We start from the raw sequence: 139,593 nt of genomic DNA on the forward strand, positions 1-139,593 counted from the left end.
GTTGGACTTTGTATCCAAGGTGGCTAAGGACTTTTCTGAGCCGCATTGTTGGAAGGCATTGTACTGTGCAATTGTACGACCGATTTTAGAAAATGCTAGTATTGTATGGAACCCCTACCAGATCACGTGGAATCTTAGGATAGAACGGGTTCAAAAACGGTTTATTCGATTGGCACTGCGGAACTTACCATGGAGAAACCCCGACAACTTGCCACCATACCCTGATAGATGCCGACTACTGGGCTTAGACACTCTGGAACGCCGAAGAAAAATACAACAATGTTTGTCCATCGCTAAGCTACTAAATGAAGAATCAGATGCCTCGGCACTGCTCCAAATGGTAAATTTTCGTGTCCCGAACAGAAATCTCCGAAAGGCAACATTACTGCAACCTGTTTTTCACCGCACTTTGTTCGGAAAAAATGAACCATTCACAGCGTGTATTCGTGGCTTTACCGCTGTTGAAGACCACTTCCAGTTTGACGAACCAATTATAAGTAGACTCAAAACTGTGATTAGTTAGTAAATTTCTTCATTAAGACTATTTATTGTCAGATGGATTATTCAAATACAAATACAAATACAAATACAAATACAAATACAAATACAAATACAAATACAAATACAAATACAAATACAAATATCCTATGGCCGATTCGTCGTGCATTTGCAGACTTTCAACACATCACACGAAATCAATGAATTTGGAACGTTCAAATAGTACGATTCAAATTATGTTGAGGCCACATATATCGATCAAAGCAGGTATAGTTTTAAATAGTCTTTGAATTTCTTTTCTTTCTATAACTTTCGAGCCACATATCAAATTGTTATGAAGTTTGTTATTTGTAAGTTTGAGAGATTACACGTTCGTATGACACTAGTTATCTTCAAATAAGTCATGTAATCTTTCAGATAATAAACTTTCGTTGTTTTATAAACAATTTAATACATAACGGTTGCATAAGTTCGATTATAATCTAATGAAATGGGAACCTAGAGGGCAGCCAAACTTTGAAACCACGTGTTCAATCATAATTCATCAGTTAACCCTTAACTAGCCCGCCCATCTGATGTGTAGTTTCTGAGATAATGAAGTTTCGTGATTTACACATTTCGGTACATTACAGATGAAGTTACAGTTCGATTACAGTAAAATTCAATAGAGTGTTATGAGGCAGCTAGACTTCCCATTTGACACTAATTTTGTGGAAATCGGGTCAGCCATCTCTGATAAAAGTGAGTGAGTCCATGTAGTCTTCGGATTATGTTCCTTTTCATAGCTGGATTTCACATTTTTAAACATAACAGGCAAAGTAATAGTCCGATTGCAAAACAAATCAATAGGGTCTTATGGGGCAACTAGACCTTCCATTTGACACTTATTTTATGAAAATCGGTCCAGCCATCTCTGAGAAACATGAGTGAGATTAAACAGTCTTCAGAACACGATTCTTTTCATTACTTTTGAATTACAAGTTCAATCTTTATAAAATTCAAAAGTTACGGGTATTTCAGGTAGCCCGTTCATTCGAAACCAATTCTGTTTAAATCAGTTGTATAGTTTTCGAGATAATGATGTTTCATGATTTTTACATTCTGATACATAACCTCTAAACTAAAGATCCGAGTACAATGAAATTCAATAAGGTCATATAGAGCAACTAGACCTTTCATTTGCAATTAACTTCATGAAAATCGGTCCAGCCATCTCTGAGAAAAGTGAGTGAGAATAAAAATCTGCACATACACACACATACAGAAAATGCTCAGCTCGTCGAGCTGAGTCGAGTGATATATGCCATTCGGCCCTTTGGAGCACTTTTATACTTTCGGTTTTGCAAGTAATTGCTATACCTTTCTAGGAGAAAGGTAAAACGACTAACTACTGGAAATAATGTATAGAATATAAGAAAACATTGTATTATTATAACTGTAGTCTACATTTGATTGACGAAATGAATAAATAAATAAAATATGTTTCTTTTCAAAGCTGGATTTCACATTTTTAAACATAACAGGCAAAGTCAAAATCCGATTGCAAAAAAAAATCAATAGGTTCTTTTGGGGCAACTAGACCTTCCATAGGACACTGATTTTGTGGAAATCGGTCCAGCCATCTCCGAGAAACATGAGTGGGATTTTTCAGGTAGCCCGTTCATTTGAAACCAATTTTGTTAAAATCGGTTGAGTAGTTTTTGAGATAATGATGTTTCCTGAATTTCACATTTTTGAACATTACTTCTAAACTTAAAATCCGATTTCAATAAATTCAATAGGGTCTTATGGAGCAACTATACCTTTTATTTGCAATTAATTTCATGAAAATCAGGCCAGCCATCTCTGAGAAAATCGAGTGAGATTGGGAGAGCGTTACACACACACACACATACAGAAAATGCTCAGCTCGTCGAACTGAGTCGAGCCCTTTTAAGCACTTTTATACCATTAGTTTTTGCAGTGATTGCTATACCTTTCTAGGAGAAAGGCAAAAATTATGTGAACCACTTCTCGAAAAGCCAGAAGAAAAAACTTAAAGAAATAAAATATTCGTTTAAGGAAATAAACTATTTGTTAAAACATTTATTTAAGTCTTCGTAATCACCGAAGCTGGTTGATTTATTGCTGCAGAACACTATAAATATTTCCACTATTTCCGAAAGTTCCAAGGAGTGATTCTTTGAGTCCGCCACCGTTGTGACGGTTGGAACGGTGATGCTGCTGTTGAAGGTTGCCGTTCCGACAGTGGAAATTGCACTCGTCAGAGATGTCCCATTACTTTGTTGGCTGAAATCACAACATCTACATTTTACTAACTTGAGAGTTTTAGATAATCGTAAAATACTAACAATGTTTTCAAATTTCTTTATCCTTGCGGCTGCATTTCCAGCCGCGGTTGGGATCGAGGTTTATCACACAGCTTTTTCAAGGTATTTGTTTTTTTTTGCCTAGTTGATATTATTTACATCGAAAACAGCTACCAGAAAATCGATTCAATGAGATATACAAAAAAAGTTAGTCAACATAAGACAATAAATCCTGAACAACGTTATGGTTAAAAAAAAAAACAACGTGAATCGAACAACACGGTTCGTGTATCGAGTGTGAGATCTCGCCTAATTAAGTTTAGTTTATTATTGTCTTCATGAACACTATAATGGTATACTTGTAGCATAAGCATTCTTCTCCCGCTATCGCCCTACCTTTATTTGCCTCATTGAATGGAATTCACCACTAATCTCAGAGGAAAAAAGGTGAAACACGAAATAAGTGTGTTCGGCCGAATGGGGTGAAATGTGCATTTATCGGTTTTTTATATTTTTTTAATAGTTAGAACCCCCAAAGAAAGAAAAATTGAATGAGAATCGGTTTTAAAAATTAAAAGACATCGTTTGAGCGAATAAAAATTTTTGACGGGAAACCTTTTTTGCACTAATTCTACCCATTTTTGAAAAATCGGTTGGGATTATACTCTTAGGAGCAAATTTACCTAATTTTCGTGGAGTTGACGCGACCTCTACCTAATTGATAGTTAATCTCACGGATATCACCCTCTCGAAGGTGACACGTATGAAAATTTTCCTCATGGGTGCATCTGCATCCCCTTGAGGATGACACCCGGGAAGGGCTGCCCCTGCCGCCTCGCCACCCCACCACGCAAAGCCAGTGTTTCAGGGCTGCCCACAATTTTTAGACACTTATTTAATTAATTTTTGGAGTGAGAAGTTTGCTTCGAACTTATTCTTTGCGATCATTCTCGTTTGTAATAATGCAACTAATGTAACAAACAGCATTATGTTGAGGTAGTTATCAAAATGGATGGATCAGTGCGTCTTGAACTGTCCTACAGGTCAGACGTGTTTTCGGTTGCTTGTGGACTGGTCTTTGACTGCCTATAGCTTCAAAGTTTGTGTTTTGTCAGTGTGTCTTTTAAAGACTACCTGAAAGTTATTTCCCATCAGTCTTTCTCAAGACCACCTACTTTTGAATTTAACATTTGTTTTAACTTTTTTCGTATCACCTGAAATGGCAGGACGAAAAAAGAAACCACGCATCGCTGCGGGGAGGAAAAGAGAGGCATCTCTTTCTGACACTTCGAGTGTCTGTAGTGACAATCCTTTTGATATTTTGCCTGAGCAAGGAGCTGGTGAAATGGAAGTTATTAGTAATGAAACTATACAAAATGTAAAATATTTAAAAAAGGAGAAAGTTCCACCTATTGTGGTAACTATTTCTTCTGAATTTAATATTTTCAAAAAGGAACTTTCAACGATTGTTTCTGACGTTAAAGTTACGTATCAAATTGGTCGTAGAGGCGAATGCCGCTTATTAGCCGACTCTATAAAGGGTCGTAATCGTCTTATTCAGTATTTAACTGAAAAGATGTATAATTTTTTTAAATATGATACGAAGAGCGCCAAGCCGTTCAAGGTCGTATTGAAAGGTCTCACCAACGATCAAACCGTTGATAAGATCAAACTTACTTTAACAGAATTACTTGGCATAGCCCCTACCCAAGTAATTCTAATGAAACAAAAATTACGTGGCGAAAACAGTCAGCGCACTGGAATTTCCCTTGTTAATTATTTAATTCATTTTAACCGCAGTGAGGTTAATAACTTAAATTTTTTTTTTAAAAAGCACATGCTTTCTATAACGTGCGTGTAAAGTGGGAAGTTTATAGGAAGCTTGGCGGAGGTGAAAAGCATATCACCCAATGCCGTATTTGCCAACGTTATGGCCATGGTTCAAAGTTCTGTAACATGGACCAAAAAATGCATCATTTGTGGAGACTCTTCTCACAAAAAGGACACATGTCCTGTGAAAGAGAGTAAAAATTTTCGCTGTGCGAATTGTAACGGCAACCATATGTCGAATTTCTACCAATGCCCAGTTCGTTTAGCAATTGTTAAGGCAAGGCAAGGTAAACAAAATTCAATTTCCCAATCAAAACAAACTTCAAAACAAAATTCTCCAAGCGTACAAATAACGCCCACTTCTTCTACCCCTCTGCATACTCGTTTAACATATGCACAGGTTACAGGTAGCTCGAACATTCTACCGCCTAATGTTGGTAGTTCGAAAATGATCGCTAATATGGGTAAGCAAAACACGCTAGAAAATAATTGTACACCTATTACCCCAGCTAATATTGCTACCGAAAATATTTTTTCTAATGTCAACTGCCTGGGGCCTATTACGGCAGGTAAACTTTCTTTTCTGCAACAAGCAATGTTCGATCTTATGAACGCCATGTTGCAGGCAAAATCAATGTTTGAAGCCATCCAAATAGGTACAAATTTTACAATTAAAATTGTTTCTAATTTGAAATTTAGCAATGATTTTAAATAAACCAATAAAAATTTCAAATTGGAATGCTCGCTCATTGAAGGCCAATGAGAATGAGCTTTTTAATTTTTTAACAGTAAATTATGTGCACATTGCAATTATTACTGAAACATTTTTGAAACCTAACATAAAATTAAAATATGATCCCAATTACGTGGTTCATAGATATGATAGGATTCAGGGTTCCGGCGGTGGAGTTGCAATTGTTATTCATCGCCGAATCAAACATCGTGCTCTTCCCTATCTTGAGACGAAAGTTATTGAAACTTTGGGAATTGAAGTTCAAACTGAACTTGGAATTTTATTTATTGCCGCAGCATATTTACCATTTCAATGCACACGCGAGCGCAAAAATTATTTTAAAGGTGATTTACAAAAACTCACCAGAAGTCGTTCGAAATTTTTTATAATCGGCGATTTGAACGCTAAACATCGTTCATGGAATAATTCTCAAAGTAGTTCCAATGGCAAAATTTTATTCAATGATTGTTCTTCAGGATACTATTCTATTTTGTCTCCGAATAGTCCTGCATGCTTTTCTTCTGTAAGAAACCCATCAACAATTGATTTGGTGCTAACAGATCAAAGTCAGGTATGTAGTGATTTGATCACACATGCTGACTTTGATTCTGACCATCTTCCAATAACTTTTTCTTTATCACATGAATCAGTTTTAAACCCTATGAGCTCTGTTTTTAATTATAACAAGGCTAATTGGGAAAGATACAAAACTCATATTGAGAGAAATTTCAATAATGAGCTTGATTTGCAAAACGAAGTGAATATTTAATCCGCTTTGGAAGCATTAAAATGTGCAATTGTTGATGCCAGGAATTATTTTGTTTCAAAGGCTCAAGTGAAATTTGATTCACCAATAATTGACGAAAATCTTCAACTCCTAATTCGTTTGAAAAATGTCCGCAGACGTCAATATCAACGTTCTCGTGACCCTGTTTTTAAAACTATTTATAAAGATTTACAGGAAGAGATTAAACATAGATTTACTCTTCTGAGAAATCAAAATTTTGAGACTAAAGTTGAAAAATTGAAACCATATTCAAAACCTTTTTGGAAGCTGTCGAAGATTCCTCAGAAACCTTCGAAGCCTATTCCAGTTTTAAAAGATGGTGAACGTTTTCTTGTATCCAACGAACAAAAGGCTCAAAGACTTGCTCAGCAGTTTGAAAGTGTTCATAACTCAAATTTGAATTTTGTGAGTCCTATTGAAAATGCAGTCACACGTCAATTTGATTTAATTTCTTCCCAAAATTTTTTACCTGCAGAAATAATTGAAACTAACTTGAATGAGATTAAATCAATTATTTTTTTTTCCTCATCTATAAAATCAATTATTAAAAATTTCAAAAATATGAAAGCACCTGGATGGAATCTTTAATATATTAATCAAACATCTCCCTGAGAGCACAATGGAATTTTTAGTAAAAATTTTCAATTGCTGCTTCAAAATTGCATATTTTCCCAAGTTATGGAAAAATGCTAAAATTACTAAAATTTTAAAACCGGATAAGAACTCAGCTGAAGTTTCAAGTTATCGACCAATCAGTTTGCTTTCTTAAATAAGTAAACTGTTTGAGAGAATTATTCTTTACAGAATGATGTCACACATCAACGAAAATTCAATTTTTGCAGATGAACAGTTTGGATTTCGCCATGGGCATTCCACTACTCATCAATTGCTCAGAGTTGCTAATATGATACGAGCTAACATCTCTGAAGGTTATTCCACTGGAGCTGCTCTTTTAGACATAGAAAAAGCATTCGACAGTGTTTGGCATAAAGGTTTGATTGCAAAATTGCAAACTTTTAATATTCCAATTTTCCTAATCAAAATTTTGAAAAAATTATCTTACTGATCGAACTCTGCAGGTTGTCTATCAGAATTCAAAATCTGATAGATTTCCTGTCAGAGCAGGTGTACCTCAAGGTTCAGTCTTGGGTCCAGTCCTGTACAACATATTCACTTCAGATCTTCCTGATTTGCCTCCAGGATGCACAAAGTCATTGTTCTGCGATGACACAAGCATTTCCGTAGAAGGAAAAAGTCTTCGTGTCATATGCAGTCGATTGCAGAAAAGTTTAGATATTTTGTCTTCCTACTTGCAAAAGTGGAAAATCTCTCCCAAAGCTTCTAAAACTCAAATGATAATTTTTCCGCATAAGCCTAGGGCTTCTTTCCTCAAGCCAAACAATAATCACGTTGTCAAGATGAATGGGGTTATTTTAAGTTGGTCTGACAAGGTTAAGTACTTGGGACTAATTTATGATAAAAAACTTATTTCCAAAGAGCACATTGAGAGTATACAAGCCAAGTGCATCAAATATACGAGATGTTTATATCCTCTCATTAACAGGAATTCTAAACTTTGTTTAAAGAACAAACTTTTGATTTACAAACAAAATTTTAGACCAGCAATGCTTTATGCAGTACCGATCTGGTCAAGTTGCTGTTCAACAAGGAAGAAAACGCTCCAAAGGATTCAGAATAAAATTCTGAAAATGATTTTGAAGCGTCCTCCTTGGTTTGGTACACTCGAATTACATTGACTTACTGGTGTTGAACCATTAGAAGCTATGTCAAATAAAATTATTAACAATTTTCGACAAAAATCGTTGCAATCCTCAATTGCTACGATAAGCTATCTTTATAGCCAATAAGTTAGCAATTAAGTTAGTTTTAAGTTTACTTCCCTTTTTCTAACAAGTAGGTTTAAATCCCTACGAATGATAAGTCCTAATTGCGAAAGCAAACAAATCCTAACAATTAAATTTACAAATTTCTAACAGTGTTGAGAAGTCACCATTTGTGATTGAACACACATACTCATTATTTAGTAATATTTATCATAAATACTTAAGCTACTAACAAATCCCGCCCTTAAAAAAAAAATGGATGGATACCCGATTGTTCACGCCAAAACTCCCGACTCAGTTGGGCATGACTGTCGTCCGTGAGTGACCAGCTGAGGCCCAAGTGGCGCCGATTTGCGCGCGCTTATTTTAGGGCTTTGTTTGCCGCTCGTCAATGCTGCCCACTGCCCGGCAGCCTATAAAAGCGCTCTTCGCAGCAGCGCCAGTGTTCAATTAGTATTTAGAGTTCAGTTTAATCATTAGTCGTTAGCTGGCCGCTGTGCCAGTCGGCCTTAGGCCGTAGCGCTAGCCGGCCCGCTGCCGGTAGCCGTCGTGTCCGTGTATAACAAAATTAAAAAGTTAAATATATTTCGTAGTAATTGTTAGTACGCGTGTCTTCAGTTTCATTACCCGAAAACTTTCCCGCTTCCCGCCTGCTACCGTTCCAACTGGGCCTTAATTGCCCCAACGACATTAGGAAAATGCGCGAGTTTACTGCCGATTAAAATATAACACAACGTAGGGTCGGTTTGCGCCAACACCGATTTATCTGCAAAACAAATACACTTCACAAATTATTTTGAATCGAAATAACAGATTTCAAATTGTTTACATTTGGCACCTGGGTATTTTCGCACGTGTTGCTTTTCTGACGATTAGGACAACACTTCAGCTATTCCTAGCCAAAATACAGTCGAATCCCTCTATTATGACAATTTATATAGCGACAAATCTCTCTAAAACGACTTAATTTTTCTTCATCTATAATTTATTTGACACGGCACAAATACAATTTAGTGTTTAACGGCGCCAATTATATCTGGTAGCTAACTTTCTAAAGTATCTTAATAACTAAAAGCAAATTTTTTATCCTCGCTGCCGACTACGAGCTGAAACTAAATCTAACTTAAAGCTAGAATGTTTTGCATTAAAAGCACTGGTTTATTGTTTGATGGTTTTCCATTACCATTGGTAAGCAGCATATCAAATTTGTTTGAACTGGCATACTGGGTTGTCTCCCTCGGGCCTCAAGAGTATCGTGCGGGTCTGATTGCTGTTTCCGGATCCGGGGTCTTAACGTGTTCTTGTCGTTTGGTTGGATGTAGGCGGAAGGGGATAGGACTAAACTGGGGCGTGGATGGATTTCAGGAAAACGTATATAAGGGACATGTAGGATAGGTCACGGCTCGCCAAGACATCACGAACAGGAACAGCCGGCTGTCTACCCTCGGCCTGAAGGGAAACTATTAATTTAGACCTGGCGTCACGGTGTACAGGGCATGACCAAACAACGTGCTCTATGTCGTGATAACCTTCACCACAGGCTAAGATACCACTTTCCCCGAGCCCAACACGACGGAGATGCGCGCCAAATCTATAGTGATTGGACATAAGCCGGGACATCACGCAAATGAAATCCCGACCTACATCCAACCCCTTGAACCACGGGTTCGTCGATACCTTGGGGATTATGGAATGTAACCCCCTTCCCAGTTCCCCTCTGGTCCAAGCATTTTGCCAACTGATGATCGAATTCTGACGTACAAATGCGAAAAATTCATTAAAGGCAATTGGTCTTTCATAAATTCCACCGTTGTTGCGCCCACCTTAGCCAAAGAGTCCGCTTTCTCATTACCCGGTATCGAGCAGTGAGAAGGGACTCACGCTAAGGTAATCTGATACGATTTTTCGGATAAAGCACTCAGATGTTTCCGTATTTTCCCCAGGAAATACGGAGAGTGCTTAACATTTTTCATCGATCGGAGAGCCTCAATGGAACTGAGACTGTCCGTAAAGATGAAATAATGGTCCGTGGGCATTTTTTCGATAATCCCTAGGGTGTACTGAATTGCAGCTAATTCTGCGACGTAAACAGAAGCAGGATTATCGAGCGTAAGGGAGACGGTTAAATTGTTATTGAAAATACCGAAGCCAGTGGACCCATCAAGAAGTGATCGGTCAGTGTAGAACATATTGTCGTAGTTGATATTTCGATATTTATTGGAAAAAAATTTGGGGATCTGCTGCACGCGTAAATGATCCGGGATTCCACGAGTTTCTTCCATCATGGATGTATCGAAAAACACAGTAGAATCAGAAGTATTTGATAAGTTGACACGATTTGGAATATTCGAAGAAGGGTTAAAATTTTGGGACGTGCGATTGAAATTCAATGTCATAAAACGGGTCTGAGAATTAAGTTCGATTAACCTTTCAAAGTTTTCAAGCACAGGACGGTTCAAGACCTCACATTTGATAAGAATACGAGAAGACAGGCTTCAGAAGGGTTTTTTTTTGCGGAGCGGAAGCAGAAACACCCGTACTCAATAACAGACAATATCGTTGTTTGGTAAAGCCTAATAAGGTCTCCTGGATGGGCTCCCCACCATTGTCCGGTTATTGTACGAAGAAAATTCACTCTTTGTTGACATTTTTTCATCAGGTATCTCACGTGACAACCCCAGGTGCCTTTGGAGTCGAACCAGACACCAAGATATTTGTGTACCAAAACCTGAGAAATCGTTTTACCTATTAGTTGTGTTTGAAGCTGAGCCGGTTCATGCTTCCTAGGAAAAACTACAATCTCAGTCTTCTCCGGAGAGAATTCGATACCTAGCTGTAAAGCCCAAGCAGACAAATTGTCCATGGTATCTTGCAATGGTTCTTGCAAATCGGCAGTTTTGGCTCCTGTAACAGAGATTACACTGTCGTCTGCAAGTTGTCTTATCGTGCATGAATTTGCCAGACATTCGTCGATGTCATTCACATAAAAGTTGTAAAGAAGGGGGCTTAAACATGAGCCCTGGGGAAGACCCATGTAGCTAATGCGAAAATTTGCCAAATCGCCGTGCGTAAAATGCATGTGCTTTTCGGACAACAAATTGTGCAAAAAATTGTTCAAAATTAGAGAAAATCCTTGTCGGTGAAGTTTACCCGAAAGAATGTCAATAGAAACGGAATCAAAAGCCCCCTTAATGTCCAAGAACGCAGACGCCATTTGTTCTTTGCGAGCATACGCCAGCTGAATATCTGTTGAAAGCAACGCAAGACAATCATTCGTTCCTTTGGCACGGCGGAAGCCAAACTGAGTATCTGATAGTAAACCATTTGATTCGACCCAGTGGTCTAAACGACGGAGTATCATTTTTTCCATCAATTTCCGGATACAGGGTAGCATTGCATTCGGCCTATAAGAGTTGTGATCAGAAGCTGGTTCCCCTGGTTTTTGGATGGCGATCACCTTCACTTGCCTCCAATCCTGCGGTACAATGTTTTGCTCCAGGAACTTATTGAACAAGTTCAACAAGCGCCTCTTGGCATTGCCGGGTAGATTCTTCAACAAGTTGAATTTGATTCTATCTAACCCAGGCGCGTTATTGTAACAGGACAGGAGGGCAACTGAAAATTCTGCCATCGTAAAAGGTGATTCTATCGCATCGTGGTCCGGAGACGCATCGCGAACAATGTTTTGCTCAGGAACAGAGTCCGGACATACTTTCCTGGCAAAATCAAATATCCACCGACTTGGAGACATTCGTTGACCGTTACGCGATTCCGCATTCTTCGAGCTGTGTTCCAAAGAGTGTTCATTGATGCCTCCCTCGACGTCTCGTTCACGAACCGACGCCAATATCCGCGTTTCTTCACTTTAGCCAAGCTTTGAAGCTTGGTATCAAGCTCCGGATACCGTATATAGTCGCCAGGTACACCTTCCTTCTGGAAGGCCAAAAACGCGTTGGATTTTTGCGTGTAGACATCGGAGTACTCTTTGTCCCATCACGGAGTTGGAGGCCGCTCTTTGATCGTTACGCCGGGATATTTCTTCGCTTGGGCTTGCAACGCGGCGTCGAGGATCAAGCCCGCGAGGAGGTTGTATTCTTCAAGTGGTGGATGATGATGAATCGACTCGACCGCTTTTAAAATCATTTTCTCGTATAACTTTCAATCGTCATTCCGTGTGAGGTCATACGGAATGTCAATTGGTCGCATGCGAATTGATCCGTTAGTAATAGAAATAAGAATAGGCAAATGGTCGCTACCGTGAGGATCGAGGATTACCTTCCATGTGCAATCCAACCGTAGCGACGTCGAACATAAGGATAGATCCAAAGCGCTTGGGCGCGCTGGAGGTTTCGGGACACATGTCATTTCACCGTTGTTTAAAATTGTCATATCGAAGTCATCGCAAAGGTTATAGATCAAAGAGGAGCGGTTATCATTGTAGGGGGAACCCCAAGCCACACCATGAGAGTTGAAGTCTCCCAAAATCAAACGTGGCGAGGGAAGAAGTTCTATTAAATCAAAGAGCAACCGTTGCCCAACCTGTGCTCTGGGAGGAATATATATTGAGGCAATACAAAGCTCTTTACCTTGTATTGTCATTTGACATGCGACAACTTCGATGCCTGGAATCGAGGGGAGGTTAATACGATAGAAAGAATAGCACTTTTTAATCCCTAAAAGTACTTCCCATATGGGGTGTCTCGATCAAGGCGAATAATATTAAAATCATGGAAGTTGAGATCAATATTTGAAGTAAGCCAAGTTTCACAAAGGGAAAATGCATCGCATTTGTTTTTATTTATCAAAACTTTAAACGAATCGAGTTTTGGTAAAATACTTCTACAATTCCACTGTAAGACAGAGATAGAATCCTCCATATACGCTGTTGAATTAGGCATCGAAGGATACAATCGCTGCAAGGAGGAGCCATTGGGCAGTCAACTGCTTCAAAAATGATCCAACAGTTGGGAGGAATGGTGTAAGAAAAATTTTAATTGGATCGGGTACATTCAAAGTTTCAAAGATCCAGTCCACAATGTCAGAAATTTTCACAAATCCAGAGTTTGTTTCATCAACTGGATGTGCAAAAGGAACAACTGGGGTTTTAGATGTTCCTGGCAGTGCTGGGAACTCCTTCTGGGACTTTAAATTTGCAAGCCCAGGAGGAGTTTGCTTCGGTTTTTCCGCAGCATTTTTGAGTTTGTTTGTACCATTCATTTCACTTTGAGAAATCCTAGGACCTTTTCTGGGAAGTTTAGGAGAGGAAATATTTTTCCTCTTTCTAGACTCCCCAGGATTGGCGTAAGATGTTCTCGCTGGTGAATCGTCAGAATCGGTTTCATCAGAGGACAACAGATCAAAAGGGTTTGATGTAATGGGAGAAGTGGTAACGGTCTTCTTCAGCATCTCAGCGTAAGAACGCTTCGAATGCTCTTTGACAGACCTCTTTAATTTATCCAAGCGCTGCATGTACACCTCACATGTCGAGAGCTCATGCTGATTCTCCCCCCAGTGAATGCAATTTTCAGCATTTTTTAAGGCAGGAATCAACCGCATAATTCTCACCTCACTTGCCACAACGTGCCTAAATGCAACAGAAGGCAGCGGTGTGGCCTAAATACTTACAATTCAGGCAGTTCATGACGCGAGGCACATATAATCGCACAGGGAGACGAACCCGGTGGATCGAGACGTGGCTTGGTAGTGCTGACCCGGCGAACGTAACTCGAAACGAGTCTGACGGAGTGTATACTTTTTTGCCACCGGTGATCGATACTGACCGCAGTTGCTTGCAGTCGAGCACCTTTACATCGGGACATGTGTTGTTCTTAAAGCACCCTTTAGTACTTTCCAATATACACTCGACGGACAGACTCGAATCGGTTATGCCTCCGTCGATCTCCACGTCTCGTGCGGGTATGTAAACGCGAAACTCGCGTGTGAAGAGCTTAGAGCAAGCTATATCGTTGGCCTCTTACAGGTTACTGACCACGACATGGAGCTTGTTAGGTCGGACCTTGGAAGTCTAGCGCTAAGTCTAGCGCACTAGCGTTTTACTTCTTCCTTCCAGCCGGGTTGGTTGTCCGATCGTTCGAAGCTGCAGCCGTTACAGCCAGCAGCACCAATACAGCAGCACCAAATAGCCACCAGCAGCGAGCCGGGTGTGAGATCACTCTACACAGCGACACAACTCAAATGTCAACTGTTGGCTTTCAAAAGAAAATATCTATTCACTGTGCACAGATCAAAGCTGCAGCCGGTATTTTTGCACCAATACAGGCACTGTAGCGAGCCGGGTACAAAATCGTAGCGACACAACTCACTATCTAGTTTGGCCTTGAGCGCGAATTATATACTCTTTTGTTTTGCTATTCGTACACACGGACCGGATTGTAATGGAACGAACACTTGGCACGTCCGTTTCTGTCGAGTATTCGACGCGGAATGTAAAACGACATTCTCAATGGTCCCTTCTTCTTCATATGCTTAAAAATTATTCGTTGTATTGTGACATTCCTCTATAACGACGGTCTCTTGCGATGTCGCTATAAAGCGATTCGACTGTAATTAACTTAGTATCAGAACGTTCCATCAAGTTTCTAACATTTTTACCATTGCTATTTTCCTGAATATAAAATTTTGTTAGGAATTGAAACATTGTAGAAACATAATTCAGGAAAACAGATTTTTGGGCAGAATCCAAAGAGTCTACATGGATCTCCCAGCTTTTCTCGAGGTACGATGCTGACCTAACAAGCCAGTCACCGTATGGTCGAGTCCCGGTTCAGGAGAGCCCCGCAATTGCGAAGTCTGTGTATAGTAGAACAGAAGGTCGAGTTCCGATACGGAATGTAGCACCGAGGCTTTGCTTTGCTTTTACATAGAGTCTTATAGATAAAACATGGTAATATTTGAAATTATGTATATTCGAGAGATATGCGATTGCCGTCGTAAACTTAATGGTGCAGCAACGCGGGCCAAGTATCAGCTAGTACCATTATAAGTACCAGTTCCTACACTACTCAAAATGCCGTGTCACTTCTCAATCGATTGTTTTATTAAAGAGTTTTCTTACAAAAAGAGGTGGCAAATTTCAAGTTAAATGGATAAATTGCGTGACTATGTTTAAAAAATTAGATTTAAGCTCAAAAACTTAACATATTCTGTTACGGTTAGTACACGCAAAGTTTTTCTGTATCACTTAATTGGCAATCACGCGAAATGACTCTTTAGGTAACAAATATGTTACTTAAGAAGCAATAAAGTTCATCTCCAGTCAAGTAACAACACATTCTATCTAATAATGGACGTTTCAACCACATGCAAAATTTTCTCTGTGCTTCCTTTCCATCTCGAGTTAAGAAACAACATCGTCGTATATGTTGTACATGCGCCGCGAGGGCGACTCCCCCCGCCGTATGTTAATGTACAGTACTACTTAGAGTTGTACATTAACTCACAGCAAGACAAACCGTCATCGCAACTCAAGCCGTTCCTTCTATCTCCAATGCATCCGGTGTGCGTGTATTAGTTTGTTGTACGCATACGGAATAAATAAATAATATGACAAGAGTTGCCAAGCACCATTTTTTTCCCGTCATACAGTTTGCAAACGTTGATGATTTCAAAGACTTCAAATGCGTCTTGGAATCATATCACGATTTGTAAACTGCGTAAGAGAAAAAAAAAACAAACATTTGCCTTTATGCAAGCTACCTAAAACACGTAATGGGTGTGCTTCATAGAAACTCATTTGGACCTGTTTGACGATACAAAACTCGTGCCCATCCCGAACAACATTCGCAACTCTGAGCTCACGTTATTGCATATTTTCATTTCAAGTAAACACTGGGGAACGAAACAGTGGTATTTCTAATTAGACATTGGTGGTTGACGGGTGAGATTCTTATTATGTATGTATTATGAACCTGATCGTCAAATACGTCAATACCTGATCGACAAATACAACGAGTGAAGTTTTGCTAACACATGCATTGCAGTTCTTGGCTGTATGTTCTCATGCAGAAGCACATACAAGCATATAGTGCAGTTTATATGAAAATTACTACACTCCATTGACTTTTTCTCGCAGTTGTTTTTTCAACAACATTCTAGAGTTATTGCTTGCTGCGCTGAGTATTCCGGTTTCAAAACCTGTCTTCCGGTTAGAAGGCCGGGGAACATTTCACAATTTCTCATTTATTAAATGATAAAAATAAAAAAAAAAAAATTGATAACAAAAGATGTTGTTCATAGTTGTGAGATGTTGTATTTTCAATTGACAAATATTCTTCGCGAATAGTTTACCATTGATTTACTACTGATTTACACCAATTTCAAATATTTCTTGAAACTAATTGAGGTGAGGCATGTACGATATTCAGTTTTCAAACTGGCGTTTCTGACTAATGGTATATTAATCTAAATTTTTTTTTGAAGAACAATATTCTTCTAACAGTCACATTTACGCTCACTATTTGATTTTACTACCATAAAACTCAGTCGTCAAGTTTAGGTTTTTGAGAGTACAATCGAAACTATGTATGCAAATCACGTCACATCGAAACATATATTTTCGAACGTCACACCTCCAACGTTAAACGTGGCGAATTGCGGTAATGTTTGACACAAAACTTACTGCGATCGCAGTATTGAGATACGGTCATGCTCTAGCAGAGACCCCATCTATACATACTGGTTACCACCAACCCAGACAGTATGCGATACCAAAGCAGAGCCAACAACAGACATAGCCCGGAGCGCGTAGAGGGATTCATCAAAAGTAAGAGTATTATCTTTACAGTTTGTTAGTTCATTGAGGTCTTTTGGAGTGTTTGGTAGTGTTTTGCGAGTAATGCTCTTCGGACTCGCCATTCATATCGAAAAAAGTTTGCCGGTACAAATTGCTCCGTGTTTAGTTTAGATACCAATTTATAAAAAAATATGAAAAGATTTATCTTCACGTGCGTTTTGTTCACTGCGAGTACATGTAAGTAGAGTACTTACTGATTATATAAATATGTATATATATATATATATATATATATATATATATATATATATATATATATATATATATATATATATATATATATATATATATATATATATATATATATATATATATATATATATATATATATATATATATATATATATATATATATATATATATATATATATATATATATATATATATATATATATATATATATATATATATATATATATATATATATATATATATATATATATATATATATATATATATATATATATATATATATATATATATATATATATGTATATATATATATATATATATATATATATATATATATATATATATATATTCCTTTCGAAATGCTTTGTGATGATGTTATAAGAAGAATTGCATAAAACCCGTCAAATTGAAACAGTAAATAATAAAAAAAAATATCGCCAATATTTACCGAACAAATTTCACATTTCGCAACTCTTCATGCGTTTTTGCCGCGTGAAATGATCGTATATATAAGTTGTAGTAGTACATCTCCCATGCCGATTATACATTATATAATTTAAATTTCCGAGTATGTAGTAAAGAAAAATTTTTTCAATTGTATGTATATTATATGATTTTTTGTAGATATCAATAATTCTAGTTTAAATTACTTTGACGTTTTATATTAGATAGCTCGCATTTTCAATAAAATGTGGCTGGTAAATCTTTTTCAAAGCTTACATCATAAACCGCCGGAAGAATGTCTGCTACCAGCCAATCTACAGACATATAAAGTGCATATAAAACCGCACCAAACATTTTTCGACTGCGCTGAAACAAGCCCGGTAGCACTGATACATATACTGTTGAATGTGTCATAATTACATAATTTTGGTTTATGTACACAAGTCAAAGCAAAAATGCAGTCTACAACTATGCCATCTCTCAAATTTAAATTAGTAAAACAACAGTTATTTGAATGTCTCACTGCCAAATATTTCAAAGCCTGGGTAAATGGATAGTATTTAGTTATGCATACATGATAAAATGACGATCCGATCAGAAATAGAATTGTTCAACAGTGAAAATGTAGGACGTGTATCTAAACATTACAATCGTCAGTAATGTTGCCTTAATCGTTATGTACTCGGCAATTTTAACACCCGTAGGTGCTCGGCGGGTACCTAGGTATCCGCCAGAATGAAATGCTTCTTACTTTTCCAATTCTTGACCGATTTTTGATTTTGACTCGTCAAAAGATTGGGAAATTCGTCTATTTTCAGTTTGCGTGATCTAAAAAGCCGTTGGTTGGTTGGGCCCAAGTTCAAGATCCAATGCAAATTTTAACAATTGAGTAGAATCGCGCCAAATGATAAATGGTCGAATATCGACCATTTTTGATTTGAATGAAACTTTGCACACGTATTTGGCTTAGCAAATTGAGCATTTTTCACAGATGGAGAGATTTTTTACACTCTTAGTTATATTCTAAAAATGCATCATTAAAAAATATACACTGTACAAAAAAAATTCTTACCAAAAACAAATTAAACATAAACATAAAATTTCAGTTAAAAAAAAGGATTGAATTTGTTTTTTAATTTTTTTTTATTAAGAAACTTGACATGAATACGAACTTTCAAAAAAAAGTCCAGGATGGAGAAATGAAAAATAATTTTTTTTCGGTAGATTGATTTTTTAATAAAAATTTTAATTCAAACATTTTTCAAAATATTTGTATTCTGATAATTGCAAATAAAGTACAAACATCATCTTTCACTTTGATACAATATAATCTACACGAATCACAAATTGATAAAGACGAATTAAAATGAGCTTGACTGTTCAATATTATTAATTTTGCAATAAGGTTTTCGTTTAACTTGCGTAAGCTTGATGAGCACCGACGATCAGGAAAGGGTTGCAGCTGGACTTGGTGTATTCCATTTTCACTTTATTCATCTTCACAAAATACAAACTAATAGATGAAGAAAAAAAAATGCAAACTGTTACTCACACTTCTGAAGAAGTGCAATCGTATTTGTATACGAAAACAGATATTATAGGTAAGTAGTTATTGGTAGCGTACTTTACAAACAGTTATTATAAGAAAACAAGTAGGTAAAACACATTCAGCAAGATGGAACGTGTAGGTACAGCGCCTGAGTTATTTATCCAATCGTCTTACTTACTTTACTTTTAAGGCGACAGACCGATTATCGATCCAGTGCCGAATCCAGAATACGTCTCCATGTCCCTCGGTCTTGGGCTGCTATCCTCCAATCGCCCCTAACACCTATTTCGCGTGCATCCTCGTCGACAGCACACATCTAACGAGTGCGGGGTCTACCTCGAAGTCGACGAGCTCTATCGGGATTCCTGCTAAATACAGCCTTCGCTTGACGCTCATCCGGCATTCTCGCTACATGCCCAGCCCACTGAAGCCTGCCGTGTTTTATCCGCTTGACTATATCCGCCGATTTGTATGCCTGGTACACTTCATGGTTCATGTGTCTGCGCCAAACACCATTTTCTAGTTTGCCGCCAAGGATTGAACGCAAAATCCTACGCTCAAAAACACCAAGAGCTCGCCGATCAGCCTCTTTCAGCGTCCATGATTCATGGCCGTAGAGAGCCACCGGAAGAATCAGTGTTTTATAGAGTGCAAGTTTAGTACGGATTTGCAGACTGCGGGACCTTAGCTGGTTACGTAGTCCGTAAAAGGCCCTGTTTGCGGCTGCTATCCGCCTCTTTATTTCACGGCTAACCTCGTTGTCACATGTCACTAATGTTCCCAGGTAAATAAATTCGTCGACTACTTCAAATGTTTCCCCATTTAGCACCACCGCAGCACCAACATCCGACGGTCTACCACGCACTCTGCCAGCCACCATGTATTTCGTTTTGGCAGAGTTTATGATGAGTCCTAATCTCGCAGCTTCCCTTCTGAGAGGTCCGAAGGCCTCTTCCACAGCTCTACGGTTGATACCAATGATGTCGATATCGTCCGCAAAACCGAGAAGCATGTGCGACTTCGTAATGATGGTGCCGCTTCTCTGCACACCAGCCCTCCGTATAGCACCTTCCAATGCGATGTTGAACAATAAGTTCGACAGCCCGTCGCCCTGCTTCAAACCATCTAACGTCACGAACGAGTCCGATATCTCACCGGCTATGCTGACGCTTGATGTAGATCCTTCAAGGGTGGCACGAATCAGCCTAATCAGCTTTGTTGGGAAGCCATGTTCAATCATAATCTGCCATAACTCATTTCTCTTGACTGAATCGTACGCTGCCCTGAAGTCTATGAACAGATGGTGCGTCTGCAAGTTGTATTCTCGAAATCTATCGAGGATTTGTCGCAAGGTAAACATTTGGTCCGTCGTGGAGCGTCCCCCTCGAAAACCTCATTGGTACTCGCCAACAAAGGTCTCCTGCAACGGCCTCAGTCTGTGGAACAGGATGCGGGAGAGAATGTTGTACACGGTATTGAGAAGAGTTATGCCCCGATAATTGCTACAGTCCAGGCGATGGCCTTTTTTGTAGATCGGGCATATGAGACCCTCCAACCAGTCCGAGGGCAATTCTTCATCAGACCACACTCTTAGCATGATCCGATGGATGGCACGATACAGCTGTTCGTTCCCGACTTTGAAGAGTTCGGCGGGAATGCCGTCCTTCCCGGCTGCCTTGCAGTTTCTCAGCTCTTTCACTGCTTTCTTCACCTCGTCCATGGATGGTGGATCCACAGCTTGACCATCATTCTCAATAGTCATCCTGCTCCTTTCGACTCCACTGTTTCCCTCACCGTTCAACAGCACACTGAAGTGTTCCTTCCAACGCCTGGCCACCTCTGTTTTATCGGTTATCAGGTTCCCCTCCCTATCGTTGCACATGACAGGGACTGACACGTTTCGATTCCTGATTCCGTTGACCTTCTTGTAGAAGCTCCTCGCATCGTGCCTGGAGAAGCAACCTTCCGCCTCCGCAAGAATACGCTCCCAATGCTGTCGTTTCTTCCGACGATGGAGTCTCTTTTCAGCGGCTCTTGCATCTCGATATCTACCCATGCTCTGACGAGTCACAGCCGTGGCCAACATGTGACCCCTGGCGCGGTTCTTCTCTTCCGTCACTCGCTGGCACTCAGCGTCAAACCACTCATTGGGCGCAGCTGCCGCAGTTGTACCCAACATTTCTCGCGCTGTAGTGCTGATCGAACTGTGGATGTGCCTCCACTGTTCATTCAGGTTCTCTTCAAATCTTTCCTCAATCCGTTCATCAACTTTCTGCGAGTACTCTGCAGCCACCCCTTCAGTTGATAGCCGCTGGATGTTCAACTGCATCCTCCTCGTTGCCTTGGATTTCAACACGTTGGACAGCCGGTCGCGGATTTTGGCTACTACGAGATAGTGATCCGAGTCAACGTTCGGTCCTCTGAACGACCTCACGTCTGTAACGTCTGAAAAGTGCCGTCCATCAATCAGAACGTGGTCAACTTGAGAAAAACGCTTCATCTGTTTTCCAATTAGCACGAAACCGACTCCTCTTTCTGCTTTCACGCCGCCGCTATAGTAGATGTGGTACTTAAATGAAGTGTCCGCAATAGGATCTACTGCTCGGAATTCGCGTTCTCCCGATTTCGGCCACTGCACCTCTTGGATAGCTGCAACCTCCACATTCACCTTCCGCAGCTCTCTAGCCAGGATACTTGCGCGTGCTGGTTCGAGTAGAGTCCTTACATTCCAAGTACCGAGTTTCCAATAATCGTTGTCCTTTTTCGTTCGCCTAGGTCCATGCCGATTATTCCATTCCGTATTTATATCTGGATTGTTCGTAGTATTTAATATTCAGTATGCTGCCTTACTAGGGCTGCGATACCTAGTCTCGCGACGGGGCTGCCGTCTTTGATATAGCTGGCGAGACACCGCGTTTCATGATTCAGCCGTCCGTTCCGGATCAGACGCTGTTGTACGCCGCCCCTATCCAATCGTCATGTTATCAAAAAATGAATTGTATAGTTTTCATCAAGGATTCCAATGAACGTATGGTTTTTGCTGGAGAACCACGGACAAATTAAGAAAAACGTGTATTTTCCTAAATATTAATAATTTTTCAAGCTTAAATTCAAAATAACTCGAAAACCGATGCCTGCAGAATGTCAACTACCAAGAGTTTTTTGATTCAAAATGACTCTCTGCATCTTTTGAAATCATCAGAATACAAATATTTTGAAAAATGTTTAAATTTGAATTTTGTTTCATTTCTCCATCCTGGACTTTTTTTAAAATTGCGTATTAACTTCAAATTAAAAAAAAATGAAAAAATATTCAACTCTTTTTTTTAAATTGAAATTTTATGTTTACCCTTATATTTGACTGGTCAGAATTTTTTTTAACGGTGTACATTTTTTATGATGCATTTTTAATTCCCTACAACTCATTCTCAGACAGTTTTCTATACAACCAACGGTTTCTGGGCTACAATGTTTCGAATAAAACCTCTGCCAAAAGGCATACGCCCTGTTAGAATATAACTCATGGGTGTGAAAAATATCTCCATCTGTGAAAAATGCTCAGTTTGCTAACCCAAAAACGTGTGCAAAGTTTCATTCAAATCAAAAATGGTTCATTCAAATCAAAAATGGGCGAATTTTCGCGTATTTCCAGATCATTTGGCGAGATTCTGCTCAATTGGCAATAAAACAATATTAGTACCAAAATTCATGAAATGATTCCAGGAGTTGAGTTCAATCCATTCTGAGTTCATCTGCCGAGTTGTCCTTGAAATGACCACTCTGGAGCAGGTTCCAGTGGAGCACTATATGGCCACAAGCGTGTTTCATAAAATTCTCAGCATAACATATTGTATGTAAAATTCCATAAAAAATCACTTCATGAGTTGATTTACATCCATATTGAGTCCATCTGATGAGTTGTTGTCGAAATGGCCCTTCCAGAGTAGACTCTCATTTCTCTATGGCCACCAACATCATTGGATAGAAACCCGTGTAATACGAAATTCGAATCCTGGCGTGATTTCATGAATGTAAAATTAATATGATTCTTAGAAAACTACTAATATCATTTAAAAGGCGCAATCGCTTGTTGTTTCGATGTTCTCCTATCGGGTTGAAATTTTCAGAGTTTGTTTGTCTATTCAAGAAGGAAGTTTAGCAAGACTTGAATTTTAATTTTTTTTTAAATTGGGGTTAAGTAGGGTAAAACGGCATTTAAAGATGATATGTCTAAAAACGTCGAAATCACAAAAAAGTCTTGCTAGATATGATGAATTTTTCAAAAATTTTGTGTTATTTTTCTACACCAATAGTATTTCAAAACGCATGGTCATATTGAATTGCAAAGAGGTAACAAGACAAAAAAGTGCATTTTCCTTTAAAAAATTGTCAATTTTCAGGACCGTCCTACTCTTCTCTGAGCAATAGTGGTACAAGTCCATCTGAGCATGAAGAATGCTTGATAATCTTAGGACATATAAAATTCATGTCTTCGGCAAAGTTGTTCAAGTGATTGGGTGCAATTGGGACGACTATCTGTTTGTTAAAAAATTTTCTCCGGACGCGGCGCTAGTGTATATATAAGTATTTTGTAACAGAGGAGCTATTTTAGATCGACTCGAGCCAATTCAAAAGGTAACACCTCGGTGTCTCTGGGAAAGTTATTGTGTGCATGTACAACTACACACTGGACTAAGGTTCGGCTTTGGGTAGACTACCGGGGGCCCTCCGGATCCAGAAATACTCTAGAAAAATCGATTTCTAGAAGCGTTCTTGGAGCTCCCGGTTTACTCTACATTATTTAAGGGCAATTAACTATAAGAAATATGTTCTTTTGATCGAAATACGGTTCAAGATAGCCACCAGGTATCCATCGGAGGATCCGGAACTACCGTAGGAAAGGCCAACTTTCAAAAGTGGTCCTGGAGCTTTCCTTTTTTTCGAAACTCCTCCTGGGTGGTTAACTAGACGAAAATAATTAAGGGTGGTCAGCAAGTGACCCATCAAAAGATCCAAAACTAGCGTAAAAGAGAACGATTTTCGAAAATTTTCTTAGTTTTGAAGTGGAACTACGTCTTTGTTTTCTATATTGGAATGTGTTTTGTAAAACTGGAAATGAAACTGGCAAATGTTGCGTCAGATTTCAAATGATAATAAAAGCATAAGCACATAATGGATAACAATAACCAATATGTCATTGGATAGATAAAATGTTGAACAATTTTATAATACGCTAGTTACCATTATTATTTCATTGCTATGCGGTAAAAATTGATAAAAAGTTTCAAAGACAAATTTACGCGAATAATGAACCAAGCACAGACGACGCACAGTGCGTTGAATGTATGGGAACGCGGGATAAAAATCAAAACAGCCTTTCGGGTTTTTTTTTTCAATTTGTTTGACACGAAAAATGTTTAGCACCGATGAGAGCTAATATTTGCATAATTGGTGAAAATGACGCAAACGCCATTTTTTTTTGTACAGAAGCATAAAATGACAATTTTCCAAAAATATTATCCATTTCGAGATAAAAGGCTTGAAAAGCATATTCAAATAATTTCTTGGCGATGAAAAAGTGACCTAAATACCATCACAATTAGTTTTTATTACTATTTTTATTTAATTCCCTTTTAATTATGTTTACATACGGTTTACTGTTGCATAACATTTTTATGTGTTTTACACATAAATCACGTGTTAAACATGAAATTAAGGGTCAGAAGTACGATAGATTGCTCACTCTTGGTTCCAGAGGTATCATTCGAAAACACGAATTCCGGTTGGAAGAGCAAACTTGAGCAATGGCAATCACTTCCAAAGTTTGAAAGATATTCCAAATGAGGGGAAAAGTGAAATTCAGTAAGGTACTTTGGGGTCCTTTTTTTGACGATCGATTCTAAATCGAAAGAGTCTTTTTACTCTGAGCAAAAAGAAGCATGACCAATAAGCCTTTGATTTTCAAATGCGCTACGTTATGTCTCAATAGTAACATGTGAAATGTAGTAGGTACATGCCTCTACCGTTGCCATTTTGGTTTTAATTTAGAAGATATTAAAAATTTATTTGAAAACGAAGAAAATTTTTCAAAAATAATGTGTCACTTGAATAGTTAAAACCACTTCACTGTAAATGCTTTTCATAATCGTATGGGTGAACTTACCAGGTCAATAATATCATTACAGTATGTCTCAAACATGTATAAAACATATCAGCATGTAGAATTGATTCAATAAGAAATCCACTTTTTTGATTTTTGTCTATGGAACGTTGCACTGTGCGACGTGAATGGACACTAACCAGTCCGTGATATTCTTTGTATCAACGTAAAACAAAATGACAGAGTTTCCCCGTCCCAACAGATCAAATTATGTTTGCTTACATTAACTTTGACTAATTTGAAGTCTCGAAGGCAAAAAAAATCGAAAAGTTTGAAACAACCCTTCGTCTTGAACAATTCCTAAACCTGCGTATTAAAAACTGATGTCTTGAAAGAAAACTTGTAACACGGTTGAAGTTACAGTACCGTACAGTGTATGTGGAGCAGAGCGCCGCAGGTCTCTCTATGATTGCAGATATACTCTGCTCGTACATTTTAGCGGTACACTTCTATTCGTACTGCAGCAATACAATTCTATTCGTTTATTTCTATCCGTGTGCAATCGAGGACAAACTGCGGTGATTAAAAGTTTCTCTGTTGAATTTAATTACCATAAATTACTCAACAAAAATTGAACATTTTGCAACGGTTATTGATTATTTTTATTTCATTTTATCTCAGATATTCACCTAATAATCGTGACCGGCATAAAATCGAAGGAGTCAATTCCAAAATAAACAAACTTTTAAAAAAGTAAGAGCTTGTGAAATTTTGGTCTATTTACTAGGATTTATTCACTAAGATACACTACAGCGAATTTAACATTTTTGGGATTTTTGATTACTACGATTTTTCGCTGGAACTTGTTTAACATAGCTTTTTATGTTTGCCTCTTCCGGCTTCGATATTATTTTCAGAGTAAGATTCATATAGGATACTGGCGAGCTTCCCTTGAGCGAGTTTCCCAAATGGAAACTGAACTAATATACTATGCTGTAAACATGAAAGCCTCTTCGACAACCTTCTTCAACACAGCTGCGATACAAAGAGCGGAAGAACTAGCTGCCTATTAGATAATTTTTGGCAACTTCCTGCTGTCAAAGTTTGTCTGGGCCTCCAGACAAATAGGAGTAAACAATCTACTACACCCTAAACAAGAATGCAATTCAATGAACTAAGACACACTAAATATAAAAATCACATAGCATATTACACCGATGGTTCAAAATCGAGAGAAGGAACGGGTTGTAGTGTGGTATCGTCAACGTGGTGAGTTTTTTCGTCGGAAGCCCAAGCTATACTTTAAGCAGCTGAAAAAGCAAACGAATGCAACTCGAAAGGTGTAGTATTTTCTGATTCAATGAGCGTATTACAGGCTGTACAGAACGAAAGACCAGAACACCCTTTAATTAAAAATATTGCTAACATTTGTCGGCGGAATAGCAATATATCGTTATGCTGGGTACCCGCACATACGGGAATCACCGGTTCGAAATTGCTGATCTAGAAGCAAAAACTGCTGCTGCAGTCGACGATATTTGAAATGTAGAAATTCCACTACAAGATTTGTACAAACATATAATGGATAGTCCGTACAAATTGGAAAACAGAGTGGCAGAATAGTGAACAGAAATTACGTAGAATAAAAACATCCGCAACCAGATGGAATTCATCCAAACGATTGAAGCGCTTTGAAGAGGTTGTGGTTACCCGTCTCCGAATAGGTCATACACGGTTAACACATGGTCCTTTAATGGGTGGTACTAGTAACCCAATGTGTGAGGAATGCAATGTTCCATTATCGGTATAACACATTCTTATCGACTGTAACAAACATAAAGGAAAAAGAGAGAAACACTTTGTGAACCCTTTAATGGAGGACATACTAGGTGATGATGAATATAAAATAGGTAAACTGTTGGACTACCTTAGAGACATAAATATCTTGTATGAAATATAGTATAAGAGTAAATATCTGGGTATCAGATGTAATAGGTTAGCATGCTTGTCTTTTCTCCTCAGAAAACCTCTAGAGTGCAGGAGAATATCTTGCACTGCGGAAACAACTGCCGTCGCACTAAAGAGCAAATCAAAACGCTCATGCTAGAAGAGAGCGACAAACGATTTTTATCTGTTGAGCTACCTGAACGCACTGCGGTGAAATCTGAAATCTCTTTCTTGCGAGACAATGAACTATGGTGTACTTTCTCACACGTGTGGACATCACGCACAATAATTACACTGATGAGCTATCTGCGGTGCGTTTCACAGTTGGTTTCTTGAGCATGGCAGTAGAGGAAAAGAGATTGGCAGAAAAAAAAATAGACTGCGTTGCTCGTGCCGCTCGTGCCGGTCGAATTTACTCTGGTGGAATTCGTGCGTAGCTACACGAGGACTACATTTTAGCCCGGTAGGTTTTTTTCACCTTCCGGACTACTCGCCAGTGGATACTGTTGTGTATTTCTGCGTTTTCTCTGTAGAGTGACTCACCTCTCTCGTTTCTATCAGATGTGGGGTGAGCTGAAAGTGTGTTTGTCTCTATGTAAGCTGGTTGAGACACTTTGGAGTGGAGAAAGAAGCAGCGTGGTGAAAGCATTTGCTACACTCAGGCACATATTGGAAGGGAAGTGCGCGGTGAATTTTTTCTCCTCTCCTTTCACAAACTGAGGAGAATGACAAGCATGTAGCTTAGTAATACCTAAATTAAAATATTGAAAATGTAAATTTGAGTTAAGACGTGAATAACTACTTAGTAGTTAAAACGTCTCTCATAAAAAAAGATTCATATAATAAATTCTATTTAGTCAGAGTTAAATAAGACAATATCTCCCAGATGATCTCGAGGTACGATGCTGGCCTAACAAGCCAGTCGTCGTTGGTTCGAGTCTCGTCTCGGGAGAGATTGTTAGTGTCAGTAGGATCGTAGCGCTAGCCCCGCAATTGTCCTGTACACTGAATAGTCGGCTGCGAAGTCTGTGTATAAATAACCAGAAGGTCAAGTTCCGTATCGGAATGTAGCACCCAGGCTTTGCTTTGCTAAATAAGACAGAACCATTCTTCATGATTAAGTATTATTGGATTTGTTTTTTTGAGGAAATATAGTTAACTCTGGTTCAGACGCAACAACGATACGCTTGTTCCTCGTCAAAAAATTTTGTTTGCACAAAAAAAAACTACAATATAGATAAGTGTAAACGATTTCTTTTCGAGTGTTGTTAAATATATTTGACACTGTGACGTTACATAGTGTTGTACATTATTTAACACTGTTACGTAGCACCACATCTTCCATATGGTCTCGAGGTACGATGCTGGCCTAACAAGCCAGTCGTCATAGGTTCGAGTCTCGGCTCGGGAGAGAGTCTATTGGCACTAGTCGCGCAATTGTCCTGTACATAATCGGTTAGCTGCGAAGTCTGTGTATAAATACTACAAGGTATACAGCCCTAGGGTTGGATGAAATGGTGACGTGGGACTAAACACTGTAATCAGAAGGATTTTTAGTTAAAAAGGTTACAGAATCTGCAGGCAGCAACAATTCGTTTGTTCTGTGGTTTAAGTATTATTTTATACGCATAAATCCCCATAAATTTTCTTTTTAGAAATATATTCAGCAACACTCGAGAGAACTTCGGTTACACTTTACGATATTGTGTAGTATTTTTTTGTGCAAACAACATTTATTTAACAAGGCACAATCGTGTTGTTGTTATTTTAGAAGCACCAAGAATTTCTTGCAATGCGTCTGAATCAGAATTAACTCTATTTCCTCATAAACCAAATCCAACAATACCTAGATTATCATAATGCATAATTTTGTCTTATTTAACTCTGATCAAATTAAATTTATTACATAAAACTTATTATGGAAATAATTTCAAAGCCGCTATATAGGTTCACTCATAGGGAAACATAAGAAGATATGTTGAACAAAATTATCAACAAGTTCCAGCGAAAATTATAACAATCAACAATTGCATTGAAGTTAAAGCTCGAAATGATTAATTCCTGTTTTTCGTTTGACATTTTTTTTTCATTTGCCAACAACCACATTCACTGCATCACGAAGACAGCTAATATACGTAAAAATATTATTTGTTAAGTTGAAAACAGACATATATCATCTAACAATGTTGAAATGTGAACAAATATTCTGAATAGATCCTAGTGAATCGACACATTATTCAGAAGCATTCGCTGGCTTTTAAGCTTCCATAAAGTTATATTTTCAGAAATCTACTCTTTCGATCACGATCATTTAGTGAATATCGAAGATAAAATGCAAAAAAATCTTATGACCCGTGCAAAAATGCTCAATTCTTGTTGAGTAGTTTTTTTTTCTAAGGTAACCATATTCATGGGATAAACTTTTAATCACTATCAATGCAGCAGCATTGCACTTTTTTCTTGATTTCACGGAAATAGAAGTCGTGTACTACTGCAATGATAGACGACGAGAGACCAGCAGCGCTCTGGTTCACATAATATGTATATTATACTGTACGGTATTGTTGCTTTAACCAGTATGTTTTCTTCCAAGACATCAGTTTTCATAATGCTCTGACAGCAGGTTTAGAAATTGTTCAAGTAAAAGGCTTGTTTCAAAACTTTTCGAAAGATCTTTACCTTCGAGACTTCAAATTAGTCTAAGTTCATTAAAGCAATTGAATTGAGCTGTTGGGACGGGGAAACTCTGTCCATTTTTTTTATATTGAAACTGAAAATATCACATGGAATGGTTGGTGTCCATTCACATCATCTGTGATAGGAATGCTCGCGTGTGATTGGTTCATTGTTCGCGTAAATTTTCTTGGAACTTTTTATCAATTTTCACCGTTGAGTAGTGAAATAATAATAATGCCTAGCCTATTATAAAATTGTTACACGTTTTATCCATCCAACAATATATTGATTATTATTATCCATCATGTGGTGTGGTTGTGTGGATTTTACAGAATGCATCCCAGTATAGAAAACAAAGACGTAGTCCCACGTCAAAAAACGGAAGGTCGAGTTCCGAATCGGAATGTACCATCAAGGGTTTGCTTTGCTTTGCTTTACATAACACCACCAAAGAGTGGATTCAGAAAAACCGATAAGCTCTACAGTTTTGAAAATTGGCCATCATATGGACCATATTTCAATCAAACTATCATATCTTTTCTAGTGAGCCCCGCAAACGCAGTGTCGGAAAAACCCAAAAGCTCTAGCATCACTTGCAAAAATTTATCGTTTTCACGGTAGTTCTTGATCTTCCAGTAGGTCACCTAATGGTCACCTTGAACCACACTTCGATGAAACTAACATATCCCTTCTAGTTGACTACAAAGAAGTGGTTTCGAAAAACCCGGAAGCTCTAGGACCACTATTAAGAATTGACCTCTTTTACTCTGCATCTTCTGAAGTCAACCCAGTGGTTATCTTGGACCATATTCCGGTCAAAAGATCATTTTCCTTCTAGTTTTTTTTTATTCTCGCTTATTTTCCGTCGGTCTAGTTCCGCCACTGTTGTGGCCAATCACCGACGCCCAGGAAGGCGACTCCACACCCAGGACCCTAACTCACGACCCGTTTATTAACGGACCGGCGCCAACGGCTTTACTTCCTCATGCGATGGAAGGCGTGATCCCAGAGATTTTTCGCCTTAGAAAATCTCCCGGTGTCGGCTAGGATTGAATCTAGACCAGTTGGGTTGGTTGTTAGTGGATCACCCCACCTCACAACCATCGACACCTATGTCGGCGGTGGGATTCAAACCCAGGCGTCGAGCGTGATTGGCGGAGACGTTACCAACCACACTAGGCTCCCGCTCATTTTCCTTCTAGTTGACTCTGCAGAAATAGTTTCGGAAAAACTGGGAAGCTCTGTAAGCAAAAAACAACAACAATGTCGCACGCTAGCCTGTGGGGTTAAAAGCGGTCTCGAACAACTAGAAATTTGCATGTTGTAGGATAAATACAACGATACACAGTGCCCCAGTGCTGAGTCGAGAAAATCTCCAGCTCGAAAAGATCCTCGACCTGATCAGAAATCCAGCCCGATATCACAACCGTGTAGAAGAGCTAGCGAATATCCCTACCCAAGTAACACACAAAACATGTTAGAAAATAAGTTACAACGAAAGTAGTCATATGGGTGTACTACAAGCGCATTTCGAAAACAACCTCGTTTTTGCTGGTTTCAGAGATGTTTTCAATGACATGAGTTCAACAATAACAAAATCCTCAATACGTCTTTTCGTAAGACATTACACAATCTAATAACAACACTACGCACCTGTAAAGCGCTTTTCCTTAGGACATAGGTCGTAATATTCAGCAGTCAACGTAAAGTTACTTGATCAAATTATTATTTGAATTCTTCGAACGATTTCTATATTTATACGTAGCGGGTCAAAATGCGCCATCAGATGATAAACAAAAAGCTTGCAGTGTAACCAATTCAACTCCAACTTTTGTTATCGTATATCTAACAACGGTTTCAAGTTTTTTTAGATTCTATATCCAGATAACGTTGAAACTATGCCAAAACAATTTTAATATTCAAACGAAAAAAACACCTCATTTTGAAAGGTTGAATATTATTTTTTGTCATCCATTGATTATAATTAACACTGCCACTGATAAAAATGACTGTCGATCTTGTTGCCCTGCGCATGACAACATATTTGCGCATGCGCTGTTTAGCAGTTATCATATTTAGCAACAGGTCTGCTCATTGCCGTAGGCTAGTACTCGAGGTGTATTTTGCCACTTCATTCTATCAAGTTGGCTTGCTTTTATGCAGTTATGTAATACTTCATATAGTATCGGGACTTGTTCTATAGCAGCCTTCAATTTTTGCGCTTTTCTGGTGATAGAGATGTCATGGAATAGGTAACGTCAACTATTCTATAACAACGCTTGTTACTTGGGTAACCACAGAGCCACAGGGACCACCACTTGAAAGAGCTCTATGAGCACTTTTCAATAGAACAAAAGTGGTAGGGGTAAACAGGGTAAGACCGCCCACCGTGATTTTACTACCAAGTTATATAATAATTGAAAAAATTCTTTAACATGTCTATTACAGTATAATTACATAACATTTTGCACCCCTTTCTTTTTTGATAGTGCGCGAACAGTCACAGAAATAATTAAAAACAACCTTTCAGCTGGCAACCAGTCAACGCGCTATTGTTTTGCGGCAACGGGACTTAAGGTTTTTCTGTCTAAAAATCTATTGTTTTATTCGTGAATATACGTTTAACCGCTTGCCTGAATCTGTCTTCTTTCGAAAATATCGAAGGCCGTGAGTAATCTTGTAATTTTGACTACTTTTTCGATGGAATATGAAAATGTTCCACTGGGGGTATAGTCGCCCACTATACATGGGGTAAAACCGCCACGTATACAAGTGCTTGTTGTTTTACTTCAAGACCCAAATGCCTCAACACTACAAAGGGAATATTTACAGGATCAGTAAATCAATTTCAAGCCACATAAGACATCAATGTTAATCGACCATTTCCGATTTGGTAGAAGCTTTTCTAGAAATTTTTTTTAACGCGACTAATTTTTGAAAAAAGTAAACTTGTGTAAAAATGGTATTAATGAACAAAAAAAAATCAAGAGCCAGGACGATTTGTTTGATCGATATGACTTCTCCGGCAGAGTTGAAAATAGCAGTTTTTTACTTCCGAAAAAAGAATACACTGTAAAAAAATTAAAGAAAAGATATAAAAATAGAATTAAATTTTTTTTTTTAATTTATTTGAAAAAAAATGATGTTTCTGCCTGCAGAATCTACAAAAGGTAAGCTAAAATTTGATGGTTATTTGATCATGGAGTAATAGAAATATTTATAGCTCAAATTTTGTTTTCTTGGGCGTCGTTGGTAATTTTGTTCGTCAAAAAAAACCATAAAAAAATTGAAAATATGAACAAAAAATCAATAATTATTATTATTACTCTATACATAATAAGTCTTCAAAAAAATCATACAGACAGGTATAATGAGTTTGTATTTTTAGCTTAAAGACAGGTTTATTATAAATTGAATATCTTGAAAAACCCCAATTCTGAAAAATCTATGTATTTTGAAAACAACCTAAACATTGATTTGAACTTGGATAATCAAAAAACAAAAAAAGTTAAAACTTAGAAAAAAAATTTTTTTTTCAGATTTTTCACAGTGTAGGTATATTTTATCAAAAAAAAAAAAAAAAAAAAAACAATCCACAACTTTGTCAAAGACACTATACCGATAAAATCAACCCAACTTGGCCCTAAAAATATTTGTTATTCTCAAAAAATGGTGGGCGATCTTACCCCGCTGGTGGGCGGGCTTACCCCGCATGAAAAAGATCTGCACATTTTCAATGAATTTTTAAAATTGAAAAAAAAAGCTGGAAAATAAACAAAAAATTTTCAGTTCTTATTTTTTCAATGCGGGTATTGAATAGAAGAACCTCTTAGCGAAGAAAAAATGAAATTGCAGCCGCAACTTTTCTTTTTTATAAACAGAATTGCTTAAGGGGGCGGTCTTACCCCGCTTACCCCTACATGTTGTTCCATTCGAATTTGTGCAAGTTTCTCTACCAAATCTTATTTTGTTTTCATTCACCGTGTTTTGAAAACTTTCCAGCAATGATTTAGTGCAGTTATGTCGGAAAAAATGTTAAAAATATTTTACTCTTCGAGTGTTTTCGTTTATTGCAAACCGTTCGACTGTAAAAATGTTATTAATTCCCCATACAGAGCACCATTGGAAATTAAAGGGGTTGGGTTTGTTTGGCTGGCATAGTGTCTTCGGCAAAGTTGTAGACAACAATTTTGTCCTTTCAAAAAAGTTATAACATTTTTTTTTCAACAAATCATAACTTTTTTTCTTGATTTCTCCATGTTTGGACCGTTTTCATTGTTTATGTAATTTTTTGTAATTTTCATAAAAAAATGGAATTAATAAAAATTAGCTTTGCTAGATAAATTGTATTTAATTTTTCTTTTACCCTTTTTTTTTAAAATACACTTGGGTCGCTTTTTACGCGGTTAGTAGTACCGCATTTAAAAGATTAGATTATACATACTTATACTAAACTTATTTATTACCGCGTGCGAATAATCTTCCGAATCGAGTAAAAATAATTCGCGTAGTTGTAAAAATATCCCGTTTAAGTTTAGTAAAGCGGGCAATGTATGTAGTTTGCGAGAATGCGAAAATAAACGGGAATAGAAGGTGAGACTTGTTAGGAGCGTTGCACCAAATAATAGGGCTGGAAAAAAAGTTTTTTTGTGGAAAGCAGACTTAGAAAAATTCTCTTCGTCCAGACGGGACTCGGAGATTGCGGGTTTAGATTTTTTTTTTCTAAGTCTAAAAAGTCACACCTTCTATTCCTGTTCATTTTCGCGTTCTCGCAAATTACATACATTGCCCGCTTTACTAAACTTAAAATGTAAGTCATATGACAAAAATGAAATTAGTTCGTAAAGTATCCCATTTAAAAAAAAAAAACGAATAAAAACAACCCGGTGAAAAGCGACCCCAGGGTAAAAAAAACAATAGAGTTTATATTTTTTTGGAAAGACAATTGTTATCTACAACTTTGCCAAAGACATCATACCGATCAAACGAACCGTTTCGGCTCTGAATATATTTGTAATCATCAATAACTTACCAAAATAGCATTTTTCAATAGCTTGTTTCAATTTCAATAGCAATAGCTCAAAACGAGTTGTGTGCCAAAAAATTAAACAAATAGCACAAAATGGCATCTTATGCCCATATAAACATCTATGCAAAATTTCAGCTAAATCAAAAAAGGTCGATTAAATTGGTTGCCCGTTTTTGCGGAATTGCTCTGCACTTTCAAAAAAAATGCACTGGAGTTCATAGATTTTTTCACCTATGGTAAATTCAATATTCAGTTCAATTACAGTTTACTGTGGGTTTCATTCAAATTAAAAAGTGGTCGATTAAACTTTCGCGTTGTTTCAGATAATTTTACATGGATTTGCCCAAAACTACCATGAAAAACACGAATTGATCCAAGTAACGGCGAGATTTGAGCTTCTCATTCAAATCAATTACTTTTTAAATCAGATTACCATCAATGCCATAGAAACGTACTTGAAAACCCATGTATACAAACTACTACGGTAATCGAGCTAGATATTAAGGAATTTACTAATAATAAATTTATCCCCCACCCTGCCACGCCAATGGAAATGAAAAGAGATGTCAGGTAATATTTCTACATACCGAATTTGATGATGATCGGTTCAGAAGTTTTAAAAACATTGAAGGTTGATATCGCCAACCTCCATCCTTACTACCCTAATGTGATACAGAAACATCTCAAATTACACAGTTACGCCACTAAAATACGCTTGATACTAAAAATCATCTGTGTATAAGTTTGCACGGTTATCGGGAAGGAAGTTTTCACGATCATCACGACCCAAGATATCGACCTCATTTCAATCACGTTTTCCGTTTCAGGCCACGAGTGATCATATATCAGTTTTCAAAAAAAAATCACAATGTTGGGTGTAAATACTCATTTTGCAACTCAAAAAAGTCGTTTTTTACGCGGGCCCATACAAATTTGGAACGCATCCCACGCGTAAAAAACGACCTTAGTGTAATATATTAGTGAAACTCACCGTAATCGAATACCCCTATGTACAAATTTTCAAGGGTAATCGTTTTAATAGTTTTTGAGTCTATAGGTAACAGACAGACACATTCGCATTTATAGATATAGATTGCCCAAAATGACCAAATACCGCCACGTATACAAGTGCTTGTTGTTTTACTTCAAGACCCAAATGCCTCAACACTACAAAGGGAATATTTACAGGATCAGTAAATCAATTTCAAGCCACATAAGACATTAATGTTAATCGACCATTTCCGATTTGGTAGAAGCTTTTCTAGAAATTTTTTTTAACGCGACTAATTTTTGAAAAAAGTAAACTTGTGTAAAAATGGTATTAATGAACAAAAAAAAATTAAGAGCCAGGACGATTTGTTTGATCGATATGACTTCTCCGGCAGAGTTGAAAATAGCAGTTTTTTACTTCCGAAAAAAGAATACACTGTAAAAAAATTAAAGAAAAGATATAAAAATAGAATTAAATTTTTTTTTTAATTTATTTGAAAAAAAATGATGTTTCTGCCTGCAGAATCTACAGAAGGTAAGCTAAAATTTGATGGTTATTTGATCATGGAGTAATAGAAATATTTATAGCTCAAATTTTGTTTTCTTGGGCGTCGTTGGTAATTTTGTTCGTCAAAAAAACCATAAAAAAATTGAAAATATGAACAAAAAATCAATAATTATTATTATTACTCTATACATAATAAGTCTTCAAAAAAATCATACAGACAGGTATAATGAGTTTGTATTTTTAGCTTAAAGACAGGTTTATTATAAATTGAATATCTTGAAAAACCCCAATTCTGAAAAATCTATGTATTTTGAAAACAACAAAGAGTTACCTAAACATTGATTTGAACTTGGATAATCAAAAAACAAAAAAAGTTAAAACTTAGAAAAAAAAAATTTTTTTCTGATTTTTCACAGTGTAGGTATATTTTATCAAAAAAAAAAAAAAAAAAAAAAACAATCCACAACTTTGTCAAAGACACTATACCGATAAAATCAACCCAACTTGGCCCTAAAAATATTTGTTATTCTCAAAAAATGGTGGGCGATCTTACCCCGCTGGTGGGCGGGCTTACCCCGCATGAAAAAGATCTGCACATTTTCAATGAATTTTTAAAATTGAAAAAAAAAAAGCTGGAAAATAAACAAAAAATTTTCAGTTCTTATTTTTTCAATGCGGGTATTGAATAGAAGAACCTCTTAGCGAAGAAAAAATGAAATTGCAGCCGCAACTTTTCTCTTTTATAAACAGAATTGCTTAAGGGGGCGGTCTTACCCCGCTTACCCCTACATGTTGTTCCATTTGAGTTTGTGCAAGTTTCTCTACCAAATCTTATTTTGTTTTCATTCACCGTGTTTTGAAAACTTTCCAGCAATGATTTAGTGCAGTTATGTCGGAAAAAATGTTAAAAATATTTTACTCTTCGAGTGTTTTCGTTTATTGCAAACCGTTCGACTGTAAAAATGTTATTAATTCCCCATACAGAGCACCATTGGAAATTAAAGGGGTTGGGTTTGTTTGGCTGGCATAGTGTCTTCGGCAAAGTTGTAGACAATAATTTTGTCCTTTCAAAAAAGTTATAACATTTTTTTTTCAACAAATCATAACTTTTTTTCTTGATTTCTCCATGTTTGGACCGTTTTCATTGTTTATGTAATTTTTTGTAATTTTCATAAAAAAATGGAAATAATAAAAATTAGCTTTGCTAGATAAATTGTATTTAATTTTTCTTTTACCCTTTTTTTTTAAAATACACTTGGGTCGCTTTTTACGCGGTTAGTAGTACCGCATTTAAAAGATTAGATTATACATACTTATACTAAACTTATTTATTACCGCGTGCGAATAATCTTCCGAATCGAGTAAAAATAATTCGCGTAGTTGTAAAAATATCCCGTTTAAGTTTAGTAAAGCGGGCAATGTATGTAGTTTGCGAGAATGCGAAAATAAACGGGAATAGAAGGTGAGACTTGTTAGGAGCGTTGCACCAAATAATAGGGCTGGAAAAAAGTTTTTTTGTGGAAAGCAGACTTAGAAAAATTCTCCTCGTCCAGACGGGACTCGGAGATTGCGGGTTTAGATTTTTTTTTTCTAAGCCTAAAAAGTCACACCTTCTATTCCTGTTCATTTTCGCGTTCTCGCAAATTACATACATTGCCCGCTTTACTAAACTTAAAATGTAAGTCATATGACAAAAATGAAATTAGTTCGTAAAGTATCCCATTTTTAAAAAAAAACGAATAAAAACAACCCGGTGAAAAGCGACCTCAGGGTAAAAAAAACAATAGAGTTTATATTTTTTTGGAAAGACAATTGTTATCTACAACTTTGCCAAAGACATCATACCGATCAAACGAACCGTTTCGGCTCTGAATATATTTGTAATCATCAATAACTTACCAAAATAGCATTTTTCAATAGCTTGTTTCAATTTCAATAGCAATAGCTCAAAACGAGTTGTGTGCCAAAAAATTAAACAAATAGCACAAAATGGCATCTTATGCCCATATAAACATCTATGCAAAATTTCAGCTAAATCAAAAAAGGTCGATTAAATTGGTTGCCCGTTTTTGCGGAATTGCTCTGCACTTTCAAAAAAAATGCACTGGAGTTCATAGATTTTTTCACCTATGGAAAATTCAATATTCAGTTCAATTACAGTTTACTGTGGGTTTCATTCAAATTAAAAAGTGGTCGATTAAACTTTCGCGTTGTTTCAGATAATTTTACATGGATTTGCCCAAAACTACCATGAAAAACACGAATTGATCCAAGTAACGGCGAGATTTGAGCTTCTCATTCAAATCAATTACTTTTTAAATCAGATTACCATCAATGCCATAGAAACGTACTTGAAAACCCATGTATACAAACTACTACGGTAATCGAGCTAGATATTAAGGAATTTACTAATAATAAATTTATCCCCCACCCTGCCACGCCAATGGAAATGAAAAAAGATGTCAGGTAATATTTCTACATACCGAATTTGATGATGATCGGTTCAGAAGTTTTAAAAACATTGAAGGTTGATATCGCCAACCTCCATCCTTACTACCCTAATGTGATACAGAAACATCTCAAATTACACAGTTACGCCACTAAAATACGCTTGATACTAAAAATCATCTGTGTATAAGTTTGCACGGTTATCGGGAAGGAAGTTTTCACGATCATCACGACCCAAGATATCGACCTCATTTCAATCACGTTTTCCGTTTCAGGCCACGAGTGATCATATATCAGTTTTCAAAAAAAATCACAATGTTGGGTGTAAATACTCTAAATTTAAAATATTGAATTTTGGTCTCTAGAATGGCCACTATCATATTCAAACGTGGTTTTAACGTTTTAGGAAGGTTTTCTTTGTTATATTTGCAACTCAAAAAAGTCGTTTTTTTCGCGGGCCCATACAAATTTGGAACGCATCCCACGCGTAAAAAACGACCTTAGTGTAATATATTAGTGAAACTCACCGTAATCGAATACCCCTATGTACAAATTTTCAAGGGTAATCGGTTTAATAGTTTTTGAGTCTATAGGTAACAGACAGACACATTCGCATTTATAGATATAGATTGCCCAAAATGACCAAATACCATTTAAAGTAGACTTGAAAATTACCTGTTTACAACGTTTTTACCATATTGGTACTCGAGCTATATTTATCAACTTCATTCTAACAAGTTGGTTTGCTTTCATGAAGTTATGTAACATTTCATATTAGGGAACATTTTTTTTTCCTGTATGCCTGAAGTAGGGATGGGAAAACTATCAGTAACTACTGATAGTTATTAGTAAGGAAAAACATCATTAAAGGTGCTGCCACACGGACGCTATTTCTTGTACATAGTTGGCTATTATTTAGAAAACTAAGTCTCAGCTCATAGGAACACCTACACTGTAACGTTATAGCCCATAGCTATGACTTGTAAGTTAAATTTTAACAGCTATGACGTAGAAAAAAGTTGTTGCCGTGTGTACACTAGACTGGGACACGGTTTTTTTTTACAACATCTATTTGCCACGGCACAATACAAATGGGACACGGTTATATGGGAAAAAAGCGATAGTGTTATTTTTTCGCTCCCATACACTTTTCGTGTTCCTTATGGATCCCATAACAACTGTGTCACTTTTCAGATCGATCGGTGCGATTGTTGCTGGAAAATTTCAATTGTGAGCCGTCAGTCAGACATTCAATCAGTTTGGGATGAATAGCTGTTTCTACAAGCATCGTAGCGCCTTACGGTCTTCAGAAGAGTTTTTTTCCAGGAAAATTTCCTACAAATATCATGTATCAATATATTTTTAGGACCCAACTGGGAATTTCTAGAGAATAAGTTTTTAAAAAGTGAATTTTCCCATATAAAATCGTATGGAAAATTTGAAAATCGGGCGTTTCACCGATCGATCTGAAAAGTTACACAGTTGTTATGGGACCCATAAGGAACATGAAAAGTGCATGGGAGCTAACATTTATTTTTTGTCCCACCCTAGTGTACACTCTAGCATTATTTTCTGCGTCGTAGTTGCTTGCTTTGATCATGACGGAATAGTTTATAGTCACTTTGTGATAGTTTTTTGACAGTTCAATTCTGTTCGCGCTCGCGTTCTGGTTTTCTGACTGTACTTTTTGGTTTTGGCCGTGAGTGTTTGTTATGGATCGAAATCAGAAGATCCGGCTCATTGAAGTGTGGGAGCAGCATCCAGTGGGACTCGACGAATCCAGACCGAATACGTAAGGGAGCGATTGTTTTATTACTGCGAGCTAAACTACACAATTTGTTTTACTCGTGTGAACGTTGGAAGATTCTACTTCGTAGTGCCTACTTCATAGCTATCTATTACATAGCTTCTATAACGTTATAGCTCCGACTTTTTAAAAATTGTTTCCCAAATGTCATAGAACTATGACATAGAAATCTATCACGACTATGTTATAGACTACTATGCCATAATTTTCGTGCTCCGTGTGGCAGCACCTTAACTATCAGTAAAGTTTGTCTCTTACTGATGTTGTTTGCGTGTTGATGTAGAATTACGTCTTACGGCAAGTTCGTTTCCAAAGAATTTTCTTTATTCTTAAAGCAATCCCTTGGAAAATAGCTTTGCGTCCACCAAGATGCAGAAAATTGTGATTTTGTTATGCTGACTATTGTATTATAGAAAAATGTAGAGTTGTTGAACCAGCCGCAGCAGCTGATTTTAGCGCAACAAGACTGAGCAGGCGAACTCGAACTCAGCGTTCCACGCGAATCAACCGGTTGACTGCAGTACTGTAAAGCATTGCTGAGCATGTCAGGACATGTCAGTAATTTTGTCCGGATTTGTCGGAATTGAATCTCTGAACTAATGAATTGATAATCTCAACGCCATCCTAAATCGGCAAAACTGATTTCTTGTGGGAGCGCTCTATACCTCTATACATTCGATAGCTGTTGTGTCCGAAAGCGAAATAAGACAATTGTAGGCGATTGATTAAATTTTATTAGAATGAACAATACAGAAATGGACTTAAAACATTCTGCTTTTTTAACCGTTATGTACTCGGCAGGGTACCCGGGTATCTTTTCAGATTCTATTACTTTAAAAAACAAGGATAACCTCAACTAAGCCAGCTGAAACTTATGGAATGCTCCTAACTAGTGGAAATAAACCATTTTCCATCATCAGACTGTTTTTAGTAACAGAGGGGGTCGGAAGGGGGAACTTCGAATATTTTTACCCCATAAGTACTCGGCAGGGTATCCCCACAAATTGAAATGCTTCATGCTTTTTCATTTCTTGACCGATTTTCGATTTTGACCTGTCAAAAGATTGGAAAATCTGTCTACCTTTAGAATCCGGGACCGACATGAACCTGTGACCACATCTGGTGCCTGTAAATCCAGATCTTCGGGATCATGTTTCGATAAGACGAAGTAGTGCTTTTTTCACTAAAACCGAAAAAAATTGGTTTCAAATTTCCCGAAATCACTCCAGGAGTTGATTTTCATTCATTTTGAGTCCATCTGATAAGTTGTCTGAAATTGCCATTTCGGAGCAGATTCCCGATCTTGAACATGGTCCCGAAGATCCGGATTTACGGGAACCATATGGGACCAATGGCTCTTAAGGTCCCGTATACTAAAAATAGACAAATTATCCAATCTTTTGATGGGTTAAGATCGAAAATCGGTCAAGAATTGAAGAAGTAAGAAGCATTTCATTTTGGTGGATACCCGGGTACCCTGCCGAGTGCTTACGTGTGTTAAAATTGCCGAGTACATAACGGTTAATTTCTCTAATGTAAACCCAAATCATCAAACATATGAAATATCGTCAACGAAAAACAATGTCAAACCAACGATGCTTAAACTAAAAGTATAGCTGCATAAAAGCAACACTGGCAGCGAAAATTTCGATAATTGTAGCTCATTTCTAACTTTGTAATTACATCGGTGATTTGAATGTCCATAGTCCTTAGGAAAATTTGGTACCATACAGTTAAAAAAAATGCACACGGTTACAGCGATAAATACTGAAAATTATTAAGTATTGCAAAAACATCGCAATTTTGTGATCTGTATCCTCCGAACAAATCACTCCAGGAAATACAACATCGAAAAGAAAGTTCCGGATGTTTTACAGAAAAATTGTTTTATTTTTCGAAAGAACTAAAATATTTATACAAATAATACATTTACTCGTGCAATCCATTTTTCAGTGATGAAACACTATGTATTGTGATAACCATATTTTCCATTCACTAATGTAATATAATGAAGATGATTTGCTTAAAACTGTAATGCAAATTACTGATAATTTCTGATAGTAATCAGTAACGAGTTGGAAATTACTGATAGTTATCAGTAACAATTTTTAGTGATAATTCCCATCACTCTGAAGGGCACTGGGTACTGAAATGCCACTGCGACGTTTTTGCTGATTGTCTTTTGTGGCGGGCCCCGATTGCTATGCACAGGTTACGGATTGCTCATACTCGAGTTATATTTAAATAACGTAGCATTAGGGGGGGAGGGGAGATATCATCATTTTGTGACAAGCTGTAACAAGAGGGGTAAAATAGGGGTAGTGAAATCGACGTAGCATTTTTTAGAGTGATTTTTTGCAGGAAAAATGTATACTAGAAATATACTGAAACATTGTACAAAGTCGCGCAGCCAGAGCTGTCGAAATGTTTTTATCTGTCGCTTTCTGAAATCTAAAAGCTCCGCTACATAAACAAACACTTGGATTTCCAAACACACAATCTGTTTTGGAAACAAAAATCGTTGCTTCTTGGTGGCTTTTAATAGTGAAAATTACAAGATACCCGTTTCATTCGCGGAATAGTTTCTGTGTTTTCTGCAGACATGGATTAAGTTGTTTAAACAACTTTACTCCTTCTACCAAAACACAAACCCTTCGAAGCAGAAGACATTAATCCAGAGCGAAGCTAACATCATATGAAATGTAGTCACGAGCAAAGTTGCTGATTATCAAAATCATTCATGATTCATGATCGTCGCTGCTCACTAGTGACTTGGTACTATAGCTGCAGGCTATCGCATCATCAAGTGCGAATAACAGTGCTAAATAAACTGTTCGGGTGCATTCAATTCTTAACTTTTTCTCCTGCTATTGTATCTCACTGAGTTACTACATTCGGTCACCAAAAAACAAAGTTACTCACCAGCAATTCGACTCACAGCAGAACGTAGCGAACGAATCTAACGAATCTTGGAGTCAACTGATTATAGGTTTTTGAAATTTAAATGAATTTAACAAAATTGAAAACATCAAGCGGGGGCTAAGCGTGGTTGGTGACGTCTCCGCCAACCCAGCCCGACGCCTGGGTTCGAATCCCAATGCCGACATAGGTGTCGATGGTTGTGGGGTGACGTGATCCACTCACAACCAACCCAACTGGTCTAGATTCAATCCTAGCCGACACCGGGCGATTTTCTGAGGCGAAAAATCTCTGGGATCACGCCCTCCCGGGCGTCGGTGATTGGCACAACACGTGGTGGAAATAGACCAACGGGAAATAAGCGAGAATAAAAAAAACTGAAAACATCGACAAGGCACCGATATTTCATTGCCCCTGTGGCATCAGCCTTTTCCTCCACAACATCCTTCAACTTTTTTTTAACGCGCCACGGTTCATCACTGCCAGACTTTTTTATTTTTTAAAAACAACAACTACATAGCACTGTTGGCTACAGAAAGCTAATCGCTTCGGTTTACCCAGAAAAACTCACAAGGGTTGTATGCAAAGCCACGACCGTAAGGCTGACGTAGAACTACATAAGGTTATTTGTTGCATTACTTGTATTGAATATGTTAAAATTTTGTGCAAAAGAGGGTTTGAAGTGCTAGCTAATTTTAGTTTGTACATACATCACTAAACAGGAATGAAACAAATACTATACAACGCAAAGAAGTTTGAACAGTCAAAGTACATGCAGATTAAAATAACATTTTACTTTTATTTCCAGCGCAAAATAACAAAATATTAAATCTTCAATAATTTATTTGTTGTCCTTATGAGGACTGTTGTTGTTCAATTTCATATCGGATATAATGTTGATCGCATTTGTATGCTACCCCAACAGAGGAGGTTAAGGCATTTTTCTGATAACACAGTTGAAAACTGTTTTCACACTGAAAATTTGACGGCCCATATACTTTGAAAGCCAGCATTCCAAAGCGTTTGTGTATTATCAAAATACGAAAACTTTTCATCACAGGAAATGCCGGCTAATGTACCTACTGCTCATGCTGCTCGCTATTGCACAAACACAGCTTTTACTAGAGGTAGTGCCGCTGCACCAGCTGGCCCCAATAACGCTGCTGATACCACTGCTGCCGCTGATGCTATCCGCTGCCACAGCTGCTACTGTTAAGTAAGGATTGTTGAAGTCGCTGTCTAGAACTGATATGAGCGGTTTCGGCTGAAACAGGCTCTTACATAGTCCTAGTACATTTCAAATTACTAGGTGTATAATTCTGTCGACCGTGCTTGGCAAAGCAATCATATAACGGCCAACCAGATCCAACATTTTGTATTTCAACAAGGATTGACCATTTTCAGTAAAATAGTTGCTTGTCATATTAAGCAAAGCAAAGCCTTGGTGCTACATTCCGATTCTGAACTCGACCATCTGTTTTTTATACACAGACTTCGCAGCCGACTGTTTAGTGTATAGGACAATTGCGGGGCAAGCGCTACGATCCTACTGACACTAACAGTCTCTCCCGAGCCGAGACTCGAACCTAAGACGACTGGCTTGTTTGGTCAGCATCGTACCTCGAGACCATCTGGGAGATCTGGCTTGTCATATTAGGCTTGACAATTTTTAAGGTTTAATTAAGTGATAACTCAATTTTATGCAAATAATAAAAACTGTTTGGGTGCTGTGCTTATTACTGAAGGAAAAGATAATTCAGTACGTGCTGAACCACGGAGATGAAGTCAAATTTATAACTGTTCCAAATTTGAATGTTTGAATTAATTTAGGAGAAAATATTATCTCTTCAATTAGGTAATTATTTCATCCTGAAAAGGACAATTTTCTGTTTAATTCAATATCGGATACGATGCCGATCACATCTTTGTGTTATCATTGATAGTGCGAATGATGTATTAACAGATAACACAGTGAAAAGCTATTTTAACACTCAAAACTAGACGGTTATTTTGACCGCCAGCTTTTCAGAACGTGTTGTCAAAATGAGGCAACTTTTCATTGGATGCATTTAGACTAGTGCCCGCTATCGCACAGAGACAGTATTTCACTAAAGGAAGTGTCCCACTGCATCAGCTGGTCCTGCTACTATCGATGCTGATACCCGCTGCTAACCGTTGCCACAGCTGTGGCCGCTATCCACTGCACTGCTGCTGCTGCTGCTACTGCTGCTGAAGGAGGACTGCTGTTGTCGCTGTCTAGAACTAATATGAGCGGTTTCGGCTGAAACAGGTTCTTATATAGACCGTGCCTGGGAAGCAATAATATAACGACCAATCAGAGGTCGAATTTTGCGTTTTGGCAAGACTTGACAATTTCCAATAGTACAATAGTTCGAATAAAAGAATTGCATTTAGGAGAAATCTTGAAAGATTTTCTAATCTATTGCTGCAAGAACGAAGAAAATTCACCGAAAACTAACCGGTTTATTAGCATTTGAAATTGGACATATTTTTCACTTTTTCCGGTTTAAGATTTTTTTTTCCATCCCTATGTAACCGAGTATGTGGCAAAACTTCCTGAGAGACGTCAAAAAAGACCCGAATAATATCAGTGCGTCTTGAGCTGCCCGACAGATCAGACGTATTTTCGGTTGCTTGTGGACTGGTCTTTGACTGCCTATAGCTTCAAAGTTTGTGTTTCGTCAGTGTGTGGGGTTTCGCTATTTTCTCCACAGTCCAAATAAGCACTGACGAAGGCACTATTTCAGTGCCGAAATACGTATTTGCAAGTGAAAAGTGAAAAGTGATAGAATTAAATAGTGAAAGTGAATAAAAAGTGAAAAGTGTAGTGAAAATTTTTCTATCAAGACGCTCGAACATAAGTGAATAAATTTGAACATGGCATCCAAGCCTTTTGAGCCAAATAAGTTTTTGGGGTTGAGGAAGAAAATAGCAAGAATTCATAAAGACATAGCTTTTCTAAAACAATGTGTCAAATATCGACTGACTCCCAAAAGTCATGAGATTAAAATTAGAACTTTAACTCCTCCTTTTCTCATTAAGAAGATGGAATTGGAATGGATAAAAAATAGTATAAAACTTCTTTATAGTAAATTAAATTCAGTCACTTTAGAGTGCTACTCCCTTCATTTAAAACTGGCCAAAGAGTTTCCCTTTGGGTTCCCAGAATTCCTAACCAAAGTAAAAGTTGCAGAACAGTGTGAGGGGGAAAGAAAACGAAAATTGGGTGCAAAAAAGATTAACCAGTTGTTTTTACGTAATAAGAGTAGTGAAATGACAACTAAGATAAAATATATAGAAAATTTTGTGGTCAATCGATCTTCGTGTGAATTCTCACAACAGCAACAAAATCTTTTGAACAAAGGCCTCAACTTTGCTGTTTCTTCTAAACCAAATGTTGAACAGGCAATCATTGATATTGAAAGTGGGATGGGCAGTTGCAATTTTTCCACCGCACAAATTAGTGAAGTGCGCACATCTTTCTTGGATAATTTAAAAAAAATTCCACGTCTTGTAAATAATAGCACAGACTTACAGACAATCAAAGAATTATGTAATAAACCTGTCTTTTATTTTAAAGCTGATAAGGGGAATAAAATTGTCATTTTGAACAAAAATGATTACGATCAACAAATGTTGGAGAAAATTAATAATGGCCCATACAGGCAACAGAGAGTCAACCCCCTTACCGACATGGTGAAAAACTTTGAAAAAACTATCAAAGAATGCCAACCTATTTTTGGTGACGCTTTGAAAAATCTTCGTGTTTCGATCCCTTCTCTTCCTAGAATAAAGGGTCTCCCTAAAGTACATAAACCTGGTAATGAAATGAGAGAAATCGTTTCTGCGGTGGGGGCACCAACAGAAAAATTGGCAAAATGGTTAGTCAAGGAATTTCAATCAATGCCGAAAAAATTTCCTAGTCGATCTGTTAAGAGCACAGGAGTTTTTGTTGAAAATTTAAAATCATTGGGGGGCATCAACTCTGGCGAGATAATGGTTTCTTTTGATGTCACAGCACTTTTTCCGAGTGTTCCAGTGAAAGAAGCTATAAATCTTTTGGAAGATTGGCTTCTTTCCCAACAATGTGACAACCCTTGGAAAACTAAAGTACGCAGTTACTTGAAGTTAACTCGACTCGCATGGAAGACAATTATTTTTCATTTCGTGGGAAATTTTACAAACAAACAAAAGGAGCACCGAGGGGGAATCCTCTTTCACCTTTCTTATGTGAGCTTTTTATGGCACATTTGGAAAATAAACTAAATGAAAAAGACTGCTTACCAGATCGTTGGTGGAGGTATGTTGATGATATTTTTTGTATTTTAAAACAGGGGGACTTGGAAAGTTTTTTGGGAATTTTGAATGGTCTTCATAAAAATATCCAGTTCACTTTGGAAATTGAACAAAACAACAGGCTTCCATTTCTAGATGTAGTCGTTGTTAAAAACTCCAACCAATTTGAATTCGAAATCTTTAGGAAACCCACACATACTAAGCGGGTAATACCTAACACTTCTAACCACTCCTCCCAGCATAAAATGGCTTCTTTCCACCATATGATCCACCGTATGGAATCTTTGCCTCTCAGTAATGAAGGTAAGAAAAACGAAAAAGAATATATTTTTGATATTGGTGAGCAGAATGGATATAACAGAAGAACCATACAAGCCATTTATGACAAAAAGAAACGAATCCAACATAGGAAATCTCACACAACACTCACTCCGCTAACAGAAGATCGGAAAAGAGTAGTGGTTGAATATGACGTCAGTTTCACTCGTCAACTTCGTAAAAAAATTAGAAAATTTGGTATCGATATTATCTACAGTAGTAGAAATAATCAAATGAAAACAAAGTTGGGGTCTACTAAAGACACTATTGACAAATTACATAGGGCGGGTGTTTATAAAGTTGCATGTCCACATTGTGATAAAGTTTACATTGGCCAAACAAAAAGAAATTTAGACATCCGGTTTAAGGAACATACTTCAGAACTTGTAAAGGCTAAGAAAGACTCAGAAAAAGGAATAACTCACCATTTCAGATCCAAAATAGCCGAACATATATTTCATGAAGATCACGCTATGACTACCGACAACATTAGTCTAGTTCGATCAGTAACATCCCCTTGGAAATTAGATGTCGCAGAAAGTTTAGAAATTTTCAAACAAAACCCAGCTACCCTCCTTAACAGAGATCAGGGTAATCATTTCTCTTGGCTTTTTAAATTTCTACCGAAAACTCCCCGACAAGGCATGGATCATCAGGCCGCACATTTCTCTACCTAACTCAAGTTGTTTACGTTTTCTGAGTTAAAATTTGCCCCAGTCGTTTACCTAATTAGGTATAAAATTCTTGGGGTTTCGCTATTTTCTCCACAGTCCAAATAAGCACTGACGAAGGCACTATGTCAGTGCCGAAATACGTATTTGCAAGTGAAAAGTGAAAAGTGATAGAATTAAATAGTGAAAGTGAATAAAAAGTGAAAAGTGTAGTTTTAAAGATTACCTGGAAGTTACAAGTTACTTACATCAGTCTTTCTCAAGACTACCTATTTCTTTCTTTCTCAATACTTGCAATTTGATATTATTCTTGACCTTTTTTCTTATCACCTGAAATGGCAGGACGAAAAAAGAAACCAAGCATCGCTACGGGGAGGAAAAGAGAGGCATCTCTTTCTGAAACTAGCTTATGCAGTGAAAATTTATATGATATTCTGCCTGAGCAAGAAGCCGGCGAAATTGAAATGTTCGAAAGTAAAACTATTCAAAGTGAAATTTCTGTAAAAAAGGAGAAAGTTCCACCTATTGTGGTAACTATTGCTTCTGAATTTAATATTTTTAAAAGAGAACTTTCTACGTTTCCCTCCGACGTCAAAGTTACTTTTCAAATTGGCCGAAGAGGCGAATGCCGTTTACTTGCCCAAACATTGAAAGATTGGAATCGTCTTAATCAGTATTTAACTGAAAAGATGTATAAATTTTTTACATATGATACGAAGAGCGCCAAGCCGTTCAAGGCCGTATTGAAAGGTCTCACCAACGATCAAACCGTTGATGAGATCAAAATTACTTTGACAGAATTACTTGGTATAGCCCCTACCCAAGTAATTCTGATGAAACAAAAATCACGAGGCGAAAACAGTCAGCGAACTGGAATTTCCCTTGTAAATTATTTAATTCATTTTAACCGCAGTGAGGTTAATAACTTAAAATTTTTTGAAAAAGCACATGCTTTATATAACGTGCGTGTAAAATGGGAATTATATCGAAAGTTTGACGGAGGTGAAAAGCATATCACCCAATGCCGTGTTTGCCAACGTTATGGCCATGGTTCAAAGTTTTGTAACATGGACCAAAAATGCGTGAGACTCTTCTCACAAAAAGGACACATGTCCTGCGATAGAGAGTAAAAATTTTCGCTGTGCGAATTGTAACGGCAACCATATGTCGAATTTTTATCAATGCCCAGCCCGTTTAGCAATTGTTAAGGCAAGGTAAACAAAATTCAAAACAAACTTCAAAACAAAATTCTCCAAGCGTACCAGTGACGCATAGTTTACCTACTCCTTTGCATACCCGTTTAACTTATGCACAGGTTACAGGTAGTTCGAACATTATACCGCCTAGTGTTGGTAGTTCGAAAATGATCGTTAATATGGGTAAGCAAAACACGCTAGAAAATAATTGTACACCTATTACTCCAGCTAATATTGCTGCCGAAAATATTTTTTCTAATGTCAACTGCCTGGGGCCTATTACGGCAGGTAAACTTTAATTTTTGCAACAGGCAATGTTCGATCTTATGAACGCCATGTTGCAGGCAAAATCAATGTTTGAAACCATTCAAATAGGCACAAATTTTACTATTAAAATTGTTTCTAATTTAAAATTTAGCAATGATTTTAAATAAAACAATTAAAATATTAAATTGGAATGCTCGCTCATTGAAGGCCAATGAGAATGAGCTTTTTAATTTTTTAACAGTAAATCATGTGCATATTGCAATTATTACTGAAACATTTTTGAAACCTAACATAAAATTAAAATATGATCCCAATTACGTGGTTCATAGATAAGATAGGATTCAGGGATCCGGCGGTGGAGTTGCAATTGTTATTCATCGCCGAATCAAACTTCGTGCTCTTCCCCATCTTGAGACGAAAGTTATTGAAACTTTGGGAATTGAAGTTCAAACTGAACTTGGGATTTTATTTATTGCCGCTGCATATTTACCATTTCAATGCACACGCGAGCACAAAAATTATTTTAAAGGTGATTTACAAAAACTCACCAGAAATCGTTCGGAATTTTTTATAATCGGCGATTTTAACGCTAAACATCGTTCATGGAATAATTCTCAAAGTAATTCCAATGGCAAAATTTTATTCAATGATTGTTCTTCAGGATACTATTCTATTTTGTCTCCGAATAGTCCTTCATGCTTTTCTTTTGTAAGAAACCCTTCAACAATTGATTTGGTGCTAACAGATCAAAGTCATGTATGTAGTGATTTGATCACACATGCTGACTTTGATTCTGACCATCTTCCAATAACTTTTTCTTTATCACATGAATCAGTTTTAAACCCTATGAGCTCTGTTTTTAATTATAACAAGGCTAATTGGGAAAGATACAAAACTCATATTGAGAGAAATTTCAATAATGAGCTTGATTTGCAAAACGAAGTGAATATTGATTCCGCTTTGGAAGCATTAAAATGTGCAATTGTTGATGCCAGGAATTATTTTGTTCCAAAGGCTCAAATGAAATTTGATTCACCAATAATTGACGAAAATCTTCAACTTCTAATTCGTTTGAAAAATGTCCGCAGACGTCAATATCAACGTTCTCGTGACCCTGTTTTTAAAACTATTTATAGAGATTTACAGAAAGAGATTAAACATAGATTTACTCTTCTGAGAAATCAAAATTTTGAGACTAAAGTTGAAAAATTGAAACCATATTCAAAACCTTTTTGGAAGCTGTCGAAGATTCCTGAGAAACCTTCGAAGCCTATTCCAGTTTTAAAAGATGGTGAACGTTTTCTTGTATCCAATGAACAAAAGGCTCAAAGACTTGCTCAGCAGTTTGAGAGTGTTCATAACTCAAATTTGAATTTTGTGAGTCCAATTGAAAATGAAGTCACACGTCAATTTGATTTATTTTCTTCCCAAAATTTTTTACATGCAGAAATAATTGAAACTAACTTGAATGAGATTAAATCAATTATTAAAAATTTCAAAAATATGAAAGCACCTGGTGACGATGGAATCTTTAATATACTAATCAAACATCTCCCTGAGAGCACAATGGAATTTTTAGTGAAAATTTTCAATTGCTGCTTCAAAATTGCATATTTTCCCAAATTATGGAAAAATGCAAAAATTACTCCAATTTTAAAATCGGATAAGAATACAGCTGAAGTTTCAAGTTATCGACCAATCAGTTTGCTTTCTTCAATAAGTAAACTGTTTGAGAGAATTATTCTTAACAGAATGATGTCACACATCAACGAGAATTCAATTTTTGCAAATGAACAGTTTGGATTTCGCCATGGGCATTCCACAACTCATCAATTGCTCAGAGTTACTAATATGATACGAGCTAACAAATCTGAAGGTTATTCCACTGGAGCTGCTCTTTAAGACATAGAAAAAGCATTCGACAGTGTTTGGCATAAAGGTTTGATTGCGAAATTGCAAACATTTAATTTTCCAATTTTCCTAATCAAAATTTTAAAAAATTATCTTACTGATCGAACTCTGCAGGTTGTCTATCAGAATTCAAAACCTGATAGATTTCCTGTCAGAGCAGGTGTACCTCAAGGTTCAGTCTTGGGTCCAGTCCTGTACAACATATTCACTTCAGATCTTCCTGATTTGCCTCCAGGATGCACAAAGTCATTGTTCTGCGATGACACAAGCATTTCCGTAGAAGGAAAAAGTCTTCGTGTCATATGCAGTCGATTGCAGAAAAGTTTAGATATTTTTTCTTCCTACTTGCAAAAGTGGAAAATCTCTCCCAATGCTTCTAAAACTCAAATGATAGTTTTTCCGCATAAGCCTAGGGCTTCTTTCCTCAAACCAAACAATAATCACGTTGTCAAGATGAATGGGGTTATTTTAAGTTGGTCCGACAAGGTTAAGTACTTGGGACTAATTTATGATAAAAAACTTATTTTCAAAGAGCACATTGAGAGTATACAAGCCAAGTGCATCAAATATACGAGATGTTTATATCCTCTCATTAACAGGAATTCTACACTTTGTTTAAAGAACAAACTTTTGATTTACAAACAAATTTTTAGACCAGCAATGCTTTATGCTGTACCGATCTGGTCAAGTTGCTGTTCAACAAGGAAGAAAACGCTCCAAAGGATTCAGAATAAAATTTTGAAAATGATTTTGAAGCGTCCTCCTTGGTTTGGTACACTCGAATTACATAGACTTACTGGTCTTGAACCATTAGAAGCTATGTCAAATAAAATTATCAACAATTTTCGACAAAAATCGTTGCAATCCTCAATTGCTACGATAAGCTCTCTTTATAGCCAATAAGTTAGCAATTAAGTTAGTTGTAAGTTTACTTTCCCTTTTCTGACAAGTAGGTTTAAATCCCTACGAATGATAAGTCCTAATTGCGAAAGCAAACAAATCCTAACAATTAAAATTACAATTTTCTAACAGTGTTGAGAAGTCACCATTTGTGATTGGACACACATACTCATTATTTACTTATATTTACCATGAATACTTAAGCTACTAACAAATCCCCCCTTTTAAAAAAAAAACCCGAATAATATGACTGATGCGAATGAATGAAGTGAATGATGCGAATCATCTGAATATTCGGAGTGATGAGATTACCTCGAAAAAAAAACCTCTGTCTTCCATTCCTATTGATTTGATCGGGTCCTAAGCGAAGATGGTGCGAAGAAAAAAAAAAAACTTCTCATACGTCAGTACGACTTGAATTGCCTTGCAGAACGGTCGCATTTTACCAACAGCTCGAGGCTTGTCTTAAGCCTGTAGTACACTCTTGGACCAAGCGTCAAATATTTGTCACTTTTTGACAGATAAAAATTTGGTCAAAGATAATTATTTGTCACTCTTCAATTTTAACATGGGACAAACACGGGCAAACAACAACCATGATGTCAAATAAATTTGACCATTATGTCGGAAGGTCAAATATTTGACCATTGATCAAAGAGTGTAATACAGGCTTTAGACTACCAAGGGGCCATCAACATACCACGTGGACAGATTTTTAACGATTTTGAGTCACTCTCCATGGCACGGGACAATTAACACGTTCGTTTCATTTATGAGTGCATGCTCTGTTGCTACTGTACTGAGTACTTCTGGTTGCAGACAACGTATTTGAGTGTAATGAAGCGATAATCAGCAACACTGGTCACGAGTGTATAAGTGGTAAATGAATTGAATTAGACACGTTTTTACCTTTCTTACCTTTCTCCTAGAAAGGTATAGCAATCACCAAAGGTATAAAAGTGGTCCCAATGGCCGAATGTCATATACCACCTGACTCAGTTCGACGAACTGAGTATTTTCTGTATGTATGTATGTATGTATGTATGCATGTGTGTATGTGTGTGTATGTGTGTGTGTGTGTTGTGTGTGTGGGTGTGTGTATGTGTCTTGAAATGCCAGGACGAACCAAAAAAGCTCGCTTTGATGCGGCTACGAGGAAACGTGAAGCTTCTCCTCCGAGTGATTCAGTAAGCAATAGGTATGGAATTCTTTCTACTATAGGGGATCAAGAATTTGAAGCTTCTCATTCTGAGCAAAATGCCGGTATGAAGAAAGCTAAAGTTCCACCTATTGTGGTAATAGTTGCAAATTTTAAAGCTTTTCGTTAAAAGTTCTGAACGAAAAGCTGATTTCTTTCTGATGTGAAAGTTAATTTTCGAATTGGCCGTCGAGGCGAATTTCGTATTTTGGCCAAATCTTTTGAAGGCCATAAGCATCTATTACAGTATATGACTGAAAAGTGGTATAAGTTTTATACCTATGATGCCAAAAACGAGAGATTGGACTGTAATCGAATTTTACGCATCAGTATAGGATGTGTTTGGTGATCGCTCCGATAGAATATAAAACAAAAGACGCGCGAGCAAGTGTTGGCATTGTTTGCCTGGTCGAGTGAAGGTTCAAGGTCGCCCGCCTTTGTGCAACTGTTTCGCATCGTGGCTGTTTGCTGGTGCGTAAGCCGATTTGGCTGCTAAGTGATTTGTGCTACAGCAGTGGACGAGAATCTCAACACAAAGGAGGAAAAAGAAGAAGCCAACAGTTGACAGCGAGTTGTGTCGCTGTGCTGAGTGATCACACACCCGGCTCGCTGCTGGTGGCTGTTTGGAGCTGCTGTATTGGGGCTGCTGGCTGTAACGGCTGCAGCTTCGACCGTTCGGACAACCAACCCTGCTGAAAGGAGAAGTAAAGAGGTACGTGTTCTGTCGGCGTTAGTGCGCTAGATTTAGCGCGATGGATGTAGATCCCTCGCCTCCCGTGCCACCATCCCCAAACCTCTCCAACCCTGTCCCTCCTGCCAACCCTTCCTCTGTTAATTCTCCAGTCCCCCCTCGCCCCAGGCTTTACCTGGACGGATCTCAGGGCAGCTTTACTGTTTTCTTTCGGCCAAAAGCAGGACCGAAATCGAAACCGTTAAACATCCTGCAGATTTCGAAAGACCTGACGGAGGGGTACAAGGCCGTGACCGAAATCTCCAAGGTCACACCCAACAAGCTCCGTGTCGTGGTCAGCGACCTGGAACAGGCCAACGCTATTGCTCGCTCCGAGCTTTTCACACGCGAGTATCGCGTTTATATACCCGCACGAGACGTGGAGATCGACGGTGTCATAACCGATTCGAGTCTGTCGGTCGAGTGTATCTTGGCAAGCGGTTTTGGCTGCTTCAAAAATGCTTTATGTCACGACGTAAAAGTAAAGATCATAGATTGCAAGCAATTGCGGTCTGTGTCTCTTGTCAACGGCACAAAAGTGTACACTCCGTCAGACTCGTTTCGTGTTACGTTTGCCGGATCTGCTCTCCATAGCCACGTCTCGATCGATTGGGTTCGTCTGCCTGTGCGATTGTATGTACCCCGTGTTATGAATTGCACCAATTGCAAGCTGCTAGGCCACACAGCCGCCTACTGCTGCAATAAGGCACGATGTAGCAAGTGTGGAGAAACTCATGCGGACGATTCTTGCAGTGTAAATGCTGAAAAATGTATTCACTGCGGGGAAAATCAGCATGATCTCTCCACATGCCCGGTGTACATGCAGCGCAGAGATAAAATCAAGCGGTCACTTAAGGAGCGTTCAAAGCGATCTTACGCTGAGATGCTGAAGAAGACCGTGACCACTTCTACCATAACATCGAACCCCTTTGATCTGTTGTCCTCTGATGAAACCGATTCTGACGATTCACCAGCGGGAACATCTTATGCCAATCCTGGGGCGTCTAGAAAGAGGAAAAATATTTCCTCTCCTAAACTTCCCCGAAAAGGTCCTAAGATTTCCCAAAGTGAAATGAAAGTTACAAACAAGCCAAACAGTGCTGCGGAAAAACCGAAGCAAACTCCTCCTGGGCTTGCAAATTTAAAGTCCCAGAAGGAGTTCCCAGCACTGCCAGGAACATCTAAAACCCCAGTTGTTCCTTTTGCACTCCCAGTTGAAGAAACAAACTCTGGATTAGTGAAATTTTCTGACATTGTGGACTGGATTTTTGAAACTTTCAATGTACCCGATCCAGTTAAAATTTTTCTTACAGCATTCCTCCCAACAGTTAGATAATTTTTGAAGCAGTTGACTGCCCAATGGCCCCTCCTTGCTGCGATTGTATCCTTCGATGCCTAATTCATCTGCGTATACGAAGGATTCTATCTCTGTCTTACAGTGGAATTGTAGAAGTATTTTACCAAAAATGGATTCATTTAAAGTTTTAATAAATAGAAACAAATGCGATGCATTTTCCCTTTGTGAAACTTGGCTTACTTCAAATATTGATCTCAACTTCCAAGATTTTAATATTATTCGCCTTGATCGAGACACCCCATATGGAGGAGTACTTTTAGGGATTAAAAAGTGCTATTCTTTCTATCGTATTAACCTCCCCTCGATTCCAGGCATCGAAGTTGTCGCATGTCAAATGACAATACAAGGTAAAGAGCTTTGTATTGCCTCAATATATATTCCTCCCAGAGCACAGGTTGGGCAACGGTTGCTCTTTGATTTAAAGAACTTCTTCCCTCGCCACGTTTGATTTTGGGAGACTTCAACTCTCATGGTGTGGCTTGGTAACCGCTCCTCTTTAATCTATAACCTTTGCGATGACTTCGACATGACTATTTTGAACAACGGTGAAATGACACGTATCCCGAAACCTCCAGCGCGCCCAAGCGCTTTGGATCTATCCTTATGTTCGACGTCGCTACGGTTGGATTGCACATGGAAGGTAATCCTCGATCCTCACGGTAGCGACCATCTGCCTATTCTTATTTCAATTACTAACGGTTCAACTCGCATGCGACCAGTTGACATTCCGTATGACCTCACACGGAATGTCGATTGGAAGTTATACGAGGAAATGATTTCAAAAGCGGTCGAGTCGATTCAACATCACCCACCACTTGAAGAATACAACCTCCTCGCGGGCTTAATCCTCGACGCCGCGTTGCAAGCCCAAACGAAGAAATATCCCGGCATAACGATCAAAGAGCGGCCTCCAACTCCGTGGTGGGACAAAGAGTGCTCCGATGTCTACACGCAAAGATCCGACGCGTTTTTGGCCTTCCAGAAGGGAGGTATACCTTACGACTATATACGGTATTCGGAGCTTAATACCAAGCTTAAAAGCCTGGCTAAAGCAAAGAAACGCGGATATTGGCGTCAGTTTGTGAACGAGACGTCGAGGGAGACATCGATGAGCACTCTTTGGAACACAGCCCGAAGAATGCGGAATCGCGTAATGGTCAACGAAAGCGAGGCGTCTTCAAGTCGGTGGATATTTGATTTTGCCAGGAAAGTATGTCCGGACTCTGTTCCTGAGCAAAACATTGTTCGCGATGCGTCTCCGGGCCACGACGCGATAGAATCACCTTTTACGATGGCAGAATTTTCAGTTGCCCTTCTGTCCTGTAACAATAACGCGCCTGGGTTAGATAGAATCGAATTCAACTTGTTGAAGAATCTACCCGGCAATGCCAAGAGGCGCTTGTTGAACTTGTTCAATAAGTTCCTGGAGCAAAACATTGTACCGCAGGATTGGAGGCAAGTGAAGGTGATCGCCATCCAAAAACCAGGGAAACCAGCTTCTGATCACAACTCTTATAGACCGATTGCAATGCTATCCTGTATCCGGAAATTGATGGAAAAAATGATACTCCGTCGTTTAGACCATTGGGTCGAATCAAATGGTCTACTATCAGATACTCAATTTGGCTTCCGCCGTGCCAAAGGGACGAATGATTGTCTTGCGTTGCTTTCAACAGATACTCAGCTGGCGTATGCTCGCAAAGAACAAATGGCGTCTGCGTTCTTGGACATTAAGGGGGCTTTTGATTCCGTTTCTATTGACATTCTTTCGGGTTAACTTCACCGACAAGGATTTTCTCCAATTTTGAACAATTTTTTGCACAATTTGCTGTCCGAAAAGCACATGCATTTTACGCACGGCGATTTGGCAACTTTTCGCATTAGCTACATGGGTCTTCCCCAGGGCTCATGTTTAAGCCCCCTTCTTTACAACTTTTATGTAAATGACATCGACGAATGTCTGGCAAATTCATGCACGATAAGACAACTTGCAGACGACAGTGTAATCTCTGTTACAGGAGCCAAAGCTGCCGATTTGCAAGGACCATTGCAAGATACCTTGGACAATTTGTCTGCTTGGGCTTTACAGCTAGGTATCGAATTCTCTCCGGAGAAGACTGAGATAGTAGTTTTTTCTAGGAAGCATGAACCTGCTCAGCTTCAAACACAATTAATGGGTAAAACGATTTCTCAGGTTTTGGTACACAAATATCTTGGTGTCTGGTTCGACTCTAAAGGCACCTGGGGTTGTCACGTTAGGTATCTGATGAAAAAATGTCAACAAAGAGTGAATTTTCTTCGTACAATAACCGGACAATGGTGGGGAGCCCACCCAGGAGACCTTATAAGGCTTTACCAAACAACGATATTGTCTGTCATTGAGTACGGGTGTTTCTGCTTCCGCTCCGCAGCAAACACACATTTGATCAAACTGGAGCGAATACAATATCGTTGTTTGCGTATCGCCTTGGGTTGCATGCAGTCGACCCATACGATGAGTTTGGAGGTCTTAGCTGGAGTACTACCATTGATAAACCGCTTCTGGAGCCTGTCTTCTCGTCTCTCTCGACTTATCAAATACTTCTGATTCTACTGTGTTCTTCGATACATCCATGATAGAAGAAACTCGTGGAATCCCGGATCATTTACGCGTGCAGCAGATCCCCAAAATTTTTTCCAATAAATATCGAAACATCAACTGCGACAATATGTTCTACACTGACCGATCACTTCTTGATGGGTCCACTGGCTTCGGTATTTTCAATAACAATTTAACCGTCTCCCATAAGCTTGATAATCCTGCTTCTGTTTACGTCGCAGAATTGGCTGCAATTCAGTTCACCCTAGGGATTATCGAAAAAATGCCCACGGACCATTATTTCATCTTTACGGACAGTCTCAGTTCCATTGAGGCTCTCCGATCGATGAAAGATGTTAAGCACTCACCGTATTTCCTGGGAAAAATACGGGAACATCTGAGTGCTTTATCCGAAAAATCGTATCAGATTACCTTAGCGTGGGTCCCTTCTCACTGCTCGATACCGGGCAATGAGAAAGCGGACTCTTTGGCTAAGGTGGGCGCAACAAACGGTGGAATTTATGAAAGACCAATTGCCTTTAATGAATTTTTCTCATTTGTACGTCAGAATACGATCATCAGTTGGCAAAATGCTTGGACCAGAGGGGAACTGGGAAGGTGGTTACATTCCATAATCCCCAAGGTGTCGAAGAACCCGTGGTTCAAGGGGTTGGATGTAGGTCGGGATTTCATTTGCGTGATGTCCCGGCTTATGTCCAATCACTATAGATTTGACGCGCATCTCCGTCGTGTTGGGCTCGGGGAAAGTGGTATCTGTGCCTGTGGTGAAGGTTATCACGACATAGAGCACGTTGTTTGGTCATGCCCTGTACACCGTGACGCCAGGTCTAAATTAATAGCTTCCCTGCAGGCCGAAGGTAGGCAGCCGGCTGTTCCTGTTCGTGATGTCTTGGCGAGCCGTGACCTATCCTACATGTCCCTTATATACGTTTTCCTGAAATCCATCCACGCCCCAGTTTAATCCTATTCCCTTCCGCCTACATCCAACCAAACGACAAGAACACGTTAAGACCCCGGATCCGGAAACAGCAACTAGACCCGCATGATACTCTCAGGTCCCGAGGGAGACAACCCAATATGCCAGTCCGTAATATCTTGGCCCAGCAGCGGAACATGTGCTTACCTATGGCAATGAAAACCATCATACAGTAAACCAGTGCTTTTAATGCAAAATATTATAGCTTTAAGTTACATTTAGTTTCAGCTCGTAGTCGGCAGCGAGGATAAAATATTTGCTTTTAGTTATTAAGATACTTTAGAAAGTAAGCTACCAGATATAATTGGCGCCGTTAAACATTAAATTGTATTTGTGCCGTGTCAAATGAATTATAGATGAACAAAAAAAAACGAGAGATTATTTAAGGCTGTTTTGAAAGGTCTTTCAAATGATAAAAACTATTGATGAAATTAAAGATTGTTTGACAGAATTATTTGGTTTTCCCCCAATCAAGTAATTTTGATAAAACGTAAATCAAATGGAAATATTAATACCTAATACTGGAATACACCAGGAAAATTACTTAGTACATTTTGATCGTACCAAAGTAAGTAATTTAAATTTTTTAGAAATAGCACGTGTTTTATTCAATGTGCGAATAAAGTGGGAAAATTTCAAGAGACATAGAGGCATCCATACTCTCACACAATGCCGGAATTGTCAAGCCTATGGCCATGGAACTCACAACTGCCATATGACAACAAAATGCATGATTTGTGGTGACTCATCTCACACAAAGGACATCTGTCCTGTGAAAGAGACCACTGATAATTTCAAATGTGTAAATTGTGGGGGTAAACACAAATCAAATTTCTTTGATTGTCCTGTTAGGTCAAAAATTATTTCTTCCAGACAGCGTAGGTATTCAAAATAACCTGCTGTCAATAATATTCAAGTATGTAATCAAAAAACTTTCAATACTGTTCAGACAACACCAGCCTTTCCTGTAGCTAGTGTGCCTGTAGGTAATATTTCAAATTCAGAAAACAACAAATTGAAAACAAATAATCCTGTTCAGGCACCACCAGGCATTTCATATGCTAGTGTCCTTAAAGGTAAAATTTCGAATTCAAACAGCAACAAGCCTTTCGTGTTTGGTGCTGAAAGGTCAGCCAGTATTGATTTAGGTAGTCCAACTCCCGAGAAGATTGACTACCTACAACAATCCATGCTGCAGCTAACGTCCGCTTTGTTGAACTCGATGTCCATGTCCCGTGAAACTATTTCAAATTTCACTAGGTCTGTGTTTAATTATCACAAAGCCAATTGGGATCGATATCGTACCACGATCGAAGAAAGCTTGAATTGTGATATTGTTTTACAAAACAGTGCTGACATTGACGGAGCATTGGATGAATTGTGCAGTTCAATACTCAATGCCCGAAACTTATCAGTTCCTAAAGTTAGGGTGAAATTTAATGCACCAATAATTGACAATGAGCTTCAACTTCTTATACGTTTGAAGAACATATAGACGTCAATATCAAAGAACTCCTGATCCTGCTTTGAAAGTTATTTTTAAAGATTTACAAATGAAAATCAAACATAGATTCACTTTCTTGTGAAATGAAAATTTCATGAGAGAAGTTGAGCAACTAAAACCATATTCCAAACCTATCTGGAAGCTTTCGAAGGTTCTTGAGAAACCTTCAAAGCCCATTCCAGTCCTCAAAGATAGTGACCACATATTTCTTACGAATGAACAAAAAGCTCAAAAACTTGTTCAGCAGTTCGAGAGTGTTCATAATTTCAATTTGAACGTAATGAGTCCTATTAAAAATGAAGTATCACAAAAGTATGATCAGATCACCACTCAAGAATTTCTTCCTGAAGAGGTGCTGGAAACAAACTTGAATGAAATTCGGACTATTATTAAGAACTTTAAAAACATGAAAGCACCAGGAGATGACGGGATTTTTCACATCCTCCTCAAAAGACTTCCCGAAAACTCTTTAAATTTCTTGGTGAGAATTTTTAACAGATGTTTTGAATTAGCATATTTTTCCTCAGAATGGAAAAATGCCAAAGCCACTCTAATTTTAAATCCTGAAAAAAAATCCAGCTGAAGCATCAAGTTATCGTCCAACTAGTTTACTCTCTTCTATAAGCAAACTTTTATAAAGAATGATTTTTAATAGAATGATGACACATCCCGATCAGAAAGACAAAACAAAAATGTAACAGAAGCTGTTAGTTTGTTATGCGAAAAACCTCTCAGGTTGTGTTTTAAATTTGATTCCTTTAGTTGTTAAAATAACAGAAATTATAACAAAAAATATTCTACTAATATCAAACCCATATCAAACTTTGTTACTAACGTATTGGCTTTCTAACAAAATTAGATAGCATATAGAACAGTATAATAACAACCATTGTTTAAAACAACAGGTTTTGATAGAGACGAAAAAATTGTTCGATTTGTTTCAGAACAACTTCATTTCAGGATTTGTTTTTATAACTCATTCAGATTTAGTTTTGTTTTCAAAAGCATATGAAGAAATACAAAATCGTATCAAATTATGTTATTTGTAACTCGTGTTGGAAGAATTTTGTAATTTTTTAGTTATGCTCTTCTGATCGGGATATCAATGAAAATTCAAATTTTGCAAATTAGCAGTTTGGATTTCGCCACGGGCATTCGACTACTCATCAGTTACTTAGAGTAACTAATATGATTCGTACTGATAAATCTGAAGGTTATTCCACTGGAGCTGCTCTTCTAGACATAGAAAAAGCATTCGACATTGTTTGGCATAAAGGTTTGATAGCTAAAATGTCCAATTTCCGTTTTCCTCCTTACATCATAAAAATGATACAAAGTTACTCGACTGACCGCACTCTTCAGGTTAACTATTTGAATAGTAAATCTGATAGATTCCTGTTAGAGCTGGTGTAACTCAAGAAAGTATCTTGGGCCCAGTCTTATATAATACTTTTACTTCTGATCTTCCTGATCACCAGGATGTGAGAAATCTCTGTTTTGTGACGATACAAGCATTTCCGTAAAAAGAAAAAGCCTTCGTGTCATATGCAGTAGGCTGCAAAAAAGTCTAGATATATTTTCTTCATATTTGCAGAAAATGCAGATTTCTCCTAATGCACAAAAAACACAATTAATTATTTTTCCCCATAAACCAAGAGTTTCTTTTCTCAAACCCACCAATTATCATGTTGTTAAGATGAAAACTGCAATTTTAAATTGGTCTGACCAAGGTAAATATTAAGGGCTGATTTATGATAAAAATCTTACCTTCAAGGAGCACATTGAGAATATCCAAACAAAGTGCAATAAATGTATAAAATGTTTGTATCCTCTTATCAACAGAAATTCAAGACTTTGTCTCAAGAATAAACTGTTAATTTACAAACAAATATTTAGACCAGCAATGTTTTATGCAGTCCCCATCTGGACAAATTGTTGTACAACCAGAAAAAAGATGCTTCAAAGGATTCAGAACAAACTTCTGGAAATGATATTGAAGCGTCCTCGCTGGTTTAGTAGGAATGAACTAGAGGTGGGCCATCCGCTCACGAACTGATCTAAAGAGCTGGTTCTTCAAAGTGAGTGAGTGATCTATCGCTCTTTTTTAAAGAGCGGTAACTCACCCCTTACTTCAAGCAAAAAGCTGAAGCTGATTTTGTTGATCAGACACCGCAAGCGAGAGCCATATGAATGTTTTAAACCCCAAGCGCAAAGCGGCGTGCGACACTGCAGTAAAACTCCTAGAAAATAGCTGCCGCCGGCTGCCTGCTCTCCTATGCATATACATCCACCAGCCGCGGGAATAAAAAATAAAATCTACTTGCCACAGTTCACACACAGCACACGGGCTGGCTAACGCCGGGACGCACACGAGAAGTGGAACGAAAAGAGCGAAAGAACTGGTTCACTGATCTTTTGAATCTATGCAGACAATCCGCTCGCGAGCTGATCAGAAAATCAGTTCTTTAAAAGATCGAAATCTTTTGATCGTGAGCGGATTGCCTGCGAGCTGAACAAAAGAGCCATCGGAAGAACCAGTTCTTCTGAGAGCGAAAGATTTCGCTCTTTCAAAGAACTGAATCTTTTGATCAGCCTGCGAGCGGATTGCCAGATCAGTGAATCAGTTCTTTCGTTCTTTTCGTTCCACATCCATTCGTGTGCGTATTCGGCGTTAGCCAACCCGTGTTGCAAATGGACTGTTGCAAATTATTTTTTTGCATGCTCTTGCGGCTGGCTGGTGGCTGGGTGATGAGAAATGCAGGTCATGCATATCAGGGCAGACGTTTGGTGGCAGCTTGTTTCTGGGAGTTCTATTGTAATTTTGCGCGTGACCTTGTGCTTGGCAAATCGGGTGTAAAGCTTTCACCTGGCTTTCGCTTGCGGTGTCTGATAATTAGCTACACTGATAAATACCAAAAATTATGTAGGAAAGAAAAGAGCGAGTGAGCTGTTAAAAAGAACTAGTTCATCTTAGAGAGCGCTATGAACCGCTCTGATCCGTTCACTATAGTGAACCATTTTTCCCACCTCTAGAATGAACTAAGGCTTACTAATGTGGAAATATTAGAAAACATGTCATACCAAATTATAAATAAAAATTCTGAACAAATATAAGTAAATAATTAATTCATGCACAAAACATCCCCCCTATTAAAAGAAAAACTTCTCATACGCAAGTCACTCACCATGGCACGGGACAATTAATACGTTCGTTTCATTTATGAGTGCATGCTCTGTTGCTACCAGAGGAGATTCACTGCTGTCAAATTTCATATATGTGTGCGTTATCGCAGATCAACTCTGGTCCATGACGTTTGCTGGTCCATGATGTTTGTAACTATGAACAATAATAGGGGAGAAATCACTACACAACACATTCCTGAAAGTTTTTCGCGGTATCTCGAGATTCGATAAAAAAACGTTCCAATTCTATAATGTTTTATATCGATCAATTTCATGACCAAAAAGAACAAACACCAAAACAAACGCCATGTTGCCGAATATGTTGGTTACACGATGTTTGACAGATAGATCCCCCTGGTTGCTACTGTACTGAGTATTTCTGGTTGCAGACAACGTATTTGAGTGTAATGAAGCGATAATCAGCAACACTGGTCACGAGTGTGTAAGTGGTAAATGAATTGAATTAGACACGTTTTTACCTTTCTTACCTTTCTCCTAGAATGGTATAGCAATCACCAAAGGTATAAAAGTGGTCCCAATGGCCGAATGTCATATATCACCTGACTCAGTTCGACGAACTGAGCATTTTCTGTATGTGTGTATGTATGTATGCATGTGTGTATGTGTGTGTGTGTTTAAAAACTCTCTTTGTTACATATGTTAGATCTATTTTAGAATACTGTAGTGTTGTTTGGACGCCTTATCAAGACGTTCCAATTCCAATAGAATCGAATCCGTACTAAAACAGTTTTTGTTATATGCACTAAGAAAACTAGGTTGGAATTCATTTCCTCTCCCTTGTTATGAATCGCGTTGCATGCTTATTAATATAGAAACGCTTGAAAAAAGAAGAGAAATTGCTTCGGTAGCTCTTGTCAACGATTTAGTTTCAAAACGCATAAGTTCGGAAAATTTGCTAGGAAAACTCAACTGTATGCTGCTACACGCTCATCAATAACGCGAAAAGTTTTTTTATTGAATTCTCATAGAACAGAATAAGCCATGGCCGGGCCAGTTAATAGTATGATGAGTCTTTTTAATAAATATTGTGAAGTTATTGATTTAACGATGTCACGATTACATAACTTTATTTGTGATATTAGCAATAGTTTTTAAGATGTAGTCTACTATGATTGACGTAATAAATAAACTAAGTATGTGTGTGTGCAACTTTTTTTTCTCATTCACATTTCTCTTTTCTCAGAGGCTGGACCGATTTTCATGAAATTATTTGCAAATGACAGGTCTAGTTACGCTATAGGTTGCTATTGAATTTCATTGTAATCGGATTTTTAGTTTAGAGGTTATGTATCAAAATGTAAAAATCACGAAATATCAATATCTCAGAAACCATATAACCGATTTCAATAAAACTGGTTGCAAATGATCGAGCTGTCTTCAAAACCCTTATCTAAGTTATGTAAAGAAAAGTTATCCTGAGGTTGTTTAAAATCACTCATTTTTCTCAGATATGGCTGAACCGATTTTCACAAAATTTGTGTCAAATGAAAATTCTAGTTGCCCCATAGGTTGCTATCGAATTTCATTGTAATCGGTTTGTAACTTTTTCTGTTGTTTATAAAAATGTGAAATTACATAATGAAAGTAAACATATTGACTTTCTCCTAACGATCACTGGCTAATTAAAAGGTAGAAAAATGATCCAAATAGCTGAATGTCATATACTATTCGACTCAGTTCGACGAATCGAGCATTTTATGCATGTATGCATGTATAGGTGCATATGTGTGTGTGGGTGTAGGTGTGTACGTGTTTATATTCACCTTTTTGTCGCACTCACTTTCGTGTTTGGTGCTGAAAGGTCAGCCAGTATTGATTTAGGTAGTCCAACTCCCGAGAAGATTGACTACCTACAACAATCCATGCTGCAGCTAACGTCCGCTTTGTTGAACTCGATGTCCATGTCCCGTGAAACTATTTCAAATTTCACTAGGTCTGTGTTTAATTATCACAAAGCCAATTGGGATCGATATCGTACCACGATCGAAGAAAGCTTGAATTGTGATATTGTTTTACAAAACAGTGCTGACATTGACGGAGCATTGGATGAATTGTGCAGTTCAATACTCAATGCCCGAAACTTATCAGTTCCTAAAGTTAGGGTGAAATTTAATGCACCAATAATTGACAATGAGCTTCAACTTCTTATACGTTTGAAGAACATATAGACGTCAATATCAAAGAACTCCTGATCCTGCTTTGAAAGTTATTTTTAAAGATTTACAAATGAAAATCAAACATAGATTCACTTTCTTGTGAAATGAAAATTTCATGAGAGAAGTTGAGCAACTAAAACCATATTCCAAACCTATCTGGAAGCTTTCGAAGGTTCTTGAGAAACCTTCAAAGCCCATTCCAGTCCTCAAAGATAGTGACCACATATTTCTTACGAATGAACAAAAAGCTCAAAAACTTGTTCAGCAGTTCGAGAGTGTTCATAATTTCAATTTGAACGTAATGAGTCCTATTAAAAATGAAGTATCACAAAAGTATGATCAGATCACCACTCAAGAATTTCTTCCTGAAGAGGTGCTGGAAACAAACTTGAATGAAATTCGGACTATTATTAAGAACTTTAAAAACATGAAAGCACCAGGAGATGACGGGATTTTTCACATCCTCCTCAAAAGACTTCCCGAAAACTCTTTAAATTTCTTGGTGAGAATTTTTAACAGATGTTTTGAATTAGCATATTTTTCCTCAGAATGGAAAAATGCCAAAGCCACTCTAATTTTAAATCCTGAAAAAAAATCCAGCTGAAGCATCAAGTTATCGTCCAACTAGTTTACTCTCTTCTATAAGCAAACTTTTATAAAGAATGATTTTTAATAGAATGATGACACATCCCGATCAGAAAGACAAAACAAAAATGTAACAGAAGCTGTTAGTTTGTTATGCGAAAAACCTCTCAGGTTGTGTTTTAAATTTGATTCCTTTAGTTGTTAAAATAACAGAAATTATAACAAAAAATATTCTACTAATATCAAACCCATATCAAACTTTGTTACTAACGTATTGGCTTTCTAACAAAATTAGATAGCATATAGAACAGTATAATAACAACCATTGTTTAAAACAACAGGTTTTGATAGAGACGAAAAAATTGTTCGATTTGTTTCAGAACAACTTCATTTCAGGATTTGTTTTTATAACTCATTCAGATTTAGTTTTGTTTTCAAAAGCATATGAAGAAATACAAAATCGTATCAAATTATGTTATTTGTAACTCGTGTTGGAAGAATTTTGTAATTTTTTAGTTATGCTCTTCTGATCGGGATATCAATGAAAATTCAAATTTTGCAAATTAGCAGTTTGGATTTCGCCACGGGCATTCGACTACTCATCAGTTACTTAGAGTAACTAATATGATTCGTACTGATAAATCTGAAGGTTATTCCACTGGAGCTGCTCTTCTAGACATAGAAAAAGCATTCGACATTGTTTGGCATAAAGGTTTGATAGCTAAAATGTCCAATTTCCGTTTTCCTCCTTACATCATAAAAATGATACAAAGTTACTCGACTGACCGCACTCTTCAGGTTAACTATTTGAATAGTAAATCTGATAGATTCCTGTTAGAGCTGGTGTAACTCAAGAAAGTATCTTGGGCCCAGTCTTATATAATACTTTTACTTCTGATCTTCCTGATCACCAGGATGTGAGAAATCTCTGTTTTGTGACGATACAAGCATTTCCGTAAAAAGAAAAAGCCTTCGTGTCATATGCAGTAGGCTGCAAAAAAGTCTAGATATATTTTCTTCATATTTGCAGAAAATGCAGATTTCTCCTAATGCACAAAAAACACAATTAATTATTTTTCCCCATAAACCAAGAGTTTCTTTTCTCAAACCCACCAATTATCATGTTGTTAAGATGAAAACTGCAATTTTAAATTGGTCTGACCAAGGTAAATATTAAGGGCTGATTTATGATAAAAATCTTACCTTCAAGGAGCACATTGAGAATATCCAAACAAAGTGCAATAAATGTATAAAATGTTTGTATCCTCTTATCAACAGAAATTCAAGACTTTGTCTCAAGAATAAACTGTTAATTTACAAACAAATATTTAGACCAGCAATGTTTTATGCAGTCCCCATCTGGACAAATTGTTGTACAACCAGAAAAAAGATGCTTCAAAGGATTCAGAACAAACTTCTGGAAATGATATTGAAGCGTCCTCGCTGGTTTAGTAGGAATGAACTAGAGGTGGGCCATCCGCTCACGAACTGATCTAAAGAGCTGGTTCTTCAAAGTGAGTGAGTGATCTATCGCTCTTTTTTAAAGAGCGGTAACTCACCCCTTACTTCAAGCAAAAAGCTGAAGCTGATTTTGTTGATCAGACACCGCAAGCGAGAGCCATATGAATGTTTTAAACCCCAAGCGCAAAGCGGCGTGCGACACTGCAATAAAACTCCTAGAAAATAGCTGCCGCCGGCTGCCTGCTCTCCTATGCATATACATCCACCAGCCGCGGGAATAAAAAATAAAATCTACTTGCCACAGTTCACACACAGCACACGGGCTGGCTAACGCCGGGACGCACACGAGAAGTGGAACGAAAAGAGCGAAATATGCAGACAATCCGCTCGCGAGCTGATCAGAAAATCAGTTCTTTAAAAGATCGAAATCTTTTGATCGTGAGCGGATTGCCTGCGAGCTGAACAAAAGAGCCATCGGAAGAACCAGTTCTTCTGAGAGCGAAAGATTTCGCTCTTTCAAAGAACTGAATCTTTTGATCAGCCTGCGAGCGGATTGCCAGATCAGTGAATCAGTTCTTTCGTTCTTTTCGTTCCACATCCATTCGTGTGCGTATTCGGCGTTAGCCAACCCGTGTTGCAAATGGACTGTTGCAAATTATTTTTTTGCATGCTCTTGCGGCTGGCTGGTGGCTGGGTGATGAGAAATGCAGGTCATGCATATCAGGGCAGACGTTTGGTGGCAGCTTGTTTCTGGGAGTTCTACTGTAATTTTGCGCGTGACCTTGTGCTTGGCAAATCGGGTGTAAAGCTTTCACCTGGCTTTCGCTTGCGGTGTCTGATAATTAGCTACACTGATAAATACCAAAAATTATGTAGGAAAGAAAAGAGCGAGTGAGCTGTTAAAAAGAACTAGTTCATCTTAGAGAGCGCTATGAACCGCTCTGATCCGTTCACTATAGTGAACCATTTTTCCCACCTCTAGAATGAACTAAGGCTTACTAATGTGGAAATATTAGAAAACATGTCATACCAAATTATAAATAAAAATTCTGAACAAATATAAGTAAATAATTAATTCATGCACAAAACATCCCCCCTATTAAAAGAAAAACTTCTCATACGCAAGTCACTCACCATGGCACGGGACAATTAATACGTTCGTTTCATTTATGAGTGCATGCTCTGTTGCTACCAGAGGAGATTCACTGCTGTCAAATTTCATATATGTGTGCGTTATCGCAGATCAACTCTGGTCCATGACGTTTGCTGGTCCATGATGTTTGTAACTATGAACAATAATAGGGGAGAAATCACTACACAACACATTCCTGAAAGTTTTTCGCGGTATCTCGAGATTCGATAAAAAAACGTTCCAATTCTATAATGTTTTATATCGATCAATTTCATGACCAAAAAGAACAAAAACCAAAACAAACGCCATGTTGCCGAATATGTTGGTTACACGATGTTTGACAGATAGATCCCCCTGGTTGCTACTGTACTGAGTATTTCTGGTTGCAGACAACGTATTTGAGTGTAATGAAGCGATAATCAGCAACACTGGTCACGAGTGTGTAAGTGGTAAATGAATTGAATTAGACACGTTTTTACCTTTCTTACCTTTCTCCTAGAATGGTATAGCAATCACCAAAGGTATAAAAGTGGTCCCAATGGCCGAATGTCATATATCACCTGACTCAGTTCGACGAACTGAGCATTTTCTGTATGTGTGTATGTATGTATGCATGTGTGTATGTGTGTGTGTGTTTAAAAACTCTCTTTGTTACATATGTTAGATCTATTTTAGAATACTGTAGTGTTGTTTGGACGCCTTATCAAGACGTTCCAATTCCAATAGAATCGAATCCGTACTAAAACAGTTTTTGTTATATGCACTAAGAAAACTAGGTTGGAATTCATTTCCTCTCCCTTGTTATGAATCGCGTTGCATGCTTATTAATATAGAAACGCTTGAAAAAAGAAGAGAAATTGCTTCGGTAGCTCTTGTCAACGATTTAGTTTCAAAACGCATAAGTTCGGAAAATTTGCTAGGAAAACTCAACTGTATGCTGCTACACGCTCATCAATAACGCGAAAAGTTTTTTTATTGAATTCTCATAGAACAGAATAAGCCATGGCCGGGCCAGTTAATAGTATGATGAGTCTTTTTAATAAATATTGTGAAGTTATTGATTTAACGATGTCACGATTACATAACTTTATTTGTGATATTAGCAATAGTTTTTAAGATGTAGTCTACTATGATTGACGTAATAAATAAACTAAGTATGTGTGTGTGCAACTTTTTTTTCTCATTCACATTTCTCTTTTCTCAGAGGCTGGACCGATTTTCATGAAATTATTTGCAAATGACAGGTCTAGTTACGCTATAGGTTGCTATTGAATTTCATTGTAATCGGATTTTTAGTTTAGAGGTTATGTATCAAAATGTAAAAATCACGAAATATCAATATCTCAGAAACCATATAACCGATTTCAATAAAACTGGTTGCAAATGATCGAGCTGTCTTCAAAACCCTTATCTAAGTTATGTAAAGAAAAGTTATCCTGAGGTTGTTTAAAATCACTCATTTTTCTCAGATATGGCTGAACCGATTTTCACAAAATTTGTGTCAAATGAAAATTCTAGTTGCCCCATAGGTTGCTATCGAATTTCATTGTAATCGGTTTGTAACTTTTTCTGTTGTTTATAAAAATGTGAAATTACATAATGAAAGTAAACATATTGACTTTCTCCTAACGATCACTGGCTAATTAAAAGGTAGAAAAATGATCCAAATAGCTGAATGTCATATACTATTCGACTCAGTTCGACGAATCGAGCATTTTATGCATGTATGCATGTATAGGTGCATATGTGTGTGTGGGTGTAGGTGTGTACGTGTTTATATTCACCTTTTTGTCGCACTCACTTTCGTGTTTGGTGCTGAAAGGTCAGCCAGTATTGATTTAGGTAGTCCAACTCCCGAGAAGATTGACTACCTACAACAATCCATGCTGCAGCTAACGTCCGCTTTGTTGAACTCGATGTCCATGTCCCGTGAAACTATTTCAAATTTCACTAGGTCTGTGTTTAATTATCACAAAGCCAATTGGGATCGATATCGTACCACGATCGAAGAAAGCTTGAATTGTGATATTGTTTTACAAAACAGTGCTGACATTGACGGAGCATTGGATGAATTGTGCAGTTCAATACTCAATGCCCGAAACTTATCAGTTCCTAAAGTTAGGGTGAAATTTAATGCACCAATAATTGACAATGAGCTTCAACTTCTTATACGTTTGAAGAACATATAGACGTCAATATCAAAGAACTCCTGATCCTGCTTTGAAAGTTATTTTTAAAGATTTACAAATGAAAATCAAACATAGATTCACTTTCTTGTGAAATGAAAATTTCATGAGAGAAGTTGAGCAACTAAAACCATATTCCAAACCTTTCTGGAAGCTTTCGAAGGTTCTTAAGAAACCTTCAAAGCCCATTCCAGTCCTCAAAGATAGTGACCACATATTTCTTACGAATGAACAAAAAGCTCAAAAACTTGTTCAGCAGTTCGAGAGTGTTCATAATTTTAATTTGAACGTAATGAGTCCTATTAAAAATGAAGTATCACAAAAGTATGATCAGATCACCACTCAAGAATTTCTTCCTGAAGAGGTGCTGGAAACAAACTTGAATGAAATTCGGACTATTATTAAGAACTTTAAAAACATGAAAGCACCAGGAGATGACGGGATTTTTCACATCCTCCTCAAAAGACTTCCCTTTAATTCTTTAAATTTCTTGGTGAGAATTTTTAACAGATGCTTTGAATTAGCATATTTTTCCTCAGAATGGAAAAATGCCAAAGCCACTCTAATTTTAAATCCTGAAAAAAAATCCAGCTGAAGCATCAAGTTATCGTCCAACTAGTTTACTCTCTTCTATAAGCAAACTTTTATAAAGAATGATTTTTAAAAAAATGATGACACATCCCGATCAGAAAGACAAAACAAAAATGTAACAGAAGCTGTTAGTTTGTTATGCGAAAAACCTCTCAGGTTGTGTTTTTAATTTGATTCCTTTAGTTGTTAAAATAACAGAAATTATAACAAAAAATATTCTACTAATATCAAACCCATATCAAACTTTGTTACTAACGTATTGGCTTTCTAACAAAATTAGATAGCATATAGAACAGTATAATAACAACCATTGTTAAAAACAACAGGTTTTGATAGAGACGAAAAAATTGTTCGATTTGTTTCAGAACAACTTCATTTCAGGATTTGTTTTTATAACTCATTCAGATTTAGTTTTGTTTTCAAAAGCATATGAAGAAATACAAAATCGTATCAAATTATGTTATTTGTAACTCGTGTTGGAAGAATTTTGTAATTTTTTAGTTATGCTCTTCTGATCGGGATATCAATGAAAATTAAATTTTGCAAATTAGCAGTTTGGATTTCGCCACGGGCATTCGACTACTCATCAGTTACTTAGAGTAACTAATATGATTCGTACTGATAAATCTGAAGGTTATTCCACTGGAGCTGCTCTTCTAGACATAGAAAAAGCATTCGACATTGTTTGGCATAAAGGTTTGATAGCTAAAATGTCCAATTTCCGTTTTCCTCCTTACATCATAAAAATGATACAAAGTTACTCGACTGACCGCACTCTTCAGGTTAACTATTTGAATAGTAAATCTGATAGATTCCTGTTAGAGCTGGTGTAACTCAAGAAAGTATCTTGGGCCCAGTCTTATATAATACTTTTACTTCTGATCTTCCTGATCACCAGGATGTGAGAAATCTCTGTTTTGTGACGATACAAGCATTTCTGTAAAAAGAAAAAGCCTTCGTGTCATATGCAGTAGGCTGCAAAAAAGTCTAGATATATTTTCTTCATATTTGCAGAAAATGCAGATTTCTCCTAATGCACAAAAAACACAATTAATTATTTTTCCCCATAAACCAAGAGTTTCTTTTCTCAAACCCACCAATTATCATGTTGTTAAGATGAAAACTGCAATTTTAAATTGGTCTGACCAAGGTAAATATTAAGGGCTAATTTATGATAAAAATCTTACCTTCAAGGAGCACATTGAGAATATCCAAACAAAGTGCAATAAATGTATAAAATGTTTGTATCCTCTTATCAACAGAAATTCAAGACTTTGTCTCAAGAATAAACTGTTAATTTACAAACAAATATTTAGACCAGCAATGTTATATGCAGTCCCCATCTGGACAAATTGTTGTACAACCAGAAAAAAGATGCTTCAAAGGATTCAGAACAAACTTCTGGAAATGATATTGAAGCGTCCTCGCTGGTTTAGTAGGAATGAACTAGAGGTGGGCCATCCGCTCACGAACTGATCTAAAGAGCTGGTTCTTCAAAGTGAGTGAGTGATCTATCGCTCTTTTTTTAAGAGCGGTAACTCACCCCTTACTTCAAGCAAAAAGCTGAAGCTGATTTTGTTGATCAGACACCGCAAGCGAGAGCCATATGAATGTTTTAAACCCTAAGCGCAAAGCGGCGTGCGACACTGCAATAAAACTCCCAGAAAATAGCTGCCGCCGGCTGCCTGCTCTCCTATGCATATACATCCACCAGCCGCGGGAATAAAAAATAAAATCTACTTGCCACAGTTCACACACAGCACACGGGCTGGCTAACGCCGGGACGCACACGAAAAGTGGAACGAAAAGAGCGAAAGAACTGGTCCACTGATCTTTTGAATCTATGCAGACAATCCGCTCGCGAGCTGATCAGAAAATCAGTTCTTTAAAAGATCGAAATCTTTTGATCGTGAGCGGATTGCCTGCGAGCTGAACAAAAGAGCCATCGGAAGAACCAGTTCTTCTGAGAGCGAAAGATTTCGCTCTTTCAAAGAACTGAATCTTTTGATCAGCCTGCGAGCGGATTGCCAGATCAGTGAATCAGTTCTTTCGTTCTTTTCGTTCCACATCCATTCGTGTGCGTATTCGGCGTTAGCCAACCCGTGTTGCAAATGGACTGTTGCAAATTATTTTTTTTGCATGCTCTTGCGGCTGGCTGGTGGCTGGGTGATGAGAAATGCAGGTCATGCATATCAGGGCAGACGTTTGGTGGCAGCTTGTTTCTGGGAGTTCTATTGTAATTTGCGCGTGACCTTGTGCTTGGCAAATCGGGTGTAAAGCTTTTACCTGGCTTTCGCTTGCGGTGTCTGATAATTAGCTACACTGATAAATACCAAAAATTATGTAGGAAAGAAAAGAGCGAGTGAGCTGTTAAAAAGAACTAGTTCATCTTAGAGAGCGCTATGAACCGCTCTGATCCGTTCACTATAGTGAACCATTTTTCCCACCTCTAGAATGAACTAAGGCTTACTAATGTGGAAATATTAGAAAACATGTCATACCAAATTATAAATAAAAATTCTGAACAAATATTAGTAAATAATTAATTCATCACAAAACATACCCCCTATTAAAAGAAAAACTTCTCATACGCAAGTCACTCACCATGGCACGAGACAATTAATACGTTCGTTTCATTTATGAGTGCATGCTCTGTTGCTACCAGAGGAGATTCACTGCTGTCAAATTTCATATATGTGTGCGTTATCGCAGATCAACTCTGGTCCATGACGTTTGCTGGTCCATGATGTTTGTAACTATGAACAATAATAGGGGAGAAATCACTACACAACACATTCCTGAAAGTTTTTCGCGGTATCTCGAGATTCGATAAAAAAACGTTCCAATTCTATAATGTTTTATATCGATCAATTTCATGACCAAAAAGAACAAAAACCAAAACAAACGCCATGTTGCCGAATATGTTGGTTACACGATGTTTGACAGATAGATCCCCCTGGTTGCTACTGTACTGAGTATTTCTGGTTGCAGACAACGTATTTGAGTGTAATGAAGCGATAATCAGCAACACTGGTCACGAGTGTATAAGTGGTAAATGAATTGAATTAGACACGTTTTTACCTTTCTTACCTTTCTCCTAGAATGGTATAGCAATCACCAAAGGTATAAAAGTGGTCCCAATGGCCGAATGTCATATATCACCTGACTCAGTTCGACGAACTGAGCATTTTCTGTATGTGTGTATGTATGTATGCATGTGTGTATGTGTGTGTATGTGTGTGTGTGTTTAAAAACTCTCTTTGTTACATATGTTAGATCTATTTTAGAATACTGTAGTGTTGTTCGGACGCCTTATCAAGACGTTCCAATTCCAATAGAATCGAATCCGTACTAAAACAGTTATATAACAAAAACTGCACTAAGAAAACTAGGTTGGAATTCATTTCCTCTCCCTTGTTATGAATCGCGTTGCATGCTTATTAATATAGAAACGCTTGAAAAAAGAAGAGAAATTGCTTCGGTAGCTCTTGTCAACGATTTAGTTTCAAAACGCATAAGTTCGGAAAATTTGCTAGGAAAACTCAATTGTATGCTGCTACACGCTCATCAATAACGCGAAAAGTTTTTTTTATTGAATTCTCATAGAACAGAATAAGCCATGGCCGGGCCAGTTAATAGTATGATGAGTCTTTTTAATAAATATTGTGAAGTTATTGATTTAACGATGTCACGATTACATAATTTTATTTGTGATATTAGCAATAGTTTTTAAGATGTAGTCTACTATGATTGACGTAATAAATAAACTAAGTATGTGTGTGTGCAACTTTTTTTTCTCATTCACTTTTCTCAGAGATGGCTGGACCGATTTTCATGAAATTATTTGCAAATGACAGGTCTAGTTACGCTATAGGTTGCTATTGAATTTCATTGTAATCGGATTTTTAGTTTAGAGATTATGTATCAAAATGTAAAAATCACGAAACATCAATATCTCAGAAACCATATAACCGATTTCAATAAAACTGGTTGCAAATGATCGAGCTGTCTTCAAAACCCTTATCTAAGTTATGTAAAGAAAAGTTATCCTGAGGTTGTTTAAAATCACTCATTTTTCTCAGAGATGGCTGAACCGATTTTCACAAAATTTGTGTCAAATGAAAGTTCTAGTTGCCCCATAGGTTGCTATCGAATTTCATTGTAATCGGTTTGTAACTTTGTCTGTTGATTATAAAAATGTGAAATTACATATTGAAAGTAAACATATTGACTTTCTCCTAACGATCACTGGCTAATTAAAAGGTAGAAAAATGATCCAAATAGCTGAATGTCATATACTATTCGACTCAGTTCGACGAATCGAGCATTTTATGCATGTATGCATGTATAGGTGCATATATGTGTGTGGGTGTAGGTGTGTACGTGTTTATATTCACCTTTTTGTCGCACTCACTTTTCTCAGAGATGGTCTGACCAACTCTTCCTATCTTAGTGTCAATTGAAGGGTGTATTTGCCGCTAAGGTTGCTATTGAATTTCATTGTAATCAAACTTTTAGTTTTGGCGCTGCGGCAAATTGTGAAAATCGCTTCTATGTCTCAGAAGCTTTGAAAATAGTTGAATTCAAATTAATGGGCTTTAAAACCCTTGAACAATGAATTTCATAACGTTTAAACATGTGGTTTAAAAGTTATAGAAAGAAACGTAACCCGGATACTGTTTAAAACTATAGCTACGATCAAAATATGTGCCCTCAACGACATTTAAATTTGACATTGTACTATTTCAATGTTTGCGGCCTTGCTCGGGATTAAAGCTGAAATTAAAAGTCATTTCTATCATTTCACTTTTTCTTTGGTACAAATATTAAGTCAAATTTCACATACTATACCTAAATTATTACTTTATGTATAACATCAATATTCTAGTACGCAAAGAGTGGATATACCTTCATTGAATTGTATTTGACAATTTAAGGATTTTTTCCAGAAACCGGAATCTGCAAAATCGGGAAACATGGAGTTTACTCCCGGCTTGCGGGACCGGGATAATGTTCCTAAGAAACATTGGGTAATGTTTGTCCCTTAAGGTTGTTTTCCAGAAATTGGAAGCTACTATGTATCTAGAAATTTAAAATAGCTTTTAAGTTGATTTCTGGCCTCTGGGTGTAACGCTTCCGCAATACTCATAATAGATGATATTTGGTCATCTTAAGTTGTTTTCCAGAAACTGAAAGTCGGCATCTTCGCCATTGAAATACCCGGATTAGGCAAAATTTGCCAATTTTAGGATGTATTCCGGCAACCAGAAGTAGTAATCTGGATTTTTCGCGAGATATATTTGAAACATATTTATTTCATGGTATTTGCATATGTATGTTTTAATGTATGCTCTTAAGTGTGTGAATGTTAGGTTTTGAATGTTCGGTATAGTTGTGCCGTTGGCTATCAGAAATTCCTTATTTAGAGTGAGAAAGGAAACCGGCAAAAATTTTCAAGGATTATTTTTTCTTTTATATCGTGTAAATCTATTTCAACATATAATAAGGTTGAATGAGAAAGGCTGGGTCTCACCGCTAGGTAGATTAATTCGGGTTTTTTTTTGTTTATATGTTACAACTTGTACATTTGTATGTTTTTTCAGAAGCGGAGGGTTAATCGAATGCTACGTTTTTTTCTAGGGGGGTTGAGGGTTTGTGACCAAATGCTACGAGGGAGAAGGGGGGCCTAAAAATCATGAAAAAAATGCTACATCATTTAAGTATGTTCCCTCATAGTACCAATACTTGTTCTAGTAGCCTTCAATTTTTACGCTTTTCTGGTGATAGAGGTGTCATGGAGTAGTTAACGTCAAATTGAATCTAAGTGTAACTGAAAGTTGTATTAGAGAGTTATTTCAACTATTCTTTAACAACGAGTGTCACTTGGGTAACCGGCAATGCATTTTTTGGTATGTATGAAAGTCTGCTTTCGACTGCCATGCAAAAATCTAATCTTTTAAAAACTCCTGAAGATTGCTGATATTGACATAAGAAAGTATTTTCTATTCTGAAAAGAATTAATTCTCACTTTCGAGGAAGTATAGTCCCGTCAAATGATAATTTCACAGCATATTTGATCGCCCGTGAGTTGATCAAGATCAACTGAAATTGCAAAAAGATCCTTTAAGGTTCAAGGCACCGTCAGTAACTACGAAGATGATTGCTTGTCTTTGTATAAGTTTGCCACGTGTTTTAGTTTTTGTTTAGGGGCCATCCACATACGACGTGGACAGATTTTAACGTATTTTAAACCCCCCCCCCCCTCTCGTGGACAACTGCTCATATAAATTCTGAAAATTTTGTATGAGCCGTGGACATTACACATACTCCCCCCAAAAACTGTCCACGTTATATGTGGATTGCCTCTTACTCTTCTGGCATCTTACTTTACTTTTACTTACTTTACTTTTAAGGCGACAGACGGATTATCGAACCAGTGCCGAATCCAGAATACGTCGCCATGTCCCTCGGTCTTGGGTTGCTATCCTTCAATAGCCCCTAACACCTATTTCGCGTGCATCCTCGTCGACAGCACACATCCAACGAGTGCGGGGTCTACCCCGAAGTCGACGACCTCTATCGGGATTCCTGCTAAATATAGTCTTCGCTTGACGCTCATCCGGCATTCTCGCTACAATAAAAGGCCCTGTTTGCGGCTGCTATCCGCCTCTTTATCTCACGGCTAACCTTGTTGTCCATGTCACTAATGTTCCCAAGTAAATAAATCCGTCGACTATTTCATATGTTTCCCCATCTAGCACCACCGCAGCACCAACCTCCGACGGACTACCACGCACTCTGCCAGCCACCATGTGTTTCGTTTTGGCAGAGTTTATGACAAGCTTTAATCTCGCAGCTTTCCTCCTGAGAGGTCCGAAGGCCTCTTCCACTGCTCTACGATTAATACCAATAATGTCGATATCATCCGCAAAACCGAGAAGCTTGTGCGACTTCGTAATGATGGTGCCGCTTCTCTGCACAGCAGCTATACACTTTCCAATGCGATGTTGAACAATAAGTTCGACAGCCCGTCACCCTGCTTCAAACCATCTAGCGTCACGAAAGAGTCCGATATCTCACCGGCTATGCTGACGCTTGATGTAGAACATTCAAGGGTGGCACGTATCAGCCTAATCAGCTTTGTTGGGAAGCCATGTTCGAGCATAATCTGCCATAACTCATTTCTTTTAACTGAATCGTACGCTGCCCTGAAGTCTATGGTGCGTCTGCAAGTTGAATTCTCGAAATTAATCGAGAATTTGACGCAAGTTAAATATTTTGTCTGTCGTGGAGCGTCTCCTTCGAAAACCGCATTGCTACTCGCCAACAAAGGTCTCCTGCAATGGCCTCAGTCTGTGAAACAGGATGCGGGAGAGAATTTTGCACACGGTATTGAGAAGAGTTATGCCCCGATAATTGCTACAGTCCAGGCGATGACCTTTTTTGTAGATCGGGCATATGAGACCCTCCAACCAGTCCGAGGGCAATTCTTCATCAGACCCCACTCTCAGCATGATCCGATGGATGGCACGATACAGCTGTCCGCTCCCGACTTTGAAGAGTTCGGCGGGAATGCCGTCCTTCCCGGCTGCCTTGCAGTTTCTCAGCTCTTTCACTGCTTTCTTCACCTCGTCCATGGATGGTGGATCCACAGCTTGACTATCATTCTCAATAGTCATCCTGCTCCTTTCGACTCCACTGTTTCCCTCACCGTTCAACAGCACACTGAAGTGTTCCTTCCAACGCCTGGCCACCTCTGTTTTATCGGTTATCAGGTTCCCCTCCCTATCGTTGCACATGACAGGGGCTGACACGTTTCGATTCCTGATTCCGTTGACCTTCTTGTAGAAGCTCCTCGCATCGTGCCTGGAGAGCAACCTTCCGCCTCCGCAAGAATACGCTCCCAATGCTGTCGTTTCTTTCGGCGATGGAGTCTCTTTTCAGCGGCTCCAGCATCTCGATATCTACACACGCTCTGACCAGTCACAGCCGTGGCCAACATGTGACCCCTGGCGCGGTTCTTCGCCTCCGTCACTCGCTGGCACTCAGGGTCCACTCATTGGACGCAGCTGCCTCAGCTGTACCCAACTGTGGATGTGTCTCCACTGTTCATACAGGTTCCCTTCAACTCTTTCCTCAATCCGTTCATCAACCTTCTGCGAGTACTCTGCAGCCACTCCTTCAGTTGATAGCCGCTGGATGTTCAACTGCATCCTCCTCGGTACCTTGGATTTCAACACGTTGGAAAGCCGGGCGCGGATTTTGGCTACTACGAGAAGGTGATCCGAGTCAACGTTCGGTCCTCTGAACGACCTCACGTCTGTAACGTCTGAAAAGTGCCGTCCTTCAATCAGAACGTATTCAATTTGATAGCAAAGCTCTCCATTCGGTTGCATCTAGGTGTGCTTACGTATGTTCCGGCGTGCAAAATAAGTGCCACAGATAGCCATCCCCCTAGCTGCAGCGAAATTAACAAGCCTCAGGCCATTGTTTATCGTAGTAGAGTTGAACCTTTCCCTACCAGTTACGGGGTGGAAGAAGTCTTCCTGCCCGACCTGTGCATTTGTATCTCTGATGACAATCTTTATATCGTGTCCTGGGCACTCATTGTATGTCTTTCCCAGGAGCTCATAGAAATCCTCCTATTTTTTTCTTCACCTATAAGAAATCCTCCTTTTCGTCATCGAATTTCTCGTTGGTCGGTGCGTACACATTTATTAGACTGTAGTTGAAGAATTTGCCCTTAATTCTCAACACACATATACGGTCACTGATCGGCCTCCATATAATGACATGCTTCATCTGTTTTCCAATTAGCACGAAACCGACTCCTCTTTCTGCTTTCACGCCGCCGCTATAGTAGATGTGGTACTTAAATGAAGTGTCCGAAATAGGATCTACTGCCCGGAATTCGGGTTCTCCCGATTTCGGCCACCGCACCTCTTGGATAGCTGCAATCTCCACATTCACCTTCCGCAGCTCTCTAGCCAGGATACTTGCGCGTGCCGGTTCGAGTAGAGTCCTTACATTCCAAGTACCGAGTTTCCAATAATCGTTGTCCTTTTTCGTTCGCCTAGGCTCATGCCGATTATTCCGTTCCGTATTTATATCTGGATTGTTCGTAGTATTTAATATTCGGTATACTGCCTTACTAGGGCTGCGATATCTAGTCTCGCGACGGGACTGCCGTCTTTTATATAGCTGGCGAGGCACCGCGTTTCATGATTCAGCCGCCCGCTCCGGATCAGACGCAGTTGTACGCCGCCCCTAACATGGGAAAACAGCCGCATTCGTTCCCCCTTCCCAGTCAGCATACGACCAAAGTTCCCATATTCACAATAAAAAGCATGGGCGTAGCCAGAATTTCAAAAAAAGGGGGGGTCAGGTTTTTCAAAATTTTAGAAGTAAAAAATGGTCTTTTGAAAAATAGAAATAAATACAAGTACTTAGTGATCAACACTAAATTTCATTTTTTTATTAATCTTCCCGTCCCAATAGGTCAACTAACGTTTGCTTCTATGAGCCTAAACTATTTTGATGTGCGTTTTCGGAAAGTTCGTAACCACTTCCACAATCAGACAGTTTTACGTTCTTCTGTTAGAATGTTAATAAAACTGATGTCTTGTAGGAAAACATTCTGGCATAGGCAACAGTACTGCACCGAGCAATGCGTGAATAGAGCGCTGGTCAGGGCAGAAGAACTTGATATTCATTCATGTGCAGCCAAGCCAAAAGCTACATTGTTGCTGTCGACGCACAGTGAGACGTGCTGGGTTAAGGTGAAACGGGATTGTGGCCTTTTCCTATACAATTTTGAGGTTAGAGTTCTTTTTACTTCTGTATTTTGATCGTAAAAAATTCGGCTTCCACTAAATAAACAGCACGAATACGCTGCGCCACCGGGGACAACAAAATTCTGTACGTGTCGGTAGAGGCAGATAGCAGAGTATTTAAATTCGGTGCATTGTATAAATAAAATACGGTGTTTAGTTTTGAACTCTACACTCTGTTTTTTTTTTCAAATTTATTAAAATAACTAAATATAGAGTATTTAAAAGACAATAGAGAGCCAAAATGCTCTGTACAGATCTTTCAAAAGGTAATCAAACGAGCTGTACTGATGATTATATTTTGCTAGCTAAACGAATTTGGTTCAATATGACAATCCTATTTGCATTCCGCAGTGGTGATATAGAGAAAAACCAAATTCATTTCATCTTGATATTAGAGTTCCCACATTTGTATTCCTATTGTTCAATTATTTTTTTTTAAATTATCATCTTCAAGATAATAATACTCTCCATAACCTTACTTGTATTTAATTGAACAACACTATGCGAACATCAATTGCTGAGGCTAATGTTGTTTACAGAGCTGGTAGCGACTGAGTGACTCAAAAATATGAACTTTAGAGACCAAATGACTGAAAAAAGAAAATTTATAAGGATGAAATTCAGACTAAGAATCGAAAACAATCTATTGATTTGTGAAGAAGGCTTGTAAACTTTAGGATAGAAATGATTACATTAAAAAGGCAATACAAACGTATAACAGGATGACCACTCAAAATCAAGTTTTGATTTCTCGCTTTTTCCTGGTTTTCCCAACAATATTTCTTGAATTTTCCCGTTGTTTTATTTTTGAAAATAAGGAAAAGACAATGCTAGAAAACTATGAAAACTATATTCAGCTGTTCGTCGACTCTGACAAGTTTCTACATAGAGTCCAGCAGCTTTTTTTATCTCCAAATCGTTCCAAACTTCGCCTTATGGCGCTTTCTTGTTTCTTCCACTTTTTTGTTGTTGTTAACTTGCCGTTGAGCTTCCACTGCTTCTGTTATGGGAAAATTCTGACCCTCGAATTTTTTCGAGAATGCGAATAATGAACACGGGCTGAGGATGTGATTTAGACAAAATATTTCCCTCGTCCAAACGGGACACGAACCCGCAATCTCCGATGTCGCATTTCGTTTGGCGGTAGGATTCAAAAGCTTTGTCTTTTCGAAAAAAAATCTCCTTGCAAAATTTGACCTCAATCAGATTTTGGGAAGAAGACATCGAACAGTGGTCCTACTTTTACCTACTTGTTTAACCGATGAAAAAATAATGTCTTAGAAATGCATGAACCGTCGAGATATTTATCTCGAAAAAAAATTTTTTCGAGCAACTTCGATATCTTGAACATGCAAAATTTTTGAGCTGCGGCCAATAGAAAGTATAAGCAATTTTTTCAAGGTCCTTAAATTAAGTTAGATCGACACTTCAAATAAATGATTAACAAAAAATATTGTTCTAAACAAACCAAGTAAAACACGAAGTCGTTCAAAAACACGGTAAAAATTTCATAAAAAGCAAACAAATCATTACGGTTTTTCAAGAAATCGATAAAGATGAGAAAGGTTTCGCGCCAACTGGAAATGCGGGATACACGATCTGCGAGCGCTTATTAAGACAAGAAGAAGCCTAAATTTAAAAATTGGGTACAGTAGTCAAATCACTGTTTTACATGGTTGATATTGACTTCAAAGCAAGATCATGAAAATTCAGGATGAACGAGCATTAGTGCCAGTTCTTATACTACCTAAAATGCCGATACATAAATATATTCAAGAGCTATGGTCATTAGTGCAGAGAACATGCAGAGAAATGGAACAACATCTTCACCAAACTTCAATGTGACCATCAAAAGTCATTAACATGCGTTAAAAACCAATACAAAATAAAGCCTAGCCGATATTACTGGGTGGCCCATAACACTGGGAAAACCGAATTTCATGACCAGTATTATGGGCCAATTTTTAGCAGCGTATAAAAATATTAAAAATACATAATTCAGAACGGATATTCCATAATTCGATAAATAAATACCAATTATTTACAGTTTCATTCATTTTGTTGAACAAAACGATGGTTTTCACGAATTCTTGCCTTATTTTCCACGACCGACTTTTTGCGACTGTGGTGAAAACAACAACAAATTATCAGCTGTCGGGAGGCTACAGACATTTATTCGAAAACTTAAGAGTTTGGCTTATTAGTGCACAGGTTTCGCACATAAGGCATGTATAGAAATGTTGTTCACGTCCATTAAACTTTAATTTGACTATTTAAAGTTTTTTTTCTTCATCTATAATTTATTTGACACGGCACAAATACAATTTAATGTTTAACGGCGCCAGTTATATCTGGAAGCTTACTTTCTAAAGTATCTTAATAACTAAAAGCAAATTTTTTATCCTCGCTGCCGACTACGAGCTGAAACTAAATCTAACTTAAAGCTAGAATGTTTTGCATTAAAGCACTGGTTTGTTGTTTGATGGTTTTCCGTTGCCATAGGTAAGCAGCATATTGAACATGTTCCGTTACTGGGCCAAGATATTACGGACTGGCATATTGGGTTGTCTCCCTCGGGCTCTGAGAGTATCGTGCGGGTCTGGTCGCTGTTTCCGGATCCGGGGTCTTGAAGTGTTCTTGTCGTTTGGTTGGATGTAGGCGGAAGGGAATAGGATTAAACTGGGGCGTGGATGGATTTCAGGAAAACGTATATAAGGGACATGTAGGATAGGTCACGGCTCGCCAAGACATCACGAACAGGAACAGCCGGCTGCCTACCTTCGGCCTGCAGGGAAGCTATTAATTTAGACCTGGCGTCACGGTGTACAGGGCATGACCAAACAACGTGCTCTATGTCGTGATAACCTTCACCACAGGCACAGATACCACTTTCCCCGAGCCCAACACGACGGAGATGCGCGTCAAATCTATAGTGATTGGACATGAGCCGGGACATCACGCAAATGAAATCCCGACCTACATCCAACCCCTTGAACCACGGGTTCGTCGACACCTTGGGGATTATGGAATGTAACCACCTTCCCAGTTCCCCTCTGGTCCAAGCATATTACCAACTGATGATCGTATTCTGACGTACAAATGCAAATAATTCATTAAAGGCAATTGGTCTTTCATAAATATCACCGTTTGTTGCGCCCACTTTAGCCAAAGAGTCCGCTTTCTCATTGCCCGGTATCGAGCAATGAGAAGGGACCCACGCTAAGGTAATCTGATACGATTTTTCGGATAAAGCACTCAGATGTGCCCGTATTTTCCCCACGAAATACGGAGAGTGCTTAACATCTTTCATCGATCGGAGAGCCTCAATGGAACTGAGACTGTCCGTAAAGATGAAATAATGGTCCGTGGGCATTTTCCGTGAAGATGAAATAATGGTCCGTGGGCGATAATCCCTAGGGTGTACTGAATTGCAGCTAATTCTGCGACGTAAACAGAAGCAGGATTATCGAGCTTATGGGAGACGGATAAATTGTTATTGAAAATACCGAAGCCAGTGGACCCATCAAGAAGTGATTCGTCAGTGTAGAACATATTGTCGCAGTTGATATTTCGATATTTATTGGAAAAAATTTTGGGGATCTGCTGCACGCGTAAATGATCCGGGATTCCACGAGTTTCTTCTATCATAGATAAATCAAACACAGTAGAATCAGAAGTATTTAATAAGTTGACACGATTTGGAATATTCGAAGAAGGGTTAATATTTTGTGACATGTGATTAAAATACAATGTCATAAAACGGGTTTGAGAATTGAGTTCGATTAACCTTTCAAAGTTTTCAATCACAGGACGGTTCAAGACCTCACATTTGATAAAAATACGAGAAGAGAGGCTCCAGAAGCGGTTTTTCAATGATATAACTCCAGCTAAGACCTACGACTATTCAAAGTTATTGACATACGTTAAAAAGCAATACAACGGGCAGACTGGCCCATAATACTGGTTGACCCATAATACTGGGATGACTGTAATCCTGATGTTTTTGAGTGATCGGGAGTGCTATCGTACAATATCGCACGCTAGCCTGGGAGCTAATGCGGTCTCGACCAACTAGATTAGTTGAGAGAATTCGTTATCGATATTGTTTTCGACACATTTTGTATGTTGTAGGATAAGTACAACGATACACCGTGCCCCAGTGCTGAGTCGAGAAAATTTACAGCTCGAAAAGTTCCTCGATCTGATCGGAAATCGAGCCCGATATCACAATCGTGTGGGAGAGCTAGCCGACCGACATCGCTAACCACAGAACCACGGGGATCGGGAGTGCTATAGAAATAGCGAAATAAAAGAAATGACTCTTAATTTCGAACACTTCAATCACGAGCAATACCGGGAAATACCAAATTTAAATTAAGTTTAGGCCACATGTTTTATACAAATCAGGTATACACTAAGGTCGCTTTTTACGCGGCTTTTTTCACGCGGATTCCGGAATTTAAGCGGTTTTTTTACGCGGATTCCGGAATTTACGCGGATTCCGGAATTTATGCGGTATTTTTTTACGCGGATTTTGGTTTCTCTTCACTCGGGTTGCAGAATTAACACTGTTTTTTATGCGGATTCCGGAATTTGCGCGGTTTTTTAGGCGGATTCCGGAATTTACGCGTTTTTCTACGCGGTTTTTCACGCGGATTACAGAATTTACGCGTTTTTTTACATGGCACGTATCCCCCGCGCAGTGGCGTAGCGTGACCGGGTGACACCCGGGGCGGGAAATTTGGGTGTCACCCCTTCTCCCCCTGGGTGTCACCTCCACCAGGTTGCAGTGAAATCATTTTCGTTCGTTTTCAATTGCACTTAATCTACCCATTTTTTAAAAAATGGTTGGGATTATACACACTCTTTCTTACGCGGGTTTTTTTTTATGCGTATTTTCACGGGATTTATTTGCAATAGCGCGGATTTTATTTACCCGATTTGAAAGATAAGTAAATCTTCTCTAATCTTTTTTTTTTTGAGGGCGATACGTATGAAAATTTTCCTCACGGGTGTCACCCCCTAGCGGTGGACCAATGCGATAGTGGACCTCCGCAGTGCGTGCGTCCGTGCAAGACGGAGGATGTAGCGTGCGCAAACAGACGAACAGAGGATTGAGTGCCGCGCAGCATTCGGTTCTGCAAGATCGGCGCTAAAGAGTGCGATTAAGGCAAGCGAGAGGGCCTGCTTCGATAGGTTGTGCGCGAGTGCGAGTTCAGGGAGAGGTAAGGGTTACGAATGAGGAACTCATTCGCCAACTCCCTAAAGGTGAGCAAGGCACCGGGATCGGATGGAATCCCTAACCTGGCAATCAGGCTGGCGATTAAAACGGCCTCCGGGCTGTTTCGGGCAGTCATGCAGAGATGCCTGGATGATTGCCTCTTCCCGGACAGGTGGAAGCGGCAGAGTTTGGCCTTACTGCCGAAAGCCGGGAAACCGCCAGGGAACCCATCGGCATACAGGCCTATCTGCCTGCTGGACACTGCGGGCAAGGTGCTTTAGAGGATTATCCTCAACAGACTGGTGAGGTACACGGAGGGTGTAAACGGTCTGGCAAGTAACCAGTTCGGTTTCCGGAAGGGCAGGTCCACGCTGGATGCTATCCTCTCCGTCACCAATACGGCGGAGGTAGCACTCCAGCGCAAGAGAAGGGGCATACGCTATTGCGCAATCGTCACACTTGACGTGAAGAATGCGTTCAATAGTGGGACTCCATAGCGCTTGCGCTCAGGAGCATCCATGTACCGGTGTCGCTGTACAAGATTCTGGAAAACTACTTCCTGAACCGAGTACTTGCTTACAACATGGAGAAGGGTCAGAAGTGCGTCTCAATTACCGCAAGAGTTTCGCATGGTTCTATCCTTGGACCGGTGTAGTGGAATGTCATGTATGACGGGGTGTTGAAATTCAAGTTCACTGTAGGAGTTGTGATCGTCGGCTTTGCAGACGACATAACGCTAGAGGTTTTCGACGACTCGATCGAGTTGACGGCCGCGCACTGTATACGCAAGGTCGATGACTGGATGCACTCCAGGAGTTAGCGCACCATAAGGCGGAGGTCACGGTTGTGAATAACCGCAAATCAGAGCAACAGGCGGTGGTCAGAGTCGGAGACTGCACCGTCACCTCAAAGCGATCTTTGAAGCTCTTGGGGGTTATGGTTGACGATAAACTCACATATAAGAGGCACGCCAACTATGCTTGCAAGAGGGCTTCAACGGCTATTGCAGCACTATCTCGAATGATGTCGAATAGCTCAGCGGTGAATGGCAGCAGATTATGTCGGGTCATGGTTGCTTCAGGCAGTACCTGTACAGGTTCGGGCATGCGGAGTTCCCCATGTGCCCCGAGTGCCTGGATGCGGAAGAGACTGTTGAGCATGTCTTCTTCGTATGTCCTCTTTTTGCGCGTGCGCGGAGCGACATGATGGTCATGAGCGGGCCAGACACTACTCCGGACAACCTAGTTCAGAGGATGTGTGAAGACTCGAACATCTGCCGCCTCTCAAATAGTCTTAGAGTTGCAAAGCAGGCGACAGGTTGACCACCAACACGCCAGTGTTAGCTAACGGCCAGTCTCCAGGTCAGTTAGCTAATTAACTAAGAGACTTATAGAGACAGGAGGTTGCTCAAAGCATAAAAGCCGCTCCCCGAAGCAATACTTAGCGGTCGTCCCGGGGAGTATTATGGGCTGGAGACAGGAGTGGGTCCGGTCACTGATTCAAACCAGACTGGTGAGGTACACGGAGGGTGTAAACGGTCTGAATAACCTCAGGGGTTTGGTTGCAAATTTACCCTCCACCTGAAATAAAAAAAAACCTTCATTCGACACTAAGATTGCTAAAATTAGTCCAGCCATCAAAAACGAGTAATTCAAAAGTCATCGGAACACGTTTCTTTTCACACCTTTTGAACTACGTTTTCAATCTTAATGAAATTCATCAACCCTTAACTAGCCCGTTCATTTGATACCTTATATTGCTCAAATCAGTTGTGTAGTTGAATAAAATTCAAAAGTAAATGGTTTTTTAGGTAACCCGTTGATTTGAGACCAATTTCGTTCAAATCTGTTGTGTAATTTCTAAGATTATGTTGTTTCATGATTTTTACAATCATGCATCATTCGTTGTTTTGCTTTCGTCTCGATTAGACGCAAATTGTTCATCTCCGTTTGAGTTTGCAAAATAACAATACACGAGTTATCGTACGGGTGTTTTTTTGTCGATTAGTTCTTGTGCTGCGCGATAACAATAGCCGGTAGTTTATCGACAGAAACATCTTCTGCACACTGGTAGGGGCAGGCTACCCCGCCAGTGATCCGATACGCAGCTGATATATCAGCAAGAATAATTCTCCCGCACCGCTGTTACCCCACTAGCAGCACGGACCATCATACGATCGAGCGAGTGGAAGTCAACTACAAGTGGCATCTACAAGGTCGCGTGTAGGATACGGCCACTGTGTCACAACACGAAGCTGGATCGTCATTGTTTGTTCTGCGGAGACGCTCGATTAATCCTACTATCAGCCGTGAGGTCGTGACTTAGACGTTCGGTGAAGTATTCACTTTAGAATTTTTATCATTATTATTAATAGTATTATTATTATTGTTATTATTATAATTATTATTACTATTATTATTATTTTTATTATTATTATTATTATTATTATTATTATTATTATTATTATTATTATTATTATTATTATTATTATTACTATTCTTATTAGTATTAGTATTACTGCCTTTTTTTTATTTTGATCCATTGTAGTTTGAAAAATTGTTTTTAAAATTTAATAGCAACTACTTGACCCCCCCCCCCCACATTCGAATATTTATCGTTTGTGTGCGGTAGAGCGTAACGCTCCCGCAAAATGGACGACATGCAGGTGCAACTATTCCTGGATGTGGAAACAACTGGGGAAGAGATTGAGATCTCCCCCATCAATTCCCCTCTACCTTCCCCGCTACCTAGCCCCGTACCAAGGGTACCGGCAACACGGGTGAAAGCTTACCCAGATGCTTCGAAAGGTCCGTTCGTAGTTTACTTCAGGCCCATAAAGAAGCCTCTAAATATAATTCAAATCGGCAAGGACCTGGCAAAACAGTTTTCGGACGTAACCGGAATTACAAAGGTTAGACCGAACAAACTGCGAGTTGTTGTGAGTAGCTTGAAGCAAGCAAACGCAATTGCTAGCTACGAGCTCTTCACGAGAGAGTACCGCGTGTACATCCCTGCCAAGGACGTGGAGATCGACGGTGTGGTTACCGAAGGAAGCCTCACGGTCGATGACATTTTGCGTCACGGGGTTGGCTGCTTCAAGAACCCCCTGATTCAAGATGTAAAGATACTGGATGTCAAGCAATTGCATTCAGTATTCATCGAAGAAGGGAAGAAGAAATTCTTCCCTTCGGATTCCTTCCGTGTAACATTCGCCGGATCCGCACTGCCGAACTACATCTCTTTGGACAGGGTTCGTCTGCCTGTACGCCTGTTCGTACCGCGGGTCATGCATTGCCAAAACTGCAAGCAGTTAGGTCATACAGCCACCTACTGCTGCAACAAGGCACGCTGCAGCAAGTGCGGAGGCAATCATGCTGAGACCGCTTGCAGTGAGGATACTGAAAAGTGTCTTTACTGCGAGGGAACTCGGCATGACCTTTCGGCGTGTCCCGCGTACAAACAGTGCGAGGAAAAAATAAAGCGTTCCCTCAAGGAACGATCAAAGCGCTCTTTCGCAGAAATGCTGAAGAGTGCTGAGCCACCCTCGGCAGGAAACATCTTTTCCTTTTTGCCAACCGATGAGGGTACATCTGACGATCCCGTCGAAGGGTGTTCTTATGCCATGCCAGAAGGATTTAGGTAGAGGAGAATGATCAACTCTCCTAATCTTTCTCGCAAAGGTCGCAAGATAACCCCTAGCGGAATGACCAATAAGCCAACACAAAAAGGAAGCGGTGAAGAAAAACCGAAGCAAGTACCTCCCGGTTTTAATTTTAAATCAAACCAGGAGTACCCACTGCTTCCTGGGGCACCAAAAACCACTCGGGCACCCATTTCTCGATCAGAAGATAAAATAGAAACAGGGTTCATAATATTTTCTGATATTGTGGACTGGATATTTAAAACATTCAACATTCCAGATCCCCTACAAAATATTCTTCTTTCCCTTCTTCCTACAGTGAAAACCTTTTTGATGCAACTAGCAGCAACTTGGTTCTTCATTTCAGCTATCATATCTTTCGATGACTAATACGGCGAAAGAGGTTAGGAATTTTATCACTGTATTACAGTGGAATTGCAGAAGTATCATCCCCAAATTCGATCTATTTTCTCATTTAATAAATACATACAATTGTGACGCATTTGCGCTCTGTGAAACCTTTCTCAATTCAAACGATCAACTCAATTTCCACGATTTTAACATTATTCGTCGAGATCGAGACTCACACGGTGGAGGGGTACTTTTAGGGATTAAAAAGTGCTATTCCTTCTTCCGAATCGACCTCCCCTCGATCTCGAATATTGAAGTCGTTGCCATTCAAACGAATATGAATGGAAAAGACCTATGCCTTGTTTCGTTATATATCCCTCCATCCGCGCGGATTGAACAGAAGCATCTCACTGATATAGCAGAGTTGCTTCCCGCGCCATTTTTGATATTGGGAGATTTTGATTCTCACTGTTCGCTATGGGGGTCGCTGTACGACGACAACCGATCTTCTTTAATCTGTAACTTGATCGACGACTTCAATATGACAGTTTTGAATACTGGGGAAGCGACACGTGTACCTAATCCTCCAGCACGTGAAAGCGTGCTTGACCTATCCCTTTGCTCGACATCACTAGCGTTAGATTGCCGGTGGAAAGTAATCAACGATCCCCACGGTAGTGATCATCTTCCAATCGTTATATCAATTGCTAATAGTTCAACTCCCCCGAACCCAATCAATATTTCCTACGACCTTACACGTAATATTGATTGGAAGTGCTATGAGTTTATTATAGCGCAATCTATCGAGACTCACGAGAAACTTCCTCCGGAGGAAGAATACGCGTTCTTAGCTGGCTTGATAATCGACGCCGCGACTCAAGCTCAGACGAAACCGATACCCGGGGTAACGATTAGACAGCGCCCTCCCAACAAATGGTGGGACAAAGAGTGCTCTGAGCTGTACGCGCGAAGGTCCGCGGCGTATAAGGACTACCGGGAGTACGGCACTGTCAACCTGCTTCGAAAGTACGAGGCACTGGGCAGGCAGATGAAGAGCTTAGTAAAGGCGAAAAAACGCGGGTACTGGCGGCGGTTCGTAAACGCGTTGTCCAGGGAAACAGCGATGAGCACTCTTTGGGATACCGCCAGGCGCATGCGGAACCGTGACGTTTCGAATGAAAGTGAGGAGTATTCAGATCGCTGGATACTCGATTTTGCCAAAAAGGTCTGTCCAGACTCTGTACCGGAACAGAAAACCTTTCGCGACGCGTTATTAGTAACTACGGAAGAGCCTCCATTTTCGATGGTGGAATTTTCAATGGCTCTCCTGTCGTGCAACAATAAGGCTCCAGGGTTAGATAGAATAAAATTCAACCTGTTGAAGAATCTACCCGACTCTGCAAAAAGACGCTTGTTGAATTTGTTCAACAAGTTTCTTGAGCTAAATATTGTTCCGCATGACTGGAGGGAGGTAAAAGTCATTGCTATTCGGAAACCCGGGAAACCTGCCTCTGATCACAATTCATATAGGCCGATTGCGATGCTCTCTTGCCTCCGGAAATTAATGGAGAAAATGATCCTCTTACGGTTAGACAAATGGGTCGAAACAAACGGGTTACTTTCAGATACTCAATTTGGCTTTCGCCGGGGCAAAGGGACGAACGATTGCCTAGCGTTGCTTTCTACTGAAATTCAACTAGCCTTTGCTCGAAAAGAGCAAATGGCTTCTGCGTTCATGGATATTAAGGGGGCTTTTGACTCTGTCTCTGTAGAAGTTTTAAGCGCGAAACTTCATTCGCAGGGACTTTCACCAAATTTGAATAACTTTTTGCTCAATTTGTTGTCAGAAAATCATATGTATTTCTCACATGGCGATTCGACAACTTCCCGAATTAGTTACATGGGCCTCCCCCAGGGCTCCTGTTTAAGTCCTCTCTTATATAATTTTTACGTCAATGACATCGATGAATGTCTTGCAAATTCATGCACGCTAAGGCAACTTGCAGACGATAGCGTTGTATCCATTACTGGTAGCGAGGCTAGCGATCTGCAAGGACCATTGCAAGATACCTTAGACAAGTTGTCTGAATGGGCTCTTAAGCTGGGTATCGAATTTTCTCCGGAGAAAACTGAGCTGGTCGTTTTTACTAGGAAGCATAACCCAGCTCAGCTGCAGCTCCTACTAACGGGTAAAACGATCTCTCAGGTTTTAGTCGCTAAATATCTCGGGGTCTGGTTCGACTCCAAATGCCAAATGTATCTGACACAAAAATGCCAACAGAGGATTAATTTTCTTCGTACGATTACCGGAACTTGGTGGGGTGCTCACCCAGGAGACCTTCTAAGGTTATACCAAACAACGATATTGTCAGTTCTTGAGTACGGCTGTTTCTGCTTTCGCTCCGCCGCGAACACGCACATTATAAAATTAGAGAGAATACAATATCGTTGTTTGCGTATTGCCTTGGGTTGCATGCAGTCGACCCATACGATGAGTCTTGAAGTCTTAGCGGGTATTCTTCCGTTGAAACATCGTTTTTGGAATCTCTCTTACCGGTTGCTAATTCGATGCACAGTTATGAACCCATTAGTAATTGAAAATTTCGAGAGGTTGGTCGACCTTCAATCTCAATCCAGATTTATGACTTTATATTTTGACTATATGGCTCAAGATATTATTCCTTCTTCATACGATTCCTCCAATGTCGCACTTTTAGCTACTTCTAATAATGCTATATTCTTCGACACCACCATGAAACAAGACATTTCTGGTATCCCGGATCAATTGTGACCCCAAGAGATCCCTAAGATTTTTTCCAATAAGTTTAAACATGTTAGTTATGATAAAAGGTTTTACACTGACGGATCTAATCTAGATGAGTCCACTGGCTTCGGTGTTTTCCACGAAAATTTTACCGCCTCCTACAAACTCGATGCTCCTGCTTCCGTGTACGTCGCAGAACTTGCTGCTATTCAGTACTCTCTTGGAATCATCGAAACCCTACCCATAGACCACAACTTCATCTTCACAGATAGTCTCAGTGCCATTGAGGCTCTGCGATCAATGAAGCCTGTGAAGCACACCCCGTATTTCCTGGGGAAAATACGGCGGTTTTTAAGTGCGTTACCTTAGCGTGGGTCCCTTCTCATTGCTCGATTCCGGGTAACGAAAAGGCTGACTCTTTAGCTAAGGTGGGTGCTATTGACGGCGATATTTATGAAAGACCAATTGCTTATGATGAATTTTATAGCATTTTGCGTCAGAAACACTCAACAGTTGGCAATCATCATGGAACTCAGATGAACTGGGACGGTGGCTACATTCCATTTTTCCTAAGGTATCGACGAAAGCATGGTTCAAGGGGTTGGATGTAGGTCGGGACTTCATTCGCGTGATGTCCAGACTTATGTCCAATCACTACACGTTAAACACGCATCTCTTTCGTATAGGGCTTGTAGACAGTAATCACTGCGTTTGTGGCGATGGCTACCATGACATCGAGCATGTTATTTGGTCGTGTACCGAATACTGTGGTGTTAGGTCTGAGCTTATAGATTCCCTTCGGGCCCGAGGAAAACAACCGAACGTACCCGTTAGAGACATTCTGGGAAGCGGTGATCTCCAGTACATGACACAGCTATACGTGTTCATAAAACACGCTGGTATTAAAATATGAAACTCTTCTATCTATTTGTTAGATTACCATTCCCGCTACACGCTGAAAGAAGATGATACACTAAGTTGGAGACACTCAAACGAAGACTCGGCATCTTTATGTTCACGCAGACACCTCAGTCCAAACTGCTCAAATAGAACATCACTGCTTAGCCACGTACAAATAAATAAATCGTATAACTCAATATAGTTAAAATCAAAATTGTAACTTCCCTCCTCTCACCTTAAATCCCCACTAGCTCGTAGTCGGCCGCGAGAATAAAGAAAAGGCCTCCCTCTTTTCCCTGCTAATTTAGAATTTAAAAAAAAATGTACTTGGCTCAGTTAAACATAAATTGTATCGTGCCGTGTCAAATAAACTATTTAAAAACTTAAAAAACAATCCTGCATCGAAACCTCTAAACTAAGCATCCGAATGCAATAAAATTATAGGCAATGTCTTATGGGACAACTAAAACTTTCATTTGCAATTAATTTCATGAAAATCTGTCCAGCCATCTCTGAGAAAATCGAATGAAGTTGGGAGAGCGTTACATCCACACACATACACTTAGGGTGCCAGCCAAAATGGTCATCTCGAATTTCAAAAAAAAAAAAAAAACCTATACATAATGTTCACCTGCTAGAAAAAACACCCTGAGCAAAATTTCAGCTCAATCGGACTTCAAATGGGGTGGCGCAAAGCGATTGAAGTTTGGCTTTTTTGAAAACCGAAAAACCACCCTAGGGGGGGGGGGGGGTTGGTGGTACGTGAAAATTCGGTTTTGCGAAATTTTTTTTTGATGCCAAATGACTTAAAAGCGCATGAAACGACGAGAATTGGTGTCATCTGAAATTTTTTTTTTTGCAAAAATTTACTCTCTGGGACGTTTTTTCAATTGTGGAAGGCGGAGTTTAAACTGTTTAGAATTTATCTTTTGCAGTTGATCACTAGTCTCTCGAAATAGCTTGTATAATGATATACACTATAACTAGCATCGAATACATTATGTTTCATTAGGGTGGTTCATTTATTCGGCATAGCGTGGTTCATAATATTGTGGCAAATGAGTATAAAATAAAAAAATCACTTCGGTTCGTTTGATTGGTGTGACGTCTTCGACAAAGTTATAGATAATAATTCTGTCTTCCTAAAAAAATTACACTCAGAAAATTTTTCATTCAAAAGTTAGAAGAAAGATTAAAAATTAATTATTCAAAAGGGCTCATATTTTAAAAACTTGTTTTTTTTTTAATAAAACCTGCGAAAGATTACCAAAACAATGATACCAGTCCGATCATATAGAAATCAAGAAAAATAAGTTATCATTATTTGAAAAAAAAAATATTTTTTGAAAAAAAAAATTATTTTCAATTTTTTTTAAAGGCATATTTTTTTGGAAGGACAAAATATTATCTACAACTTTGCCGAAGACACTATGTCGTTTCGACTGTAGACTTATTTTTAATTTCCAATAGAGCACTCTATGAGGAATCAAGAATATTTCTACAGTCAAAACGGTTTATTTGATTGGCATAGTGTATCGGGCAAAGTAGTAAATAATAACTTCGTTTCTCCGAACAAAATGTACCCTGTGAAAAAAAAAATGATTTTTAAAATATATAACTTATTTTTCTTATTTCTTCATGGCCTGTTCCGTTGTTCAGGAAAACTTTCGTTTTTTTAAATGGGCTGTTTTCGATAATTAATTTATATCTTTCTTTTATTTTATTTTTTAAATTAGTATTTTGTTTTAAGAGTGTATATTTTTTTTGTAAAACAAAACTATTATCTACAACTTTGCCGAAGATGTTGCTCATTTCTTAAAAAACTTGATTTTTTTAATAAAACCTACGAAAGATTATCAAAACAATGAAACCAGTCCGATCATATAGAAATCAAGAAAAATAAGTTATCAATTTTTGAAAAAAAAAAATTATTTTCAATTTTTTTTAAAGGCATTTTTTTTTTGGAACGACAAAATATTATCTACAAGTTTGCCGAAGACACTATGCCGTTTCGACTGTAGACTTATTTTTAATTTCCAATAGAGCACTCTATGCGGAATCGAGAATATTTCTACAGTCTAAACGGTTTATTTGATTGGCACAGTGTATCTGGCAAAGTTGTAAACAATAACTTCGTTCCTCCAAAAAAAAAATGTACCCTGTGAAAAAAAAAATATATTTAAAAAATATAACTTTTTTTTCTGATTTCTCCATGGCCGGTTTCGTTGTTCAGGTAAACTTTCGCAGTTTTTATAAAAAAAAAATCATTTCTTAAATGGGCTGTTTTCGATAATTAATTTATAACTTTCTTTTATTTTTTTTAATTAGTAATTTGTTTTTAGAGTGTATATTTTTTTTTTGAAAAACAAAACTATTATCTACAACTTTGCCGAAGATGTCACACCGCTCAAACGAACCGTGTTGGCTCAAAAAAATTTTGTAATCATCAATACCTATCCGAAATAGCATTTTCCAATAGCTTTTCAAAAATGAGTTGTGTTTCAATAAATTAAACCAGTAGCACAAAATGGCATCTTTTGCCTAGAAAAACGTCTATGCGAAGTTTCAGCCAATGGGCACGTTCACGTTCTGATGATGTAAACTTGACAGAAAATGTATGGTCGAACTGTCAAAACGACGCAAACCCAGAAACAACAAGTCAATTGTGTTGCGTATCTGATTAAGATCCCTATACTCTCATTATCACTGAATAACTTCGATACAGTCTTTTGTCCGATTATATAAGCCAGAGCACTGTTTGTTCAATCAAGTGTTGGCAAAGGACATTATTGTGGTAAAAATAAAACGAATAAATTGTCTGGTACAACATTCGAAAGACGAGTGCAAGTCTCTTAGAGAGTAGATTTTTCAAACAAAGTAATATAACATATTCCATCAGTTTCCACCGTTTCGTTTAAAAGTTTAAGACACTTGGAATCGAAAACATTTTTCAAATATTAAAATTCCATGTACATCTGTGTGTAATTTTGTAAATGTCATGAAAGCATTCAACATTTTCCACGAGACACAATCTTAATTTTGGTTGAGATAATTTTTTTTTTTGCACAGAGTAGTTTGATACATTTTGTAAATTTGTTTTGTAATATTTTGCCATTTTACTTATAATTTTTCCAATTCAACATTGCACCCTAACGACAATGATATAACAAATATTATATTTAGAGGGATTTTTCTATTGGTATTCAGTGAAAAGTGATTTTTTTTTATTTTATACTCATTTTGCACAATATTATGAACCACCCTATGTCGAATAAATGAACCACCCTAATGAAACATAATGTATTCGATGCTAGTTATAGTGTATATCATTATACAAGCGATATTTCGAGAGACTAGTGATCAATTTCAAAAGATAAATTCTAAACATTTTGAACTCCGCCTTCCACAATTGAAAAAACGACTAAGTCCCAGAGAGTAGATTTTTGCAAAAAAAAAATCACAGGAGGGTTGTGTGCAAAGCCACGACCGCGAGGTTGAAGTAGAATACTTTTACACAGCTCTACTTACGGCTGCACATTAACCTACGGCTGGGCGAAACGGTTCACGCCGCTTTTCGCGTTTAGCCTGGCAGAGGCCTAATGTGCACGGCCAACACAATAGAAAGGTGTTTTCACATTGAAAATTAGACACGGCTTTACTGGAGTAAGTGTTGGCAAATGCATCTACCGCTTATACCGCCGCTATCGTACGAAAGCGCTTCGTTTCATGTGGGGAATTATATCAACAACGAAAAATGACGCGCGTCTAAGCACACCCGAACTGTTTCGCCATGCCGCTTCCATTTACTTCCTTATAACATCCGCCTCATGGAAGTACCGGCTGCACTTACCGCTGAGGCTGTTACCATACTGCTACTGGTACCCAAAACTATTAACTCTTCAAATTAAGTGTTTTACTTGTTCTCAAAAGAACAATTGTTCAATTCCATATCGGATATAATGCAATCGCAGCTCTGTAATATTACCGACAGTAATATTCTTCTGAACAAAATGATCCAACTTTTCCATTAGATGAAGTGCCGGCTGTTGTACTGCAAAAATCTCGCCCGATCGCTCGCGTTGGCGTTCGTTCTCAGGCAGAGGCCTGAGACGTGGTGACCAACCACAGGGCTGTTTTGTTTAATTTGTGATTTGTTTAATTTGAAGGCAGCCACAGGCGCAACCCGCTGATATATTCTGTTACCGCTGAGTATTGATATCTGCTGCTGCTGCTGTCAACGTTGTGGACGGTCCATCCAGCTCACCTTCCGACTAATGAATGAAGCTAGTTTTCCCAGAAACACTCTTTTATAGCCGAAGGGTGCTACGAAATAGGCCACGCCCTATCAGTTCAGTTGTTCCACTCCCTAATGTTCTTCAGACAAATTATTCCACAATTCGCATTTGATTGTTGTATCCAGCGAATAAACACCGATGGTGCTCTCACACACGCAACGGTTTTAACCCGTATCTTATTGCGGTTTGTAACACCAAGCGATTTCGTTTGCTCGCTGTTGCGTGTTGCATCATGTTGCAATTTGGCAGCTGGGAGACGACGAAATTCTGTTAATGCTGATTGATTGAATCGACTTCATATTAGCTCTGCATAGTCGAACTAACTGCTTTTGTGAATGCGTACTAACAGGGCAGTTTATTATTCAATGTCGGTTATGCTGATCGCAGCCTTTGCGCTGCCCCTACAGTGGGGGGTTTACTAAATAAAGTAAAAATTAGACAACTACAACAGAATTTGATTGCATCCCGCACAGAATGTCTGCTTGTGTTGATGCCAGAAAATTATTAACCTTCAATTATTTTTTTATTTGCCTTGAAAAAAAGCATTTTGTGGTTCAAAATCGGTTGCTAATTACAACCTTTGAGCTGCCCTAACATTGAGGGAATTAAGATACACCGACAACATGCACTGTGGAAGCCATTTCACATTCAGTAAATTAGACGGGTGCGACAAATTTAAATTGCTAGGATGCAACACAGAATGCTTGCTTGCGTTGACAAAAATCATTAACTTTCAATGACTTCTTTATTTGCCTTGGAAAAGGCGTTTTGATTTCCAAAATTGGATTTTCTGATGGCAATCTTCATGCTGCCCCAACACGGGGGGAATAATGGCAGTCTGGCGACACACGCTGAGGAGAACCGCGCTGCTCCTGAGACGTGATGACCAACCACAGGGCTAGTGCTGCTGCTAAGAAAGGACGACAGCTGTTGTCGCTGTCTAGAACTATTATGAGCGGCTCCGGCTGAAACAGGCTCTTATATAGGCCAAATCGCAAGTTTTCAATTGCAAGGTATATGATCCTGTCGTCCGTGCTTGGGAAGCAAGCATAAAACGACCAATCAGAGGTCAAATTTTTCGTTTTGACAAGGCTTGACTATTTTCAATAGTACAATAGTGTGAATAATAAAATTACAATTATCTTCTTTTGGGAAGAATCTTAGAAGATTTTCCAATCTATTGCTGCAAGAACGAAAGAAATCCATCGAATACTAACCGATTTATTAGCATTTGAAATTGGACATATTTTTCACTTTTTTCGGTTTTAGATTTTCATTTCACATCCCTATGTAGCCGAACTTCCTGAGAGAAGTATTCTACTTCAAAAAAATTTCAGATGACACCAATTCTAATTTTTCGGTTTTCAAAAAAGCCAAACTTCAATCGCTTTGCGCCACCCCATTTTAAGTCCGATTGAGCTGAAATTTTGCACAGGGTGTTTTTTCGAGCAGGTGAACATTTTGTATAGGTTTTGCCTTTCTCCTAGAAAGGTATAGCGATCACTGGAAAAACCGAAGGTATAAAAGTTGTCCCAATGGCCGAATGTCATATACCACTCGACTTCTTTCGACGAACTGAGCATTTTCTGTATATATGTATGTATGTGTGTATGTGTGTGTGTGTATGTGCAACTTTTTTTTCTCACTCACTTTTCTCAGAGATGGCTGAACCGATTTTCATAAAATTAAGTGCAAATGAAAGGTCTAAGAAAAATCACGAAACATCAATATCTCAAGAACCACACAACCGATTTCAATAAAACTGGTTTCAAATGATCGGGCTGTCTCCAAAACCCATAACTTTTGAATTTCGTTATGATTGAACATATGGTTCAAAAGTTATGTAAAGAAAAGTTATCCTGAGGTTGTTTTAACTCACTCATTTTTCTCATTGATGGCTGAACCAATTTTCACAAAATTAGTGTCAAATGAAAGGTCTAGTTGCCCCATAAGTTGCTATTGAATTTTATTACAATCGGATTGTAACTGTGTCCGTTGTTCATAAAAATGTGAAATCACATAATGAAAGTAAACATAATGACTTTCTCCTAACGATCACTGGCTAATTAAAAGGTAGAAAAATGATTGAAATGGCCGAATGTCATATACTACTCAACTCAGTTCGACGAATCGAGCATTTTCTGCATATATGCATGTATAGGTGTATATGTTTGTGTGTGGGTGTGTACGTGTGTATGTGTACCTTTCTTTCGCACTCACTTTTCTCAGAGATGGTCTGACCGATTCTTTTTATCTTGGTGTCAAATAAAGGGTCTATTAGCCGATTAGGTTGCTATTGAATTTCATTGTAATCAAACTTTCAGTTTTGGCGCTGCGTCAGAATGTGAAAATCGCTCTTATATCTTATAAGCTATGAACATAGTTGAATTCAAATTATTGGGGTTTTAAACCCCTAAACAGTGCATTACATAATGTTTAAACATGTGGTTTGAAGGTTATAGAAAGAAACGTAGCCCGCAGACTGTTTAAAACTATAGCTACAATCAAAATATGTGGCCTCAACATCATTTAAATTTGATATTGTACTATTTCAATGTTTGCGGCTTTGCTCGGGATTGAAGTTGAAATTTCAATGAAATCAATTGCAAATGAAAGGTCTAGTTGCCCTATAAGACCCTATTGAATTTTATTGTAATCTGATTTCTAGTTTAGAGGTTATGTATCAAAATGTAAAAATCACGAAACATCAATATCTAAGAAACTACACAACCGATTTGAACAAAATTGGTTTCAAATGAACGGGCTACCTGAAAACCCTCAACTTTTGAAATTTATGAAGATTGAACATATGGCTCAGAAGTTACAGAAAGTTACGTGTTCTGGAGACTGTTTAATCTCACTCATGTTTCTCAGAGATGGCAGGACCGATTTTTATAAAATTAGTGTCATATGGAAAGTGTTGTTGCCCCATAAGACCCTAATGATTTTTTTTGCGAACAGATTATTACTTTTCCTGTTATGTTAAAAAATGTGAAATCCAGCTATTAAAAGAAACATATTCTGATGACTACTTGGGCTCACTCACTTTTCTCAGAGATGGTTGACTCGATTTCCACAGAATTAATATCAAATGAAAGGTCTAGCTGCCTCATAACACCCTATTGAATTTTGCTGTAATCGGAATGTAACTTCGTCTGTAATGTATCGAAATGTGAAAATCACTAAACTTCATTATCATAGAAACTACACAACAGATTTGAACAATATTGATATCGAATGAACGGGATAGTTAAGGGTTAACTGATGAATTATGATTGAACACGTGGTTTCAAAGTTTGGCTGCCCCATACGTTCCCTTTTCATTTGATTGTTATCAAACTTAAGCAACCGTTATGTTTTAATTTGTAAAACAACGAAAGTCTATTATCTCAAGTATTACACGACTTATTTGAACATTACTAGTGTCATACAAACGAGTCATCTCTCAAACTTACAAATAACAAACTTCATAAAAATTTGATATACTGTTCAAAAGTTTTGTAAAGAAAAGAAATTCAAAGACTATTCAACACAATAGCTGCTTTGATCAATATATATGGCATCAACATGATTTAAATGTGGTATCGTACTATTTGAACGTTCCCGGTATCGCTCGTGATTAAATTGATCGAAATTAAGAGTCATTTCTCATATTTCGCTATTTCTGAAGCACTAACATTACGTCAAATTTCATATTTTATACTTATATTACAACATCAATGTTTTAGAACCCAAAGAGTGAATATACCCTTTGTGGATTTAAGCATTCATGTAAATTTATTTTTACAAATAATAAGTTTAAATGAGAAAGGCTGAGTCTGACCGCTAGGTGGATTAATTTAGGTTTTTTTTTAAATTTTCTGGTCACTTTTTTTCCATACGATGATTGGCGTCCTAACACACACACACACACACACACACACACACACACACACACACACACACACACACACACACACACACACACACACACACACACACACACACATACACACACACACGACAAATGTGGCGACATTCGGCCCTTTGGAGCATTTTTATATTTTAAGTTTTTGAAGTGATTCCTTTCTAGGAGAAAAGCAAAATGCAATATTTTTCGTGCAAATTATTGCTTTTAAAAGTAATCCTAATTATCGAATGTGATGAAAACGGAAAAGCTTACATCCTATTTATTTACTCATCGTTTGCATAAAAATTAAACTAGTATGTCAAACTAAAAATAAACTAATCACATTATCAGAAAAACTGTTTTTATTTATCTACAAAAATATTACAAAAACGTGTAGGAAATTAATAATGTAATGCATATGAGAGGCATGCTTTACTACAAATTTGATCGAATTATGCAGATTGCAAGGCAAACACTATGATGCCTGAAAATCGAACTATGTGGCTAGACTGAATAGCCTTGAAATACATGCCCTGCCCCAATGATAGAGTATGGGCATATACAACAGCAAAAGCGAAGTTATCATTATATGATATAACTGGATGTGACCTCACTTACCAAAAAAACTGTCGTCAGTCAATCTTTTGGTTTTAAACAACTTTTTGAAAGTTGTCGTTCGATACAAATCGATATGAGATTGTTCACAAACTGGCTTGGTAACCTACCTAGAAGCAGTGACGTTTTTTAATATAAGTAAAACTGTGTACATAAGTCCCGTGGGCTACAAAACAGCGGAGGCCGTCAGGTTTCTTATTTCCTTCGTTCAAAAATATAATATTTCAGCTTCAAAATTAAAAAATTGGAAACATTTTCATGACTTATTTGCTTATTTGGAACAGATACGGTGAGTTCGAAAGCAAGACATGGACTAAAAAAAAAAAAAATCATTATAATGTCAACATTAACTAACTCAACTAATATGAACTCAAGATTACTGTGACAGTATAAAAGATACATGTAACTATTATTTATCAAGAATGTATTTCACAGTTATATATATATATATATATATATATATATATATATATATATATATATATATATATATATATATATATATATATATATATATATATATATATATATATATATATATATATAGCCGTGAACAGCAAACTGTGAAATACATTCTTGATAAATAATAGTTACATGTATCTTTTATACTGTCGCAGTACTCTTGAGTTCATATTAGTTGAGTTAGTTAATGTTGACATTATAATGATTTTTTTTTTTTTTTAGTCCATGTCTTGCTTTCGAACTCACCGTATCTGTTCCAAATAAGCAAATAAGTCATGAAAATGTTTCCAATTTTTAATTTTGAAGCTGAAATATTATATTTTTGAACGAAGGAAATAAGAAACCTGACGGCCTCCGCTGTTTTGTAGCCCACGGGACTTATGTACACAGTTTTACTTATATTAAAAAACGTCACTGCTTCTAGGTAGGTTACCAAGCCAGTTTGTGAACAATCTCATATCGATTTGTATCGAACGACAACTTTCAAAAAGTTGTTTAAAACCAAAAGATTGACTGACGACAGTTTTTTTGGTAAGTGAGGTCACATCCAGTTATATCATATAATGATAACTTCGCTTTTGCTGTTGTATATGCCCATACTCTATCATTGGGGCAGGGCATGTATTTCAAGGCTATCCAGTCTAGCCACATAGTTCGATTTTCAGGCATCATAGTGTTTGCCTTGCAATCTGCATAATTCGATCAAATTTGTAGTAAAGCATGCCTCTCATATGCATTACATTATTAATTTCCTACACGTTTTTGTAATATTTTTGTAGATAAATAAAAACAGTATTTCTGATAATGTGATTAGTTTATTTTTAGTTTGACATACTAGTTTAATTTTTATGCAGACGATGAGTAAATAAATAGGATGTAAGCTTTTCCGTTTTCATCACATTCGATAATTAGGATTACTTTTAAAAGCAATAATTTGCACGAAAAATATTGCATTTTGCTTTTCTCCTAGAAAGGAATCACTTCAAAAACTTAAAATATAAAAATGCTCCAAAGGGCCGAATGTCGCCACATTTGTCGTGTGTATGTGTGTGTGTGTATGTGTGTGTGTGTGTGTGTGTGTGTGTGTGTGTGTGTGTGTGTGTGTTAGGACGCCAATCATCGTATGGAAAAAAAGTGACCAGAAAATTTAAAAAAAAAACCTAAATTAATCCACCTAGCGGTCAGACTCAGCCTTTCTCATTCAAACTTATTATTTGTAAAAATAAATTTACATGAATGCTTAAATCCAAACAGGGTATATTCACTCTTTGGGTTCTAAAACATTGATGTTGTAATATAAGTATAAAATATGAAATTTGACGTAATGTTAGTGCTTCAGAAATAGCGAAATATGAGAAATGACTCTTAATTTCGATCAATTTAATCACGAGCGATACCGGGAACGTTCAAATAGTACGATACCACATTTAAATCATGTTGATGCCATATATATTGATCAAAGCAGCTATTGTGTTGAATAGTCTTTGAATTTCTTTTCTTTACAAAACTTTTGAACAGTATATCAAATTTTTATGAAGTTTGTTATTTGTAAGTTTGAGAGATGACTCGTTTGTATGACACTAGTAATGTTCAAATAAGTCGTGTAATACTTGAGATAATAGACTTTCGTTGTTTTACAAATTAAAACATAACGGTTGCTTAAGTTTGATAACAATCAAATGAAAAGGGAACGTATGGGGCAGCCAAACTTTGAAACCACGTGTTCAATCATAATTCATCAGTTAACCCTTAACTATCCCGTTCATTCGATATCAATATTGTTCAAATCTGTTGTGTAGTTTCTATGATAATGAAGTTTAGTGATTTTCACATTTCGATACATTACAGGCGAAGTTACATTCCGATTACAGCAAAATTCAATAGGGTGTTATGAGGCAGCTAGACCTTTCATTTGATATTAATTCTGTGGAAATCGAGTCAACCATCTCTGAGAAAAGTGAGTGAGCCCAAGTAGTCATCAGAATATGTTTCTTTTAATAGCTGGATTTCACATTTTTAAACATAACAGGAAAAGTAATAATCCGTTCGCAAAAAAAATCATTAGGGTCTTATGGGGCAACAAGACTTTCCATATGACACTAATTTTATAAAAATCGGTCCTGCCATCTCTGAGAAACATGAGTGAGATTAAACAGTCTCCAGAACACGTTACTTTCTGTAACTTCTGAGCCATATGTTCAATCTTCATAAATTTCAAAAGTTGAGGGTTTTCAGGTAGCCCGTTCATTTGAAACCAATTTTGTTCAAATCGGTTGTGTAGTTTCTTAGATATTGATGTTTCGTGATTTTTACATTTTGATACATAACCTCTAAACTAGAAATCAGATTACAATAAAATTCAATAGGGTCTTATAGGGCAACTAGACCTTTCATTTGCAATTGATTTCATTGAAATTTCAACTTCAATCCCGAGCAAAGCCGCAAACATTGAAATAGTACAATATCAAATTTAAATGATGTTGAGGCCACATATTTTGATTGTAGCTATAGTTTTAAACAGTCTGCGGGCTACGTTTCTTTCTATAACCTTCAAACCACATGTTTAAACATTATGTAATGCACTGTTTAGGGGTTTAAAACCCCAATAATTTGAATTCAACTATGTTCATAGCTTATAAGATATAAGAGCGATTTTCACATTCTGACGCAGCGCCAAAACTGAAAGTTTGATTACAATGAAATTCAATAGCAACCTAATCGGCTAATAGACCCTTCATTTGACACCAAGATAAAAAGAATCGGTCAGACCATCTCTGAGAAAAGTGAGTGCGAAAGAAAGGTACACATACACACGTTCGTTCAAAAATATAATATTTCAGCTTCAAAATTAAAAAATTGGAAACATTTTCATGACTTATTTGCTTATTTGGAACAGATACGGTGAGTTCGAAAGCAAGACATGGACTAAAAAAAAAAAAATCATTATAATGTCAACATTAACTAACTCAACTAATATGAACTCAAGATTACTGTGACAGTATAAAAGATACATGTAACTATTATTTATCAAGAATGTATTTCACAGTTTGCTGTTCACGGCTATATATATATATATATATATATATATATATATATATATATATATATATATATATATATATATATATATATATATATATATATATATATATATACAAATAACTTGATAAGAAGAAGTCATGTTGTGTCCCGAACCTTTTAAAAATTTGAATTATGATGTATTCATGTAGACATATTCATTTTCGCCGCTATTAATCGTAAAATTTTGGTCTATTGAGCATTTCAAAAGTATAAACAAATTATTTATCTTTTTAGATGCGCAGCAATTCAAATGTCCCCCAAAAGACGGTCAATACGAGGACCCGATCCAATGTGATAAGTATTATGAGTGCTATGATGGCCGTGTAACTGAAAAGCTATGTCCAGATGGCCTAGTGTTTGATCCGACAATCCGGAAGATCAACAAGTGTGATCAACCCTTCAATGTAGATTGTGGTGATCGTGTGGAATTGCGTAATTAATTACCGAACAAATACTACGCACGGAAAATTTTAACGTTTCAATAATTTGCAGAACCTCCAAAAGGAAAAAATCTTTGTCCTCGGAGAAACGGGTTTTTCGCTCATCCAGACCCTGCTGTGTGCAACGTTTTTTATAACTGTATTGAAGGCGAAGCTAATGAGATAACTTGCACTGCTGGTTTGCACTTTGATGAATATACCGGCACGTGCGTTTGGCCGAACGATGCAGGTCGCCAGGGATGCAACCCAGGTGCAAACAGTATGTCATATTAATGACAGATTTGAATTGGGATAAAATAGTTAACGTTTACATTCAACCAACAGAGAAATTGAAGGATGGATTTACGTGCCCCAAAGAACAGAAGACGGATGAATCTGGTCAGACTGTTGCTCATCCGAAGTACGCACATCCTACTGACTGCCAGAGGTTTTATGTATGCTTGAATGGTGTTGAACCCCGTGATCTTGGGTGTCAAGCCGGTGAAGTTTATAATGAAGAAACTGAGAGGTGTGATGCACCGGAAAATGTTTCAGGATGGTATGACAAGATCTTATAGCTTGCTTCAAGTGTAACTTATTATTTTATATACTTTCAGTGAGGATTGGTATAAAGATAGTGACGAGAAGAAACATTAGACTGCAGTGTCGATCCTAAATGATCGTATACCCATTATCATTGATCATTCATTAATGACATATTGTTATTCAAAAATAAATAACTTTCCAATACTTTTCATTTATATAAGAAAATTGACAAAATTGAATTTGAAAACTGAATGATCCCAATTCAGGCAGAATTTGCAAAACAGCATATTCGAGAATTATTTTAATTCATATGTCAACAGGTAAGTTTGTACACACAAAGGTCGGATATTACGAAATCACATCAATATTGTGCGAAACATGCCCAAATTTTGGAAAGTTTTGAAACCGTGCTAATTTTAGCTAAAGCACGATTTTGAATTATCGATTTATTGTCCATCTGGTATGCTTGTTGAATGAAGAATGCATTATACTTCTGGTGACAAAACTTGTGCAAATTAGAAGAACAAAAAGATAGATTAGGAATTTAAACAACACTTCTATGAAGGTCATCAAAACTTTGGCCTAAGTTATTTTTTCTCGGAAACGACTCTTAAGTGAGATGAACGAATAATCTGTAAAGTGTAGGTGTTATTCCTGACCAGGGCTGCTGAATATCACTTCGTTGCATTCGTATTCATTCATTATTGCCGAAGCACAACAACACGTGGCAACAGTGTATTCACTCAGCAATGGAAACAACGCCTATAGTGAACTGAACTGTTATGAGTGGCTTGTGGGCGATGAATAGTTATTAAAACGTAATATGATTACCTTCGTGTTTGATTCGTATTGGCTACGATTTACTCAAGTCATCCGAAGCGATATTGAGCGATCGGATGGGAATACATCGTTTCAGAAGCCTTTGTGACTCAGATCAATGCCGATGAATATTCACCGTGAATGGTATTACCAATCGCAATGATGCTTCGGTTAGTGATGTCCGAATTTTCCAATTATTCGATTATTGAGTAATCGAATAACTTGAGACCGCTAAGTAATCGATACGATTAATCGCGCTTGTCTATTCGATTAATTGGCCATTTACGATTAATCGACAAAATTTCCAACTTCAAAATCTCTTCAAGCCCTTGAGACTTCGTAGTCGCGAATAATTTAAACTCGGCATCATTGCTGTCACCTGCGTCGTCGATTGTTTTTAACTTGTGTATAATCCAACGCTGGCATGCTGAAGCTGACAAGAAACTGTGCGGTGCAGTATTTGAATTTAATCAAAACAGCTAGACAGTGGGTAGCAATAGTGACAAAAGTGAAAACTTTGAATCGCATTGGCGGACAGCAGCAAATTGTTTCGTCTTCTGTGCAGTAGCAGAAACTGACGGTTCAACGCAGTATCCAGTTGGTAACAAGGAAATCCACCATTTCCGTTAAAAAATGAAGTATGTTCGCCAATCGCTTCAACGATTTTGTCGCCCCCACAGCCAGCGAATCAACAGCAGTACCCTGATTCCGGTGCTAGTTTTCGGTAGCGGTATCCAGTGTAAACTTGCCACAGTACCGTGGAGTGAGCTGAAATTGATCAGTGGGGTGAAATTGCTCACCTGAAAATTCATGATAAAAAAAAATCCAAAGATATTGCTCTTACAACACTAGGCAATGTTAACGTGTTCTTAAACGCAACTTTTGCATGATTCACATACCTGTCAAAGTTAACCATTGCATGCCCGGTGTAATTTTTCATATTTTCAAAAAATTCTTCTAACTCAGTCAAAACTCAATCAAATTTGATCAAACAAGTTTCCAAATAATAAAAAAAGTATTGAATTTACTTAGAGTAATCTTAGTTGAGGGTTAATTACGTTAAATTTGGCGAAGTGAGTAAAGTTTGATAAAAGCTCAAAAAATGTAATATCATTCAAGAAATACTGATGAATTCGCAGGAAACCACAAAGATTTTATTTTAGAGCTAGTTTTTGAGCTTTTGCAACAAACCGGATTGAAATCGGTCTAACGACGATCAAATAAGAGCAATTTTAGCAACAAGCAGCTCGTGAACCAGAATAAACAAATTTTAACCTGAAATATCGTTATTTTTGTTTCCAAACTAGCTGTTTATGATATATTTCAGTACAGAAATCATCATTAATCTTGAGCAAATCGAAAAAAAGCACATTGCCAAAATTCGTGTCAGTAATCGACGCAGGTAATCGATTAATTCGGTTATTCAGTGGGAGATAATCGATGACAAAATATTCGATTATTACGCAGTCTAATCGACTAATCGATTAACCGAACGATTACCGGACATCACTAGCTTCGGTGCGAATCAAAACGAAAAATGAAAATTGCCGAGGAAGAAGCTTATACTGCCGTGGGCTAGGATTTTGACGTAAGCGCCAAAAGCACAAAATCGCTACAGATCTAAATCGTTTGCAAATTAACAGAAGCGCTTTATTACGCAAACTAATCTGATAGAATCTGAGTAAATATGATGAAAAACATACCCCATTGCTTTAACACGTTTATTTATGTAAACGCATTGAGTTTTAATGCCAACGTCACTTCTCTTGCAAAACAGCAAAACCATTTCAAAGTTTTGCACTAAAAGTGACGTTGGTACGCCTGAATAGTCTAGTTTGCCATGCGTACTGGTCGGTAGCCAGCGGCAAGGATATAAATAAAATTATGCACTCCACAAGCATGATACACTATCGTATTCGTACCTCAACGTCACTTCTATGTAAAGTGGCGCTAACGTCACTTCTTATTTTCGATATTTCTCAGTTATTTATCAAAATTTTTGGAAACGGCAACAAGAATCTTGAGGGTTTTTTTATATTATAGTAATATGTAAAAAAATGAAATTTTAAAATTTGGCGCTTACGTAAAAATGCAAGCCCACGGCATATATAAGAAGCAACCCGCCGGACATAGGCATATATATATATATATATATATATATATATATATATATATATATATATATATATATATATATATATATATATATATATATATATATATATATATATATATATATATATATATATATATATATATATATATATATATATATATATATATATATATATATATATATATATATATATATATATTTATATATATATATATATATATATATATATATATATATATATATATATATATATATTTATATATATATATATATATATATATATATATATATATATATATATACATATATATATATATATATATATATATATATATATATATATATATATATATATATATATATATATATATACATATATATATATTTATATATATTTATATATATATATATATATATATATATATATATATATATATATATATATATATATATATATATATATATATATATATATATATATATATATATACATATATATATATTTATATATATATTTATATATATATATATATATATATATATATATATATATATATATATATATATATAAATATATATATATATATATATATATATATATATATATATATATATATATATATATATATATATATATATATATATATATATATATATATATATATATATATATATATATATATATATATATATATATATATATATATGCCTATGTCCGGCGGGTTGCTTCTGATTGAATAAGTAGTATGTTCACGGCCTTAGTCATTTGCTTTGATCCTTAGTCATTTGCATTTGCTTTGATCCTTAGCTTGCTACTATGTAGCAATAGAAGTATTGAACATTGTAATTTTTTTTTTCTTAACTGTGGTAAAATTAATTGTCTTCCCGGTCAGAAGAGCACAACTAAAACATTACAAAATTCTATCAACGTGAGAAACAAATAACATATTTTGATACAATTTTGTATTTTTCCATATAATTTTGACTACAAAATTGAATCTGAATATATATATAATAATAAAACGTGTAATGAAATAGTTCTGAAACAAGTCTAACTAACTTTTCGTTTTTATCAAAACCTGTTGTTTCTAACAACAATATACCATCTTATTTTGTTAGAAAGCTAATATGTTAGTAACAAATTTTAATGTGTGTTTGATACTAGTAGAATCATTTCTGTTATTATTTTCTGTTATTTTAACACCTAACGGGACCAAATTGAAAACACAGCCTAGAAGGTTTTTCCCGTAACAAACTAACAACTTCTGTTAAATTTTTGTTTTATCTTTCTGATCGGGTTTGCAACAAATGTAAATTTGTATAAAAAACTTAAGTAATTGTTGTATACACTAAAGTCGCTTTTTACGCGAGGGATACGTGTCGCGTAAAAAAACCGCGTAAATTCCGGAATTCGCGTAAAAAACCCGCGTTAAAAAAACGCCTATGAAGCAACCTTAGTTTATTTATGCACGCCAACCCAGCACACAAGATTGTTCAAATATGCCATTTTGCGTTATTCTTAATGATTAAGATTAAGTTAATCAACATTGATTAAGTTAATCAACATTCATTTTCCTATGCCCAAACCTATCTTTAAGTGTATGCAAAAGATTATTTCGCTGTATCGCATTTTTCACCCCGAAAATGAAACTAAGAAAAACCACCTCCGAGCAATGAGAACACTTTGAAGAAAGCGCTATACCTTTTAAATAAAATCTGTTGGTTGCAAATTCGTTTTTTCATCTCCAAGATAAATAAATTAACCCTCTAGTACCCAGTGCCGCCTTTAGACGGTCTTCAGTTGAACCTCTAAAAAGTTTCAATCAATACTTAAAAAATGTTTATAAAGTTTCAAAGTGATTTTTTCGAAGTCCGTCTGAAAATTAATTTGGGCACTAGAGGGTTAAAGCTGCAATTTAATTATTTACCGTATATTGCAAACATCGATTAAAAAATAATTTTTAAATATTTATGTAACTATATTTACCGAGTACAAGAATTATTGGTAAGCACACTAACTGTTCGGATATTTCAAAAATTTGGTTATTCGGATTGAAATATTCTTAAAAATTCTAGATAAATGAGACAGACCTCGCAAATTAAGCAAATGATTAGTTGTATTAATTTACAATTAATTAATTTACAACTAACACGGCGCTGCCATGCATCTTCAAAAACCGAGAAAAATATGAACAATATGTTCCCCGTCGTCAATCATAATAAATTCAACTAAATTTTGTATGATTTCCAACATTAATTGTTTTCTTAAGAAACTATGCTCGCTGTTTTATTGAATCCTCACGACATAGATACAAAAATAAAAGCTTTTTTGATCCCGGCCGTATGAACAAAAAATCACAGGAGTTGTGTGCAAAGCCACGACCGAAAGGTTGAAGTAGAATACTTATACAAGAAAGATAACCCGGCTGCTTGCGTGTCAGTCATTTTGAAATCGGATTTGTTTCCTATATACCGTTTGTTAAGCAATTGCAATTGCAATTGACAATACTGTTTATGCAGAGCAAAATCGGAATCGCAGCGTCACTCACCTGACAAGCGTTTTGTGGTGAATGGCTCAGTATTCCAATTATTATACAGCAATCTTTTTTGTCTCAAATTTTTATGAAAACGCGTAGAAAAGGACTACATTGAGTAGAAAAGATAACTTAGAAAACCGTTTTAAAATGTTTTAGCTATGTTTAAATATGAGAGTGATCAGTTTATGGACCAAAATGCAACATTTTCATCCGAAATTGTGATTTGTTTGTAAAACAGATGACTCTAAACATAAAACGGAACCTTAACTAAAATTAGGGCAATGTCTTGAACCGTTTTGGAGCACTGCAGAATATTTCTCGTTCCCTATTTAAAATTGTCTTAACATTGTTGAACTGTATCTTCTTTCTTCAATAAGTCATCTCCTCAACACTGCAGGGACTCGTAATATTTTTTTTTGTAGAAAGGCAGACAATAAAGAATAAAACGCCAGAACTTTTGTGCTGCCCGAAATTTCAAATCAGGCCGCAGACGCGCTTATGCTATTGCACTGATTTGTATGTGACATATAATTCCTACCGTGGTCCCATTAGGTCTATTCACCGCAAGGATACCAAATGTGCAGATTTGTCTGCAAAACGCAGATTTTTGATTTGCAAATAATTCCAGTTTTTCCATATTCTGTGTAGATTTTTGTTAGAGTCTCTTTATAGTTGCGCAGACTTTCTCAAAATCTTGCAGATTTCTGCAGACTTTTGCCTACGCAAACGCATTTTTTTCAAATCACGGCCAGATTTTTCATAAAATTTCAAGCAGATTTTTTCTGTTTTTCGAACAGTTGCAATCTTTTTTGAAAAACATCTGCCATCTCTGACTAACCGTAATGTAGATAAAAAAATGCCGCTTTTCATAGACCTGTTTTAGGTAGCAGATAGAATATCGATACAGCTGATATCGATGCTCCGCGCTCGATATCAGCCTGGCATCGATGCTCCGCGCTCGATATCAGCCTAGCATCGATACGACCAGGAAAAAAATATCGATGCTCGAGTATCGATACTTTAGCGGATTTTGGCCAAAGCTACTGCTGTTGTCGCTGTCTAGAACTATTATGAGCAGCTTCGGCAGAAACAGGCTCTTATTTAGTCCAAATATCATATTTTCAATTCCAAGGTATATGATTCTGTCGACCGTGCTTGGGAAGCAATCATATAAAGACCAATCAGAGGTCGAATTTTTCGTTTTGACAAGGCTTGACTGTTTTCAATAGTACAATAGTTTGAATAATAAAATTACAATTATCTTCATTTAGGAAAAATCTTAGTAGATTTTCCAATCTATTGCTGCAAGAACGAAGGAAATCCATCGAATACTAACCAATTTATAAGCATTTGAAATTGGACATATTTTTTACTTTTTTAGGTTTTAGATTTTCATTTCACATCCCTATGTAGCCGTACTTCCTGAGAGAAGTATTCTACTTCAAAAGTTTGTCCTGCTTGTCTCGTAGTATTTGCAGCGGCGAATAAAGGGCTCTTCCCACTGCTTCCGTTCCGGGACCGGGCCGGGACCGGGCCGTGGCTGTTCCGCGTGTCGTCCGGGCTCGTTTGAGATTGATTGCATGCGTTCTTATGAACGCATTCACACCGACGCGCCGTGCCCAGACCGGGGCAGCGTTGAGTTGCCGTCGTGCTGCTGCAGTGCGAGAGAAAAACTATCGTTGCCGACGATACTTTGTGTTGGCCGGAGAGTGCACGGAAGGCACTCGGGTGGATGCGTGTATGTTGTAGTGACGTATTTCGCGCGGAGTGAGCTGCGGTATGAAAAAAAGAGAAAGACGTTTTTTCACATACACACATCAACATTTCTCAGCCAGAGCGCAGCGCAGGCACGGTTCAAGCACGGCGCAGTGTGAATGCATGAAAATTCCCGGACGAGCCCGGTTCCGGAACGGAAGCAGTGGGAATAGCCCTTAAAGCCAACGCTTTAAGGCCGTGAACATACTAGCGCCGTAGGCTAATGTACAGCCCTAAGTAAAGCCCTGCCGCAGGTTAATGTACAGCTAACCCACGGCAAGGCGAACCGTCTCCGCAGTGCAAGACGCGCCAGTATATTTTCGGCCTAACTCATACGGCCTATTGTCTCATAGCACCAGCAAATGTATGAACAAGCTCAGAAATTCTGGTAAGCTTCAGTGAACGATTCGATGCGAATGCTATTTTGTCTTCGTCCCGATTTTATTTGCCATGATGAATCTATCAATGCCACGGTGAACCGATACAAATATTTACTGAGTTGCATCGATGTGATTTTGAACCGTATCCAATCGGCAAATAATGAGAAACAGCAGGAAAAAGGAAAGACACGAATCGATCGTTTCAGTTCATCCGAACACATGTACGCGCCCGATGAAGTATGCGTTCGTGTTACATTGACATTAGTCCACAGCGAACGGTTCACGAAGCGAATGAAGATTCGATGCAGGAATCAGGAGCCCTGTTCCTGACTACCTTAATCACTATAACTAATCTAAAAAGGGTAAACAATAAAAGAATTCAAGTAATTCGCACGGATTTTTTGTATTAGATCTAAATACATGATTTTTTTTAACTACATGTCAAAAAAAAAAAAACAGAACTGATAGCAACTGCTGCTGTATTTGCGAGTGTGAGTATAGTTGAGGCTATGGTTGGTGGGGGTATAAACTCCATAATTTCCATCTTACGGTGGCGAATCAGCCTGTGGTTACCTTTATAAAAAAATAAAAAGTTTCAAATAGTGTAATTGAATTTCATTTTTTGTTTATTTGATCGGGCACTAGCACATCCCAAGGCTATTGGGCTAATTGAATTTCAGAGAACCATCTATTTACGCAAGTTCAGCCATTTTTACTCTCACTGAGTAAGCTTTGGATGTATAGGCTAAACGTCAAAAAATGATAATACACTTAAGTCGCTTTTACGCGGGGGATACATGCCGCGAAAAAAAACCGCGTAAATTCCGGAATCCGCGTAAAAAACTGCGTAAATTCCGGAATCCGCGTAAAAAACCGCTTAAATTCCGGAATCCGCGTAAAAAGCGACCTTAATGTATTGATTTGCAAAACTGCGTATATTCCGCTCAATTTTTTTTAAATTTACAGCTTGCGGTTCTTGAGTGCACGACCATTTTTTCGGATTTCAAGAAAATCTTTGTAGAAATGTAAAAAAAATGAAGCAGATAGCAGAACAAATAGACGAGGACCAAGGCTTTAGCTAAGTTTTGTATGATGTGCTTCTTGGAACATTTCATTTCCGCGAAGCGATTCGAGCGATTCAATATTCATTAAAATTTTATTACAAATGACCAAACCAGTAACAAGAGCAATGCAAGGTCGAGTGATGGAATACAACGATTCTATAGCATTCATTAGAGCCGTTTACACAACAACCGAGCAGGAGATGGGTTTGAAAAGTTCTACTCTGAAGAAAATGTTTTGAAGGATATACAGTATTCGGAATCCAGCTTCGAGAGTCGTCTCATTCAAAATCGATGTCAACCAACGATACTAAGAGATTCTGTCGTTGAAGAAACACTGGAGAAAGGAGCGATTCAACCATCTGCATCAGCCTGGATGCTGAATTGAACGATTGACATTGTTTGATTAATGTAGGTATTAATGTTTACCATCAGACCGAGTACAGTCTGCTTCCGGAATATGAAAAGTCCGGCTCAAATAAATTAAACTGAACATGAAGTAAATCACAAACAGCACTTTTATATTGTAGATTTCTGTTGGAATACTGGATGATTTTGACATTAAAAAAACTCTTCTTATGTGTTACTTTTTTACTTTCAGTATGTGCAATCCTAGAGATCAAGAAGTGAGAAACAGAAACTCTTGGAAAAACTGGTCAAATTTAACAGCAAAACTTGTTTTGCATTGTTCTGATATGGAGCAATTCTACAAAAAATGTCCTAGTTTTCATACTTTTTTTCAATTGTCGTTTTTGATTTGGCTGAAACTTCGCATAGATGTTTCTATGGGCAAAAGATGCCATTTTGTGTAATTGGCTTTTTTATGAATCACGACTCGTTTTTGAAAAGCTATGTATAAATGAACGTTTGGTTTGATTGGTATAACGACGTTTGATTTATGTAAGCACAAAATTCAGGATATCAAGTTTTAGGATAATTTCCGGCGTTAAGTGATAAAAATTTTGGTCTTGAAAATATACACTATAAAAAAAAGTGTGAAAACCCGAACTAGCGGTGAGACCCAGCCTTTCTCATTTGAACTTATTATTTGTTTAAATAGATTTACACGAACACTCAACTTTTTAGAAAAATTATACACTTTAATAACACAGTGCAACAATTTTTTTGCCTTGGCTTCTATATATGATTTTTTGATGAAGTTTGATGCGAAAATAAAGTCGACCGAGTATGAACATATTTCAACTTAAGGGGCGACAATGGCGCACTTTTGAATTTTTTAGAAATCGGAAATTTTCGAGGTTTTTTGGCATTTTACGTTGATCAGACACGAACCAATCGATTCATGAGACTTTTTTACTCAATATAAGACATAATTTGACTACCACTTATAGACGTAAGCGCATTACCATTAATGCTCATACATACTCGATATTATTTTGCTTTGTGAAATATACTAAAACCAGATCAAAACCGGTTTCGTAGAATCACCGTTTTGAGCTCAGTTTTTGTCCGATTTAAGATCTGTTTTTTTTTAAGATGGGTAAGAAGATGCTTATATGTGGACAAACTCTTAGAATTTCGATATTTGGTCTTAAAACAAAATTCCGTCGAAAAAACATCGAAAATTTCCGGTTTCTGAAAAATTCAAAATGGCGCCATTGTTGCCCCTTAAGTTGAAATATGTTCAAACTCGGGGAAATTTGGTTTTGCATCAAAATACACCAAAAAATTATATATTGAAACCAAGGCAGAAAAAAGTCATATTTTTGCACTGTGTAATTTAGCTGGACTTATTTTTCACTCTAAATCACAAGTTTTTGGTAACCACCAGCACAATTATACCGAGTATTTGAAACTTGACCTTCACACACATATGAACATACATGAACACATACACATGCAAGTAACATGAAATAAATAAGTTTTAAATATATGATAAAATTTATTTTTGATTGTGGTATAATCGAAACGTTACTGTACTCATATATAGATCAGACTCGATTATATATAGACTCGATTATGTATTATTTTAGATACCTCTATTTATAGTAAAGTTTTTTATAATTTCAAATATGATTTATCTGAAATTGAAATGTCGTAAGGAAACGTCCATAAAATACCCTCCCATGTTGCCACCCATGCGATTAATACTGAGGATCTATACAAAAAAGAAGAAAATATTTATTTTTGCTCTACGTAATCAATGGATGTCCATAATTATTTCCTAAAATAAAAAAAAGAATTTCATTTTTTTTCCAATACATTAAAGGAAAATCAAATAAATAATATCAAAAAATAATATGAAATATCAAAATATATGAAAAAATGGATAAAAAAAATTAAAAAAACCTAAATTAATCCACCTAGCGGTCAGACCCAGCCTTTCTCATTCAATTTTTTATTTGTAAAAACAGATTTACATGAACGCTTCAATCCAAGAAATGTTTATTCACTCTTTAGGTTCTAAAATATTGATGTTGTAATCTATACATATAAAAATGCAGTCCGGTCTGTCTGTCTGTCTAATCCATTTAGGCTCGTAAACTACCGAACCGATCGACGTGAAAATTTGTATGTAGGGGTTTTTGGTGCCGATAAAGGTTCCTATGATAGTTTGAGACCCCTTCTCTTCTGTAAGGGAGGGGTCCCATACAGATGAAACATAAATTTCTGCACAACTCAAGAAAAAAACCAAACAAATGAAACCGAATTTGGCATGTGGATGTTTTAAGGGGTAACTAATATGTCCATAATAGTTAGATGAAACACAAATTTGTGCACATCTCGAGAACTAATCAACCAAATGGAACAAAATTTGGCAGGTAAATGTTTTTAGTGGTAACAAATATGTACATAATGGTTTGACACCCGAATCCCTCTTCTATAAGGGAGGGGTCCCATAAAAATGAAACACAAGTTTCGCACAGTTCAAGAACCAATCAAGAAAATACAACCAAATTTGGTATGTGAATGTTTTTAGAGGTAACAAATTTGTCCATAATGGTTCGACGCCCCTCCCTCTTCTGGAAGTACATGTTTCTTCACAAATTTCTGCACATCTCGCGAACTAGTCAACTAAATGGAACCATATTGGCTGGTGAATGTTTTTAGTGGTAACAAATATGTTCCATAATCGACCTCAGACAACATTTTGGATTATAAGATGGTCCGGTTTCTGGAAAACAGCCAAAAATGACCGATTTCCACCCAATATAATAATATCCGGATCTAGAATAATACACAAGAGCTAAAATCGACCACAGATAGCATTTTAAATTCTAAGATGGCGACTTCCGGTTTCTGAATACAGCTGAAAATGACCAAATACCACCCAATATGAGTTTTTCTTCCACCAGTATGCCATTCAAAATCCAGAAAATGTCTCCAAATGCCATTATAAAATCCAACATGGCGACTTCCGGTTTCTGAAAAACAGCGCAAACGACCAAATACCACCCAATATGGGTATTTCCGGAACCGTAATGATGCCTGGAGCCACAAATCGACTTCAGACAACATTTTGAATTGTAAGATGGCAACTTCCGGTTTCTGGAAGACAGCCTGAAATGGACGATTCCCATTAAATATGAGTATTTCTGGAACCAGAAAGATGCACAGAAGCTAAAAATTGATCACAGACACAGTCTTGAATTTCAAGATGGTGACTTCCGGTGTCTGGCAAACAGCCGGAAATGACCAAATAGCATTCAATATGAATGTTTTCGGAACCAGAATTACGCCCAGATGACAGAAATTGATTTCACAGGCAATTTTAATAATACTCAATATGGATATTTCCGTAATCGTGATGATGCATAGAAACCAAACATTGACCTGGACACCATTCTGAATTTAAAGACGACCACTTTAATTTTTGAAAAACAACCTAAATAACTAAATACCTCCCAATATGGGTATTTACGGTGTCAGATTGATACCAGAAAATCTGCTGAAAATGACCGAATACCACTCAATATAAATATATTTAGAGTTAAAGCGACGTACACAAGCCAACAGTCGAGGATGTTGTCATTTCGATTAAAACCAATCATTTCAAACGAGTTGTTATTTGACTTTGATCATATCCTATGGCCGATTGGTTAAGCATTTGCAGACTTTAAACACATCGCAAGGAATCAATGAATTTGAAACGTTCAAATATTACGATACCACACTTAAATTATGTTAAGGCCATATATATCGATCAAAGCAGGTATAGTTTTAAATAGTCTTTGAATTTCTTTTCTTTCCATAACTTTTGAGCCACATATCAAACTGTTATGAAGTTTGTTATCTGTGAGTTTGAGAGATGACTCGTTCGTATGACACTAGTTATGTTCAAATAAGTCATGTACTCTTTGAGATAATAGACTTTCGTTGTATTGTCAACAATTTAATACATAACGGTTGCTTAAGCTCGATTATAATCAAATGAAATGGGAACGTATAGGGCAGCCAAACTTTGAAACCACGTGTTCAATCATAATTCATCAGTCAACCCTTAACTAGCCCGCTAATCTGATATCAATATTGATCAAATCGGTTGTGTAGTTTCTGAGATAATGAAGTTTCGTGATTTTCACAAGTCGGTACATTACAGATGAAGTTACATTCCGATTACAGCAAAATTCAATAGGGTGTTATGAGGCAGCTAGACCTTTCATTTGATATTAATTCTGTGGAAATCGAGTCAACCAGCTCTGAGAAAAGTGAGTGAGCCCAAGTAGTCATCAGAATATGTTTCTTTTAATAGCTGGGTTTCACATTTTTAAACATAACAGAAAAAGTAATAATCCGTTCGCAAAAAAAAACATTAGGGTCTTATGGGGCAACAAGACTTTCCATATGACACTAATTTTATAAAAATCGGTCCTGCCATCTCTGAGAAACATGAGTGAGATTAAACAGTCTCCAGAACACGTTACTTTCTGTAACTTCTGAGCCATATGTTCAATCTTTATAAAATTCAAAACTTAAGGGTTTTCTAGGTAGCCCGTTCATTTGAGACCAATTTTGTTCAAATCGGTTGTGCAGTTTTCGAGATAATGATGTTTTATGATTTTTACTATTTGATACATAACCTCGAAACTAAAAATTCGATTACAATGAAATTTGATAGGATCTTATGGGACAACAAGACCTTTCATTTGCAATTAATTTCATGAAAATCGGTCCAGCCATCTCTGAGAAAAGTGAGTGAGAAAAAAAATCTGCACATACACACACACACACACACATATACACACGCACACACACATACAGAAAATGCTCAGCTAGTCGAGCTGAGTCGAGTGATATATGCCATTCGGCCCTTTGGAGCACTTTTATATTTTCGGTTTTGCAAGTGATTGCTATACCTTTCTAGGAGGAAGGCAAAAAATTCGAAAGAAATTTCAAAATTTAGTAACAAATATAAATAAATCAAAGATGAATAAAACTACATAAAAAAAATTTGAAAAATTAAAAAACTAGTTTACGTCTAGGGTTAAAAGTCAAAAAATATATATTAGGGCGCCAATCATCGCATGGAAAAAAGTGACCAAAAAATTTCAAAAAAAAACCTATACAAAATGTTCACCTGCTCGAAAAAACACCCTGTGCAAAATTTCAGCTCAATCGGACTTAAAATGGGGTGGCGCAAAGCGATTGAAGTTTGGCTTTTTTGAAAACCGAAAAATCACCCAACGTACGTGAAATTTCGGTTTTCGAAATTTTTTTTTTGATGCCAAATGACTTAAAAACGCATGAAACGTCGAGAATTGGTGTGATCTGAAAAATTTTTTTTTTGCAAAAATTTACTCTCTGGGATTTAGTCGTATTTTCAATTGTGGAAGGCGGAGTTCAAAATGTTTAGAATTTATCTTTTGAAATTGATCACTAGTCTCTCGAAATAGCTTGTATAATGATATACACTATAACTAGCATCGAATCCATTATGTTTCATTGGGGTGGTTCATTTATTCGACATAGGGTGGTTCATAATATTGTGTAAAAGTGAGTATAAAATGAAAAAAACCACTTTTCACTGACTACCAATAGAAAAATTCCTGAAAATATAATATTTGTTATATAATTGTCGTTAGGGTGGCAATGTTGAATTGAAAAAATTATAAGTAAAATGGCAAAATATTACAAAACAAATTATGTTAACCAAAATTAAGATTGTGTCTCGTGGAAAATGTTGAATGCTTTCATGTCATTTGCAAAATCACACACGGGAGGTACATGGAATTTTGATATTTGAAAAATGTTTTCGATTCCAAGTGTCTTAAACTTTTGAATGAAACGGTGGAAACTGATGGAATAAGTTATATTACTTTGTTTGTAAAATCTACTTTCTAAGACACTTGCACTCGTCTTGCGAATGTTGTACCAGAATATTTATTCGTTTTATTTACCACAATAATGTCCTTTGCTAACACTTGATTGAACACACAGTGCTCTGGCTTATATAATCGGACAAAAGACTGTATCGATGTTATTCAGTGATAATGAGAGTATAGGGATCTCAATCAGATACGCAACACAATTGACTCGTTGTTTTTGGGTTTTCGTCGTTTTTGACAGTTCGACCATACATTTTCTGTCAAGTTTACATCATCAGAACGTGAACGTGCCCATTGACTGAAACTTTGCATAGACGTTTTTATAGGCTTTTTATAGGCAAAAGATGCCATTTTGTGCTATTGGTTTAATTTATTGAAACACAACTCATATTTGAAAAGCTATTGGAAAATGCTATTTCGGATAGGTATTGATGATTACAAATTTTTTTAGAGCCAACACGGTTCGTTTGTGGGGTGTGACATCTTCGGCAAAGTTGTAGATAATAGTTTTGTTTTTCAAAAAAAAAATATACACTCTAAAAACAAATTACTAATGCGAAAAAAAATATAGAACAAAGTTATAAATTAATTATCGAAAACAGCCCATTTGAAAAATGATTTTTTTTAATAAAAACTACGAAAGTTTACCTGAACAACAAAACCGGCCATGGAGAAATCAGAAAAAAGTTAAATTTTTTAAATTAATTTTTTTTTTCACAGGGTACATTTTTTTTTGGAGGAACGAAGTTTTTATTTACAACTTTGCCAGATACACTATGCCAATCAAATAAACCGTTTAGACTGTAGAAATATTCTTGAATCCTCATAGAGTGTTCTATTGGAAATTAAAAATATGTCTACAGCCGAAACGGCATAATGTCTTCGGTTAATTTGTAGATAATATATTGTCCTACCTAAATAAATATGCCTTTTACAAAAAAATAATTGAAAATAGTTTTTTTTTTCAAAAAATATTTTTTTTTTCAAAAAATTATAACTCATTTTTCTTGATTTCTATTTGTTAGGACTTGTTTCATTGTTTTGGTAATCTTTCGTAGGTTTTATTAAAAAAAAAAAAGAAATCAAGTTTTTAAAAAATGAGCCCTTTTGAATAATTATTTTTAATCTTTCTTCTAACTTTTGAACGAATAATTTTTTGAGTGTAATTTTTTTAGAAAGACAGAATATTGTCCACAACTTTGTCGAAGACGTCACACCAATCAAACGAACCGAAGTGCTTTTTTTTTAAACTCATCTTTCACAATATTATGAACCACGCTATGCCGAATAGATGAACCACCCTAATGAAACATAATGTATTCGATGCTAGTTATAGTGTATATCATTATACAAGCTATTTCGAGAGACTAGTGATCAATTGCAAAAGATAAATTCTAAACATTTTGAACTCCGCCTTCCACAATTGAAAAAACGACTAAGTCCCAGAGAGTAAATTTTTGCACAAAAATTTTTTTTCAGATGACACCAATTCTCGACGTTTCATGCGTTTTTAAGTCATTTGGCATCAAAAAAAAAAATTTCGAAAACCGAAATTTCACGTACCCCCCTTGGGTGATTTTTCGGTTTTCGAAAAATCCAAACTTCAATCGCTTTGCGCCACCCCATTTTAAGTCCGATTAAGCTGAAATTTTGCACAGGGTGTTTTTTAGAGCAGGTGAACATTTTGTATAGAGGTTTTTTTTTTGAAATTCGAGATGACCATTTTGGCTGGCACCCTGATATATATACACTGATCAACATTTTTCTTTACGTTTGACTGCATTTACATAAACAATAACTACATGACATAATTATTTTTTTGTGAGAAATTTGTTTTCTGTCTTTCTTTATAAATTTATTGAAACGATCTTGTGTATAAATATGAAATTCCTTAACGCAATTGCTCTTATTGATATTAATCTCTTCGTTTCTGAGGTGCATTCGTGCACCATTCAATATGGGTTTTTAGAACCGGGATGTTACCCAAAAGCCAGAATCCGACCTCACACATTATTCTAAATCCAGATGACTACTTTTGGCAGCCTGAATTCATCCTTAAGGTTCTAGAATATTGATGTTGTATTTGAATTTGTGCTAAAGAAATAGAAAGAAATAAAAAAATACTTATTTCGAACACTTTAATAACGAGAAATACCGGAAACAATTCGAACAGTACAATACCAAGTTTGAATTATGTTGAGGCCATATACTTTGATCGATCAATTTCGTTTCTTTCTATAAATTTTGAACCACGTATCATTTTGTAATGAAATTTGTTGCATGTAAGTTTGAGAGACAGGCTAATAGACATTCGTTGTTTCTTCAATTTAATACATAACGGTTGAAATCAAATTCCGATTAGTATCAACTGAAATGGCAACCTATAGGACAACCAAACCTTTCATTTGACAACAAGATTGTTCAAATTAGCCCTGCCATCTTTGGGAAAACGAGTGAACTAGAAAAGTCATCGGACCACAGCTCTTTCTACAACTTTTGTGCGTACACGTGCACGTAGTTACGTGTGCAATCATTATAAAATTCATTAGTTAACCTTTAACTAGCCCGTTCATTGGATATCAACATCGTTCAAATCGGTTTTGTACATGGGCGCAACTACGGGGGGCTAGGGGGGGTAGCTAGCAAGTTTTAAGCCCCCCCTAGAATTTCCCAGAGAATAATTGTAGTCAATACTTATACATTTCATACTTCTTATTAGAGCATCAAAATCAACACAAATTGTGATGTCATCATTCATTGGCTGAGAACTAGTACTGTGCCCAGGACCGATTCTCAACCCTAGCTCTCTTACTTACCTTACCAATAAGACGAGAGCCGTGGTGGCTCGTGCTGTATCAAGGAGTTGCTCGGTTTTGGGCTGTGTTTCGCCAGTTCCCCAGACGTCTCATCACCCGCAAGTCTCTTTCGATCTGGTCGAGCCATCGTGCACGCTGCGCCCCGTAGTCCTGAACAGGGTTGCTGAAGAGAAGAGATTTCACAGGATCATCGTCCGACATCCCTACGACGCGACCGGCCCACCGCAACCTATTGACTTTTGCCAGGTGTGCAACGGGGTTCTCTGAAAGCAGCGCGTGCTTTTCATGGTTCATGCGCTGTCGCCATTATCCGTCGTCCGTCTGTACTCTACAATAGATAGTCCGCAGCACCTTCTGTTCGAAAACTCCAAGAGCGTTGAGGCCAGAAGCGTTGATGTATCGATTCCGTAGAGAACTACCGGTCGTATCAGGTACATCGTCAACTTTTTACTTCGTCGCACTAGACTCGATCGAAGTGGTCATGCCAATACCCCCACCACAATTGGTGCGTACGTTTGTATGTCTGAGAAAAAAAAGAGCCGTCGATGAGAACATGGTCAATGCTTGTTGTACGTTGGTCAGGTGATCGTGGATGTCTTTTTGGGGAAAGCAGGTTCTTCGGACTGCCAGTCTGCGGGAAGCTGCGAAGTTGACGCCTGGCCGTTGTCATTCGTCACGGTGTGCAGGCTGTGCGGGCTAATCACCTGCTTATATATGTCTTTTCTACCGACCTGAGCGTTCATGTCCCCAATGACGGACTTGATGTCTCTACGCGAGCAGCTATCGTAGAGTTTCCCCAGCTGTGAGTAGAACGTTTCTTTCTCTATATCGGGACGTCCTTCGTGAGGGCAGTAGGCATTGAGGATGGTGTAGTTGTAGAACCGGCCTTTTATTCTCAACAAACACAACGTGTCGCTGAACGCCTGCCACTTGATCGCACGACTCTGCATCCTGCCCAGCACTATAAAGCCGGTACCCAGCTCATTGTTTGTTCCACCGCTCTGGTAAAACTGTGCCCTGCGGTCACAAATTCGCCATACCTTCTCTCCTTTCCGGTAAAGCTCCTGGAGCGCAACGATGCCGAACTGGTGAACTTCTAGCTGATTCAGCAGAATCCGGTCGGCATCTGGGGCGTTAAGCGATCTACTGTTATATGTACCGAGCTTCTAATCGTCGTCTTATTTCGTCACTAGATCATTGCGGGTAATTTCGGTTCGTTTTCAATTCTTGATCGTTCGTAGTATGTTTATTTTAGCATGCTGCTTTACTAGGGCTGCATTACCTAGTCTCGCGACGGAGCCGCCGTCTTGGGTGTAGAAGCGAGACACCGCATTTCATAGTTCACCGTCCGTTCCGGATCAGTCGCTGTTCGAGCCGCCCCTATCCTGGAAAACAGACGCTCAGACAAGCTGCTCTCCAAAGAGAACAACTACCGCTTCCATGTCAGCGACCAAGTTCACACCGGTTCCCCAATCTTCTCTTGGTTGCTCGTATTTCAGTCGGTTCCACGTGGAGTTAGGAATATGGTATTATGCCTTGGACCGCACTGGGATCTTTTTTCTGCCGACTAGTACGGGTGTACTGCTGGTACGCACTGCCCAGCCGTTTACCAAATCTAGTTCTCCTCAATATCGAATCAGCGTCAGCTGAAAGAGGTGGTCAAGATATTCAATACATCTTCGGAGATTTATTCCCGATTGAAGTGATTTTGTCTTCTGTTACGACACTATGTTATGCGTTTTTGAATAGGCGCATTGTAACTCTTTTTTCTATTTTTTAAATGAAATGTATGAAAACTAGCCCCCCCACCCCCCCTAGAAATTTTCCTTAGTTGCGCCCATGGTTTTGTAGTTTCTGAGATAATGAAGTTTCGTGATTTTCACATTTTGACACATTACAGACACATTCACAGTCCGATTACAATGAAATTCAATAGGATGTTATGAGGTAGCTAGACTCTTTATTTGACACTAATTTTGTGAAAATCGGTTCAGCCATCTTTGAGAAAAGTGAGTGAGTTTGAGTGGTCTTTTCATTGATGGATTCCACATTTTTATACAGAACAGGCAAAGTAATAGTCGGATTGCAAAACAAATCAATAGGGTCTTATGGGGCCACTAGACCTTCCATTTGACACTGAGAAATATGAGTGAGATTGAAAAGTCTCTAGAACACGTTTCTTTCCGTAACTTTTAAACCATGTATTCAATCTTTATATAATTCAAAAGTTAAGGGTTCTTAAGGTAGCCCGTTCTTTTGAGATCAGTTTTGTTCAAATCGGTAGTGAAGTTTCTGAGATAATGATGTTCCGTGATTTTCACCTTTTGATACACAACCTCTAAACTGAAAATCCGATTAGAATAAAATTCAATTGGGTCTTATGGGGTCTTATTTGCAATATATTTTCTTTAAAGTCGGTCCAGCCATCTCTTAGTGAATCAAGTGAGGTTGGGAGAGCGTTACACACACACATACACACACTGAGTCGAGTGATATACGACATTCGTCCCTTTTGAGCACTTTTATACCTTTCGTTTTTGCAGTGATTGCTATCCCTTCTTAGGAGAAAGGCAAAAAGTTGTTTATTCATGATAAACTTTAATTTTTATTTTTTATTTCTCCAAGATTTCAATGAACTATTTTGGGTTAGCCTCATGTGTAGTTTTCGCAAAAAAAAAACATTCAGATTCACAAGAAGTTAGTTTTTTTGAGAAATTTAATGTGTTTTATCCTAAAAAAACAAAATCCGAATTAATCCACCCAGCGGTGAGACCCAGCGTTCCGTATATATATATATATATATATATATATATATATATATATATATATATATATATATATATATATATATATATATATATATATATATATATATATATATATATATATATATATATATATATATATATATATATATATATATATATATATATATATATATATATATATATATATATATATATATATATATATATATATATATATATATATATATATATATATATACGTTATGAAAAGACGAGCCCAGCCGACCATGCCAACACGCCGCATCGATCGACCACAGCACCGATGCGCCAGGGAATTGATGAGCCAGGAGAAACCAGCGTAGCAACAGCCAGGGTAACTACATCGAGACGACCAACGCCAACTTGCCCCATCGATCGGACGCAACGATCGATGCACCGTAGAAATGATGAGCCAGGAAGAATCCAGCGTAGCAACAACCCAGAAAGGCAACGTAGACACGACCAACGAGTACCAACGTGGAGGACCCATCGAACGATATTGGTTGTGCTGACTAGGTAGATTTAGTTAATAAAAGGTTTAGCGATAGGAATATCGAGTGAGTCTTAAGCGTGCGTTCTATTGTAATCGGTCTTAAACGTGAATAAATATTTTTTTTTGTAATACTCGTAACCATTCGAGCATTACTGGCGCAGTCGACGGCAAGTGCGTGGAAGTAGTGAAACGCTAAATTTCCTAAGTGCGAATTAAGGAAAAGACTTAGTGCGGAAAAAGCAGTGCTAAGTGAACTGGAAAAAATACAAGTCCAAGTGAAAATTAGGACTTAGTTAAACAAACCAAAAGTGACTATCAAGTGATATCGCAAATAGAAGCTGCACTTAGTGAAAATAAGCGCAGTTTTAACAAATAAAAGCGCTTGGAAACAGAGCACCTCACGAAAGCCCAACCCGAGCAACATTCATCGAGAATAACCGGATCATCGGCGAAGCCACTGGTGAGCGCATGTCACTCAGTTTGCGTGATTCGGAGCGACGGAAGGACCCACACACATCTACCTACAACCTACCAGAGGACCATACTTGAGACTCCAGATGATGCTGAAAGCATTTCTGTAAGTAAAACACTCTTAAACTAAATCTAAACATAATTCAATCGTCACTTTTCATCGAGACTAGTTGCCGATTGAATACCACATATCACAACGAAGTGTGTGAAACTCAAAATAAATTTGTGAAGCTAGTGCAAGTGTGAGCGCATATCTAACTTAAAACTGGTTCGCATATTGTTTAGTTCCCATAACAAGTGAACAAACAAATCTCACTTCATTTAAAATGGAAAAATGGAAAAAGAGAAAAATGGAAAAATGGAAAAAGAGATTCCCAGATAATCACAGAATAAATATAACAGAACAGGAATTTCAATTTGTAAAGATTAAAAAAAAAAAAAGACGGAGATTTTCTCATTAAAGAAGAAAAGCACCACGAAAACTTCACCATATTACCAGGCCTCTATAAGAGTGAGAATAATTTAGCCTTCATAGCAGTGCAAAATCATACCAAGTCCTCAATAGAAATCAACATAAACCAACTTCAAGCTAAAACTGAAAAATGTGAAATTATCAAGTTACCTGATGCAGACATCGCATCGAAGAAAATCAACTACAACATTCGAGACAAACACATGAATGAACTAGAAAAAGATGCTCTTAAAGAAGTAATCAACAAAAATAGAGACGTTTTGTATGAAGAATCTGAAAAACTAATTTTTACACACAAAATCAAACATAGCATACGAACGACTGATAACATACCAATTCATGTAAAGTCATATAAATGTCCACAAATATTTGAAGCTGAAATTCAGAAGCAAGTGAGAAAAATGCTGAATGATGGTATCATTAAGGAGTCTATCTCTCCATACACCGCCCCGGTATGGGTCGTACCGAAAAAAGCAGATGCCTCAGGTGTAAAAAAATTTCGTTTGGTAATCGACTATCGAAAACTGAACGAAAAAACGATCAATGACAAGTACCCAATACCAGATATCACAGATATACTGGACAAATTGGGAAGAGCCTGTTACTTTTCGACAGTTGACCTGGTTTCCGGATTCCACCAGATACAACTTTCAGGGGAAGATCCCGAAAAGACCGCTTTCTCAGTAAATTCAGGAAAATACGAATTTACCAGAATGCCGTTCGGTCTTAAAAATGCTCCGGCTACATTCCAACGCGTTATGGACTGTATCTTGAGAGATCTTATCGGAGTGTGTTGTTTCGTCTATATGGACGATATAATAATATTCTCTAGTTCTCTCCAGGAGCATAAAAAACATCTGGATATGATTTTAAAACGACTTAAAGACGCTGGACTAAAGATTCAATTAGACAAATGCGAATTCTTTAGAAAGGAGGTTCAATTTTTAGGACACACCGTTTCAGAAGACGGAGTACGGCCAAACGAGGATAAAATTAAAAGTATCAGATCGTGGCCAATTCCTAAGAATGAAAAAGAGGTTAGACAGTTCCTCGGAACCTTAGGATATTACAGGAGATTCATCAAAGATTTCGCCAAACTAGTAAAGCCTTTGACGAGCCTGTTAAGAAAAGATAAAGAATTCGAAATCACTCCTGAAATCAACGAATGTTTTCAGAGATGTAAACAAATATTAATAAGAGACCCGATACTTATGTATCCGGACTTCTCCAAAGATTTTATTTTGACAACCGATGCAAGCGATTACGCAATTGGAGCTGTTCTTTCGCAGGGCACACCTGGAAAAGATCGTCCAGTAGCATACGCATCAAGGACATTAAATAAAACTGAAGAGAGATATAGCACAACAGAAAAAGAACTATTAGCCATTGTATGGGCGGTAAAGCATTTTAAACCGTACCTATACGGACGAAAATTCAAGTTGGTGACAGATCACAAACCATTAATCTATTCCCTTACGAACACAAATGACAAGATAGTGAGATGGAAGTTAAACCTAGGAGAATTCGATTATGAAATCGAATATAAACCGGGCAAACAGAACGTCATTGCAGACGCACTATCAAGAATTAGAACCGAAACAAACGAAAAAGTCAACGTTAATACCTCAAGCGACGACTTAGAAACGGTCCACTCAGCGGACACTAGCGATGACTACTTTATAACTTGCACGGAAAGACCAATTAATCTGTTCAAAACGCAATTGATCTTTAAAATTGGCAATATAGATACCGATCTTCATGAAGAGGTTTTCACAAAATATCACAGATATACAATTGCTAGACCTCAATATACAGAGGTTGATATTGTGAACATCTTCAAAAACTATCTGAACCCCAAAGGAGTTAACTGCATAAAAGCTCCAGTTTCACTGCTACAATTAATTCAAGAAACCTATAAAACACATTTTTCCACTAATAAAATTTTCAAAGTATTTATTTCAGAGAAGCTGCTAGAAGACATCCGTCTAGATACCGAGCAAGATGAACTTATCGAACAAGTCCACGAATTTGGTCACAGGGGGATAAAGGAAAATAAGAAACAGATTCTCCAAAAATACTTCTTTCCCGAGCTTGAAAGGAAGCTGAAAATTTTTATCACATCCTGTGATATTTGCAAACGTAGCAAATATGACAGAAAACCTCCAAAACTGATACAAAGAAGTACCTTTGGTGAAACTGTTTTTGACAGAATCCATATCGACGTCTTTTTCATGAAAGGTCATAAATGGCTCACAATCGTTGATTCATTTTCCAAATTCGCGAATATAATTGCACTCGAAACAAGAACCATTATTGACATGAAAAAAGCAATAACGGATCACATTAGACAGTTTGGAAGACCTGTAACGATTGTGTGCGATCAAGAACCTTCCTTTAAATCCATTGATTTTATCGGATTCCTAAACGATTTAGGAATAGTCGTTCATCACGCTAGTTCCTCCGAATCGAATGGCATTGTTGAAAGGTTTCACTCAACATTGATTGAGCTGTACAGAACTTTACACGCGAAGTACAAAGATTTGGCATTAAACGAAATAATGAATATTTTAACCGACATTTACAACAATACTTTTCATTCGGCAATTAATCAAAAACCACGCGATGTAGTTTTTAACAAAACAAATATTACAAATAGCGAGGAAATCGCAAGAAATTTTGATAAAATTCAATCCGCGATAAAAGTTGAACTCAATAAGCGAAAGGAAGCACACGAGAATAAATTTGATAAAAATCAAACACCAAAAACTTTAAATATAAATGATAAAAAATACATAAAAATTGGTCAAAGACAAACCAAAGATCAAAACCTTTATAAAATTGCAACTGTTAAATCCAATGATGAATTCACTTTTACTGATGCAAACGATATTAAAATCCATAAAAACCGAATTAAAAACTAACAAAATAATAATAAAAAAAAAAAAACTAAACATTTAAACCATCCCTTTTTCCTTTCAGAATAATTTTCATCCACACAATTAATGCTACCACATACAAAGAAATTCCCAACAGCAATGGACTGGTTGCATTCAAAATCAAAACAGCGAGGATCAAAACTGGATATGACAGGACATTACACAAAATCAATCTTAGGTCGCTAGAAGACAACGTAAAATATATAGAAAAAATTACCCAGTCATTCAAAACAATTGAACACTTAGAACAAACTCTTGTAGAAAAAATTAAAGTAGCCAACGGAAAACTTAGGAGTTTAAATACACACAGAACAAAAAGAGCACTAATAAATGCAGTAGGAACGGCTATTAAAATCATTGCAGGGAACCCAGATAATGATGATCTCGAAATCATACATAAAAGCTTAGGAGAATTGCAAACACAAGAAAACAAATTAGTCCGCAACCAAGTCCGACAAATTCAAATCAATGAACTTTTTAAAGACAAAATCAACAACATTACAGATGCACTTGGAAAAATCAGCTCCAAAATATCAAAAGAATATAATTCAGTACAAGGCTTGAGATCAGATTTAGAATTCATTAACCTTATTTGGAATACAGATAAAATTATTCATATTTTAGAGAACATCGAGGAACAGATAGAATTTTCTAGAATAGGCTTGTTTAACAAAAATATTCTTTCAGTATAAGAGAAAATGTACATTTTCGATAAACTTGTAAACCAAAACCTTAAATTGAATTATTTAGACGAAATTTTTCAGTACAGCACAGCTAGTATCGGCATCAGCAAAGGACAAGCAGTTATACTCATCAAGACACCAATTCTAGACGAGAAGACGTACGACCTTTTGGAACTTCATACCTTGAAAATCAACGAAACACGAATCGACACTCATATCAACCTGGTTACTAAGCATGGCGATCTAATTTACTCCCAAACATCAAAATGCGACATATGCGAGGGTAACAACTTGGTGGAAGACGAATGTATCTACAAAATTCTAACCCATCAAACACCAACATGCCCGCTTGTAAAGACGAAACAAGCATTCCAAGTCAATGAAATTGTAAAAGGCGTTATCCTGATCGATACCTCCGAAAACACTGAAGTAAGAGACTCTTGTGGAAACTCGAAGATGGTACGGGATGCCACCATTGTAGAAACCGAAAACTGTACCATTAGAATTCGCAACCTTACATTCTCTGGAAGGCTTGACGTAGTTCAACAAGACGAGTATCTGGTTCCAATCTACAGCAAACCTCTACAAAACACATCTTACTCAAAAGATGACGAAGAAAACTTTATGCTTCGGATCCTGAACCTAGAAGAACTCAGCGAGATTCAAATATCTCTAAACCATACACAAGAACGGGTAACATATGGAGGTGTCATCCTCCTCGCACTAACCTTTTTTTGTTTCTTCACTGCATTTTTCTACAGAAAAATACATGCGAGGGTGAGCAAGGAAAATCACACCAAGCTACCAGAACTTCTTACCCCCAAACATATAGGAGAAATAGACGGGACGGCTAAGACAAATGAAGATACGCCTAAGCACGGAAGCAATGGAGTCCACACCATGACGCCATTATCCGAGGTCCTTAAACATCAAACGAGGACGCTTGATACTTATGGGGGGAGACGTTATGAAAAGACGAGCCCAGCCGACCATGCCAACACGCCGCATCGATCGACCACAGCAACCGATGCGCCAGGGAATTGATGAGCCAGGAGAAACCAGCGTAGCAACAGCCAGGGTAACTACATCGAGACGACCAACGCCAACTTGCCCCATCGATCGGACGCAACGATCGATGCACCGTAGAAATGATGAGCCAGGAAGAATCCAGCGTAGCAACAACCCAGGAAGGCAACGTAGACACGACCAACGAGTACCAACGTGGAGGACCCATCGAACGATATTGGTTGTGCTGACTAGGTAGATTTAGTTAATAAAAGGTTTAGCGATAGGAATATCGAGTGAGTCTTAAGCGTGCGTTCTATTGTAATCGGTCTTAAACGTGAATAAATATTTTTTTTATAATACTCGTAACCATTCGAGCATTACTTATATATATATATATATATATATATATATATATATATATATATATATATATATATATATATATATATATATATATATATATATATATATATATATATATATATATATATATATATATATATATATATATATATATATATATATATATATATATATATATATATATATATATATATATATATATATATATTAATATATACAGTCATGGAGAAAATAATAAATACACTTGCAATTTTGGTTAATTTTCCATACTTTGGGCACTGATTTTAGTTGTTATATGATGTTATGTTACATCATTACGATCTGCAGACACTCTCTTTCAGAGAGGAACGGAGGAATAACTGGAATTTTTCTGTGTCGGTGGTTCCGAAATTTTTTTGCGTGAGTTAGTGCTTTTTAAGGTGGCGAAAAAAATAAATACACCTTGAAATATATATACAAAACATTCCAAATAAGCTTTATTTATCTACAAATCGTTAGCAAAGTGACCTTTTATGTAACAAAACTCGCTTTCAATATGTTGTGGCTTGTCTTTTGTTTTGTAAAACCATATTCAATCTTCGTGGTATGATTACCACCAGTTTTTTTACGAGTAGAAGCTGGGCTTGCAATTCACGCTGCCTGTACGACGTTCCATAAGTCTGTTTCATTCTTTAGCATCATGCTTTGCAACGTAGAAGTTAGCAATCTTCCATAGGTTTTTGATACGGATAAAGTTAGGAGACTATGCTGGCCAATCCAACAATATTATATTTTCCTCTGAAAACCATCTTCGTGTTTTCAATACTGTATGTTATGATCGTTTTACTGCCTAAAGATCAAACAAAGTGGCATATTTTCTTCGGCATACGGAAGCGAAATCGACCACCTAGGTACACAGGAAACTTAACTCTACTTCAAACACATTTTGGCAAGAACTAAATTTTCTAAAGAGTTCATATATATATATATATATATATATATATATATATATATATATATATATATATATATATATATATATATATATATATATATATATATATATATAAACTTACCTGAAGTCGATTGGTCGATTGGTTCGTGTGCTCTCGTTTTGTGCATGCGCGGAGCGACATGATGGTAGTGAGCGGGCCAGACACCACTCCGGACAAACCTAGTTCGGAGGATGTGTAAAGACCCAAACATTTGGAGGGCGGTTTGTACACCCGCCTCTAAAATAGTTTTAGAATTGCAAAACAGGCGACAGGTTGACCACCAACACGCCAGTGTTAGCTAACGGCCAGTCTCCAGGTTAGTTAGCTAAGTTAGCAAAGAGACCTAAAGAACCAAGAGGGTGCAGAGAGCACAAAAGCCGCTCCCCGAAGCAATACCTAGCGGTGGTCCCGTGGGTCCGGTCACTGATTCAAACCAACCCCACACTCCCTGAGGTTGGTCACCTCAGGGGTTTGGATGCAAATTTGAAGTAAGAGACTCTTGTGGAAACTCGAAGATGGTACGGGATGCCACCATTGTAGAAACCGAAAACTGTACCATTAGAATTCGCAACCTTACATTCTCTGGAAGGCTTGACGTAGTTCAACAAGACGAGTATCTGGTTCCAATCTACAGCAAACCTCTACAAAACACATCTTACTCAAAAGATGACGGAGAAAACTTTATGCTTCGGATCCTGAACCTAGAAGAACTCAGCGAGATTCAAATATCTCTAAACCATACACAAGAACGGGTAACATATGGAGGTGTCATCCTCCTCGCACTAACCTTTTTTTGTTTCTTCACTGCATTTTTCTACAGAAAAATACATGCGAGGGTGAGCAAGGAAAATCACACCAAGCTACCAGAACTTCTTACCCCCAAACATATAGGAGAAATAGACGGGACGGCTAAGACAAATGAAGATACGCCTAAGCACGGAAGCAATGGAGTCCACACCATGACGCCATTATCCGAGGTCCTTAAACATCAAACGAGGACGCTTGATACGTATGGGGGGAGACGTTATGAAAAGACGAGCCCAGCCGACCATGCCAACACGCCGCATCGATCGACCACAGCAACCGATGCGCCAGGGAATTGATGAGCCAGGAGAAACCAGCGTAGCAACAGCCAGGGTAACTACATCGAGACGACCAACGCCAACTTGCCCCATCGATCGGACGCAACGATCGATGCACCGTAGAAATGATGAGCCAGGAAGAATCCAGCGTAGCAACAACCCAGGAAGGCAACGTAGACACGACCAACGAGTACCAACGTGGAGGACCCATCGAACGATATTGGTTGTGCTGACTAGGTAGATTTAGTTAATAAAAGGTTTAGCGATAGGAATATCGAGTGAGTCTTAAGCGTGCGTTCTATTGTAATCGGTCTTAAACGTGAATAAATATTTTTTTTATAATACTCGTAACCATTCGAGCATTACTTATATATATATATATATATATATATATATATATATATATATATATATATATATATATATATATATATATATATATATATATATATATATATATATTAATATATACAGTCATGGAGAAAATAATAAATACACTTGCAATTTTGGTTAATTTTCCATACTTTGGGCACTGATTTTAGTTGTTATATGATGTTATGTTACATCATTACGATCTGCAGACACTCTCTTTCAGAGAGGAACGGAGGAATAACTGGAATTTTTCTGTGTCTGTGGTTCCGAAATTTTTTTGCGTGAGTTAGTGCTTTTTAAGGTGGCGAAAAAAATAAATACACCTTGAAATATATATACAAAACATTCCAAATAAGCTTTATTTATCTACAAATCGTTAGCAAAGTGACCTTTTATGTAACAAAACTCGCTTTCAATATGTTGTGGCTTGTCTTTTGTTTTGTAAAACCATATTCAATCTTCGTGGTATGATTACCACCAGTTTTTTTACGAGTAGAAGCTGGGCTTGCAATTCACGCTGCCTGTACGACGTTCCATAAGTCTGTTTCATTCTTTAGCATCATGCTTTGCAACGTAGAAGTTAGCAATCTTCCATAGGTTTTTGATACGGATAAAGTTAGGAGACTATGCTGGCCAATCCAACAATATTATATTTTCCTCTGAAAACCATCTTCGTGTTTTCAATACTGTATGTTATGATCGTTTTACTGCCTAAAGATCAAACAAAGTGGCATATTTTCTTCGGCATACGGAAGCGAAATCGACCACCTAGGTACACAGGAAACTTAACTCTACTTCAAACACATTTTGGCAAGAACTAAATTTTCTAAAGAGTTCATATATATATATATATATATATATATATATATATATATATATATATATATATATATATATATATATATATATATATATATATATATATATATATATATATATATATATATATATATATATATATATATATAAACTTACCTGAAGTCGATTGGTCGATTGGTTCGTGTGCTCTCGTTTTGTGCATGCGCGGAGCGACATGATGGTAGTGAGCGGGCCAGACACCACTCCGGACAAACCTAGTTCGGAGGATGTGTAAAGACCCAAACATTTGGAGGGCGGTTTGTACACCCGCCTCTAAAATAGTTTTAGAATTGCAAAACAGGCGACAGGTTGACCACCAACACGCCAGTGTTAGCTAACGGCCAGTCTCCAGGTTAGTTAGCTAAGTTAGCAAAGAGACCTAAAGAACCAAGAGGGTGCAGAGAGCACAAAAGCCGCTCCCCGAAGCAATACCTAGCGGTGGTCCCGTGGGTCCGGTCACTGATTCAAACCAACCCCACACTCCCTGAGGTTGGTCACCTCAGGGGTTTGGATGCAAATTTCCCCTTCACCTGAAAGAAAAAAAAAAAAAAAAAAAAATATATATATATTTCTCGAAAAAACTAACTTCTCTTTTGAATGGAAAATGCAAAAAAGTTGGTTTTCCCA

The 139,593-nt window shown here is 37.5% G+C and overlaps 1 protein-coding gene across 3 annotated transcripts; it reads left to right on the forward strand.

The window, feature by feature from the left end:
• The first annotated feature begins 16,755 nt into the window (after window positions 1-16,755).
• Window positions 16,756-117,944, forward strand: LOC129725960 (protein obstructor-E-like). Of its 3 annotated transcripts, XM_055682443.1 has the most exons (7): window positions 16,778-16,990; window positions 107,967-108,164; window positions 108,225-108,431; window positions 108,497-108,710; window positions 108,769-109,017; window positions 117,271-117,776; window positions 117,896-117,944. In XM_055682443.1, the coding sequence occupies exons 1-5, from the start codon at window positions 16,945-16,947 to the stop codon at window positions 108,806-108,808; spliced, it is 705 nt and encodes a 234-aa protein (XP_055538418.1). In that variant the 5' UTR covers window positions 16,778-16,944; the 3' UTR covers window positions 108,809-109,017; window positions 117,271-117,776; window positions 117,896-117,944. The 3 variants fall into 3 exon arrangements, with proteins under 3 accessions (XP_055538427.1, XP_055538418.1, XP_055538409.1); XM_055682452.1 differs by having other exon boundaries at window positions 16,756-16,990; window positions 108,225-108,422; window positions 117,271-117,944; XM_055682434.1 differs by having other exon boundaries at window positions 117,271-117,944.
• The last annotated feature ends 21,649 nt before the right edge of the window (window positions 117,945-139,593 follow it).

The sequence above is a fragment of the Wyeomyia smithii genome, chromosome 1, assembly GCF_029784165.1.
Source record: "Wyeomyia smithii strain HCP4-BCI-WySm-NY-G18 chromosome 1, ASM2978416v1, whole genome shotgun sequence".
NCBI classification, from domain to species: domain Eukaryota; kingdom Metazoa; phylum Arthropoda; class Insecta; order Diptera; family Culicidae; genus Wyeomyia; species Wyeomyia smithii.

Coding starts and splice junctions, on each gene's coding strand:
- LOC129725960 (XM_055682434.1), top strand. CDS start 16,945: ATGAAAAGATTTATCTTCACGTGCGTTTTGTTCACTGCGAGTACAT. Junction 16,991..107,966: donor TTTGTTCACTGCGAGTACAT/GTAAGTAGAGTA, acceptor TTATCTTTTTAG/ATGCGCAGCAATTCAAATGT. Junction 108,165..108,224: donor TGGTGATCGTGTGGAATTGC/GTAATTAATTAC, acceptor AATAATTTGCAG/AACCTCCAAAAGGAAAAAAT.